We start from the raw sequence: 115,109 nt of genomic DNA on the forward strand, positions 1-115,109 counted from the left end.
GGACCCGGACCCGGACCCGGACCCGGACCCGCCAGGGCACTGCCTCGGGAAGCGGCCCCTTTAAACTTCGCGGCCGCCGCCAAGGCGCGCGAAACCCGCCAGGGAGCGTCGGCCCCCCGCGGAGCGCCAGTTAGCCCCGCCCCCGGGGCGGGGCGGGGCGGGGCGGGGCGGTCCGCAAGCCCACTCAGTTTCGAACTCCGCCGGTGAGCCGGGCGCCTGCCCAATAGGGCGGCAGGAGAAAACCCGCGTCCCACTCGAACCCCGCCCTGGGGGGCGTGACCGCCAACATCCCCTCCTAGCGATTGGTCGGCGGGAACCGCCGGTCCGTGACGTTGCGCCGGGGTGGGTGATTGGTTATGCTCAGGCGCGAAACGTAACGCGGGAAAACCTGGGGCTCGGCCTGGGGTGTGGGCGCGGAGGGGTGGCGGAGGCTGCTCCTCCTCGGGCATCGCCGGGACCGGGACCGGGGCTGCCAGCGGAGTCGGCGCCGCTTCGGAAAGGTGCGGGGAGGCTGCGGCTGCGCCAGTCCGGCCACTGCTATGGCCTGGGGCTGCCGCTGACTTTGCGGATCCGATCGGGGGTGGCCGCGGACGGGAGGAAGGCACCGAGACCCCGCCGGGAGCTGCCGTCCCCGGCGATCAGCGGCTGAGGCGGGCTCGAGCGGTGGCCGCTGGACCTCCGTGCCGCTTCATACCTCCTTGCCCATCCCGGGGCGCGGAGTCAGACAGCGAGGCTGAGCCACCGCTCCCTCACCCCTTTCCCGGCGCCGGTGCCCGCGAGGGGTCGGAGATGGCGGAGCGGCTGCCGCCGGGTCCCCCGGTGATTTTTTGCCAGGACTCCCCGAAGCGCGTCCTGGTTTCCGTGATCAAAACGACCCCGATCAAACCATCCTCACCGGCAGCCGGCGAGGAGCCGGCGCCCGCCCTGCCCGTCCCCAACAGCCCCGGCTTCAGCGACTTTATGGTCTACCCCTGGCGCTGGGGAGAGAATGCCCACAACGTGACCCTCAGCCCTGGCGGCGCCGTCGCGCCCCCGGCTCTCCCACCGCCTCTCGGGGGAGCGGGCAGGGCGGCCACCGGGGACGACCAGCGAGCCGGGAGCCCCGACGGAGAAGGCGGCACGCTCCGCCACCTGAAGGTGAGTAAATGCGGGCCCAGGGCGCGGCGGGCGGCGGAGTTAAAGGGTGACTGCTCGCTCTTCCCCCGCCTTCTCCCGGAGATTTAAAGTGAAGTCATATCCGGCAACTGCGCGCGTGTCCCGGTGCCGCGGAGGCGGGTGCGTAAGGGAAAGGGAGGCTCTGGGGCGGGTGGCTGACCGTCTCCTGGCGTTATGCACTAGGGAAGAGAGAGGAGACAAAAGCCCTCGCCGCACACAGGGGTTGTTTTCTGTTTTGCTGCTTCCTCCCCATTTCGTTAGTGCGCGTCAGAGTGCTGGTGGTGCCTGACGACCGCCCTGGCACTTGCCGGTCGTACCTCCGTAAAAAGTCCCTTAGGAAAGCGCTTGTCGCGCTGTAGTGTCGTTACCGGTAAACCGCAACCGCTGTCACCACCCCTCGGTCACACAAACGCGACGCAAAAGTCACTTCAGGGAAAGTTGCGAGTTTCTGATTATACCGCAGCGGTGTGACCGTGCGGGATGCCAGCTCCTCGCTGTGTTAATGCAGGATGGGCTAAGGCGAGGCCGTCCGAGAGCAGACACCGTCCGCGACCTGATTAGCGAAGGAGAGCACTCTTCCAGCAGAATACGCTGCAATATCTGCAACAGGGTTTTCCCGCGAGAGAAATCTCTGCAGGCCCACAAACGAACGCACACCGGTGAGTAGAGAGGTGTGAGCCGCGTAAGAAGCAGCAAGGAAGGAGTTAAAAAAGAGAACAACCACCAAAAAACCACAGAAACCCCCCAACAAACTCAACCTGTTAATATTTTATTGAAACTGTTAAGTATATCATACTTTTCTTTCAATGCTTAGTTAGTGCAATCGATGTCCTTATAGCAGTATTTGTCATGGGAAAATGTAGAATAGGCGAGGCAAATTGTGTAAATATTTCATGTGCTGCTGTCATGGGCTTACTTTGTAAGAGGGAGGGCTTTTCTTGAGTGCAGTGCTCTATACGTAGTGCTTTTCTCACTGCCTCTTCTCTGTGACTTGCTTCCTTCTTGCTGGTGTATATTTCAGAGACATATGGAAGTTTAGCCGTCAGAGAAGACAGTAACTTAAAAAGGGGCTGGTAACTCCTGTGGGGCAGTGTAACACCCTAGAAGTGTAGCTTAAATGTTGAGGAAAGAGTTCAAATGCTCAAAAATAGTTGTGCCTCCCTAGAAGTCACTTTCTGTGGTGGAGGTGGTAGTGCAAATTCAGTGAATGAGCTGTTTGTAGGAGGCAACTCCCAGTTAAGTTGAAATGTAGCATCAACCTACTCAATACCCAGATGAGCTTGAACTAAACCAGAGATGCTGGGTTTTTTTAATCCAAGTAAATATATTTCTTACCCTCTTCATGTTCCACCACTAGTCTACTTGCAATAAAGTGTGAACTAATGCAGCTCACAATACGGACAACCGTCAACACTCCTCCCCAAAATGAGAAACAAACAAACGAAAACCAGCAAAAAACACCCAAAACAAGACTTCAGAAAACCCTTAGCTCACATGGTCTCTTTCTGAATCAAGTCACTAAAACTAAGCTAGATATTGATATTGAACAGCAGTTTCCCTGTGCTTCTTGGTCAAAAGATGGTTTTATTTCACTTGGTTGCATTAGGTGTTGTCTGAACTACTTAACTGAGCACAGCATACCCTGGTGTTATTCCTCAGACTTAGTAAAGTCAGCATCACACTCCTTTGGTCACCCCTCCTGAGAGGTGATGGCACGGCATGCCCTGGCATAGTTGCTCACAGTCAGATCAGATCCTCTTGAAGGAGGAGATGCCTGCTACATCTGTTCTTCTCGTTGCAGTTTGCATGGGGAATTCTTCCTCGATGACTGCCTTAAGAAAACTTTCTTAAGTCTGGAATAAGTTTCTCTGCGCAAGAGGCTTTAATCAGAAAACAGGACAAAGAAAATATATATATATCTTCTTCCTCCTCCCCTGTCCCTCTCCCCTCCCCCAGAAATAGCTGTATTATCCAGTAGCATTGAGCACGTGTTTCAAAGTAAAGATTTCTGTGGGGTAAAAGTGTGCCTCTGCTATTTGGTATACCAGGGCTTTTTAAGTAGGTATAGGTGTCTGAGTGGGTAAAATGGGAGCTTACTTGTCTAAGTCTTAAGTCAGGGACCACTACTACATACTATGAATCCTCTTTTTATATTCAGCTTTCATAACTCTGTCCTTTTGTTATTTTTAAGGTGAAAGGCCTTATTTGTGTGACTACCCAGACTGCGGGAAAGCCTTTGTTCAGAGTGGACAGCTCAAAACCCACCAGCGTCTCCACACAGGGGAGAAACCTTTCGTCTGCTCAGAGAATGGTGAGCCGTTGGGAAAGATTAGCAGTTTTCAGGCTAGGGTCAGTCCAGTACTGGAAACATGTGGCGCTTTCATGTGGCAAAGATCTACAAAAGCTTTGGATTTTAATTTTGGAGGAGCTTTAAGGGAAGAGAAGAGCCACACAGAACTCTGCATAATCATGCAGATACATAGTTAAGGATTGTATATCTTATTATGCAATTAGGTTATCAGTAATTCTGTCACTCGATACTAATGTACAAAATGATGTGTCAAGTTTTGACCTTGCAGCTAGAGCTTGCTGTTTTTAACCAAGCCTAGGGTTTTATGAGTGGAGAAAGCTGGATTCAGCAGCAGCTTCATCCCACAGATAACACACTTACTCATTGTTTGGCTGTTTTCCATAACATGTTCTTCATTATCACTCTGTGGGGGTCTTTTTTAAGGATGTTTGAGCAGATTCACGCATGCAAACCGTCACTGCCCCAAACATCCGTATGCCCGACTGAAGAGGGAAGAGCTTACAGACAAGCTGAGTAAGAAAGAAACGGCTGACAATAAAGCTGTAGCTGAGTGGCTAGCAAAGTAAGTTCCCTCAGTCATTGTGTCATCTTTCTCTAAGTACTTACAAGGGTGGTCTGGGAAAGCATTTTGTTCTTGGGGTAAAAAAAACCCAACAAACCAAAAGCGGCTGTTCCTGCAGTACAAATCAGTCTGGCCTTGCCTTTCCTTAAAGAAGCAAACTACTAGTTAAGGCAAAGTTCCTCATAAGACTTATTTGGATCTTTTTTTTTTTTTTGTTTATTTTCTTTGTTTGATTTTGGGTTGGTTGGTTTTTTTTGGGGGGGTTTTTTTTTTAGTTGTTACAACAGGGTTTTATGTTGGGTTTTTTTTTTTTGGTTGGTTGGTTTTTTTGTTTGTTTTTATTTGTTTAGTGGTTTTTTTTCTCTGTTTAACTACTTTTCTTTGTTTAGTCAACACCTGCTAATACCTTGTTTTTACTGCTAGGGTCTTGCTGAATTGACATTTGTATGAGGGGTAACAATTTTCTATGCCTAGGGAGAAATGCCTGCTGGGAACACCATGTAGAGAAGAAATCAGTCACAGATGTTCACTTGGGCGCTTCACACTTAAAATAATAAATAAAGGAGGTTTCTGACAGTTGAAATATAAGGACTGAAAGATAAAGCCAAATGCAACTCTTAGTCAGATGCAAGCTAGTACTTATGTGGGAGGTTTTTGCCAGCTTTGAATTAGTGTGTAAGTCAGTTGCATGTATTTTAAAAGCGTTTACCAACTTTAATTCTGTAGATACTGGGAGACCAGAGAACAGCGGGCTCCTGCTTTGAAAAGTAAAACGATACAGAAAACAGATCAGGAGCAGCAGGACCCCATGGAGTATCTTCAGTCTGATGAAGAGGATGATGAAGAAGAGAAAAACAGCGCTCATTCAGCTGCTTTCCGCCGCCTCCAGGAGCAGCGTGAACGCATGCATGGTGCACTGGCTCTTATTGAGCTTGCAAACCTAGCTGCGGCACCGCTGTGACAGTAGATCGGAACAGAGTCTGCCTATACAAAATGTACTTACTGGTGGTATTTAACCAGTTAGATCCTGAGTATAAATAAGCTAAGCACCTTATTTGCTTATCATAGGCTGCTATTCTGTAGAATTTATGAAGAATGTTGTTGCCTCATCACATGGGGTGAGAGAATTGCACTTTTCTTAAGGTAAAAGATAGTTGTAAAGTTTCTAAGTATTTTGTAAATATAAGAGTGCATAATGCAGGGTTGACAAATGTATGTGTTGTGAGAAGCTAGATTTTGCAAGGTTAACTCATTTATTTGAAGCAGTTTTCACAGAAAGCACTTTCTAAACAAAGTGTTTGCGATTAGCAGAATGGTACACGTGGCCAAAGAAGCCTGACAAAAAAAGAAAAGTATTTATCTGACTATTTAAGCAAGTTTATATTAAGTGGTAGGTCTGAAGATGTTTCTAAGCAGCAATGAAACCGTATTTTTCTGGTATGAGTACATCTTTACCTAATATCACTGAGGCGGAAGGCAAAAAGCTTGGTTATCTCAGCTTTCAGAAGGGAAGAAACTGCTTCATGCAGGAAACTATAAGATCATTAAGGATCGTCACTGTGACTGCTCAAGGTATGAGGCTTGACTTTGCTGTTTTACCTTTTCTGATTTGATTTCAGCAGAATCTCTTGGTAGCACTTGTTAATCCTAACGTGATGTTAGGAACTTTTGCACATTGTTGGGTTTATCTGAAAACGATTAGGCTTGCAAAGTCTACACAAAGGTAAACAATTGGCAACATTTTTTTTTCAGATATTTTTGGACCCTGTAGTGATTTGGCACTTGAATTTGCTAAAGGGGGTATTTACGTGGTGGTATGGGTTTGTAGTAAACTATTTTAGGAGTCCTATTAGCAAACACTAAGTTCTAAAGTATTGCTTTTACGTGATTATTAGCAAATAGAAGCCTCCGTACTTTCCGTGCATAAAGCCACCTTATTGCTTTACTTCAGGATAACATGCCAGTTTTGTGTTCACTAACTGTAGCACAGCTATCAATTAAACACTGCAGAAAAGTATTCACTATACAACTAGAAAATAGACTTCTGAAGATAGTTACAAGTGTGATAACAGTGTGATTTCATGTATTTCCCAAATAAATGAAGTTGCAGAATGCTGCCTAGTACTCAGATGCTGATAAGAAATGTTTAGTAGGGTATCTTGTCAGTTCACGGATGTTGTATACTTTCAAAGAGGATTGTCTCATGGTGATCATTTTCTGTATTTTGCTTTGAAGGCAACCAGAGAATCCTAATATGCTAACAAAACTTTTTTTTAGTGACAGTCATCTAAAATCTGTTTTCAGATCAGACTTTTTGTTTTGTGGTTTTGTGTAGTTTTTCTGGTTCTATTCTTGTTTCTTTAATCTCCTGCTTAAGGGGCTATTTTTGTATAACCCTATAAAGGGATATAAAAAAAAAAAAAAGTTTTATTTACTGACCTGCTTGCTTTAATTCCTTTCTTGTTGAAGTTCAGGAAATTCAGATGAGAAGGGAAGTCACTTTCCCTTTTGCTTATACAAGAGGAAGGAATAATTTTACCAGTTATTTGATATAGACTGACCAGATGCATACAGCTATTCCAGAAAGGTAGCAAGATTTTACACCAGGAACTGCAACAGTTGTATCATGTTCTCTAATAACCTGTTGTGGTTGAAAATCTCATTAACCCAGTTTGTTTTGGTTTTAAGTCATGTATTGATGCACTTAAATAAAGAGTAATTGAAAATTAAAAATGAAATTAAATCATTGAATGTAAACGATTTTGCACCAGTGATACGGTTTAACTTTTGCTTTCAGTTCCTAAATTTAGCAGATGTCAGGCTCATTTGTTTCTGTTTAAAGTCTTTCAGGCTTAAAGGTGTGAAACATTGTAGACATTCTCGGCTTCTCAGCCTATGTATTAAACTGGTAGTTTGCATGTGTAGGTTTGGAGACTCTCGAATTATGTGCTTTTGAATGCTTAGTTGGCTGCATGCAAATAGTCTGATCCCAAAATGAGCCCTGAACGTAAATCTGTTGCACTTCTGAGTCATAATTCAGAACTGATCTCATGTAGTATTTCACGGGGCACAAGACTGTTATTACCAGCCAGTTGCAGACTGGAGTCATAACTTCATAGCATTGGGTTTTAATATTTTTTCTTAAGTATTACTATTTTTTCCCAGTCAGCTGTAATGCTTTGGGCAACTTGCAGAGTATTTCTTCAAATCTGACAAGTATCTGACTGAATTGTACTCGGCTGTAGGGAAAACTCAGAAGCAGTTTTGTGTTGTGACAAGCTTTGGGTAAAATATCAGGTAAGAAAAAAAAAACAAATGTGGAAAACCGCTTTTTGTTTTATTAAGGAGTGATTACATGCAAGGAGTCTTGAACCGTTCAGTGCTTTGAAAGATTAAATTGTAGTTTGGCATGACTTAACAGCAGAAGAGTGGATGTGCTGTCATTTAAATAGAAGCTTTGAATAAAAACTTGGTTTGATTCTCACGTTTGGTGTGTGCTGTTTGGTAATTGTTACATACTCGGGCGCTTCCTGGTTCCAGTAATCCTGCCAGCCTGGCTTGTCACAGAGGATGGAGGTGTTCATTTTCCTGTTGAACTTTGATACAAGGTGACTGCCCAGAGCACATTTTTGGTGACGAAGAGGTTTTTTCATTATTATTTGTTTGTTTGTTTTTCGACAGACCCGTGAGGGGCCGGGCCTGTGGAAGCGGTGTGGGGCCGAGGTGGGTGGGTTGCAGTCCTGGGTGCTTTGAGCCTCCTCCTTGCCTGAGGGCGAGTGCCCCGAGGCGCCGAGCTCCTTCCCCACCAGGGTGGTAAACACTGGGCGAGCTGACGCCGCACTGCGGCCCCGGGTGCGGCTGAACCTGCGGACCTGTCCCCCCGGTGCAGCAGCGGCCGGGGGCAGGACTTCGCTCCCGGTTTTACCCCTCGTACCCTCCCTCTCGGCCGAGCCCCAGCGGGCTGCGCTGCCGGGGCTGGGTCGGAGGGGAGAGAAAGAGGGGTGGGGCGGCGGCGGGCCTCACATCAGGGCTCCCGTCGGAGCCCCGCCCAACCGGGGAGCGCCCTGCCGCCGCTGCTCGGGGCCGGGCCGGGCCGCGCCGGGCCCGGGAGGAGGGACGGCTGCCCGGCGGGCCGCAGTCGTGCGGTCCGCGGTGAAGCCTTGCCCGCAGCTGCTCTCGCCGCGATGAGCGCCGGGCAGGCAGCGGGGGAGGCGGCGAGCTGCGCCGCGCCGCCGGCGCTTCCCAGGGTGCTCTCAGCCCTTTTCTACGGGACGTGCTCGTTCTTCATCGTGCTGGTGAACAAGGCCCTGCTCAGCGCCTACAGGTGAGGGCCGGCGGCGAGGGCCGGACAACAGGCAGCGGCAGGGCTAGCTGCGGGGCCTGCCCCGGCTCTGTTCCGGCTCGGCCGCCCCGCGGACTGGCGGCGGGACCGCCCACTGCCTGGCGAGGGAGAGCTCCCGAACCGAAATGGGGCTCGGCCGCCCGCCCCGCCCCGCCGGGCAGGGAGCTTTCCCCTTGCCATTCACATCCCACAAGGGTGTCGCGCCGGGGCAGTCACCTGGCGCACCGGCACAGGAGCTGTCATGGGAGGTGCTGAGGGCCGGGTCCGTGGCTTCAGTTTCAGGCCCCGTTTTGTCCAATATATACCGCTTCGGCAACACCGCCCCATGGCAAGTCAGTGCCAGGCGTACTTTTGAAGCAGGCTAGTCTTTTCCTCCAAGGCCTTTCGCTATTCCCAGCTTCGAGGCTGGCGTTTCACCGGTTGTATCACCTTAGGCCCTTCAGGGAAACAGTGTTTCCCCTAACTGTGCCTTGCCTGCCTGGTTACCTTTCTTTCCTGAGGTAACGAAACACGAAAAGCGAACCCTAGAAAATATCATCATAAAACCACCACAGCCACGTCTTTCACTTGATGGAGCATCCTATATGGAGTTGTTGTCCTGTAGCTGTGATTTTTTCACCATTGCTATTCTTTGCTTTGAAAGGTTGCTCTGGTTTTGCTGTGTTTCAGCTCATTCTGAACTAGGGGAAAAAAAAAAAAACAACAAAACCAAACAAAACCAAAACACCCAAAACATGAGAAATGTTTAAAAGCAGAAATAGTTAAAAAGCAAAACTTGCATTTATTTTCTTTCAGTGCTATTTGAACGCAAAACAGGTGTATATAACATCTCCCAGAAATGATGCAAGGAGGTATTTTTTTTATAGTGGTTTTCATCATACAATCTGCAGTAAGTCCCGACATGTGTTTAGCACATCTGTGAAAGACAATGAAGGACAGCATGCCCATCAGTAAGCCAAAGTTTTGTGTGCATACCTTACATCTGGGATTGTTTAGGGCTCTTCAAATGAAAGATGCCTGGAGAAATCTGCGTTGTACAGAAGTCTCCATATTTATATGGTGTAGCTGTATGTACAAGCCAGTTTAGGAGTCACAAGATTATAAATGGAAGTCCTGTTTCTTCTGCTTATTTTTGGGTGGGGTTTTTTGGTTGTTTTGTTTTTTTTTTTTTTTTTCCTCTTCGTCCCCCTGATAGCTCTGTTTCCTGTAATCAATTTTGCTACTGGCCACTCCTGAGTCTTTTTTCAGTGTTATGACTCCAGTGTCATTGTAGCCCTTCTGCTGTGTTTCAGAGCATTTCTTCCTTTTGCTAATACTATGTTCCTGTCCCGTTGGTGCTCATTTGAGATTTACATTTCTCAGCACACCAGGCAGTAGTGTCACAGTTCCCAGCACCTTCTGTGATAAATAGCCACAATCTTAAGGAGCCTTGATAGTGAAAAATCATACCACTTGCTGTGAATGTGGATCCTCCTCAGGCATCTTTTAGTGCAGATGTGCACAGAGAATGAAATGGGTTTTATTTAGACTTCCTGGATGCAGGTTTCTGTGCAAGCATTCCTGATGGTGCAGTCCAGCACGATTCTGAATGACTCCAGGGAGGCAGCAGAAGCTGTCATGGTCAGGGAGCTCCTTGATACCCAAGACTCTTGGGCAGCGAGGCTCCAGCTAGTGCTGGTTATGACATAAAGCAGACATCATTCATAAATAACTTCTTTACTTGTGTTTAAGTATGCATACAGAGAGTTAGCAGTTAGTGCTGCACATTGACTGGTCGATTTAGGGGGTAAAATGGAAGCACTCAGGCTTTTCAGGAGTCCAGCTAAAGTTTCTGCTTTCTTAATATTTAAGTGTCCATGCTTTCCAATGAAGACGACTGGCAAGAATTTAGCTGGTTTAGCAGACAATAAATGTTTCTACATTTACCTAGGTACCTTTATTTTCACAAAAACACACTCTTAGTGTGGTTGGGCCATGGACATAAGCTTTAAAGTTAGGGCAAGTGGAAGAGATTTAAGTTACTACACCATCTCAGGATGTACAATGTATATGTGAGGCCACTCAAAAAATAATGCATTGTTAGAGTTCTCCAAATGTGTTGTTACCATCACTTACAAATATCCCCCAAATAATTAGTAATTTAGAATTGGTCAGCTGTGCATATGCTATATTATTTGGATGCAGCTTGTGTTTTGCTGCAGCAGAAATAAAATGTTAGGACTCCAATAAGGGCAGCAGTTCCTGAACTCTTCTGAAGGACAGGCCAGACACCCACATGTCCAGTTGTTGGCTTTGGTGCTAAATTTATTTTTTTTTCTCAGAATTATATATCTGTTTATGTTTTTCAGCTTCCCGTCACCAGTGTTTCTTGGCATTGGACAGGTATGTTCACAAGTAAAGCATACTAAATGTACTTATTATTTTGTAACTTAAACTAATGTTAGCATAGGGGGGAATGAGCATAAGGGGTGGGAATCTCAGTTATACTGCACTGCTTGTCTTCTGAATTAGATGGATTAGATGTAAGGAAGAGTGATTTGTTTTAGTGAGATCAGGGAAGTTTCAAGTCAAAACTACTGCCTAGGAAGAGTCCTGTAAAGGACTGGAAATGCCATTTATTTGCCTTTGTAAAGTTCAGTAATTAAGAGATCTGGCTGTCAAAACTGTCAGCGTCTGTTCTAGTAAGTGCATAGATCCTGTAAGACTCCTTGAGCATTTGTAGATTTTATGTAGAGATATTGCCTCTATTTGTAGACAAATCATGTATTTCCTTGTAAATTTCTCTTCTCTTTCCCAGGAGTTTTCCAGTAGGACTACCACACAGTTTTGGTTCTTTGTTGCCTTATTTACCTGTGGGCAATTTGCAGTACTGTAGCAGAAGTATATGTTTGTGTGTTTTCTTCTCTTCTCTTCTCTTCTCTTCTCTTCTCTTCTCTTCTCTTCTCTTCTCTTCTCTTCTCTTCTCTTCTCTTCTCTTCTCTTCTCTTCTCTTCTCTTCTCTTCTCTTCTCTTCTCTTTCTTTGCTTTGCTTTTTTCTTTCTTTTCTTTTCTTTTCTTTTCTTTTCTTTTCTTTTCTTTTCTTTTCTTTTCTTTTCTTTTCTTTTCTTTTCTTTTCTTTTCTTTTCTTTTCTTTTCTTTTCTTTTCTTTTCTTTTCTTTTCTTTTCTTTTCTTTTCTTTTCTTTTCTTTTCTTTTCTTTTCTTTTCTTTTCTTTTCTTTTCTTTTCTTTTCTTTTCTTTTCTTTTCTTTCTTTTCTTTTCTTTTCTTTTCTTTTCTTTTCTTTTCTTTTCTTTTCTTTTCTTTTCTTTTCTTTTCTTTTCTTTTCTTTTCTTTTCTTTTCTTTTCTTTTCTTTTCTTTTCTTTTCTTTTCTTTTCTTTTCTTTTCTTTTCTTTTCTTTTCTTTTCTTTTCTTTTCTTTTCTTTTCTTTTCTTTTCTTTTCTTTTCTTTTCTTTTCTTTTCTTTTCTTTTCTTTTCTTTTCTTTTCTTTTCTTTTCTTTTCTTTTCTTTTCTTTTCTTTTCTTTTCTTTTCTTTTCTTTTCTTTTCTTTTCTTTTCTTCTCTTCCCTTCCCTTCCCTTCCCTTCTCTTCCCTTCCCTTCCCTTCCCTTCCCTTCCCTTCCCTTCCCTTCCCTTCCCTTCCCTTCCCTTCCCTTCCCTTCCCTTCCCTTCCCTTCCCTTCCCTTCCCTTCCCTTCCCTTCCCTTCCCTTCCCTTCCCTTCCCTTCCCTTCCCTTCCCTTCCCTTCCCTTCCCTTCCCTTCCCTTCCCTTCCCTTCCCTTCCCTTCCCTTCCCTTCCCTTCCCTTCCCTTCCCTTCCCTTCCCTTCCCCTCCCTTCCCTTCCTTTCCCTTTCCCTTTCCCTTTCCCTTTCCCTTTCCCTTTCCCTTTCCCTTTCCCTTTCCCTTTCCCTTTCCCTTTCCCTTTCCCTTTCCCTTTCCCTTTCCCTTTCCTTTTTTCTTTTCTTTTTTTCTTTTCTCTTTTATTTATTTTTTACTATTATTCATTATTATTTTTGTTGTTAGTAGGCATCATAGTAAAACCAAAGTTCAAATGTATGACTGCAGAGGTATGGCTGGGAAAGATGGAGCCTTAAAGCAAGTGTGGTTTAGGCAAATACATTTAAAACAGAGGATTTACTTTCTGCTAAGGTTGCAAGCCAAGGGGTAGTGAGAAAGAGGTGAAAAAAAGGTACTGCAAGTCTGACATCTCTGCTGCTTGGTGCTGAAGTAAAATGTCTCGTAAAGTCTTGGCAGTGTGAGAGGGTGAGGCAGAGTTTCACACATCTATTCTGCTCAAGGAACCACTCAGATGGTGTTTCAGTGGAAGCCAAAGAATAGAAAATGTGGCAATAATTCATGTTAAGGGCAATGATATGGCTTTGTTTTATTGCAGAACTTAAGACTCAGTAGCATTTTAATTTTTTTATTGTCTGATCCTTCCAAGACTTCATTGAACATTTTGTAAAGTTCATATAATATGATATAATGCTTTAGTCTGCAGAGTGTGACTCTACCCCATCCTCTAGACAGTCTATTATTGTATTTTTTTATAAGAAAAATGTTATTTTTTTTTTTCATCCCTGGGACAAGCATCAAGTTATGATGTGTGATTGCTCAGATATTCTCCTTCATCGTGTCCATATCTTTACTGTTTCTTCTTCATGTTGTCAACAGACTGAACAACACACAACCCTGCCTCACATTACCAAAACAATTGTAGGAGTGTTTCCTCAGACTAACCAACACTCAGTGAAAATAGCATCACTACCTTGGGATCCTGGCCTGTTTTATTTTCTCAGCTCCTTCTCAGCATGCATTGTTTTACAGAATGCCACTAATTTTCTCAAGCTAGTAAAGCATATGTCTATATTATACTTTTAAATAAATAACTGGCCAAATTCATAAGAATAAAGCTATCCCAGTTTATTAATTGCATTCTGTGTTTTTCTTTAACAGAAATACATAATACCTAGCATTTGTCAAATGCATGTAAAGATTTTGTTTTTGAAATAGTTCTTTCATTTGTACATGACAGTTTTGCTCTTACATGACTTTCTGTTTTTTCTCTTTGTTTAGATGGCAGCCACTATACTTATCTTGTATGTGTCAAAAATAAATAAGATTGTTCACTTCCCCGATTTTGACAAAAGTATACCTCTAAAGGTAAGGATTGCATAGGTTCTGATATTAATACTAAAATGTTACCTCTTATACTGGCATTCTTTCTTATGGAGACAAGATATAAAAGAACAACAGATAAAAATTGCATTGTTTGTCAGATGTGATTATTTATCTTTGTTTCATTTAATATTAGGTTTGACCATGTTAATTTCACTGCAATATTCACGCCTTTATTTTGCAGAGAAATGTGGTGCCATTTTGGCATGTAGTACATGAGAAAAGGTGCTGTACCTTCATACAGCTGATGAAATCTTTCAGATTGCTTGAAGTATTTTTCTGGATATATACAGTTCCCTCTAGGATCGATAGGAGATCTGTGTTTCAGAAAAAAATTTGATCACACTATGAAGAGAGAAAGGCTGCTTGAAAATTTGAATGGGACATGTGATAAAACAGTAGAAAAAGAATATGTGATAGACCAAAATCCTGAACAGCAGTTAACTCCAAATGTAAGATTTATGTTCCACACGAGTGACTAAAATAATGCTCACTGAAAATATTGTAGGCAGGGGATAGCTCCTACCTGAAGTGTACATGGTCTGAAGAGGCAGGACAGAGAAAATATGAGAGGATCTTTTACTATCTCAGACTGGAAGCTAGGATCTGAAATTACTACGGTAATGATTCTTGTAGACTTTTGGATCTATGTGCAATATTGCTGGAGCTTTACTTTTATGCATAAGCCTGTGCATTTATTTTGTTGTTGCAGGGTATTGGTCAGTGTTTGCCCAGATAGAGTTAGCTGCCAGCTCTGCTGCAGGGCTCAGATGTCATAGCTTTTCAGGCCAGCATCTTCACTGCAGAATCTTGTACTGTCAGTATGAGGTTTACTATTAATGTCTTGCAGCCATTTGTGAATGCTGTTTATTGTTAATGCATACTGAAATATTGGCCAATTATAAAATGGACAATCCTTATTTATTCCAAAATAGGAAAGAAGAAGGTTTCAAAGTGGGTAGTTTTGAGTTCTGCATATAAACAATGTCAAGATACCTCTTCCCTCCACCTCCCTCTGTTGCACTATACTATGCACTTTCTTTGCTGTCGGCTTTAATTAAGCGTTAGTATAAATTCACTGAAAAAAATACAGCACCCATTTTCTTTGTTTTAATAATATTTTTTCTTATTTCTTTGCAATATTTATTTTTTTTTTCTTTGCAATACTTCCCTGGATATGCTGGTAGCAGTCAGCCCTGCAGCACCTAGGACTTGTATACTGCCTATAGTGCTGGATTAGACTAGTCACAGTTAATCAGGTGGATTACTCATTGTTGATTCCTTTACTTTTTAAAGCCTCCTCTGACTGACTCTTCATCCTTTTGACAACTTTTGCTTTCACTGACACTAAGATTATCATTGCTTTTCACTCCAGGCTGGTTTATGCACTCAGTTCTTTCAGCTAGAGTCTTTAAATTAGCAAGGTGCTTTTTTTAGTGATGAAGCTCTGGAGTGCTTGACCCTTTCTAAGTAAATGTTTCACTGATCTCTGATGTTGTAATTTTATCTTTACAACAGATAGATTTCAAAGGAAAACAAATGTAATGTCAGCTCTGCTTTCATCCTATGAATGAAATAGACAATTTTTTCTAAAAAATCTGTAGAAAAGATAGTGCATAATAATTTTTTTCCGAACTTATGTTGATAGGCTGAGTGTTTATTGTTCCTTATACTCCTGTTTATAATCCTGTTTACTTTTGCTTTCACTTAAAAGTTAACTTTAGTTAGCCGTAGTTAACTTTTACTGCACTTTTCTCTCCTCTTTGCTGTCAAAGAAATGCAGAATTGTTAACATAGATAAAGTGCAGTCCACTCCTCTGTATGCTTTTCCAGCACACGATGGTCTGAGAGGGTGTAGCCTCCAATCACAGTTTGCTATCAGTCTCCTGGAGCATGTATAGTCACAACAACAGCAGCTATTACACGTTAGGGTAGAGGACTTGTCTTTCTCCTGTTTCAGCTCCACTTGACTAATAGCGAGTGGGATTAGATGTACACACCACCTTTGTCCCCATTGATTACTTTGGTTGGTTTTAATCTTCTGCAGCTTTTCTGTGGTGGGAGAAGTAAGAGCTTTAAGCTGCAGCTGAATATTGTGTAGGGATGCCTCACTTGCACATTTTCTTCAGGCTTTGAATATCACTTTCCATTTCTCTTTATTGTGTTAAGGCCCATATGTTTCTGTGCAAGTCAGTCTCATTATGATAGAAACTGGAGAAGGTAAAGTTTATTTTACCCTAAATACTTTTTTTTTTTTTTGTATTCAGTTATCTCACATAGCATAATTTGTTGGGTAGATCTGAAATGGTGTGCCTGCCAGGCATATTAATGTGGAGTACATACAGAAGCACAGCATGCTTACTTAGTATGAAGTTTATTTATTCTTTTATTTCACCTGTTCTCTTTCTTATTTAGCTACTGTTATTAATACTACTTTATGCCTAACATTCAGATGTTATGATGGGTATTAATCAGGGGATTGTAAGTAATTCAAGTAAAACCATTTAACATTTAAGCAGAGTCTCAGTCTCATTAGAGGTAGATTGCAACTCTCCTAATGAAACCAGTGGAGCTGTGGTTGTGAATGAGCACATGAACAAGAGCTGCAGATCAGTTTGCAGCACAGTTGATTCTCTTTTTTCCTTAAAAAGCCCCTCTTCTTGCTAAAAGTACATCTCATATTAATACAGTTATAAAATTCTAACAAAGTTTCTTAAAGGTGCTTAAAACATAATAATCTGAGTTGTGCTTTTAATTTTATCACAGTTGTTTCCTCTGCCTCTGATTTATGTTGGAAACCACCTAAGTGGATTATCAAGTACCAGCAAACTCAGGTACAGTAAATGGAAGATATAAGTAAACTGTTTGAATTTTACCCTTTTCTCTTGCAAGGGGTAAAAATCCTGTAAAAGTTGGATTCATGGGTTCTTCTTTCCCATTTCCTCACTGTATTTGTAAAAGACAAAAGTTAAGTAAGTTACTTTAAGCATAAGTGTAACATCTCCTCCTCCTGTGGCTGACATATTTTTGATTTACTTTCATAACTAATTTTTATAACAGAAAAGTAAGAATGGCTGCAGTGTTTCTACCATTATCATTTTGTTAAATTATGTGACATTGTTTGCATTTTAGAATTTTTCATCTTGTTTGGGTTGTCTCTAAGGTGTAGATGATCCTGTGCATAACTTCAAAATGTCTGTTGGAAAGTGATTATACTCCATGTTAGGATTTGTATCACTTATTAATGCAGTTGCTAAAAGTTATCTTGAACAGGGAACTAATTGGTCCATATGGCCATGCTGTCAGATTTCCAAAGTGTCAGATGCAAGTGTTTTCTCAAATTTTGAAAAATTTCCAGTGACTTTGTGTAGAACAACAATATGTTGTTCAAAAGTAGCTGTTTATTGGTGCTCAAGCCGATCCCACCTTTCCTACTTTCTCTGATTTTTTTCTTGTGGATTTATTTTATTTTTTTTAAAGCACAGTTTGTTTGCTAAGCATGTTTGCTTTGTGTTTTATTTCTGTTACATGTTTTCAAAGGCAGGTTTATTGTGTGTCCTTTACGTTTACAACAGAAATAATTTTTACTTACTCTGCCCAGGAACTATTTCATAGGGGCTGTGCTAGGTAGAAAATAGCTTATATGTTCCATTTCACTGATGCACAGGGACCTTTTAGGAGGTAGCCAGTTGCATTGTTTTACAAACTGGTAAATCTTGTTATTTGTCAATAATTCAATTATGTAATCTGACTCTAGTGTCAGACTGACATTTTTTCATGTAAGCTAAGTGGCTGGAAATTTGTTTTGGTTGCTTGTTGCTAAACTAATGGCTTTATCCTCTGGTTAGTAAACTTAAATAAGAATTAGAACATACACATGCTGTTAATCTGATGCTATGCTTGAATTTTTATGTGTTTTTTTTGACAGTTTGCCGATGTTTACTGTGCTCAGGAAGTTTACCATTCCACTTACTTTACTGCTGGAAATCATCATACTTGGGTGACCTTTTTTTTTTTTTTTTTTTTTTAAATTTAAGATACCTTTATTTTAGATCATATAAAATGGATTACTAGTGGCATCTCATCAGAATATTGATTTTTACTGACAAATAGAGAAACACAAAGAAAGTGGATTTATGTAGCTTTTTTGAAGACATAGATATATGCATTTTAGTGTATACAGGGGGAAAAAGTAGCTGTCATTTACACAGCTCATTCTCTTGACTGTTACATAGGAATCAGGTAAGCAGAGAACAGCTCAGACATTATTTTTAATGAGAAATTAAGAAGTATATGGTATTGCAGCTTGGGATCACTAGTTTCAGTTGTACTGACTTGGAAGAACAGGAATATAAATATGTCAGCTGGAGCTGAACCCAGGCAACATGAGAATAACAATCAGGGGAAAAGCTTTTCAAAAAGCTCCAGGTAGACTGCCATCTCCTTTTGACTGAAGAAACAGTTGGTCAGTGTGATGCGTATTTGGGGATGTTCTGGAATTCTTTTCTAGTTATAAGTTCTTACAGGAAAAGCAGAGCATGCTGTCCTCTTTTGTTGGCCTAAGGACTCACATGAGGAACTGAGGAAAATGTGAGTCAGTGAGGTTGTCATCAGCTCCCAGCTGGACTACAGCAATGTGGTATATGAGTGCAAGTAACATCCTAGCCTAAAGGAAGCTTAAGAGCAGAACGCTATATTCTCTATTCTTACAGGCTGCCGCAGTGTATTTCTTCAGAGCTGAAAATGAAAGGACTCCAAAGAGTCCATGCTGGATTACCTCAGGATTTGAAAAGCAGTCAAGATTTGGGTTGTTACTGTCAAGAGCCACTGTGATCAAAGCCTAAGATATCTAGAGACAGCATATAGCTTTGTTGTCAGGACAGTGATCCACAGGCTCATTTGACACAGGATTTCTGCAAGAGCATTGTACATTTTGTTTTGATGGATCTTTTCTCACAGGCCAGCTCAGAGCTGGGTCTAGAAAAGGAAAATGTCTGTAAGGCACACTGCAGTATTAAGACATTTCTAAATAAAGTAGTAGAGATATAAGAAACAGCATAGTTATTTGTTACACTTTTTCCTACTCTGTGGCAGTGCTGCTGTATACATAGTGAAGAATGTCATAAGCTGCTGTGCTTTCCCCTTCAAGCACAAGGTTTCAGTCTGATTTCAAAACAAGTATCTATTTTAAAAATAGCCCAGACAGTGTGCGGTACAGCACCTTCCCCAAGAAAGGTGAGATGAAAAACTGCGTGAGAGATGTGTCATGATTTTCCATTATTGGATTATGGAAAGACACTGTAGTATGTCCATTATGAACACAAATACACAGTAAATTACAGTTTGTTCCAGGGTTGTTACTTTAAACCTTTAATCTTTACTTTTGAAATTATCTAGCAGCAGAATGCTCACAATGTTTTTTCAATCTCTGTTCTCAGGGCCAAAGTCTGACAGCATGGCTCATGGTCAATCACATTGCTTCTGTAAGGTTATCATGACTGTGCGCTTGTGTTAAATGTTCTTTGATTACTAATTGCTTTGCAACTTTTCAGGCAGCCAGCCATTTAATCTCCTTTTCAAATAATGAAACTGTGAACTGTCTTAATTTTTGTCTACAGGAAACGATATCCAGTGAGCATTGTAGTCAGCGTATTTGCCATCATTCTTGGAGCTTTCATAGCAGCTGGGTAAGGTTTCCACTTGCTATATGAAGTCCTGTTATGAGAGGAGAGAAGACAGGAAGATTTTTTTCTGTGCTGAGTAAACCTAAATTAAGATCAATTACTCTGGATTAAGCTGGTTTCAAAAATATCTCTACTGACGTAATTTGGAAGTGCAGGAATACAAAGGGAAAAATTTAATTCCAGCTGGAAGTGTTTGGGTCTTCTTTTTTCCCTTTTAGGTTTTCCTTTTTTATAGGATCACAAATGAAGCAAGTTAAAACTGTGTGAGGAATGCTGCTTTTATTTCCTAGTATCAATGTATTGTAATAATCTTAGAAAAATGTACTTTTGCTCTGGATTGAAAGCCTGATTTTTTTTTTTTTTCATTGTTGTTGTCAAATATTGTTTGGAGTTAAGCAATGTAATTTTTTTTTTATTTTAGATAAAGTTCACAAAGCACTGGTATGCCAGTCTCCTTTGTTTTCTTTCTGTGAATATTCCTTTACTCCGCTGGGAATGTAGTGTTATTTTTTGTTTCTGAGCTTTGCTGTGTACAAATGTTCTAATTTTCATGTGATGTGACTTGGATGGGAACCATGTCTTATTAAGTGAATATCTCTATATCCATGAGGTGACTAGTCAAAACAGAAAGGATGACAATACGTCTGGGCTACCTGTAAAAAACAAGTATTTTTTCCCTAGCTACTTCTTGTGTTAAAAGAAATAGGTAAGTATGCTCAGTAATAATTGGACAAGTTGTCAGGATTGAAGCAGATGGAATTTTTCATAGAATGAAAACTGAACATTTCCTAACACTTCTGTGCTGAGTACTGGGTACTCTCTGATGACTCATTTATGATGGTCCTGTGACTGAAGAAATGTAAAGTACTTCGACTTACAAAGAAGGCTTGAAGCACATCCTGTGACTTGCTGCAGTTGTCAGGATTTGCATTTCCTCATTTATGATAGTTTTTTAAGTAAACAAATAGTTGCAATGCATTGTATACTCTTTGATTATTTACAATATAATATTTCTTTCCCAGGTCTGATCTGTCTTTTAATCTGGAGGGTTACACCTTTGTGTTGCTGAATGATATCTTTACAGCAGCAAATGGAGTTTACACAAAGCAGAAAATTGATCCAAAGGTAACTGTGGTGATTAAGTTGAGTTTAAGATTATGACAGTTTCATTACAGTGGGTTGCCTATGATATGACTATGAACATACATTTAGGAACTAATGATTAGTTTCGTTTGTTTTCATATTTCAGTTGATAGATGTATGCTTGATAAACTTGATTTACTTGATTAGTAAACTTGATCTGTACTTCTAAGGAAGATCACTTTTTGAACACAAACACACATTTAGTGAGGTTTGTGTAAAATAATCTTCTGGATAGGAGCAGTGACCTGTCCAGTTTAAGTCAATAGCCACAAAAACTGCTATCTTTTTTAGCTATTTAATAGCAAGTCCACCAAACCCAATTAGAAAGAATTAGGTGGTACCTTGATACGTTATACTTTACGTAAACATTGAACAGGCTGCTCTTCAAATACAGTGCCATTAAAATGTACCAAGACACAGCAAACAGCAGTCCTGGAGATGCAGGATAAAGGTTTTGTCACAGACTTTTGTGGTTCAGTCTGTGAAAATATATATCTCAGTAGTCACATATAGTCCAGACTCCGTGTGTTTCTTTCTGAGCAGCACTTTACAGCCCCACAGCTTTCTGCAGAATACAGGGTTTCTTTGTGAAGCAAGAGAGAAGCTGGAGAGATTTGCTAAGTAGCATGGCTGAATCTGGAGGAAGGAAAGGCTGCTTTTTCATTCCCCTAATCTTCTGCCTTTTGTCAGGCAAGTTAACCAACTGGATGTATGGCATGCCCCAAGTTACTTGAAGGTACATCAGTTACCAGTGATTGCAGATGCTCCATCTAGGAGTCAGACTTCATTAATTTTCGTTATGTTTGCAATAGGGAGCCACCTAGCCCTATGCTTTCGTGGTTGATTTGCAGTAGATGGTGTGGGTAATCCCTTGGCCATGCAGAGACTTACGTGGAGTCTGACACAAAGCAGTTCTGGACCAGTGCCTTGGGAACTTTCTAACTAACTGGTGTTGTAGAAGCTGTCCAAGGTACAGCAGAGGTGTAATACTCTCCTGAGCATACAGGCAATGTGACTGAAATGAAGACCCAGCTCAGTACTAAACACTGAATCCAAGGTCACAAGCTTGTATTTTAAATTGAAATGTACTATGTTTTGTCTGCTCATTAACAATAGATTACCAGAGTAATATTTAGTATTTCGTTCCGAATTGACTTGTAATTGCAAACACCATGTTTCATTTTCCATAGGAGCTGGGGAAATATGGTGTCCTTTTCTATAATGCCTGTTTCATGGTGATTCCAACAGTCATTATTAGCTTTTCTACTGGAGACTTTCAGCAGGTAAGGAGCAATACTGCATATCTCAGACTGCTAACGGTATTTTGTTCAAGGTGATTTTTTGGTGGGTTGTTTTTGGTGTTTTTTGGTTTGTTTTTTTTTTTTTTTCAAAAGGAGGGGGAGGTTGGGGGCAATTTTTGTTTGTTTTTAAAGAGGTAATCCTACCTCCATATTAGTGACTAGTATTTGAAATATGTGACTTTAGCTTGCCCTTCATAGGTAAGAACTTCTAATTATTCAGTCTAAGGAGAAGCTGCATTTGTGTGGTAGCTCTTGCCATGTGTGATTTGCCACATGCTACAAAATAAGATTTCAAATACCAAAACCAGACAATTTCCAGTCTGTCATTCTGATGCAGAGAACAGATTCCTGTTTAGTCTCAGTCTAGTTTAGTAACCTATATGTAGCATTCTTATGGAATGACAGCGTGACTCTCCATAGCTAATAACACAGTATAACACCTTAGGCAGAATGTCCTGGCACATAAATTATCGGACCAAGAGGTTTGTGGTTTTTTGGCTCCCTCACAGACTTAACTGAGTTGACTTTCTCTTACCAGTAAAATGAGTATAGGCACTCATATTACTTTTTGGAAATGTTTGAGATTCACCAATAAAAACTGTTACAGAGCTTGAGGGTCTCATAAATCATTGCAGTGTCCCTTGTTGTGCCCTGAATTCACATGATGTTGTTCTTGTGTGCTTAGAAGTCTGTTTTATGTGGAAAAATTGTCATTCCCTGAAAATGATGGATTTAGATCTGTTCTGAATATGAAATCTCTTCTTGTGATGTCAGTCCAGCATGACCTTTTGCCAGTTTAGGAAAATGCAGCTGATACCTTTCTTGGCAGATGTACTGGGGTCCAAGTTTTACTGTAAGGTTTCCACTGCTTTCCTGGCAGTCAGGCTGCAGGCATTTTGGGAGAACTGGACAAAGAAGTTTACCTTGTTGCTGGGTTTATTCCATGGGAAGAATAAGGAGTTGTTGATCAGGCACAAACAAACAATTTAATCTTCAATTACCTGAAAAGAATAAATAAATGTCAGATAAATGCATATTGCCTATTGCGCATATGCGTTGGCTTGCTCGCTTAATATTAAAAGTGCCATTAGATGATATGGATAACTAGTGTCTATGTGATGCAAAGAGATTAAATCTCTGAAAAAAAGGGAGAAAACGGAAAATTACTGGTGAAAGATCAACAAATCATTGTAGATAATATCTGTATTCAGCAGATTTTCAGGCCATAGAAGTTGGTTTGCTTTTACCCTAGCAGAGCTTTTTGCCTTGATCTATCAAAGACCATGGACAGCATGTATCTTTTGCCAGTCAAAATATCAGTGCCGTGTTTATGTGATAGGGAGATTGCTTCTGCTCCTCTAGCTAGTTCTGGAACAGTATGTCTTTAGAGACTGCAGTTTTTGAGTGTCCCAGTGTTCACTTTTCCTCCTGGCTGACTAAGAATACAGGAAAGCATGATGCAATGGAAGAGAAAGGAAGTCCTGGAATGTCTCTGTAATACTTTGCAGTTTGTTGTTGCACACCACAGCACAATTCAAGCAGGGCAAAGCTGCCCAAGATCCCTCCAACCTATTACCTCAGGTGGTGGAGGCTCAGCTAGTCACAGCTCAGGGTGGACTAACAGGCCTTTATCCTGTTTCTAAGGAATGTGTTCAGCCTTTGATGAAGTTTGTGCTGATACAGGTAACTTGAAACTAACTGGATTAAAATAAGGCATACCCTGGAGTTTCTAGAGATGGGAAAGAATCTATGACATATTTCTTAATGATTGTTGTGTGGCACTGTGTGTTTGTTTGCTGTGTGTCATTAAGGAGCAGACTTCATAGAAATACAGCATCATAGAATAGTTAGGGCTGGAAAGGACCTTAAGATCATCTAGTTCCAAAGTGACGATTTAGTCTTTTCACTGACCTTCATTGTTGAGAGACCTTAGCAGTGCTTATTTATTCTAGTTTGGAGGTAAAAAATGAAGGCTTGGACCTTGAAAGCTGACTGGTTAAGAAAGTTGAAGCTTTCTGGAAACTAGAAGGCTGCATGGAGACCTCATAGCAGCCTTCCAGTATCTGACATATCTGCAAGGATGCTGGAGAGGGACTCTGCATCAAGGACTGTAGCTGTAATACAAGGGATAATGGGTTCAAACTTCAACAGGGGAAGTTCAGTTTAGATATAAGGAAGTGACGGTAGTGAAGCACTAGAACTGGTTGCCCAAAGAAGTGGTGAATGCTCCATCCCTGGTAGTGTTCAAGGCCAGGCTGGACAGAGCCTTGGGTGACGTGGTCTAGTATCCTTTCCAACCCTAACTATTCTGTGATTCTAAGTGTCTTTGAAACAGATTTCAAGGTTATTTTATTTTTTTTTTGTCCCTGTGTCATTTCAACACTATTTATTATGCAATATTAATAATTGTTGTTAACTATTAATAAATATAAAACCACAAATTCTCTGTATTGTATTTTTATTTATTGCTTGCAGTGTGCAGTTTTATATCTGCACTGCTATACATAGCACAGGAATGTGTCTAGGCATCATGTGTGCCATCATCCTGTTTCTGAATTTAAATGCCTTAAACTGTTTTCAGTAGTATATGAATGTTTTGTAATTATAATATGAATCAAATGCATTTTGTGATTTTGCCCATTTTCTTATTAACTACATTTTATATGTATTTACAGTTGATTGTATAGTACATAATTCTCTCTTTTTTTTTTTTTTTTTCTTTTTTTTTTTTTTAATAGGCAACACATTTCCAGCACTGGACAAATTTTTTGTTTGTCTTTCAATTTATTCTTTCCTGCTTTTTGGGGTAAGAACACAGGGCAATCAAGCAAGGTGTTTTAGTGGCAGTGATTCAAATTGCAGATCTCAAATGTAAGACTCACCAGTAAGTTATGTTAAAATTTGAAGAAAATTTATTTCTCCCCCTAGGCCTCTGTCTTGTCTTTTAGTTCTTTCTAAAAATTTAAATAACAGTATCACTACTCTCTGTGGTGTTAACGTCACAGTACAGTGATCGAAATCACAACATTCAGCATTTTATTTTCTGTACTCAGGATCTCTGCTGGCTATCTCTTGTGATTTATTTCTTTGCAGTTAATAGAATGTAAACCCTTTAGTGTATAGGAACTGTTGCCGTGTGTTCTTTAAAGTACTTGGAAAAGCAAGGGAGACTCAAAAGTAATGAAACAATCCTTTGTTCCGGTTGGAATTGCTGAGTCAGAGAAAGAATAGAAAAAGAGTTGGTTTCTGTTCTGCTCCTTCATACATAAGCAACCAGTGGGTCAGACTAACTTCAAATACTGACATATAAGAAGCACAAAGAATAGGGGTGGCTCTGCTAGAGCTAAAGCAGCATGAATTTAATGTGTGTTTATAGTACATAATTATCATAAAATACAGATCCACAGATTTTTTTTTTAGGGTTTGGAACAGGTGGGATTGAAGATCCCAGCAAAATACCAATCCAAAAAGTGTTGGAAAATTTCTAAAGTGTTGCTAAACTTCTGAGGTCTCTGGGATGAACTTATAAAACTTTCTCCTTTATCTAATTTAGGTTTCTCTTGATGTATTCTACTGTCCTATGCAGTCATTACAATTCTGCTCTCACAACGACTGTAGTTGGTGCCATCAAGGTGAGTTATGGGGCAGAAGAGGAAGACAGGAATGCTGAAATAAACAGGGACTCAGCAGTGATCGTGGTTATGCTTTGAGCTGGAAACTCAAAATGAGGGCTAACTCTTAAGACATTGCTTGTGCCAAACAAGGTCACGTCACAAACTGACTTGGTTCTCTTCCTCTGAAGCTCAGGTATATCTAGAAAGCCATGTATCAATGTATTTTTATTTTTCCTACAAGAGAAACTTGAACCACTTGTATTGAAATCTATAAATCTAACCACATTTCATTAGGTACTGTCACCTGCTTCTGTTCTGTATCAGGTTACTCTCAAGGTCAAGGTGGCCTGGTGAAAATCCAGTGCAAACTGATAGACTAACCCACTTTCACTTTGGGCTGAACTAATTTTGTTGCAGCTAATACATAGGGCATTCACAAAGAATAATGGCTAACCTGTGGTAAGGAATGTATTGCTTTATGGTTAACTGCTTCAGCCTCTGTATGAGAACTTGTATTCTACCTGAACGGAGGATTTAATTTTGGTTTCCGGTCAATTTGATCAACACCAAAACATGCACATCTTAAAACCTGAACTTGGTGTCCTTACAGTCTGTTTTCTCTAATCCAGTTTAACTTAAAACCCGTGCAGCTTCCTTTGTGTTGAGGAGGCCAGCGTGTTTGAGCAGGGAAAGTCACTGACTACCAAGCACCTTTTTGTGGGCCAGTTTAAAGAGAAGAATGGAGCTAGAAGAGTTTTAGCAAAAGACAAAACTTGTGCAGTTGTGGCTCAAACAATTATCAGAATCCTAGGAACTAGGATAGGCACAGGAGTAACAGTCCTCAAGATGCTCCCTGTATTCCTTGAGTAAGGAATACAATTCCATCAGCATAGCAAAATCCACACGAGGAAGATGGTATTTCTTCCACAGCTTGGTGTTGGTTTGGTTTTGGGTTTTTTTGGTGGGTTTTTTTTTTTTTGAGGGGTTTTTTTGTTTGTTAAGTTTTTTGATTGGTTGGCTAGGTGTTTGTTTGTTTTTTGAAGCTGGCAGGATTAATCAGTCCATTAGTTTTCATTCTGTGGCCCTGGAAGTGTTCTTTTAAATTTTATATGTGTGCATTGAACCATTAAGATGGACCAACACTATTTCTGTTTTCTGAGCAACAATAGTCTTTGAGGCATTTTAAACAGTTTTAAAGGTGAGAAGCACTTTATGATGCTGTAGTCCCCAGCAGAAACTGGTACAAATTATACCATTGTCCAGGCTAGCTGCTAAAACATGTGAAACCAGCACAGTGTTGGTAAAATGATCACACAGTTCTATAGCTTTCCTTCTGTCTCTAGGGGACAATTTTCCTAAGACTAGATGGGGGAGGGGTGAGAGGTAGAATCTTCAAACTCTGCCTGCCCTGAACTTGAGCCAAATGCTTTCAATGCACATTTAGTTGGCAAAGTAAGGAGGTAACCATTTCAAAGCAGTAATAAAAAGCTTTAAAGCATATTTTTTATGCCTGAGAACCCAAAACTTACTTTTAAGAAAGGGAATTTGAAAGGAGCTTTCCAAAGATGAAAAAGAAGTGCATTTTCAGAAGGTGACCATGCTCCATTTTGCTTAATATCAAATAGCTGATTTTCTGTTTTATTTCTTGGTTTTTGGTTTGTTTTTCCTTTTATTCCCAGAGAGCCACTCTCAGTGTATTATGTGCATTTAGTAAACATACTGCTTTTATTATTTTATTTCACTGTGACAATATCCATAAGACTGTTACCCCATGAATATAATTTAAATGCTGATTTTAAAGTGGCCAGCAGCAGCTATTTCCTTAGAAAATAAATTGTTATCATTTATATTCTTGGAGATGAAAACTACTTGAATAAATGCAACGTCTTTTGTTTCCTTTCAGAATATATCCATTGCTTACATTGGAATGTTGATTGGTGGAGATTACATATTCTCCATGTTAAACTTCATAGGGCTAAATATTTGGTGAGTGGAACTTGGAATAACCTTTGTTATAAAGTGGAAAATTTCTTAGTGAGATACACTTTTATGTTTTCTTTCATTTGGCCCACTTGGGTGAAGCAGTTTTGAAACTACCAACCTGAAGAAGCACTGCCTCAGGATATAAAGTTCATTACAATTAGTTGTCTTTTCATGTCTGTTTTCATATATTGAATTTTATTGTGGTAGGATCTTAACTATGGAAATATGCCTGCAGTTTTACTATGTGAGATTGAGTTCACTGGGTTTTTTATGAGCAGCTGTTCTGAGCTCTGAGGCTTCCAAGTAAAAGCCAAGTGGTGTGAGAAGTGAGAACACCAACTCAGTGAGTTGTGCCCATTGAATATGAGTTATAACTTGTGAGTTGTTACTTTCTGTGTTTGGATGAACAGTTACATCTGTTTGTTTGAATCTGTTTGAGAAACTAATAATTAATCTTTGTCAGCTCAGGGCTGGTTTCTCAGATGGCTTACGTGGTCTTAGGCACTCCTAATTTATGCTAGCTGGTATTCTTTAATTTTTGGAAGGAAGGGTGCATATTTATAGAATGGCATATACATCAAGTATCTCTGACACCTCTGTTCTCTTTTCTTTAGTATGGCAGGAGGACTGAGATACTCATTTTTAACTTTAAGAGGAAACAGCAAGCCTACACAACCTGGGGATGAAGAGAATGCACTTTCTGAATCACACAGTTAGCCAAAATGCCCACCTTGAAAGAAACTGAAGATACAAGTTTGTTTAGCATTGCTGAGAACTTAATAATTATACGCTGGAACATATTTAGAACAAGTTAAAAAGTCTACCTCAATTGGCAGAGATGTGCACACAATTCATTGGTTCAGAAACACCATGCAATGTGTACAACATTGTACATGTGGACAAGTTTAATTTTAGCTTTTTTTTACATCACAAGCTAATTTATAGGAAGGAATGCCGTGAGAAAATCTGAAGTTGTAAATTTCTTCATTTACCGTACTTCGGTGCTATTTGTACTTGGAAAGATCTGCGAGATCTGTCTCAGTGTCTGCCATTATTCTCTGAGGCAAAGCTCCCTGTGAAGATCATGAGGCTTGATTCACCATTGCTTTACAACATAAACGGTTTTTGATACCAGTGAAGAGGTGAAAGATGCCAGTGATTCAGAATGATTTCATGTATGCGTTTGCTCTTGTGTAAGTGATGTAGAACGTATGGGGTAAAGAGGAGATGTGCTCTTAGGTTGTTTCCTGTGTAAGTGCTGACTAAAGAATTCAGGATACAGCCTGTGTGTTCAGTATACATTGTGTAGACATTCTTTCTCAGTCCTTTCTTCATCCTCAATAACATCATGATGTTCTCTGAATTGGCACTGTTGTTACAAGTGAACCCTCCTAACTTTGCTGCAGGATAAAGAAGAGTAGGAAATTAAGCAAGCATTTTTTAATGTTTAAAAATATTTTTGTGTGTTTGAGCCAGTATCAAACAGGTGATTAGGAGAGATAACAAAGGTAAATATTTTTGTTTAGTGCTGGCCCAGGGGTTAAAAAAAAGGCCCAGAATGTGGTAGTCTGAGTTATCATCTGGGACAATAGTAGCACTGCTCTGTATCTTTATTTCCTTCTCTGAAAATACAATTGATAGTGCTTACCAGTGTCTCTGAGGATATAGCATTAATCTTTGAAAACACAATGGAAACATTGCAGCTTTGGAAGACAGCAGCTTAATTAATCTTGTTGAAGTTCTCAATTACCTGAAACATGAGCCAAGATTTTTTTAAAATAATCAAATCAAAAGAAGATTTTGGAAGACCTTGACATGGAGTTAGGATTGTCTAATGACTTGTTTTATCACAGTTTGAGTTAAAATATAGCTAAATCTAAAATGCATTACTTTGTGACTAACATGTGAATGACCAGATCTAAGAAACATGCAAGTAGCTCACACCAGCACCTTTAGGGAATGATTGGGCTGCCCACTGCTGTGTGGAGTTGAATGGCAAGAGGAGCAGTGGTTGTAGATGGTAGAACTGGAATTTAAAGGCACAGTCAAATTGGAAACAGAAGCCTGGGCTATCCAGTTCCTTACAGCTGGCTAAGAGATGTGACTTTATTTTTCTACCTATCAAAGAGGTGGGGAGGGAAAGGGTTGCTGCATATATTTTAGAGAGAGCTTCCATTTTTTAAGCATTTCCTTATTCTTGGAAAGCCTTGAGTATTTTTTACTGTATTCTTTTATAGGACTTCTCTTTTTCCAGATTGTCTCTACCTCCAGAATCGTAATTATTGAACCTCAATTCTCTGCAGTGGTACAAGGCATTGGAAGGTTTCTATTAATTACAAAAACATGATGAGAGCCATTGCAATACTGATGGGCACACAGTTACACCTGCTAAATAAGATGTAGTTTCTCCAAAGGAACAGCCGCTGTATGCATTTGATTCATTAATATTTTACTGTACCTTTTATAAATAAAGAGACGCAGATCACAGTTTTAACAAGTTTTTCATTTTTTTATACGGATGGACATGCAGAGATAATGTTGATTCCAGTAAAATTCCGGTTGAAACTCTGGGAATATGAGCTCAACCAGGCTCAACTATCGTTAGAATTCAGGCAATTAAGGGTATGGCTTTTCATTCAGAACCTCAGTGCCTTTTGGTTAACAAGGTAGTAATTTAAAATTTATTTCTCTTAGGATACATCTGTAGGCAAACCTTTTCTACAGATTTCATATTAGCTTAAGGAAATATTAAACCATTTGTAAAACTAGATTACTTAATTGCTGTGTGAAATTTCATTTTCTTTCTTTTGGGAAATGGTAAAAGCAGTTAGAAACATTGTCAGTCTTCAGAATACATATTTAAAAGAATTAGTAAGTGGGCTAGTTTTGAGAAATCTACCACAGGCCAACCGATCAGGAGGGACTCTGTGGATGAAGCTCTCTATAGAGAGCTAAGGCAAGGGCTCACAGGCCCTTGTCCTCATGGGGGACTTCAACCATCCTGATATCTGTGGGGGGGATGGTACAGCCCAGCACAAGCAATCCGGAACGTTCCTCGATTGTGTGGAAGAAAACTTCCTTCTGCAAGTAATAGAGGAGCCGACAAGGAGAGGTGCCATGCTTGACCTTGTGCTCACCAACAGGGAAGGGCTGGTTGGAAATGTGAAGCTCCAGGGCACGCTTGGTTGTAGTGCTCATGAGATGGTCAAATTTGAGGTCCTCAGGACAGTGAGAAGAGCGTGCAGCAAGCTCACTGCTCTGGACTTCAAGAGAGCAGACTTTGGCCTCTTCAGGAACCTACTTAGTGAGGTTCCATGGGGTATAGCCCTAGAGGGCAGTGGGGCCCAAGAATGCTTGCTGACATTCAAGGATCACCTGCTACAGGCTCAGGAGTGTTGCATCCCAACTAGAAGGAAGTGCAGCAGGAGGGCCAGGAGACTTCCATAAGGAGGTGCTGAGGAAAATTCAAAGGAAAAAAGAGGCTTATAAAAGGTGGAAGCAAGGACAGGCAGCCTGGGAAGAATAGAGGGATGTTGTCTGGGAAGCTAGGGACCAGGTTAGGAAGGCTAAGGCCCAGTTAGAACTGAGTCCGGCCAGGGATGTCAAGGGTGATGTAAAGGGCTTCTATAGGTATGTCGCTAACAAAAGAAAGTTTAGAGACAACGTGGGCCCTCTCCAGAAGCTCTCGGGAGAACTGGCTATTGTGGATTTGGAGAAGGCTGAGGTTCTTAATGACTTCTTTGCGTTGGTCTTCACTGGCGAATGTTCTGATCACAAAACCCAAGTCTTGGAAGGCAGATGCAGGGACTGTGAGGATGAAGACCTTGGGCCCACTGTAGGAGAGGATCTGGTTCGAGACCATCTTAAGAACCTGAACGCACACAAGTCCATGGGACCTGATGAAATCCATCCGTGGGTCCTGAAGAAGCTGGCAAATGGAGTTGCTAAACCACTGTCCGTCATATTTGACAAATCATGGCAGTCAGGTGAAGTTCCCGATGACTGGAAAAAGGGAAATATAACCCCCATTTTCAAGAAGGGGAAAATGGATGACCCGGGGAATTACAGACCAGTCAGTCTCACCTCTGTGCCTGGCAAAATGTTGGAGCACATTCTCCTGGATGGCATGCTAAGGCACATGAAAAACAGTGTGGTGCTTACTGACAGCCAGCGTGGCTTCACTAAGGGGAAATCCTGCCTGACCAATTTGGTGGCCTTCTATGATGGGGCTATGGAACTGATGGACAGGGGTAGAGCAGTTGATGTCATCTACCTGGGCTTGTGCAAAGCGTTTGACACTGTCCCACACGACATCCTTGTCTCTAAATCAGAGAGATATCAATTTGATGGATGGACCACTTGGTGGATAAAGAACTGGCTGGATGGCCGCATGTAAAGAGTTGTGGTCAATGGCTCGATGTCCGGCTGGAGACCAGTAATGAGCGGTGTCCCTCAGGGATCGGTGTTGGGACCGGTCTTGTTCAACATCTTTGTCGGTGACATGGACAGTAGGATTGAGTGCGCCCTCAGCAAGTTTGCCGATGACACCAAGCTGTGTGGTTCGGTTGATACGCTGGAGGGAAGGGATGCCATCCAGAGGGACCTTGACACCCTTGTGAGGTGGGCTGATGCCAACCTTATGAAGTTCAACCATGACAAGTGCAAGGTCCTACACCTGGGTCGGAGCAATCCCAGGCACAGCTACAGGTTGGGCAAAGAAGAGATTCAGAGCGGCCCTGCAGAGAAGGACTTGGGGGTGCTGGTCTATGAGAAAATGAGCATGAGCCGGCTTCAGTGTGCGCTCGCAGCCCAGAAAGCCAACCATATCCCGGGCTGCATCAAAAGGAGCGTGACCAGCAGGTCGAAAGAGGTGATCCTGCCCCTCTACTCTGCTCTTGTGAGACCTCACCTGGAGTATTGTGTGCAGTTCTGGTGTCCTCATCATAAAAAGGACATGGAACTGTTGGAACAGGTCCAGAGGAGGGCCACGAGGATGATCAGGGGACTGGAGCACCTCCCGTATGAAGACAGGCTGAGGAAGTTGGGGCTGTTCAGGATGGAGAAGAAAAGGCCGCGTGGGGACCTCATAGCAGCCTTCCAGTACCTGAAGGGGGCCTATAGGGATGCTGGGGAAGGACTCTTCATTAGGGACTGTATTGATAGCAAAAGAGGTGATGGGTTCAAACTTAAACAGGGGAGAGTTAGCTTAGATATAAGGAAGAAGTTCTTTACTGTGGGGGTGGTGAGGCACTGGAATGGGTTGCCCAAAGAAGCTGTGAATTCCTCCATCCCTGGTGGTGTTCAAGGCCGGGTTGGACAGAGCCTTGGGTGACATGGTTTAGTGTGAGGTGTTCCTGCCCATGGCAGAGGGGCTGGAACTTGATGATCTAAAGGTCCTTTCCAGCCCTAACTCTTCTATGATTCTGTGAAATAATGGGTTGATATCTGAATGTCACATTCCTTTACAGAAGTGTTTTGTGGTTACATGCTGCTAGCTACAAAACTTGATTTTCAAGAGTCAATGGCATTGTGTAATTACAAGGGAATGTACAACAAAGCTTAAAAACATTACAGAATCACAGAATCCCAAGGGTTGGAAGGGACCTAAAAAGATCATCTAGTCCAACCCCCCTGCAAGAGCAGGGTAACCTACAGTACATCACACAGGAACTTGTCCAGGTGGGCCTTGAATATCTCCAGTGTAGGAGACTCCACAACCCCCCTGGGCAGCCTGTTCCAGTGCTCTGTCACTCTTACAGTAAAGAAGTTCTTCCTGATGTTAACGTGGAACTTCCTATGTTCCAGTTTACACCCATTGCCCCTTGTCCTATCACTGGATATCACTGAAAAAAGCCTAGCTCCATCATCCTGACACCTACCCTTTACATATTTGTAAACATTGATGAGGTCACCCCTCAGTCTCCTCTTCTCCAAGCTAAAGAGACCCAGCTCCCTCAGCCTCTCCTCATAAGGGAGATGTTCCACTCCCTTAATCATCTTTGTGGCTGGACTGGAAAGGTATACTGTACTGTATATTGATCTGTTCATACTCTTAATTTTCCAGGGATTGCTTGGCAGTGGATTAGTTGTAATGGAATAAGATTAGCAGAGAAAAAGTGGGGTGGTTACCCAAAGAAGCTTTCTGCCCATGCAATGTGTAAAGTTCTTGCAGTGATACCTGTGAAAGTCAGAGATGCAATTCCTCAAGAAAAAAACTTGGACTGGGCTGGATGCACAATTCTTTTACATTTGTAAGAATTTTTTTCTCTCAGTATCTTGGCCTGATTTATTAGGCCTATGAAATACTGCAGTCATATCTCAGACTTACTCCAGCCTCTGGAAAAGAAAATGGCAAGGCAGCATGAGCAGAGCTGGAAGTTCAAAAAAAGAAGACTGACAGCTATGGAAGCTTGCGATTTGACTCCCATCATCCATTCAAATGAGGTATTCAGCTTCATTGTTGCACATGAAAAACACAGTGAAACTTGTTCAAAGTATTCCTTGAATAGCGAGTGATTCTGTGCGGAATTCGTGACTGTAAATATCTTTTTCAAAGGTAATCTTCAGTGCTTTTTTGATTTGAGTGGCCTTACTTACGAGTTAAAACAGATGAAGTTGTAAGAGAGATTATGTGAGGAAATTGAGTTGTAATTAAGATGGTAATGATTTTTTTATCTTCCTGTTATGGATAATTTAGTGTTACATTTCTTGAGACATCATCTTTACTCTGTAATGCATGTGTATGTTTTGGTTGTCTGGCTGAAGGTGTCAGTAACATGACATGACATTTATCACTGATCTTCAGCTGGAGATTCCTGGCTGTCAGAGGTTTATGTAAGACTCATGTTAAATATGGAAGAATATCATTAAAGTGTATAAACAAATTTTATTTTACCTCATCCTAAGTGCACATATAAGCATCAGTCTTTCTGTTGTCTGTGATAGACTGATCTTTGAAAAATGGATAATGTTTAAAACTGCCACTACAAAGAAGTGTAAAAGTTGTTTCTGTGCCTTCCCTGAGAAATTCCTTATGTTAAATTTTAAAACCTTTTCGATCACTTTGAAGTCTGAATTTCATTGATTTCATCTCAGTCTTGCAGTGAGATACTGTTCTTGTGAGCATTTTTCCCTCTTAAGGTTTTGATACGTGTCCTCAATTTTAATACTATTTCAGACATGGTTTGTTCAGAAAAGCTGAAAGTCCTATTCCTTTGTTAATAGATTACAGTACTTGTTAATGCCATAATTACACAATTTGTAAAATGGGTGTAATGATATTAACCTCTTTTCAGAAGGCTCTGTGAGAAGTTTTATAATACTGCTTTCTATGTATAGAAGGAGTTAGTTAACTTGTGTAACCTTTTATTACTTTGGTTTTGAATTGGTAGATAAATCTATTCTTCTGGTTTCAGTGTGAACTTGCCCTGTAAGTGGCTGGGCTAGAGTTTAACTCTTTGCTGTAAAAAGTAGTGCTGATGTTGTTATCCCCAAGGTTTGCAGTATTCCTACCCAAGACTTTGGTTTAGACACATCTTCAGTCTCTAGGATTACTAAATAATGACAATAAAAAATATATTTTTTCTTTTTGTTCTTGGGTAGTTTCCAGAAAAGCAGTGAAACCTTTTGTTTAAAACTGTTTAGTTGGATATTTTTCAGCAGTTAACAGATTTGGGTGTATCACAGAGATGTTATTCTAATCTAAACCCTGGACATTCTGTTGAAGAGCAAAATCACGTGGTTAGATTAGACTTCTCACTTCTCTGCCAGTGTTTGGAGACTAGCAGCGCACTGGAAAGAGGCATTTCCCAGGGAGAAAGCGACTGATTCATACTAGCTCACCATGGAAGCGTTCCAGCATCAGCTATTCACTCTTATTGGGGGTCTGATCTGTTTCTATGTTCTGGTAAAATGCATCAGATTTATGAAATACATTTTCCCACATATGTGGAGTGCTGTGCCTCAGACTTTCTTTCGGTCGATGGGAGAATGGGCAGGTAAAGGAAACTTCTTCACCTTCTTTTTCTTGTAACTAAGTAGTGGATTGTTAAATTACTAATCAGGAGCAGTTTTCCTTGCATTTCCTTTCCCTATCCCTTAAGGACAAACCACAGTTTCCACTAGGCGTGGTTTTCTTAATTTCTTTTTCTTTTCTCCTGGTAACTTCAGGGTTATGAGACACAAGGTTTTGCATACTTGGTGAGAATAGACAAATAGTCTAACTGGCAACAGCTCACACACCTCGTGTGAATTCTTTCCCCATTCCTTCTTTTTTTTCTCTACTGCAAATGCTTTCGTTTTAATAGCATTGCCTATATTCTCAGTTTCCTGGTATGTGAAGCAACTAGTTTATGTCTAGCATATGGACTCCACTTTTCAAAGCCTCTTTTCTTTACTCCTGGGAATGTTGTTCCAGTGTTTTAGGTTGTTTTGGTTTTTTTTTCCAGATTGGTGAGCTATCCTTACTGGTACCATTAACAACCAAATCTACTTTAGCCTAAAAACTTCAGAAGCTGCAATTAGGCAGTACTTTTTTAAAGATAATATGCATTCTCATAAAATAACAGAAATGTTTAATATACACCTTTTTCTTCCTACTGGTCACTGATGTTTTTTCTAAAGCTTGTTAGATCATCAGTATGAAGCAAAAATGAACAGGTGTTACAGTTTCTGAGTTCCTGGGCTACACATGTCACCGATGGTGACATCTTGTTAAAAAGTGACCCAAACAGTATGTTTGTGCTTCATTCTTTTCCCCCGCATTAAACAGGATTGAATACCTGCTTAATAAGCAGATCTCACAGGGGATTAGTAAGAGATGAAATCCACCACTGTGCAAAAGACCTGCCTGAATAATAGCTGCTTCTGAACCAATATGTAGGTCTTGTTTTGATTTAAATAAGGAAAGGGCCTCTGTTATGTGTGAGGAGGGGAGCAGCATGTGGGACTTTCTGTGTAAAATCCTTGTTTCCACTGAAGATTGGGAGGCTTGTTTCCTTTCGTGGACCTTTTATGCTCTCTGGTTTTTTGTAAACATAAAGTCATCTGGGCCCAGTAAAATTCATAAGGCTTGAATGATTTGCTGGCACATATGATCCTGGGAATCATGAAAGTTACAGTTTTCTTCCCAACAGACACTTGCATTTCATCTGCAAGTCTGCTAGAAAGCTAAAGATCCACTGCTGCTTCACTGAGGGGTCTCTCTTCTCTGTGAAATGAGAGAGTAGTTGCTTTTCTATTGGCAACAAACCTAATGATTCAAAATCACCTTTTCCTCAGTGTTTCTTTCTGTTTAAAAAACCTTATCCACATTTTTTTTGTATCACACAATTTTCTTTTTTGTTTTGAATACTTCCAAGGTTTACCTTGGAATTGCTTTGGTGCTTTCCTACTGAATTTATTTCTTCTTTACTTCTAAGATGCTAAGGATTTTCTTTCCTCTTTGGCATTTGTTTGTGTAAAATTTAAAGTTTATCTTGCTTTACAAATGCCAAAGCTTGCTTGCTTTCCTAGTAACACTAAATCCAGAAGTAAACCTGAGTAGGACAGCTTTGAAGGAAGAGCATTTTATAGATGATGGCAAGTTTGATGTGATGTTCCCTTACAGACAGATTTTTTTTGTGTGAGAAATTGTTGCATCAGCTTTAGTCACCAATAAGTCCTTATCTCCTACCATTCTGCCACCAGCATATAAATGAAAAGCTTGCAAAGCAGAACTTGTAAAAATATGTGTATGGAAGAAAATTCTATCCCCTCTTCGGCAACTGACTTGTTGCTGAATCAATTGTTGCAATTGACTTGTTGCTTGTTTTTGATCCCACTGAAAATAAAAGTAATAACTATCTACTGCATCGGGTACATTACTATGGGGAGGGATTTGCTTTGCAGACAGAAAACACTAAATGAAGCCACAAAATGATGACAAGGTCACAAGGAACTCAATTTTTTAAAGAAAAGATTGATTCTGTTCTTCAGTAGAGCATTTAGGATGCAAACTCACTCAGATGACACAGAAGAACAAGTTAAAGCAGAGCTCCAAATGTAATCTTTATTCTTCTTTTTACTTTCTTCAGTGGTCACAGGAGCAGGAGAAGGGCTTGGAAGAGCATATTCCTTTGAGGTAAGGTAGATTACTTACCCTTAAGTTTATTTTAACAAAATGGCAAATGCTACCCCTTCATCGGTCTCTGCAAGTTAGTGTAATCACTCTAGGATTCAAAGGCACTGCAACAAACACAGTGCTGATCCTTCTCCCCCGTATGCAGAACGGCATTTAGCAAGTTTCAAAAGGAAACAGGTGCAGCATTTCAGAAGAAAGTAATTCATTTCACAATGGTCTCATCAGACCAAGGAAATCAAAAAGATTTCACATTGCCTTCCAGGGTAAGAAGTCTCCTAAATTGTCCTTTTTTTCCCCCAGTTTTGCAGCTAACATGTTTTCTGACTTCCAGTGGGGTGGTTCATCTTTAACATACAAAATGTAGTTTTCTAGCCTTTACACTTGCAAACACATTTTGAATGATACATCTGAAACAAAAAAATAAAGAAGAAAGCTCTATAAATTAATATAAACTGCAGGTTTCAGAAATTATGAGGAAACCTAATGGTTTAATTATGGATTGATAGCTCTTGGAGGCTGCAGGAGGAAGGAGGAGCTCTGTGCTGATACTGTGGCTGATACTGTGCAGGGTCACTACAGCAGGGTCTTTCTGTTCATCTGCACTCACCAGCACTGAAGGCAGGGTGACCTTGTACTGTCCTGCACCAGCCTTGGTATTAGTGATAGTGAATGGCTCCTTTTCTAGAAGCGAAACTTGAAGAGAAGGACTTGGGGGAGTTGGTTGACGAGAAACTGAACACGAGCCAGCAGTGTGCACTCGCAGCCCAGAAAGCCAACCGTATCCTGGGCTGCATCAATAGCAGCGTGACCAGCAGGTCGAAGGATGTGATCCTGACCCTCTACTCTTGCTCTTGTGAGACCTCCCCTGGAGCACTGTGTGCAGTTGTGGGGCCCCCAATACAAGAGCTACAAGGACCTGCTTGAGTAAGTCCAGAGGAGGCCACAAAGATGATCGGAGGGCTGGAGTGCCTCTCCTATGAAGAGAGACTGAGAGAGCTGGAGTTGTTCTGTCTGGAGAAGGCCCTGGGGAGACTTAAAACAGTCTTACAATATCTACAGGGGGCTAACAAGAAAGCTGGAGAGAGACTTTTTACAAGGGCATGTCGTGACAAGAGATGGAGCATGGCTTTAAACTGAAAGAGGGGCAATTTAGATTGGATCTTAGGAAGAAGTTCTTTCTTGTGAGGGTGCTGAGGCACTGCAGAGGCTGCCCAGGGAAGCTGTGGCCACCCCATCCCTGACAGTGTTCAAGGCCAGGTTGGATGGGGCTTTGAGCAACCTGCTCTAGTGGAAGTTGTCCTTGCCCATGGAAGGGGGGTTGGAACCGGATGAGCTTTAAGGTCCCTTCCAATCCAAATCATCTTATGATTCTATAATAATAATTTGATCAAGAGTTTAGCTGTGATGCAATCTGCTCATTAATTATAAAATATACCTCACAGGAAAGGAAAGTAAGTGTAGGCTGTTGAATTGATTTACAGGATTAAGCTAGACTTGCAAAGTATGTGCATTGTTTCAGCACCTGCCTCATGATTTTCATTACTGGGAATGGCAATACAATAACTCCTTTTGAAAGTGCATTGAATGTAGGAAGTACAAAGATAAATACCAGGTATTATTGTTGAACATTTGGCATAGTTGTGATAAAGATCACAGGCTTTCCCATGGGAAGAGAAGGGATAATATTGTCGCGTTGTCTACTCACTGAGTTGCTGTAGTGATGGGACAAATGGAAAGGGTCTGATGAATACATAGGTTGTGGGGGAATGGGATGGGATCAAGACAGGGAAAGAAATAGTCAGAAATGCTTGAACATTTACTTAGCACCAAGTGTAGTCATCTGAACATGCAGCTTGCTGAACTCATTTTGTGTGTGAGCACCTGGCGATATTTTATGCATGTGAAGGCTGCAGGAACCTGTGAATGTCTAGATCAAAGCCTCTGTGTTAAACAACAATATTGTTCTGCTTCTTTTGTGTTGTATGGGTTATGCAAGAGTAAATCCTATTTAAAATGCCAGCTGTAGCATGCAAATGGCTGCTTTTTACCATGAGAAAAAACAAAACAACTACTGTGTAAAAAAAACCCAAAAAACCCCACAAACTACCAAAACCTGGAAAAAAGTTACAAAAAATCTTGGCTGGAACTGGCTGGATTTTGTGGGACATTTGTTCATTATTTTTGGCTTTTGCGGGATGACAGCCATCTTTATCCATGCTGAGATGTACCTTCCTCTCCAGGTGGTCCCTTTGACTGAAACTGTGCTCAGCTACTGCTCTGTGGGGCAGATCCCAAACCTACACCATGTGAGCTCGTAGCTTGGCATGTCATCTTGCTGGCTGAGGCCAAAACACACGTTTTGTGTGGCTCGTGGATAAATAAACCCAACCCTGCTGTTTTAGTATCTGTGTGTCTTTGGAGTTCCTGGATCAGCGCTGCTGTCTTGCTGGTCTGATGTCAGGATATGAAATTCTCTGATGTTCTTCTGGTACAGGTTCCTCTGGTGGTATGGGCTGATGTGAAGTCAAGCCTTACTTGATGAACACAGTGACTGCTCTAGAGTTTGAGCTCTGACACAAAGTGATGAATTTCTTTCTGACATCCTGAGCTCAGGCATGGGCTGATAGCAGTACACAAAAATGCAAGGGCTCTGCACTTGTTGGTAGAATACGGTACAGGAAGCTAAGGAGAGCAGTTCTTGTGTTTTAGAAGGCCAGTGTGGTGTGGCTTTCTCTGCCCTTTCATGTGGAAAGCCAAGTAGGCGGTTCATTAGGTAAGAGCCAACAGATTGAGGCACACTCAGAAACTGTAATATTTACTGGTTCAGTACCCTTGTTTTCAAGGTTTATGGCTAGGTAAAGGTCTCTGCAAAGTCTGTTAAGCTCAAGAGCTGGCGTCCATGAAGGCTGTCTGTATTTCTAGCATATCAAGGCGCTTCTGAAGGACTTACATTTTTGAGCATAAAGACCCTGACCATTTAACTGACTGCTCTGATGTCAGAACACTGGGATTTGGGGTCTAGTTTGCTATGCTTATTTCAAAAGCTAAGTTTCTGTTAGATTTGGTCAGTTAGTTCTTGAGCTGCTAGAGTTTAGACTCACCAGACTTATAACAAGGAGCAAAACCAAAGAACAAAACATAGCGTGCTGCTAGGCTGTCACATCTCTACTGAACTGTTAGCATTTAAGGTATCTGCAGTCTTGTTTCTTCTGTTTTTCTGATGTAATAACTGAAGATGTGCTTTAGCATCTCTTACTGACTTAGCACTTCAAACATGCTGGGTTTATGGATGAGACCATGCTGTACTCTGAGATTTATGATTTAGGCCCTGCACACTTCTCATCTGATGTCAGGGCACAAGGAGGGTGCTGGTGGCTCATATGGTCACCATTTTTGTTATTGTTAATGGTTCATAACTCTCTCATGATTCAGGCTAGTTCTTGTGCTTAATGAATGCTTTAGCAGGCCATCTTGAGACAGGCACTGCACTCATTTGTTAATACAACAGTTCCTCAAATCTTAAACCTTTGTTTCATTTCCTGAAATTGAGCATAGTATTACCGGCAGTATAATAGAAGATAAATATGGTGTGAGTTCTTCCACTCCAGTTGCAAACACATTCTAATTTCTCCACTCGCTCTTGGATTTACCCTGGAAATACTGCTCTTCTACTTGTGTGGCACAGATGCATAGCTGGCAGAAAGATTGCAGAATTCTTCTGCCCTCTTGTTTCAGTCTGGTTTGCTCAACCAAAAGAGGTTGAAAGATTTGAATCATAAAGATCCTACAGGTGTGAACCTCAGGGAAGGAAAGAAAAGGGGTGAAGCACTGAGGACATATCAGCTTACTCCTGGAGATGAATCTCTTTTGTAGTGGGTAGAAATTCATGGTAGGCAGCTACAGATCCCATAAAGCATTTTTGAGAACTTTAAAGTATTACATCTAATTATTCATGTAGAATATAACCAATTTATCAGAGTAACTGTAGTAGTTACATGCATGGTTTGAATCTAAGATCTGTGTCTTGCCTTTCCTGAAGCTTTATTGTTTTAAATTTTGCCTCAAACTGAGCTGCAAAATCATACTAGAAAATGCAGAGTGACTTTGTAATAATTTAGTGTAGGTTTAAAGTTTTTAACCATGAGTTTACAAGACTCTAGAGTGCAGATCCTGCTTGACCTTTCTTCATTATTAGCCCCATTTCTAAAGGCTAAGTTGTCAGAATTTGTTGTAGCTGGCATCAGCAACAATGACCTAACATTTTGGCAGAGGTGCAGGAGCATTTTAGTCCTTTGCCACTGGGAGTCAGGGTTTCCTAGCACAAGCAGATTCACTTTACACAGTGCTGGAAGCTAGTGCTTGCTCTTAAGTGTGAGGGGCAATACCATCTTCTAACATCAAAGCCTTCGTATGTTCAGAAAATGTTTTGTGCTAAAGACATCTACACTAAAAGTTACGTTTATTTGAAATGCGGCAGAGTTAAACCTGATTTAACTTTTCCAGTGAATGGCCAGGAATTTCTTTTCTAAACACAGTTCTTTTTGTTCGTGTGAGGGTGAGTTTGAATGTCATGGTAGTTATAATGTCCTACAAAACCTATTTCTGACAAAGGTGTGCATTTTGTGTGCGGGCAAGGAAGCAAAAAAGCATAGTCAGGTGTAGCTTCTTTTGCCTCCAGAAATTGTTGCTGCAGCGTTATACTTCTGCTTAGTCTGGAGTACAGCAGTTAACAGTTTGTGACAAACACACGCCTTTAGCTGAAGTACAGTGCAATCTTAGCAACAGGAATATTTTTTTACTTAGGTGTTAGGAGATATTATTCTGCCAAGTGAAATACAGAGACCTAAGTGAGATGATACTGATAAGCCCAGTGAAGCAGAACTTTGTTTTTATTTTTTATATGACATTGGGTGGTATTTACTTTTGGGTCTGAAGGCACAGAAATTAAATTAAACCCAACTAACACTCCCAAGTGCCAGTGACCGTGGAAACGGAGACCATGCCTCCAATTGGAAATGGCTTGAGTCAAGCTTGCTGTGGACAAAGGGAAATCTGCTGCCTGTATGTAGGCAATTAGAGTTCTCTTCCTGGGAACTTCAAATGGAGCCCTTAAAACAAGCTTTTGAAACTCCTGAGTGTCTCTAAGTCTGTGCAGGTCTCTTTGGAGCACCAGTCAATTATGCCAGAGGGTCTCCAAAAGCACAGAATTTTGAACTTGGTCTTTGTGTTAAAAACACAAATGATTGTGGCTGATGCATTTAATGGGCAGTCTTCCCCTTGTACTCTCAATGTAGTGAATTTTTGAACAAAGGTCCTTATTCCTTAACATTCTCTGCACTGTTTCAGAAGAGCCAAAAGGGACAAATTTTTTCCCTCATATAGCTTTAAGCAGAAATCATTGCAGGGCATCAGCTGTGGAAACGAATGGGTCTTCAGTGTGTGGCCTTCACCAGTAAGTTTCTTCTTCTAAGAAAACCTTGTGCTTTCAGATGGCATTGGCTTTATTTTAGTGCTGGCTAATCTAGCTCTTTCTCCTTGTTCTCATGGGCATGGGTTTGGGTTTTTTTTCAGCTTTATCTCTTCTTTCTTCATGCACACAACTCCATTTAGCTTACATTTTTTGATAATCCCGTTTCAAAAGCTGGGGCCTTGTTTGTCCTTCAGGTTTTACCTCCGACATTTTAACTGATAGGAATGGGATGCCTTGGGAAAACAGGCAAAAAAACATTCTCTATTTGTTCTGCATTTGTTCTGCACATGCTAATACCAAGCTGACTATAAACAGACTGTTGTATTAAATAGTATTCACAGGCATAAACTTCAACTATTGCTAATATCTTTGTGGATGTACATTTGTAGGAGCATATTTTGAGTTTAAAAACTCAAAGCTTAAAAGCACAGACTTCATCCATTTTCCTTGTTTCTTCTTTTTTTTTTTTTTTTTCCCCCTTCTTTTTATTTGTTTGGTTTTGGCGTTTTTTCTGGTTCGTTCGTTTTGGTCTTGTGGGGTTTTTTTGGCTGGGTTTTTTTTTTTTTTGGTTGGCTTTTTGTTTGTTTGCATCTAAAGAAAGAAACAGTAAAAATGTATCATATTTGTTTTCTATTAAAAAAATACAAATAAAGTTCAATTCCTTTCAAACTCTCGAGCCTTCAATTCAATATATGTGATCTACTTCCTCAGGATTAAAAAAATGAGGACGGAAGGTGATGCTGTAAAATGACTACGATGTCATCAACATATTTGGGCTCTGAAATCCAAGTAGAAATAAAAATGTGTTTCTGGGAAATGTCATGCTTGTTTTAACTCCCTGCAGACATCCGTTTATTTGAAACTGGCTCAGGCTTTTTATTTTTGTTCATATTATTGGGGTTTGCCTGCATGTATTTCTTGTAAGGGTCCAAGATTACCCAATTAAGGAGATGTTTTGGAAGACTGTTTACTGTTTGGCCTGGTTTTAATATCTGTTGTTTACCCATTAAGCAGATGACAGCAATTTTAAAAACTCCGTGACTGCTTACATTGCAGAACTGCAGAAAATGGAAAGATTCTTATCACCTTACTGTTTCTTAACAACTCTCATATTCCTTCCTTGTAGCTGGCAAAACGTGGATTAAATGTAGTTATGATAAGCAGAACTCTTGAAAAACTACAGAGAGCAGCCACTGAAGTTGGTAAGTGTTTGTCTCATCTTCCTGTTTAGCAGGGTGGATTTACATGGAGCTGGAGGTCTCTTCCCTTAGTACAGTATTTAGTACAATAGGGCCCCAGGCATTACTCCAGTACTAAACATAATTCTGGTATTACTATGTTGCTTGAACACTTCTTATCATGGATTGTTTTAAAAATGTGTTCTATCATTCAATCAGTGTGATGGGTTTGATAAAAAAGTGAACGTGTATTCTTTACTGGCTTTATTTGCCTTAAAAATCTGTGGGGCAAAGGAGATGTAATATTAGAGTCATTGGAGGCATCTATGAAATGGTTTAAACTTGGAAAAATTAGGTTACCTTTAGGCTAATTTTTGGACATAGCAAAGGAGGAATAAAATTGAAATTAAGGTTCCTGTCTGAATTTAGTTTGGAAGTTTTTTTAAGGTTTTCAAGTTATATTTGGCTTTTGATAAAGCAATTAAATAGTGTATCTTTGGAATTAGTTTAGAATTACTGTTTCTTTTCTTTGAAAGAAATTAGCCATTTACAATGGGACATAGCTTGTTAAAATACATTAAAATTCACAGTTAGGTTTTATTTGGGAGTCAAATGAGTTTGTATCCTCCATTAACTTTAAAGATGGGGTAATCAAGGTTGCTCTTTCCACTGTCTTTTTCTGTACATGTCTTCTACCCACCAGATTTCCTGATTCACAGGTTCTTGCGTGAAGCATGTGTCACTCCAAAACTACACCTCTGTCAGGAATTGCCTTTAAGCAGGCTTAGCAGCTGACTCCAGCAGAGTACCAGGTCCTGTGAGAGCAGGGCATCTTTTAGGGACATGGCAGACTGGAAATGGGTGAAAAAGTCTGTAATGTCTGAACCTGCTGCTACCAAAATCAAAGATTTGACCCCGAAATTTTCCATCCAATTTTCTTCCCTTCCTCCTCCCCCCCCCCAAATAAACTTGTTTTCCCTTGGGAAGCAAGGGGTGTCAGAGGAGGAAAGCATCAACTTGCTATAAGCAGTGATATTTATGAGGCCAATGTGACTATGGCCTACACTAGCCCCTCTTAAATATACAGCCATAAAAAATAGTTTCTGTTACAATTAGGTCAGCTTTGGTGCCATTGTTGCATTTCTTTGCAGCTATGATTGTTAAAGAATTACAATACTAAAAACCCGAAGAAATACAAGCTAAAGAGGTTTTAGTTTCTTTGCATTGTAAATTATAACCAGAAGCAAAGAATGGAAGCAAGAAGATTCCTGACACTAACATAGCTAAGTAAAGAGAAAACATGAAGGGGTGAAAAGATGACATACTGTAAATTCCACTGGAATGGCCATCCACTGGCCACTTTCCTAATTAAGTCCATACTGTGCTGAATTGTGTAGCAGCGTGTGATGAAGTTCTTGCCATGTCCCAAAAGGTACTCTGAAATAGCCAGCCCTGCAAACACTCCTATGCTTGTGCAGAGCTGACCCATGGCTTCTTGCATGTCAGGAAGCTTCACTGACTGCAGCAGTGTTATCCATGTAATTGAAGGAGTGGTGGGGTGGATGGTGTGACCCCAGCTGCTTAGGCTACATTGCTTAGACTGCAGTATATTCAACTTGGTTGTGAGCATAAAGATTTTTCCCCAGAGCTTGCTGAAATTGGTGGTAAACCCCAGTGAGACCTTTCCATTGTTTTTGGTGGGTTTTGGCAGAAGCCCAGAGTGACTCTTCTGTTATTTATTGTGTCAGGTTGGCAACGAGTACATAACAAGTAGATGGCGCAAACAAAGGGAAAGAGAGGAAGATAGAGTGATGAAAAGCGTAGATTATCTGACCTAGATGCCATTAAGATCAGCAGGGAGCTCTGGATGTGGTCGTATGTTAAAGTTTTGGAAATGTTCCACTAATTCCAACTTTCAGACTCAGGCTTTACAGTAAATAAGCTGAGCAGTCATTGTGAAGGAAGAAAAATTAAACTTCCTGTGATGTTATGTGGGTAAATAAACAATGGAAACCAAATATGCAGCAGGAACTTATCCAGAATGATTATACTGTTTCCACAATTTTCTAACTCTCACTGACTTTCTAAACTGCTTTAACAAGCAGCACCTCACTCCAAGCAGCTATCACTACCCTGAGCTAGGAAATTAGGGCGCAGAAAGTTTTTTGAAGGCTATGTGAATTTGTTGCAAGACTGAACATATTACTCTTGTTTCCTTTTTCTTAACAGCTATACCATGTATCTTTTTGCAGTCACTTGGACATCATAATTAAGACTTGCCTCCCTCTTCAAGCTGATAACATTATTTGCCTAATCATACTGTCACATTCCGCTGGAGTACTGAACAAGAGAAATTAAAAGAGCCTAAACTGTGGGTAATTTCAGAGATCTCAGTGTTTGGCTTTCCTGGTTCTACCAGCCAATAGTGTGCCTGAGAACAGCTCTCAAAGCCAGAGTATGCAGAAATCCTCAGTAAGAAAAACATTTCTGTAAAGAAGCTCTGGAATTGAAAACCAAATTTCCACCCATTCAGACTGGAAAGCTCTTTTAGAATGAGATAAAATATAAGAAAGTAAGTCTTGTAGAGGGCAGACAGAGAGGACCATCACACCAGGTGTACTGCTCACTGTTTAGCACAATGGTTGTGAAAACGTTGATCAAACCATAGTACCAGATTAGAAATGGTTTAGTGTGATGCCTGTCTGTCCATAGCAGGGGGGCTGGAACTAGATGATCTTAAGGTCCTTTCCAAACCAAACTATTCTATGATTCTATGATTTTACAATAGAATGTATTAACTGCACACTTATTTTATTTCTTCTGTACAGGCAAAGCTAGGTCCTCATTGAGAAGCTATACCTTAGGATCAATATACAACAAGGATTACTTTTTTTCTGTTAATGCCAAACAAACAAAAAGCCCCACTTCTGTAAAACACAAACATGATTCACAACAGGCTTGTCTGGGTTTTGGTGTTGTTAATGAATTTGGGTTTGATGATGCAGGAAGTATTTATCCACCTCTCCCTCCTGAAATTATGCCTGTTAATACTGAGAAAAGTAGTGCATTAAAAAAATCACCTCACACGGTCTGGGATCAAATGTGCCTTGCTCCCACTAAGACCTGCGAAGGTGCTAATTCATTTAGCTGTCCCCTCTGTTATAGGTTGTTTCCAATCTGCTGTAGTCTGTGTTCTCTGCTTCTCTTGTCCTTCCTACTTCAAGAGCTATGCAGGTAACAAACGGAAATCACTGATTAGCATAAAATGACTCACTTGGCACATCTTTCCTTGATCCTCAAGGGCTGTCAAAATGCCTGTTGTGTCTTGCTGATCCGTTGAGGTAAAGTACTATTGCTCAAGACTCTTTCCCAATTGTCTGCATTACCCCACAGAAGAACACTTGACCGATTTTCCTGAGTGCTCTGGTACCCAGCAACAACTTCTTTGTTCATTTGGGGTTTGTTTGGTCGGTTGGTTGGGGAAGGATGTGGGGTTTTTTGTTTTTTTTTTTTTTTTTTTTTTTTTTGTTTTTTTTTTTTGTTTTTTTTTTTTTTTTGTTGGGTTGGTTTTGGTTGGTTGGTTGCTTTTGCTAATTTCATTTTGGTTTTCATTGAGTTTATCTTCAGTGGTACTTTCTATCATCATTTGCAGTTCTGCTTTTGCCCTCATTCTTTTCATTTCTTCTCTGTTTTCCTGTTATTTGTGAAACCATGTTAGCTTCTATTTCTGAGAAGATGCATTTGACAAAAAACTTTCAAAATGTAGCCGGAACTTGTGCTTTATAATTTAACATGAAGGGTTCTTTTATTTCTGCCTTGTCTTAAATATACTGTTTTGTAACTTCTTTCTGTTCTTTAAATAACTCTTCATTTTGCTCTTCTCTCTGCAAATTTCCACTGAACAAGAATGCCATCTTGTCCTAAGCACTTCTCGCTTCATGACCTGTGGCCAGCACGTAGAGGGAGATGATCCTCCCCCTCTACTCTGTCCTGGTGAGGCCATATCTGGAGTACTGTATCCAGTTCTGGGCTCCTCAGTACAGGAAGGACATGGAACTACCCAAAAGGACCCAGGAGAAGGCTACAAAGATGTTTAGGGGTCTGGAACATCTCTCTTATGAGGAAAGGCTGAGGCAGTCAGGTCTGTTTAGCCTGGAGAAGAGAAGGCTCGGAGGGTATCTGATCAGTGCGTAAAGTACCTTAAGGGTGGGTGTCAAAACGATGGTGCCAGGTTTTATAGTGGTGCGCAGTGACAGGAGAAGGGGCAACGGGCAAAAACTGAAATGCAGGAAACTCCATCTGAACACATGGAGAAGCTTCTTTACTTTGAGAGTGACAGCACTGGAACAGGCTGCCCCCGGAGATTGTGGAGTCTCTTTCTCTGGAGACATTAAAAACCCACTTGGATGTAATCCCGTGCACCCTGCTTTAGCAGGAGGTTTGGACTAGATGACCTCCAGAGGTCCCTTCCAACCCCAGCTGTTCTGTGATATTCAAGTTTTGCTGTAGTACTTCAAAAGGGTCTCCTCTTTCTAGAAAGTTCAATGCTTGTGTCACTTGGGCATTCATTTTGTAACCTCAGGTTTTCAGAATATCTTCATAACTCTCTAAATAGAAAATGAGAGTTTCTGGCACACTGCATGTCCTAACCAACTTCATGCTTCACACTGATTTATTCTATTCCTGATAAATTTCAAAAGGCATCACATTATCCTATCTGACAAGCGGGATTCCCAAGTGGTCTGAGGTCAGAAGGCGTTAGATGTATCCTTCTTAATGATACATTTTATAACAAATTGGATTAAACAACTCAGCTCAAGTTTTTCATTTGACTAAAATTAGTTTTCTATTAATTTTTAACATAGGCAATAACCTGTCCTGATGTTTGAAAACCTAGGCTTTCTGTTCCTGGCATGCTTAAGACTTTTCAAAGGAGTGGAATGGCTTGTGTGTTCAAAGACTGTCATAAATCTTTGTCACAGAGAAGTATAGACATCAGAAGCAGTGGAAATTTTGGCTCTCTCCTTTGCAGAATTGTTATCATTTTCTAAAGGACTATCCCTGGATAATTCATTTATCAGCATGATAGTTTTATTGTTTTTTCATATATTGTTTTATACTTAATTGAGACAGAGGAAAGCCATCTGGAGTACTTGTTCGTTGGCTGACAGTGCTGGTTGCAGCAGTACAGTCCGGTACAGACAAGGGGACACAGAGAAAGTCCAAATGTTTTGTTTGATCCTCATTTTTATGTTGCTCTAGTTTTGGCTGCCCTTCTTATTGCATATGAGCAAGACAGCTACAACATCACCACAGCTTTTAAGACCATGTCATTTTGTTTATAGAGCTCTTCAACCACATGGTCCCCATAGGTGTCCACTCTAGCTGTTGCTGCACTTTCCCACTCACTGAATTTACCTCACAATGTCCTTTTCTTTATAGTTGTATCATTCCCTAGCCTGGGACCATGAGGGTGTCATTTGCCACTAGAATTGCTTTTATATATTGAAGGTTCAAAGGGTGGTTTGTCCCTTTCCTGCACACAACACCAGCTTGGAAAGAGGGCAAGAAAACAGACAGTGAGCATTTCAGATCTGGAGTCAGAGCACCTGCTGTTTCCTCAAAGTGCTTGCATTACCTGAGTAGCACAAGGTGGTCAAGACTTGTAGAATTTCAAGGGGCAAGGAGATTAAACTGAGAAGGAATAGCTTTCTCATCCTTCAGCAGAGGCTATGTTTTGTTGCAAACTGGCCTGCTGGACCCAAAGCCAGCTTTCTGCCAACCTTGCTCTCTGGTGGGAGCTGATGCAAGACCTCTTCCTAAGTTCTCAGTGTTCACCAAGGGGTAAAGCAAGATTGCTGCGTAGAAAACATCAAATCTGATTCCTATTCAAGGTGATGCTCTCTGTTACCTGTGTGATAAAATCAGCATCCAAACAAACAGTTTCCCAAACAAGACCCGTGCACCTGAATTTCTGCCACTTGCACTGAATCTGAAACCAAATCATCTATTGACATTTCCAGGCTTTACCTGTCACTTTTTCAGCAAACTTCATCTGGATTTCAGGTTGCCCATAAAACTTGAAAGCAGGTTTAGTAGCAAGAATTTACAATGTGAACATCTAGTTAGAAAAGATCTTACTGGGCCCCTTTAAAGGAAAACCTTGCCTTTAAAAATGGGTAAATAAGAGCCTCTACCTCTTCCTCATGAAACTTCATTGAAAATATGAACAGCAGTAAATCAACTGCTGAGAAAAATGTTAACGTACAGCTGGGCTCCACTCCTACATTGGGATGACACTGGAAAAATCACACATATTCCCCTTCTGTGTAAATTGACCTTGTAAAATTCAAGCTATACCCTCCCTAAAATGCCTTTTAGTCCTGCAAAATCCTGGCAAAAGTTCAGCCTAGGAGAGTGAAAATGTCAAAACAAGAGAAGAGTTGTTTGGAAATAATGCAAAAAAAAAAAAAAAAGTTTCACATTCAGCCTTGTTTTCTCCTCCTCCTACATAAAAAAAACAAGCTCTGCTTGTTAAAATGTTCATCTTATACATGGAAACACTTCTAAACCATTCTGCAAAACAGTGCTTATATAGAGGATCTGGCACCCACATTTACTTGCCTAACGTGCTGACAGTGTTCAGTTATAAATATTATGATAACCAGAGGAAGAAGTCCTGTGTTGTTTATTTCTGGGATTTTTTTCCTTACTGAAGGTCCAAATGGTGTTTAAATTTCGTGAGGGAACTTTCACAGATTTTAGGGCATAAATTCATTCAGGCCATTTCCCTGAAAACAACTGAGTACAGTGGGAATGCTTTGCTTGCGTTGTGATTTTTCTGAAATTAAGAAAGTTGAAACAATTACAGACTATAGAGCAGGCATTACTGAGTGAGACATCTGATTGTTTCTCTTATTACTTAATTACAGCTCTCCCTCTCTCTCTGGGTAGATACAAAAGGGTTTTCTATTTTTTTTTTCTTTCCTTAATTACAGAGCAAACCACAGGTCAAAAGGTGAAGATTATACAAGCTGATTTCACTAAAAATTCAGTATATGAGAACATTGAAAAAAACCTGCAAGGCTTGGATATTGGTGTTCTGGGTGAGTCATTAAGATCTGTTAATTGAAGAGTATTTTATGGCTGCAGTGTATTAAACAGAGAATTGTACAAATGATGTGTCGTAAGAACTTGTTGGCCAACATTTAAAACCAAGCACACAGCTGCCTAGTGCATTTGAGCATTACTTATTGCAAACAAGTTTTAAAAGTGAGTTAGGATTCTCCAAAGGCTTCTTGTTTCTCTGTGCTGTGGCTTCTTCACTGTGAAACCTCTTCTGCTGCTTTGCAAACAGCATTTAGCTTGTGGGGTGACTTCTTCCCTATTTGGCCTCAATAACTTAATTTTCACTCTTGGTTGTTTTACAACTATGTACAATTCTTACATTCAATCTGAAATGAGCTTGTGGCTAGCACTAATTGGTATAATACAAGCAGCAACAGTGAAAATATCATTTTAGGAGGGGCATTCTTTTTGTTTTGGTTTTTTGTTTGTTTGGGGGGGTTTTGGTGGTTTTATTTTGTTTGGGTTTGTTTGGTTTTTTTGTTTTGTTTTTGCAAAGAAAATAATCCTCTTAATAGTGAAACAAATGAAACAACAGCAAAACCCAAAACCAAACACACCCCCAAACTATAGCAGCAGCCTGGTTTTTCATTCCCTAAAGTCAAGAGTGACTACTATTGCTGACTTCAGTGAGAACAAGACTCGATGTTTAATAGCATTTCTATTCGCTTACAGCTCAAAAGCTTCTGGGCCTTGAGGAGAAACCATTTGTTTAACTAGCTGAACTATGCATTTTGTCTAGATTTGGTTCTTATCATTATATTTCCTTTGATTAGTTAACAATGTTGGAATGCTTCATAATCCTCTTCCATGCCGTTTCCTTAATGGATCAGACATAGATGAGGTAGGATTACTCTGTGGGTTTCTACTTTCAATATAACAATGAAGAATTGTAATTCCATTTAACAAGGGACAGATTTTGCCCCTGCTACAATCAGTGTGTATTTAACTGTTCAGTTGAGTGGGAAAAGAACCAGTCCTGAAGGAGCATAGTTTGATTTGCTTTTCATGCTTGGAAGAGCTTACAAGAGACAAATAAATAATGGTAGATTTCAGCTAAACTGCAGCAAGCACCCAGTGACAAGGGAAGAGCGTGCAGCTGGACAGGCTGTAGGAGGGATCAGCAGCCCCGCTGGCTCAGTGCTGACTTGTAATGTAATGGGGTCCAGCCTCATCACTTCAGCCACAGCTGAAGTATTGGGTTATTGTTAGTATTATGAAATGCCTTTGACTATCCCACAGCGCAGGCGCAGCCAGTGACAATCTGGGGCAAGCTAAGCAGCTCTAAAAGCAGCTGCCTTGCTAAAAGGGTTTTCAGTTGGAATTGTTAGCTGCCTTACCTGGATGAACTACAAACTCTCTGAAGGTAGCTATGAACTGAACTGTCTCTTTGCTTCCTGCAGAGCCTCGTCAACTGCAACATTATTTCTGTTACAAAGGTATGTGACACACTTGCACCTATGTTACATCTGCAAGGCAGTTTATTGGGTAAAGGGTCCCACACAAGAGTGTCCAACCAGCTTTCCTTTGTGTTTTCATTTAATTTTTCAACAGACAGCAATTTTTCAGCAGGAATGTCAGCATTATTTTAAGGGCCTTATCTGCTCCTAGTGCCTGTGAAATATTTCCATCAGAGCTGACTGGAAACCTTTTAACACAGTTCTTGGTTGAAACCTATTGTTACACTGCAGCTGAAACATGTTGCAAAACCATGTCTGTTTGGGTAAACAGGTTTGTTTCAGAATCAAAATCTTCAAGACAAGAAGATCTGCAGTTTGGCTTTTCCCGTACGGTACTCTTGCCTTTTTTTTTTTTTTTTCTTTGGTCACAATTCCATTCTGCAAAACCAGAATATTTATTTTACAGAATCTTTATTTTTTATAATAATATTTTAATATTATTTTACAGAATATTTAGTTATCAGTGAAGCACAAAAACTGAAGGAGCTGACTCCCAGTTCCGTACTTTACCTCTTGGTGCTAATTTTGGTTGGCTGCTTTCCTACAAGAACTGCTAGTAGTTAGTATTTCATGCTTTCCAAGCGTGATTAAGATTTGTACTGCTCTGCTGTTTGCAAGCAGTGTGTTAACATGAACAAGAGCAGGACAAGAGCTTTGTAGCTCATCTCAACCTTGGTTAATGTCTTTCTAAACATGGCATGAAAATTATCTACAGATGTTCATCTTTCTTTGGCTAGCAAACTTTATATCACAAATTTGTACTGCTGCCTGATGACTTCAGATAGTAAATCACATAATATTAGCCAACTGAAATTCTTCTGTAAGGTAGTTTGGTGAACTTTCTGCTCCCAGGTTTTATCCTATTTACATGTCAAAATAATAGAAATATCTGCAATACCTGATTGCTACATATATGTATATGTAGCATATGCATATATATATATATCTCACAAAAACAGGTGAACATTTTGTACCCTCTCAGTCCAGATAAAAGAAGTGTTTCCATTTATCATTTCCAGATTTACACATACCTCAGAATCCACATCTTCTGCTTCACCAAGACCTATGGATTCCTTTCCCCCACTGCTGCAATGCATCATTTTCAGTCTTCCACAAACATTCACCTTCCTCCAAAACACAAAGAAGAAATCATGCTGCTAATCAGCATTCCTCATAGTCAGGTCCAAATCACCTTCTGTTTGTTCCCCGCTGCCCCCCTCCCTGCCTTAATTCCTGACAGAATCCTGCTCACCACTTCTTGCATTAGGATGCCCAGCTCCATGTATTCCTGGCTCCCCCAGACGTGAGATTTGCAGCACTGCAAAAGCAGGACGTTTGCCATGTTTTCTTCTTGGATATCCCTCTTTACCCAAGCTGATGTGGCCCATTGCCACCCTTTCTGAAAATTAAACTTGTGAGCCACACACTGCTCCTGCTACCCTGATGTGCACAATGGCACTATCGAAAAAATAGGGAATTAGTAAGTACTGAATTAATGTGCATCATTCATTTGCACTACTTTTCATTACTAAAATCCTAAAGCTAATTTTGGTGGCATTAAAAAAAATTGTCTTTTCATGGACTTCTGCTATTTTTGATCCAGGTGGAGCCAGCAGCAAAAATGAAAAACCACTATGAAGTTGACTTTCTCCTTACAGTTATAATTCAGTAGTGAAGAATGACAAAATCCAGAAACTGTTGCAAAGCTTTGGACAAGCAAAAGACTATCATTGCTTAGAAGACTAAATATTGGGGTTTTTTGGTTTGGTTTTGGCTTTAGTTTTGGGGTTTGGTTTTTTGGTTTGTTTTTTTTTTTTTGTTTTGTTTGTTTGTTTTGTTTTGTTTTGTTTTCTATCTTTGATAATTCAGATGATTTGCAGGTTATTAACATTTTTTAAATGTCTTCCAAAACTTTGAATGTGCTCGAGCAATACACATCTTGTGAATAAAGCAAGATTAGTTAAAAAAATGAAATAAAAAAGCAGGAGAATGGATACAGTTGTTAACACACTTGTCTTACAGATGACAAAAATGATTTTGAAACAGATGGAGTCAAGGTAAAACTGATTTTTTCCTAGAACTTACAATAGCTTTTAGCTGCTATCTCCAGTTTATTCAGTTGTAGCTATGCTTTTTCATTATTAACTTCTTCACTGTTACAGTATGTCAATCAGTAAGAGTTCTGCTGCTAGTGCTGTGTGAATGAACGATAGGAACTGCCACAAATTGTCAGTCAACTGTAGAACAAGACAAAAAATGCAAAATATAGGTCTGTGTGCAGTAAAACCACAAAGGCGTTGAAGAAATAAATGGAGTGGGATGGGTCCAGTTAAGCCATTTCTTAAATGGCATTTGAATATAATGTCATATTCTTCTAAGAGTGGAAGCTGTGCTTGGAATAACGCTTTTCAAGCTCTGAAAATACCTGTACTAGATCAGAGAGATTAATTCAGCTATGCAATTAAGGATCCTTTTTTTCTTCTCAATACAATGTGTAATTTAGACATGGGGGTCCTTAAGGGAGATGTTAAGGTCTTCAGATGGAGCTTCTAGAAAATATCATTAACTACTGCATTTTAGAGACTAGTGCATGTTCTTTGTTTCGGCAACAAAATAAGCTCTTAGTGTTTAATTGTTTTGGTTTGTTTTTTTTCCTGGTTGTTGCTGAATGAATTGTTTTTGTTGATTTGTACAGGGAGTTGTGAATAGGAAAGCTAAAACAACAGATGCCAGGAGCAGGAGAAAGAATGTGCTGGCTAACGAGCAAAGGGGACCGACCAATTACTTAGAAGCATAAAATCTGTCCTATGATGGCATTTTTTTTTTCTCTGTTAGATGTACAATAGCATGTACAATGTTCCCATGGCTCTGATTGCAATAGGCATTTAAATTTCACTTATGACATTATTCCTAGCTGGTTTAGATTTAATTGCACCTAACAAAACCATAAAAATTGGGCCTTTGAAAGTGTAGTCTATGGTATAATAGATCTTTGCCTTCTCAGGAAAAAAGGTTGTTTTCCACTTGTGCAGGCTTCTGCTACAATACTGTCAAACATAAACTGAATGTAACTATTTAAATTGAATTTCAGACGGAAAGGTCTTATTCTGAATCTATCCTCCGGTCTGGGTACTTTCCCTTGTCCACTATACACAATGTACTCAGCTTCTAAGGTAAGTCTGTCGCATTGCTTTATAAAGAAATCCCTGCTAAGTGTTACCAAAACATTTCTATCAATCAGCAACACAGGGACAAGTTTTCAGAGTTTAAATCAGTGTTGCTCAGCTGAAATAATGAAGTAATGTGAATTAGCACTAGCTGAGAGCTAAGAATCAGGGAAGCTATGTAAATGAAATCCAGCTGAAGGTATGTCTGATCACTAGAACAGAATTTACCTTAGCTTAAATACTATTATGCCAGTGCTTGCAATCTGCCCGCATTCTGGGAAGTGATGACTTTTACAAGGCTGTCTCTGCTAGTTTACTCAAAACTCTAGTTGCATAAAAATGCTAGGTTTTGCTAATGGAACCAAGATTAAATTCTTGGTATATGGGTGGTGAGTTGCCTGACTTCATAGATTTCACTTTAAAATTTTGCTCTGAATTTAAGCCCCACAGCCTATGAAAATGAGGAATAAATCGTTTTTACTGAAGAAGCAACTTGCTTAGCTCGGGTTTGCTTCAAATGAAAGATTCCAACAATATTTGCTTGAACATAAAGTTCAGGTTGATAAGAATAAGCTAATTATTCTTGGTAATAAAATCTAATATTCTTTTTTTTTCTGTTTTTAATGTATGGTTCTTATTACATTAAAACTGGACAATTTTAGTTCCTTGCAGTTTAATTAACATTATTTCAAAGTGATGTGGTACACTGTTTGTATTATTTTTACTTTTTTCATTCTTGGGTATCTGAATTTTTTAATTTTTTATTTTTTTATTTCCGATGCCCTGAAAGGAGACTATTTTATTTTTCAGTGTACTGATGTGTACTGACGTTTCATGCACTTTCACAGCGTTATTAGTGTTTAAATTGTAAGACCCATCAAATGATGACTTTGAAACACTGCATTTTTCCTCTTCAGCAGGACTTTCATATTTCTCATTACAGAGGAGTGATCCAAAATTGTCAAGTTTCAATATTTCTCAAACATCTGACTCCTGAAGTCTGTCTTAAGAAATGCTCAATTTCTACACAAATAAGTTAGTATATGTGTACTCTTCGTGGTGTTCTCTTTGAAAGATAAATCTTAACAGCTGAAGCTAAAGAGCCCCCAAATTCTCAAGTACCTGACTTTGAAAACCCTATTTGTAGGCCGTGCTAATAGTTTCACACTGAAAGCATGAGTTGTATTTCGGTCCCCTTTTTTATTGCAAGACAGCAGTGTAAGCGTTAAGCTGGGAGGACAGGTGTCAGTCAGAGATGAGAGCCACATGAAACAATAGCGAGAACAACGGAACTCAGATATTTAAATCACAGCATTTTCACAAATGTGACAAAGCTTTCAGCCCAGTCAGTACTTGATTGATGTCTGGCTTGGGTCAATGCCAGGCTCCCTCTTTTCTGGTGCAGATAAGAGTCGATTTTGCCATTGATCATGCGCACCAGCAGAAACTGTGTCTTGAAAAGTTTGTTTCTGTGGTTTTCATCGCTGTTCTGTGCCTTAGGTTGTGTGAGGCTTTGCCTTTTTTGTTAAGGACCTGTTGTCATATATTTGTGAGTATCTGTGAAAGTACTTAATTTCCCATGCTAATGTTATTTTGTTGTTTTGTTTTATTTGTTTTTGCTTTGTTTTGTTTTGTTTTGTTTTAGGCTTTTATAAGCACTTTCTCCAAAGCACTACAAGCAGAATATAAGGCAAAAGGAATTATTATACAGGTATTATTATTATTATTATATCTTGCCTTATTTCCTTAATTTTAGTAAATTAAGGAAACAAAGAATATTTCTTCAATACTATCTGAGATGCCTAAATCTGTATAATGTTGCCATCCTTGGTGAAGTGCTGGGTGACCCTCTGAAAGCTCTGTCTCCTTCCTGTATGCAGCTTCTCCCCTTATTCCACCATAGTATCATTACTTATTCCACATAGTGCCTTAATCCATTGCAAATATGTGTCATAATTTGTCAGATGCTATGGTATTCCTCAGAGTGAATGGCCCTATCTAAATGTTAGATGACATTGCACTGTTGTTATGATTTCTTGTTTTAGGTAGTGACTCCTTATGGTGTTTCTACTCCAATGACAAGGTACCAAAAACCTGATCTTATTACAAAGACAGCAGAAGAGTTCGTGAGTGAATCACTGCAATATGTTACCTTTGGAGATGAAGTTTTCGGATGTTTAGCCCATGAAGTGCTGGTAATTGAATTTGATAGTGTGTAAATGGGTCCCAAAGGCTGAACCAGAATTGTCTAAGCTCAGCAAGTTCTTCTGACTGATTCCAGGGGCCTTAAGGTTAGACATATATAAGAAACAGTGAACATGTTGTTGAGGCTAGTATGACACCAGTAAACTCTGAAGAGAGGAATACACAAGTAAAGCACAGTTAGCAGTACAGTGTGGCTTTCTCTACTTTTGTGTGTCAAGCTCAGCTCAGTTTGATATTTGGTCAGTCTTTATGCTTTCATGAGCTGCCTGTTTTCATGACGCTATAAGAAATAGTTCTGAGACCACTACTCCTTTACAGAAACTGGAAGGTGTATTAAAAAGTAATTAATGGGGAAGGGGAAAAACACAAAAACAGACTGTGCTATCACATAAACATAATTTCCTTAGGATACTAAGCTAAAAAAACAGGATAAATATTTATATATGTCAGCTGTTAAAGATGAGCATTAAATAAAAGTATAGGGAAGAGAACATACTGAAAACTGAGAGGAATGAATATTACCTTCTAAAAGAAGCACACACTGAAAGTATAAAGTAAAAGCTTTTGCTTTTCTGTTACCTTCCTGAACACCTAGTTGATTTCTTTCATGAGATTTTGATAACCTTTTGCCTTTGTATTGTTTTGTTTGATTATTCTGAAGGCACGTGTCCTGCAGTTTGTCCCTTTATGGGTATTCCACAGCAACAGATTTCAAGAAACAGTCTTGCACTCATTTACCAATTATCTGAAGAAGATGTGGAGGAACCCGAACCCTTAACAGTCATTTTTCTGGAGGATGTGTGATGCAAAACCCCAGCACAACATATTTTGCTGTGTCTCTGCATGTGAATGTAGAAGGAATCAGTCAGCTTGAACCATAACTCCATCCAAATCACCTGTTAACTGATAAGTGATTATCTGATCCAATGAATCTATTAAGCAAATTCATTCCTGTCCTTCTTCAAAGACTTCAAAATTTGCTAAAGCTGTTCCAGTTACTTCTATCAGCCTTACATAGGTATTAAGAAATTTATGCTACTATTTTCACACAAGCTTGGAGGCCGCAAGTATTTAAAATTGTTTGATGCTCATGAATAAAACAATAATTTGCTCTGCTTGCAAACCTGTTCACAGTGTATTTGATGCTTTCAGTGTGTGTTTTGTGTCTTTGGTTTCTCTGAAAAGTGAAGGAAATTTACAAGAATTAAAAAAGGAAGCTTTCAGGATGTAAAATACACACTGCGCGTTTGGAAGTCTGCTACTACAAAAAACGTGTTTCTGTCCAGTGCCTGTGAATGACTTCATCTTCTGCGATATCTGATATGAGCTGGAGGAGTCAGGAGCATAGGCAAAAGATATGACACAATTCTACATTCCTAGATGAATCCAGAAAGCACATCTTTTGACTCTAGATACCTATGAAGATCATACTTGGTGCTACTTGAAATGTGTTTCAAGGACAACGCTATCAGGCACAGTCAGCATGGGTTCACAAAGGGAAAGTCATGTTTAACTAGTTTGAAGTCCTTCTGTGGTAAGGTCACTCATTTAGTGGGTGAAGGGAAGGTGGTGGAGGTAGTATTTCTTGATTTTAGCAAGGCTTTTGATACTGTCCCTTGCAGCATGCTCCTGGACAAGTTGTGCAACTGCGGGATAAGCAAGTACACAATATTCTGGGTGAAGAACTGGCTAAAGGGCAGAGCTCTAAGCATTGTAATGAATGCGGCTACATCTAGCTGGTGACCAATCACCAGTGGTGTTCCTCAGGGCTTAGTTCTAGGGCCAGTTCTATTCAACAGGTTTATTAGTGATCTGGATGTAGTAGTTGAATGCAGCATTAGGAAGTCTGTTGACAGCATAAAACTGGGAGGTGAGGTTTACTCTCTTGAGAGACAAGAGGCCTTGCAGAGCAATCTGGGTAGATTGGAGCACTGGGCAGTTATTCATGGGATGAAATTCAACAATTCCAAATGCTGGATTCTGCACCTAAGGTGGGAGTAACACTGGGTGCAAGCATTAATTGGGAGTGGAGTGTCTGGAGAGCAGCCCTGTAGAAAGGGACCTGGCGGTGCTAACTAACAGCAGGCTTGCTGGGAGCCAGTAGTGTGCCCTGGCAGCTAGGAGGGCAAACCGCATCCTGGGGTGCATTGCACATCACCAGCCAGTCAAACAAGGTGATTAACTGCTGCACTCAGCGTTGGTACAGCCTCACCTTGAGCACTCTGTGCAGTGCTGGGCCACACAGTTTAAGTAGGATGTGAAGGTCCTTGACTGCATCCAGAGGGGAGCAGCAAAGCTGGTGACAGAGCTGGAGCTGTGCTCTGTGAGGAGCAGCTGAGGGCTCTGAGTTTGTCCAGGCTGGAGAGAAGGAGGCTGAGGGGTGATCTCATGGCTCGCTGCAGCTTCCTAAGGAGGGGACATGGAGAGGGAGCTGCTGATCTCTTCTCCCTGGGATCCAGTGACAAGATGAGTGAGAATGGCTCAAAGCTGCACTTTACTGAGAGGGCGCTCAAACACTGAAACAGGCTTCTTAAAGAGGTGTTCAATGCCCCAGACCTGTCAGTGCCTCAAAAATAGGCATTTGCACAATCGCCTTCATAATTCACTTTAACTTTTGGTCAGTCTTGGAGTGGTCAGGCAGTTGGACTAGGTAATCATTGTAAGTATGTTCCAATTGTTCTGCTCTGTTCTGCTCCATTCTATTCCATTCTGCTCCATCCCAAAATCACAAAATGGATCCTACTGGCTTCAGAAATACCTGTCTGCTGCATTCAAGCTAGTGACATATATAGGCAACGCTACATAGGCTTACAATACAACACTACAGTGTCCCACCTATCTGCACATATCTCCTATACTTGTTGCTGTAATTCTCAAAAAGAACAACTGATGATTGTGCTGAGATGTCTGAACTGAAACAATGAAAACTGTGATACGTAAAACGATATGCATCTTTCCTGCAGTAAAACCAGATTTGATCCAGGTTTGCAAATGATCATGAAAAATCACCTTATTCGCATGGGTTCCCAGGCCCTGCCATTGAATTCAATGAAGCTGTGGATGCACTTACTTAAATTCTTTCATGTAAGCATTGGAAATGGAGAAATAGCTCACTAGAGATCAGTATTGCTAAACCCCAGTATTAAAAAAGGCTTGTCTCACACCTAAAATGGTGAAATTTTAATATACTGTAACTATTCTATATTTCTGGATTTCTCGTTTGGATTTTTTTTTTTTTTTTTAACTTTAGAAATTCACACCTTCAATGCTTTTTATGTGCCTCCCCCCACACCCTCAAAAAAAAAAAAAAAAAAAAAAAGCCTAAACCCACAAACCCCACAAACACTGATTTTACACATATTTAAATGACAAGCTCCAGTTCATACATAATGGCAAGATTTTAGAACCTGATGTTTTAAAGACAACACAAGCAAACATGGATCTTGATAAAAGTATGTCAGTGTCAACATAATTCCTTTCTCTCTTGAGAGGGGATCTTAAATTACTCTTTGACTGTGCTGAAAATGAAATCCTGTCTTTGCATAAAGATAGTACTTGAGACATACTCGTGAAGGACACTAGAGAAACTGTTGAGACGTGGGAGCACTGCAGTTTTGCGGCAGCAGTGTTCGTCTGGAAGGTCCCTCTTGTGTGGAACCTTTCTTCAGAATTCCTGAGATGAAATAGCTGTGATTACATCTGCAGCAGATAAAGTTTAATAAACACCACCTCCAGCCCCCAAAAGACATTTTGCCTACTAGTTTTAATGGTCTGGAGGAAGTTTTAACTTCCATTTCGTGCATGTGGAAGTGTCTGCTTCAGGATAGGTTTGCTGGTTTTTAAGGAAGGAATGAGGGAGACATTTGGTTTTGGTGTTCACAGCCATAATTAAAAATAAAAGCAGTGAATAAAGTTTGTGGGGTTTTTTAATCAGTTCTGTGGTTCAGAAGCCAAAGTATCACCAATTCTTAGAATATAAAATCAGTTCAGTCTTTTCTAAATGTTTTCTAATTGATTTCTTGTCATCAGATGATAACATTCTTTTCTTCAGAACAGGAAAACATTTCTTTCAGTTTTAAGAGCTACTTTTGTAATGTCTGGCCATCACATCTCATTGCCTTTTGAATTAAATGGCTTGTATATTTCTCTATGGCTTCTTGTATGTCATGCCTTCATATAAAACAATTCTGAACCTCCCCCTTACTGCTGAGTATTACCACCCAATGTAGAAAACATCAGGAAGTGAAAATGTGACGTCTGTCCTGGACATTTCAGCATTGCTGGTTTGAAAAACAAGGAATAGCAATGGTTTGTCCATCACTTCATAAAGACTGTTTTCAAGTGATTAAACTACAGTCTTCTAAGTGTGATATTTGTGCAGCTCTGCAGCAAATAAGTATGGAATATAATATATGATACATATTACATGGGGGCCAAAAGCTGAAGTCCCTGTGGGAAACACATATTCAACAGGAGGCCTGAATGTGGAAGCCAAAATTTGTGTTTTCTGCTGGTGTAAGTGCTCATTTCTCGATGGATGCATAGTTTCAAGCAATATCTTCACAGATACAGCATGAAATACAGCACATATCCCTTTCCCTTATTTCTCTACTCCAAGCACACACTGAGGCCTTGCCCACTGGCAGCTCTTTCTGTGTTTGATTTATATGTGTGATTAGTCCCAGTAGGGTGAAGCAGCTCTACAGAGCAGTGACTGCTGCTGCTCTGCTCAAATCAGTGGGGGATTCACTGGCAGCAGCAGCAAACCTAAGGCCCCCCCTGCCTGCTGCAGCTTCTTGTGATACCACATAATATAGCTACAGATTCCCCTGTTTTCTCTTAATTTTCTCATGAGTTACCTAAGTCAGCTTAAAGAACACTCTTTTACTCTCTCCACAATGACAAAAGATCTGTGTGTTTGCCACCAGCTTATGTGACATATATGGACCCTAGTAAAACAGAAGTAGCGCTGGCACAGGAGGACGTTTAAGAGCAGTGGAAACTTGGTTTCCAAGGTTTATAAGTCCCGTAATCTATGACAAGTGACATTTCCATATTTCTTGTCTCATATTTGTTTATGGTTGTGCATACTGCGTGGCAATCACAGGCTGTTGCTGAAGTTGAGCAGTTGGCTTTGCATAGATTTGTTTCTCTTGGGGAACAGGAGGATCTTGTTACTCACTGCTCTTGCATGGTTACTCTATTAAAGCAGCCATGTTTTGACTTTTCAGCTCATTACTTAGTATTAGGCTGGGATCTTGCTGATTTGCAGTCTTCAGGGTGTTCTTTCCAATGGTGTGTTAATGTAAGGCCACAAAGAGAGGTTTCTCTTCCCTTAGCCATTTGGAGAAGTCAGTGAGTGCATCAGCCATCAGTGCATAAGCCTGGAGGAGAACCAGTTGTGCCATCCCCTTCATTTTGTAGCCCACGTGTCTCCTCTGAGCACTGAATACACAACTCCAAATTTGTATCACCTGTTTCTGCTGTGACACTTAGACCTGGGTCTGAAAGTATAGCGCAGCACACAAAGCAAAACATTATGAGGATCTCATTTTCTTTCTTCCATATATTCATGCTGATTACATTCCCCTGCTTTTGTCCCTCTGCGAAGGCATGTGCATGGTCACCCAGGTGTGATGCTAAAGTGTTAGCAGCTTGCGTTCTCTTGAAGGTGGGGTTCAATAAGGGCCTCAGTTTGTGAAAAAAACAGGTATTTTTGAACTTCAGCTCCTTTTCAGTATCACACTGCAAGCATCCACTAGGAGGTTTGAATGTGTAGGCCAGTGCAGAGTTATAGGTTATTTTTTTCAGTATTTTTATTTTGACTGTTGGGTTTTTTTTTTTGGGGTGGTGGTTTTTTTTCTGTTTGTTTGATTTTTTTTCATTTTTTTTTCCTCCCAGATCACTGTTTCTTGAGTAAAAAGGATCCAATCTAAAACAATTTAACAGCTGTGGGGTGCAAACAGCAAATCTTTATCTCACACAGATTTCAGTTATTGAACTAGTCCTGTGTTCAGACAAAGGAGACAATCACTCAAGAAAAAAATATAGTCAGTCTTCAAGACTGCTAGACTAAAGAAAATGGGAACTATGCAGAGCAAGATTGCTTTTAACAAAGTGATGTACTCAATCAGTGGATTATATCAGTACTGAGTCAAAGCCCCACTTTTACAAAGATTGGAGCTCCAAATCTGTCTAGACAAGCAATTTACAGCAAGGGTAAAAACATCTAGACCATTGAACCCTAATGTTGTAAACAGTCTGTTATCAAGACTAGTAATAGAGACAGAGCCCTACTTTTCTCAAGGACCACCCGCAAAAGAAAGAATTTGATATGGCAGCTTGCCTGAAAAAATTATTTGTGATATACTAGTATGTGGTAACCGCATGAAAGAGCTGTAGGAGTGAGCACTGCTTTGCTGAAAGAGCAGCTGATGGGACAGTGACTGCAGTATGCACTCCAGACAATGTCAGTCTTCCTAAAACACAGCTGAAAGACAGAGAGGCTGCAAATGGTCTCCTTGGCTATTCTGCTGTGTCCTCTCATCTTCCCATCATAATGGCATTTCAAGTATCATGAATAAATCATAACCTGTGTGCAAAGGGCTGTTTTTTTTTTGTTTAATTTTTAATTTTTTAAAAGCTTTCTTGGCTAAGAGCATACTTGCAGACCCTATGCATGTTCTTTAAGCCATGGTAGCATACATTGTGGTACATTTGGGTATCTGGGGGTGAAGGCAGAATTCAGCATTACAACTAAGCATTTTCCAAAGTGAGACAGACTATCAGTCACTGTCTGTGGCTGCAGCAGAAGCATGGCAGACATCTGGAATAAACTGCCCCTTGACATCTCCCTGCACCTCCTGGGACAGCCATGAGACAATGAGAGCTTTCTAAAACGTATTTTCAGTCTTGGGTATTAAAGCTATGTGCCTACATCCACATTCACACACTTAGGTCCCCATTTTAGAGCAGTATGTGTGATTTACAGTCAAATTGCTGGCCAGTTTGCTCATCAAGCTGAGACAGAGACAGCAAAATACACTTCTGACCAAAAGTCACTACATTGATTTTGGTGTATTTTAACCTTTCAGAAATTATTAAAACCAAGAGTAACTGAAAAGTTTATATAAATTATGTCTCAAACTAAAGGTATCTATACTTCTCCAACGTTTCAAAGCTAAGGTATTCCGGGCGTTTGTCATGAAAGCTGTAGCAAATGGACCAAACCTGAATAGCCTGTAAAACAGTTCTGCCTCTTCAACATGTTGTGTGGGTGGGTTTTGGTGGGTCTTTTGTTTTTTCCCCTCTGAGAAAGAAAGCTGGATGTAAAGTCTGGCTAGTGCTTCTGGCTACTTGTTCAGTGAATCAAAACACAGGAAAGGCAGCTGGCCCAGGAGGGCTATTACATTCCTCTCTCCCCTTCTCTTTCCTCTGCCACTCTGCAAACTTCAGAACTAAATGGTATAGAGAGAAGGAGTAGACAGCAAGGTCAAACACAGCTTTACACACAGAAGTCACAACTTGATAGCTTTGCTAGCTCAAGGGGAGAGTGTAAAATCTAGTGGAGGTAGACCTGCTGCAGATTGTATCCCCCTGAAGTGTCAAGGCAACTAGGATTATTACTCCCTGTGAGAAGATTAAAAATGTATTGGGCTTTCCTACAGAACCTTCTGGAAATGTCAAGGATGGCAAAATAATGTGTGACCAAATAATTACTCTTGCTACTGTTCAAGATAATAGAGTCTTAATTCAGTGCTGATATGCTGTGACTTAGAAGAAAATGTCCTCTGATGCAAGACCTTGATATATTATGAACATGTGATTTTATGCTGGGGAAATATCTTTAGTGAATAGTTCAAAGAAAATTAAATAAATGAATGATAAAGTTCCACACACTGTCTCCAAACAGACAGGTGACCTAGGATTTACAATATAAGTAAATAGTGGAAAGAAATAATGATAAAAACATTCATGCAAAAATACTTGGAAAGGAAAGGAAGTCAAAAGCAGTTTTGTTTTGACATAGGCTAAAGTGTACTTGGAATGGGGGGAAGAAAGAGTGAGGAAGAGAGAGTGGGGCGACTCAGGTGCTTGAGCTGGAGCAATAAAAGGGAAGCTATCTAGGCTGATATCTGATGCTGGCACAGGCTAAATAAGTCATCAGAGGTGATCATTAAGTTCTCTGGGGCAAAGTGGCACTCCTTGGAGATGTGAACATTTATCCAACATCAGAAATACTGATATGTGAAGCCACTTTCTTGGAAGACTTAACACAAAAGTAGCGACTGTTTAGTATTACTGCTGTGTGATGACTTCATATATGTTAGCACTGCAAGGGCTGGAAAATTTAATTCTTACCTTGAAGAATGTACAGCCTAAAATAACTTCTTGCATTAAAAAGATGTAGCAAATAATAGTATTAGAGTTGCTCGAATTCCCCTGAGCGGGCTAGGCCAACTTCTACAAGAATGCTTTAGAAAATACTAATCTATGAGCATGGAAAACAAGGCAGAAGAAAGATTCTCAGTGATCCCAGTGGGCTTTGGCTCAATCCCTAGTGAGACAGAATGACTCTGCATAAAAGCAGACATCTTCTACTGAGAATGGGTATTGTACTTCAAGTAAAAGTATAGTGCCACAACCCATCTTACTTAGATACTCTATCCTAATGGGGTAGTTGAGGTAATACAAATATCTTGCAGGGAAGTGACTGATAGTATAATCAGACCGATTGGTATCTCTTACTGAATATTGAATGGCTGTTATTGAAACTAAGGGAAAAAATATCAGATCTTAAATGCTGATGGAGGCCAGGAGCACTGGCCCACTTTCAGGGAGAGAGGTGTAGGTTGGCCTCCCTCTTGGTTCAGACCCAAGTACGGCAAGGAACCAAGCGGGGGTAAGGAGCTGAGCGCTGCGGAGATGCCTTTGTGCGGCCGGCTCAAGGCGCGCTAGTTCTTCTTGTGTCTTACTGAAAAACAAACTCTGCCCCATGACCGAAACTGCCTCCCTGGAAGCAGCAGATCATCAGGCGTGCTCGCCACTAAGGGGAGCTACGAGAGCGTGGAACTGAAACACGCTTGGCAAGGCAATCGCAGCTTGTGCCTGGAAAATACCTACAGTGTGTGGCTGAAACCTACAGAAGCGGAAGTTTTCTTCAGGGCAGAGGAGCAGGCAGAGCTGTACGAAAAGTAGAACCAGTCAGGGTTAGGAGAACAAGCCAGATCTTTAGGGTTTGTGTACACTGCTATATAAATACGTAAGCTTAAAAATTAAGTGGAGCCATGCAGCTATCTGAGCAGATACCTCAGGGGGGCACTATGGCCACAAATAAGATCCTGACGGATTTGGCTGCTGTTTTATTTCCCTATTTTGTTTCTCCTAATTCTCATTGTAAGCTTACAACGAGCTTCGTATATTCATCCAACTTCTCCCTCCAAGAGTATATGCAGTCTTCTTCCCAGGAAATTAAAATGCTGCTTTCGATGGTGTTTTTCTTGAGCCAGAGCTCTGTGAAACCCAGGTAAAGACATCAGTGCTCTGATGCTTGTTCTGACCTCAGTCATGAACAGCCCTGCTCCATGCTGACCTGGCAAGTCTGACAACCCAGCAGAAAGCCCTGCCTTTCATACATATCTTGACAGTGTGCTGTCCACATTAACAACTTTCGAAGGAGCTAACTGGGCACACTCACACCGAAAGCCCACTGATGTCAACGTCAACTGAAGAAGGATCAACACTAAAGGACAGCAGCCCATAGGGGCACACCTGGTTCTGGTTTATGCCTGCTATGCTTGCAGACTTTGGTCTAAATCCCCCATGTTGTTCTGTTCCTACCCACGGGCTAACATATGGCTAGGAGTCGTATCATCTGACTGCTTTATGGGCTCTTATCTTTCACTGTGCTCCACACAAGCAGAAATATTTCTAGATCTTGCTCTGGTAGGGCAAACAAGGGTATAAATGACATTAGGTAAATAAAACATCTTTTTGCCTTTGAAGAACATGAAAGAATGTTGTATACCTTCTCAATGATCAAAGGTGGTTATATTGCCCTTTTAGTTACAGATACAGACTTACTGTTGTATTTGTCCAATATTTACAGCATGTAAGGCTGCTTTAATCTGTCACTCAAATTTCCTAGTTTGCCTGGCTCTGTTTGTACCTCTTTAACTGCTTTGACCAATAAGATTTAGTGTGAAAGTGTAACCAACTATTTGTGCTCCCTTTTTGTTCTAGTCTGGGTTTTCACCTGCATCTCTTTTCTAATCCACTCTACCCACTACTCTCCAGCCGAAGGGCATCAGCTGAGCAGCACTGCTGGTTTAAGTTGTAATAAACATTTCACTTCAAACAGAATGAAAATCTCTCAGATGTGACCAGAATGGCATTCTCCCACACATGCAGGGATACACTGGCAGAGGGACCTCAGTATGAAGAGGAGAGTGGGAGAAAGAAAAGTGGGGCAAAGAGCTAGAGTGGAAAATGAACTGAATTTGAGCATAAGCAGCCAGAGAGATGTTGGAGTTGCCTTGGCAGACTGGCAGCTGCAAGTTGCCTGGGGGCTTTTTGGGCACAATCAAGAGCCACAAAGGCCATCCAGGAAGGATTTGTGCACAGCCAAACAGGCACACACAGCTGGCAGCTTTTTCTAAGCATGCTTCAACCTAAACCACCTTGAATTGGAAAGTCCAGGGATGCCTTTCTAAGAATGTAAATCTGAGTCCATGTGAGAGTTACAAGACAAGCAAAGCTTGCAATTTGAGTCAGTTTAAGTAATCTGAGGGAATCACATCAGCTTTAAACATGCAAGTGCTGATTCCCTAATATTTTAGTGTGAGGAATCCAAGTCAGCTTAAATAACTGAAGGAGTTCATCCCAGTGAACTCCTCCAGGGTCTGCAGCAGCTTGGGCCATGTCTACTTCATTTCTTGTGTTTCTTTGCTCTCAGGTACACAGATATATCATTCTGTGAAATGGCTTCTTGACTTCTTTGTTTTGGTCCTTGGATGGGACCAATATCTGGGAAAATTAAAGCTCCTCTAATATGAAGATAAACCAATTTTTTTTCCCTAGCATAAGTCAAATGCTTCGTAACTTCAGTCAAGGGCCTGTCTTTAATCAGAGAAGCATGGCCGACCTGTTCCAGTGCTTCACCATCCTCACGTTATCGATATTTTCCTAATGTCAAATCTAAATACACTCTTTCAGCTTAAAGTGATTCCCACTTGTCTTATGACTACATGCGCTTGTAAGAAGTCCCTCTCCAGAGTTCTTGTAGCCCCACTACAGGTATTGGAAGGCTTCTCTAAAGTCTCCCTTAGGCTTCTCTTTTCCAGTCTGAACAAACCAACTCTCTCAGCCTGTCTCCACAGCAGAGGTGCCTCAGCCTTATGACTGTCTTCATGGCCCTTCTCTGGACTTGCTTCAAAATGTTGATGACCCTCTTGTGTTGGAAACCCCAGATCTGGGGTCTCACATGAGCAGAGTAAAGGGGCAGGATCACCTCTTTCGACCTGCTGGTCACGCTCCTTTTGATGCAGCCCAGGATACGGTTGGCTTTCTGGGCTGCGAGCGCACACTGAAGCCGGCTCGTGTTCATTTTCTCATCGACCAGCACTCCCAAGTCATTCTCCGCAGGGCTGCTCTCAATCCATTCTCCTCCCAACCTGTAGTTGTGCCTGGGATTGCCCCAACCCAGTTTGCATCTGGCTTGGTTGAACTTCATGAAGTTGGCATTGGCCACCTCAGAAGTGTGTCAAGGCCCCTCTGGATGTCATTCCTTCCCTCCAGCGTACCAACTGAACCACACAGCTTGGTGTCATTGGCAAACTTGCTGAGGGCGCACTCAATCCCAGTGTCCATGTCACCGACAAAGATGTTGAACAGGATTTGTCCCAACAGCAACCCCTGAGGGGCAGCACTTGACACCATCCCCAGATGGACATCGAGCCACTGACCACAACTCTCTGAGTGTGATCACCCAGCCAGTTCCTTATCCACTGAGCGGTCCATCTGTCAAATCCATGTCTCTCCAGTTTAGAGACAAGGATGTCATGCAGGACAGTATCAAAGGCTTTGCACAAGTCCAGGTAGATGACGTCAATCATTTTTCCCTTATCCACGAGTGCTATGTCACCATCATTGAAAGCCATTAAATTTGTCAGGCATGATTTAGTGAAGCAATGTTGGTTGTCACCAGCCTCACCCTAATTGTCCATGTGCCCTCGTTTAGTTTCCAGGAAGACCTGCTCCAGGATCTTACTGGGCTCCTAGGTGGGACTGACTGGCAAATACCTAATGTCCAAGGGCAAGTGGATGCACTTCCTTTGGAGTGGAAACTGAGGAAGCAGCAACAGGCAAGATCATTTGGTTTTGGCTCCCATGCTTTAACAGCAATCAAAGTCTATACACATCTCAGTTATTTGTCTGTCCCATTGCTTCTCCACAAGGCTGCAGGCTTATTGGGTTGCTCTAGCAACTCACTCCAGGCCTTCTTTATTCCTAAGGGTGCTGAAACTCCTCCCTGCCATATGGCTTGAAGTGTATTCCCATCAGTGGCCAAAATCCAGGACCATCCAATTTCTTCTTCCTCCTCTGCAATTTTGGCATATGTCACAAGCATGACTTCAGTCACACAATGGGAAAGAGTTGGACATTGCCACTCTCTGCTATGAGGTGTGTGAGCTGCCCACATCACCAGGTTCTCCTATGGCATGACAACTGTTGTAGTTCTGCATTTTTGAGACATACTGCTGTGAGATGTGAGCCACTGAAACGTGCTGTTTTGGTGTACGGCTGTGATAGCATAAGAGCAACTTCAGATTTAACTGTGTCTCCTGATTTTGATAGTTTACAGTAGCTCCACCTAAGTTCTGCATGTATTCCTCTCAGTTACTCCTCTGGGGCTGTTTTTCTGCAAGACAATGTAGTACTGCTCATAGACTACAGTTTTAATTAAAACTTCATATTTTTTTGGTAGGGAAGCACTCCAGACTGTGAAGACTAAAAGCTTCTGAAGATGTTTTATGTATAACACATTTAACCACTTGCACCCTAATACAATATGTGAGTTGCTCAGAAAGGATAAACAAAGCACATTCTGCTTTATTTCCAGAGCAGCAACAATTTTGGAAAGGAGGCTGCTCAATAATGCATTCTGTAGAAAAACGCATTAGAAGCTCTTGGTGTCTGACACAAATGTTCACAGAACACTGTCTAACTATCCTCACATGCTGATTTTATAGATCCAGGCTTTAAAAGGCAGCTTTCTTCCGCCCCCATCCCCCAGGCTCCACCCACATAATAAATCAATAAATATATCAATAAGTAAAGTAACAAAAATGTCTCCATTGCTGATACACAGTAGATGCCAATTTCTTTTCCTGTTCTGTTTGGTAGATCCCCATGTATGGCACAGAGTGGGTGGCCTGTACGTTGATAATCACCTTGACTTCCAGAACTGCCTCTGTTATTAAGCTGTGTCACTGATCCCATCTGGATTACAGAGACCCATCTTACTGATGAAATCACAGAGGATTTTAGTAAAAGTCGGATAATATTCTTTCAGTATTGAAAAACTGTGTGGACCTGGCAGTGCTTGCAACATAGGCATATGGCAAGCACATGAACAACATATTGTACTCTGAATCTATTGTTTTAGTTTGTTTCCAGCAGTTTCAGTCCAGACAAATCCATTGCTAATAAATGACTTGCGATGGTTTGCTAGGAGAGGAAGATGTTGTAGCAGAGGAACATCCTATACTCCCTGCCCCCAACCTTTTGGGATAGAATTAAAGCAATGCTAAATAAATGTTGTACACAAACAACTTCTTTTTTTTTTTTTTTTTTTTTTTTTTAATACAAACAAGTCCGGCAGTAAGAATGAAAACTGCAAAGTATAATAAGAATGAGGCAAAGTTTCCCAGAAGAGATAATGTCCTTTATTAGACTGAGTGTTATACTTGGATAAAACAGGTGGTGTTACATGCCCTTCTTCATGTCCTAATGTAATAAAAGATACTGCCTCTCCCAACAAACCTGGACTGCTTTTATCCTCGTACCATCACAGCCACGTCAACACAACTGTTTGTATAATGGATTCATATGCTTGTGGATAACAGGCAGAGATACTTATCTGCTACCTGAAAATTTCAGATGTTTCTTTTGGGGTTTCTAAGGATACACTTTCAGACATCTTTTACTGTTTTTTGTTTTTTTTTTTTTTTTTTACAGGCTTCACAGTAAAAATGAAAATCAAATATATTCAAAATCAAATATATTCAGAATTTTGTATTTATTTTAGACTTTTGGATATTCTCCAGTGTAGATGCAGACCTCTGGTTAATGTCAGCAACAAGTTTGCTTTTCTTAACGGCTTCTTAATGACTCTATAGAGACAGCCTCTGGCTCTTCCAGGTGCTGTGTAGCTCTTGCAGTGGGCATACTCTTAATCCCATTTAAATGTGAAGCAATTTACTGCTTTTTCTCCAAAAGAAGGGCCACCCAGCACTGTCTGATACTGTGGGGGTGATCACAAGCACAGCAAGAAGGTGATAACTGCTTATTCAGCACATTTTCACACCCTTCAGTAACTGTAGACATCCAGGTGGTACATTCATGCCTATGCTGAAGGTGGCTGACTCCTGCTTGAAGGTAGGACCTGCACATGGATTTGGCCGCCTTCTTTTTCTTCATCAACCACCTTCTTATGAAACCTTATGTTGTGGGATGTCTCTTCCTTCCCCAGGGAAGCAGTGCAAAGAGCAGGTACAGCCTCGCACAGGTTGTTAGGTTCTGCCCTCCTGGTCTAGGCACTGCTGCCTGTCTCCCTGGTGCACTCAGGGCTGACAACCACACAGAGCATCCCTCCTCCTCCTCTTTCTCACAAGACTAGTCTTGGTCCCTGGTGCTCACAAACTGTGCTGCTGATCCTGGCCCTGAGCAGTCTGAAACTGTGCTGTGTAATTCAGCGTAAGGTGACAGGTCAGCCCCTCTGGGAAAGACGGGTTCCCACAGCTCCAGCACTAAACAAGTTATTGTGGATGGGCCTGGCCAGAGGGAGGCACACACAGCCTGTGTACACAAAAGTGGAATTCAGTTTATTTCACCTTGAGAGATGACTTTCTCTGTTGGATGTGGCAGTATCGCTCAGGAGGAGCAGAGTTCCTCTTGGCACAGGTAAGCTGCTTTCACCCAGCTGGGGTTACTGTCCTGGTGGGTCCAGCAGCACCACGTGTAGCACTGATGTAGGGAAAGCTACACCTCAACTTGGAGGTCAGTGTAACACCTGGCTAAGCCCAAGCAGTCTCAGGGCCGTGTAAGTCCTTTTCCACTTCTGGGGGGACTAGAACTTTTAGCATTTACAGGAATAAAGTATGTGTGAAACACATGTCATATCTCTCCACACCTCCCTGCTCATGCGTGATGTGGATGCTCTGAGACTGTCAGGTCATTTATAATGCTGTTTGGTTTTTATTACCAAGCAGACACAAAATTATTCATGTACACATCTTGCATATTCACACACAAATTATTTTCAGCTGTTATAAGGTAATAAATATTCTCATGCACTTGGCCATATTGTTGCTGCAATTCTTCTTATATCCCATTTGCCTTTCTCCCATCATTACTTTTGAAAGTAATTAATTGCTCCATAAGGCTTCAAAAGTGTGACAATTATTTTATTCTGATTGAAGAAAATAAAGAGTTGTTCCTGGGTAAAATACTTGCTTATTAGCAAGTACCTCTGAAGATCAGGGACAACAATATTAAAGAAATAGTTGAGCTACTAATGTTTGGAATTCAACTCTTTGCTGCTGCTGCAGGAACCATATAGCTCTCTTAGATCTGTGTCACCATTTACATTCCTGGCACTCTGTAAGTCATAAAGCTCATACCTACTCTGGTTGTCACAGCACAGGCTATATAGCCGGATTAAGCATCTTAAAGTAAAATTCTGACAAGAATGAAGGCCTAAGTGACCCAAAAGAGGCAGTTTTGCCCCATGTACAAAAGTGTGATGACACTACATAAGCCCCGCGTTGTACTGCTTGAAGCCCGTGGCACTTACGTTGCTGTCCCCCAAGGAAGATCCTCTTCCCTTCCAGACCACACATTGAGTACAGTAACCACAGCAGCACTTATCAAATCCAGAGTTCAAGATGACTCAAGCTGCAGCTGCAGATCTGGTGCAAGTGCACAGGCAAGCTGCTGTGGTTGCCACTACTCCCCACGCAGCAGTATTAGGGAGCCTTCCCATGCAGCACAGTGCCAGGGAACTACAGGTGGGTTTCTCTGAGGTTTCCACTCTGCTGGTAGAGCACAGAGCTTCAAAGGCCAGGAAAAGCAAACAAGCTCATGGCTCTTTCAAATATTTTAACTGGTGCTATTCTAAATATGTGCGTGATTTGCAAAAAAAAAAAGAGTGTGCCGGTGGACCTACCATTTCACTGCTTAATTGAGACAGGGTTCTGCATGATGCTTCACCAACAAAATGACAGATGAATGGCATTTGTCCCCGAGGTGCGTTTCTAGCTGCCCTCCCCCCGCCCGCAGCTGGCTGTGTGGTGTACTGACATCAATTTGTAGTTTGTGGGAGTTCACTACCACATAGGGAGCAATTGTTGCCTTTCGAGATGCAGCTTCTTTTTTTTTCTTTGAGACCATTAGGCTTTCTTATCAAGTCTAAACACTGGGAAAAGGGGGCAGAATAAATCCTACAATGATGCAATTAGCTAAGCGTGAAGCTTCAGGATATTAAAACATATTGAAAAGAGTCTTCAGTTTGTTAGGCTCTCTCCTCTCCTCCGCTTTGACCTTGACTTATTCTAATTAACATGAAGCTTCCTTGAGTCAAGGAAAAAAACCCAGGGTGGAGCATAAAGGACGTGTAATCAGGAAAACGTCTCTGGTGTCGCGGAATAAGGACAGCACTAAGAAAAATACGTTCCATTGGAACAGGGTAGCTCAGAATATTTTTATGTTTTCAGAAGCATAAAAGTCTTTCAGTCTCCATTTAGATATATTTTGAAAGTATAATACAAAGTTGTGCTTCCTTTCTCATCAAAGGGTGTTCTGGGTGGGTCCTGACACAGAACAGCGTTTCAGAAATGGCATTTAAAATCTACTGTGAGACGAGACATAATTCGTCAGGTTTATGAGTATGGGTTGTAAAGAACATGAGTGATAGTCTGGCATAAAGGTCCTGGCAAGGAGGATTACAGTGGATTTTAATAAGACTTTGGAATGTAATGAGGGTACTTTTGATGTCTACATATTGTGGTATCTGCTTCTCCTTCCATGTGCTCCAGGGCTAAGGCTGCAGAATTAGAAATGCTGAATAGATGCTACCATGCATGTGATACTGTGCTGTTTTAATTGCTGGATTGCCCCCTGGGGACAGGCCACTCAAGAAAGCCCTTCCACAGAGTCTGACATACTCGCATCAATGGAATGAGTCAAGAGAACACACATACACCCAGAGCATATTTCATAGTGTGATTTGGTAACCCAAGTCATCTGGTGAAAGATCCTTTACCTCTGGATCATTGAGTGCCCTGCAGGACAAGACCCCAGGTAACATGGTAGTCATTAGTCAACTGTTCTGCTCCCCTGTTGGAATGACACTGTGGTGAAGAGAAACTTGAAGCCTTTCTCGATGGTAAATGTCCTAACAATTGTCAGGGGATTCCTGATAGTGTAACTGTTAGTCAGAGGAGATGCTTTGTTCACCACCAAGAGCTCCTCTAAAAACTATCAGAACTTTAATGATAATTTTTGCTGGCAATTCCTCTGCCTCTTTTCAGGGGGGTGAGATTAATTAGTGATAAAGGATTTTCACTACTAAACCCAGGCTACGCTTTCTGTTTTTCCCAGTCAGTGAAAGACGAGAAAGCTTCTTAGAACAGAACTTAACCTGTGGAGAAATGGGGAACTCAGCTCACTCACTTCATAAAGAAACCTTGAAGGAAACCTTCTGTGTTAAAATTCCTCTTGTTAAAAAGCTGTGAAGTCATAAAATTTTACTGAACAATGGTTTTCTATACAAAGGGATCTTCAGTCAATAGTTCCTCTCTAAGCTGTTCTACATCACCCTGGCTTCAATAAGCTCAGATAGTCAAACAATCAGCGCAGGAAACAGAGTGACTTCTATAGGTTTAACAGCTGTTCAACGTGCTCTGTTTTCAGTCTATCTGTGTGCAATTTTGTCATGTTTTTCACAGACTTCCATTATTGTATCTATCAGACAGGACACAGAAGAGTTCAGATTTTAAAATAGCTTGTGGGGGAGACATTGACTATATCTCTTATTATTATTATTGTGAGGCAGACAGGAGTCCACTTATTAAGGCTCTAAATGGTTTTACAGTAGGGTGGCCATGTAATAGGATTATCCGAGCTTCATGAAACAGACAAATGGTTTGCACTCCCATATGGCAATTATTGTTGCTATTATGTATTTAGGCAATGAACACTATGATGAATTGAAAAATATAGCCCAAATTCCTACAGATGTTGAAGCTCTTGTGTTTGTTTCAACAGGAAAGAAAAAGAATATGAATGCTTATCGTCTTAATCCTGTTCTCTTTTATCTAAGAGTCAGTAAACTAGAAATATAGTGGAGATGATAAACATTTTCACTTCACACAGTCCAAGCTCATCAGTTGCCTTGCTTTCCCCAACTGAAAGGGCATATGCAGTGGATCGGGTGTCACACGTTCTTCTTATTCCTTGCCAAGATCTCAATCCGAGGTTCATCGGCATGCTGCTTCATTGTTACTCCTGTGCTTTGGCAGGATGTGTTCCTGAGAACAAAATTCAGTTTTCACTGAAAATCTGCATCTTCCTATAGTCCACCTGTAGGATTAGTTGCATTTTCAATCACAGGCAAGCCAGGAACTTGGAAAAGCACTGTTGAAGAAAATGAACAAGGGATTTCACTTGCAAATGCAAATGTTTCATTTAGAGATTTTTCTCTTTCATAAAATAAAGCTGCACAAATTTCTAAACAGAATGTTACTTCAAAACACCAAAGCAGACTTCTCAATTCTTACTTGGATGTCTAATGGAACGTTAGCTTTTCTCTGGCTAAAACAACTTGGAAAGTTCAATGTGAATCCCAGCTTTATTTAGATATAATGGATTGTAAGGCTTTGGGAGACTGATTATAATTCATTTTGACCTTCTATGTAACTGAGGCAATATAATTTCCTGGAAAAAATTCCTGCACCGCTTACAATACTCTGGTCCTTCATTTGGAGAATTTTCATATGTGTAGGAATTGCTCTGAGAATTGCAGTAAAGCTAATGATGCCCAGTCTCTGCCAAACACTTGCTATACAGAATGGTAAGATCAATATGTGTGGCAGGTCTCTCAGCAGAAAACAGTTGCTTTCTCTTGTATCAGATAGCTGGGCTGGGTGGACTGTACCTCTGATAACAAGAGTCTGAACTTGATAACACTGTAAATACATAATAGAGGTATTGATAATATAGCACTGTTGCAATTTCAGATGGTTCAGATTTAATGTAACCAAATCTCAGATTACCTAGATGCCAAATATATCCTTCAGTTCTAAAACTCATGGGGTATTTGAGTTTGTTTGAAATCATGACTCTTGGATTGTCCTGGAGCTACTTGGACAACTGGAATTCATCTGCATTTCAGTTAGATTTCAGATGACTTTCCACCATCCTAGAATCTTCAGAATAAAAGCTGACAGGTTGTTTTCACAACCATCTACTCACATGCTTGAGCAGCAGTTTGTGTATTAATATGATGTTGCTTCATTTTCTTCTAAATATTTTAGGATTAAGCTGTTTAAGATATTCTTATTACATGGGAGAGCTGTTCATCATGTATACCTGTATCTACTCTATTGTTCTGCAGTCAGATTTTCCACTCTCACTCCAAAACAAGCCATGTGGTTTAGACAATTTTGACTGCATGCTATCTTGCAGATTAGAGAAGCACAGCAGTCAAAACACTGTCTACAGAAGTCCACGGGTAGAGCTGCAGCAAGAAGCATACAGAGGTACTTTGGAAACAAATGCTTATTCCCAAAACGTACTCCTGGCTGGTGTGAGCAGAAGGCAATAGTTCACTGAAGTACAAACAGATTTCAAGTTTTGGTTGCCTGCCTTTTTTCTCCTTGAGGACAGGTGTCGATAGTCCCGGCACAACTAAAACATGTGACACTGGCAGTACACTGATTACTAGTACTAGATTAGAAGCTCATTACTCGCTCAAGGCTTGTGGACAAACAGGATTCCTACTGCTTCCAAGGGACATTGTGCCTGATGGTAAATCTCAGTTTTGACAAAAGAGGCAAGATGTTTTTATGGTCCACATGGAGTGGAAGTGCACTAGTTACTTCAAGACCTCTTCTGAAAGAGCCTGATGCAGTAAAAAAAAATCTTTTTATCAATTTAATTCAGCCAATAGACTTCTCACAATGTGTGGTTAGTCTGGGTGTGTATACAGGCATTTGTAAATCTTTAATATCTGTAATGGACTAGTTCACAGAGGTGTCAGAGTAGCTGTGTCTTCTTTATGCCATGGTTTCCTATGGAGAAGGAAATTGTCATAGCACCTGGAGAGGATCCATATAGATTCACCTCCTTCTGCTTGACATGGTGGAAAAATAGAAGTGAACTGCTGTCAGACAGATAGCAATATCTATGCAATAGATAGGTATGTTTTACAAATAATCATATACCTACATGACTTCATGGCATGGTCAGAGTGCATGAGAAAAGCAGAGATCAGCTTTGTCTGTCCCCAGTTCTGGAGCTTAGTTTTCCCATTTATTCCAACAGTTAGGTTTATTTCTATTAGAGTTGTGGTTCTCGCACATAAAGAAATAGGTTCACAACTGCAGCTGTACATGGGTTCACAAAAATCTGGCTTTCCTTGTTCCGAATACATCATTCTCTGTCATTTAGGACCCCCCTGATAAACCATGAGCATTACATGAATAAACTGTGAAGCTTGCTGCAGATGTATCAAGTATTTACTAGCTTGCTGTGGTTTTTTTTTCTGTGAGAAAAGCAGAGAGACAAGTGCCCTTCTCAGAGAAAGCTGGTGAGCTGTGCTCTGATGCCATTCAGAGCTTGCTTCCACTGGTCCCTTAAAAACCTGTGGTGCAAGTGAGGGCTGCTTCTTCTGTTCTGGTAGATTTCAAAAGTGCCCAAGAATGTGTATTTTGAGAAAGAGCTTTAGTTTGTCTACTTGTCACTAGAATAAGGAGCTGCAGAAGGAGATGTCTGCACATAGTTTTGTAGAATACCGAGGCTGACAAAGCAAGAGTAGATGAGATTGTAATTTAGGGTAGTAAAGTCCAGATCCAGAAATCTATCTAGGTGCAGCGTGGGTGTAAGACAGCTAACCATTGCTGTTGATACCAACCTAAGAGTTCTAGGTAAAAAGATCAATGTTAGGGAGCAATCATAAACATTTTGCGAAAGAATATGCACCATGGAAAAGTATTTTAGTTAAAAAGGAATGGTAAAAAAATGATTTTGATTCTTTTCTGATGTGATCACCACCTGACATTTATCTGCTTAAGTTTATTTAGAAAACTCAGTTTCAGATGCACATGAATATTTGCTGACGCATTCTTTAATCAGTGAAGAGAACCGGAAGCTCTGGGGCATGGGTGCTCTAATCCCTATCTAGATAGGTCACAAAAATTCCTTTCCATTTCAACTATCAACTTTCATATCAACTAATGTCTAGATGTTCCAGTATTAAGTGAGAAGTACTGATTAATTAGATAATAAATGTTGATGTCTAAATTCTAGGTGCCTGAACTCAGATTAAATAAATTTATTTCCATGTGACTGGGAAAATGAGTCTCTCAAATGCTACTAAAACAGTATTGAAGTTAGTACTTCATTGCCACAGCCCAACTAGTTGAAAACCCCTGTAACATTGCTGCTGAATTGGTGTTTAGAAGACCCAGGACTAAAGTTCTGGTCCTCTTTCAAGAGTGCATCAGGCTTGTGAGAGGACCCAGAGGAAATGGCTTATTCTTTTGCAAGCTTTTTGCGTGATCAGGGCTCATGAGAATATTTTGTAGTGGGTTTGGAGGAATTTATGCCTTCCACCCAGCATCCTTAATAAGAAACTGCTTTCACCATTCTCTTTTACACAGAGCATCTGGGGCAACTCTGCTGGTCTCACAGGAGAAAATCAAGTAGGAAAGTCCAAAGTCACACAAGGCCTTGTAGGTCAAAGTCAACACCTTCACTTCAATCTGGAAAAGCAGCAGGCGAGCAGCAGAGATCACAGAGCAGTGGTGTCACACATTGCCATGCTGAGGAGCTGTCAGCAGAAATCCAATTCAAGGGTTGCTAGAAAAACAACAGATAGCAAAAAGTTTGTTTTGCTTCATTTCAGCTGAGCTCTGAGGTTACCAGCCTTTACAGAATGACAACGACAATGTACATTTTTATAGTCCAGCAGAGTTCAGAGCCCTGGTAAGAAAGCAAAGCACTGCTTGGTCAGCTCCACACAGGCACAACAGTTCAAGGGTTCGTGTTTATTCCCCTTTCAGCTAAGCTGTTTTCCCAAGAACATCTTTGTTACTTTTTGCCATAAAACAAAAGGTCAGGTTTGATGTTGCTCCTAGAAATGTTCTTGTTGTTCTGTTTGTTTATATAACCCCCTTCTCCTTCCATCTGATGAAGAATGAGCTCTGCTTCTTAGTGCCAGCTGCACACAGGATTGTGACAAGAATGACAGCCTCAAAGGGGGCCAGGGAAGGGGGGCACTGAGGGGTGAAGGAAAGAGAGGGAAAATAAGCAGAGTTTTGCCTCTGGCCATTTGCAAACAGCTTGTGAGATCCTCAAATCACACACATTGCTGGGTAGCCTGTGCACACAAGCTGTCATTTCCTCACAAGGAGTCAGCACCGCTAAACCCTTTCAGGCGACTTGGGTGGGCGCTTTAGAAGACATACTGTCTCATCCCATTCAGGAACTGCCCTCTGTCACTGCTCTCCTGGCATGCTGGATGTTTGTTTTTTAAGTAAATAAACTGGCTGGTGTCTCAGGCTAGCTGTGAATGCTGTGTCCTCCCACCACCACCCTTTCCTGCCACTCCAGGGAACATGAGGGGAAAAAAAAGTAGAAGAAGAAAACAGCCAAAAGCAACAACAAGCTGAAAAAGTTCACAGAGAGCTCCGATGCCACCCACTAAGCCCCGATCTACAAATAATCAGTGACCAAATGGTGTCATTAGAGGCCCCAACATCCTGTCAGCATTCGGCCTTCCGATGGGAAGTCCATGGTGGAGGTGATTTCGAAACCATCTTTCCTGTCTCTTTCAGAAAGAAGATTCTGGGAAACAGCCGTCACATTTTTCCTCATTTCTTCCAAATGAACTTTTCATGTTCCAAGTCAGCGGTCAGCTTCAGCAAAACTGAAGGAATATTGTTTGAAGCCTTTTTGTCAGCTTGCCTCCTTTCTAGGCTAGGGGATGTTTTTGGTGCAGAAAGGAGATGCAAGATCATGAATCTGCACCTGTTTTGTCAAGGGTGCACAAGAAAGATTGCAAACAAGTTTAATCTGTGTTTTACTGCATCCCCACTGCCTCCTTTTGCTATCTTGATATACTTCTGTTGGTGAATCCATGGGTGTTCACATCGCCCTCGTGTAGAAACTTCGTTAACTAAATCATATGGCTATCCACCCTTTACTCCCTATGTAGTCAGTGAGAAAAAATCAGGACAAACCAGGATAATTCCAGCAACTCCTTCTTGACATCACCATCTGCATGATTTTCTCCCTTTCTCTCTCTCTCTTCCCTTCCCTTCCCCCTCTCCACTGCTGGATCTACAAAATGCCAGTGGTTTAATAAATTAAATTACCTCTTCATGCATTAGTCTTTGTGCCTACCTGCTTCCTGGGAACAGAGTTTCTCACTGAAACATAACTTGTTCATTCACTGTGAAGACAAAGCATACTAAAGCATACTAAAAGGTGACAGATACCAAGGGTTTGCTGTATCGATTGTGCTTTCCTGCCCAAGCACTATTTTGACAGTGGATTGATGAACATCAACAGCAACAAGAGGTAAGGCACAGACCGAACTCTGTTACTGGATGCATCCTGTAAATGCAGGATGGTTAAGCTAAATATTTTTGTAGAGTATCAAAACTGGCTTCCAGAAGTGCTTGATTCAGTGAAGATGTCATAAATCATGAATTAGCCACAGTGAGCTGTGGTGATGATTCATTGATTTCCCTCATCTCTCAATACAATGGATCATAAATAATCTAAAAAAGACACTCCTCTCAGTTATCAACACCTCTCAATTAGACAAACAGGGCAACAGGCTAAGCCCACAGGCTGGGAGGGCTCAGCCCTGGAGTCTGTCAAGAGAGGCAGCAGTGAGCACAAACGGGATACTGGAAATATTTCTGAACCCCAGGCCATACATATCACACTGCGTCTCGTCATACCACTTGCATGTTCTGCTCCCAAAAGGACTGAGATTCAAAACCTAGAGGCAGATTCTTAGATCTGAGTTTCTCCTGAATTCAGCACTATTTGCTTGCATATGAACTCCATCAGTTTGCACCTGAAACTCATGAAAAAAGCAAAAAATGTACCCCCAAGCTGAGAAACCCCAACCCTTACAGGTAAGACTCATTATATCCTTCTATTCAACTTCTTTACTATTGCACAACCCTCGGTGAGGGGTCTTGTCACTATGGAGGTGGTTTTTATCACTTTTACAAATAGGCAACATAAAAGAAAACTGGTTTAATGTCAAATTTAGGACACAACATTGGTAAGTGCAAAAAGTGACAACAAAGCCATGAATGCTTGATAGCAGCACCTTCAGCAGTTTCTGGGGGCCTGCTTTTGACTTTGGCAAATGCAGGATGTGCTTCGGCTTCATAATGAAATATACATATAGGATTTTGCAAAGATTTCAGCAAATTGAAGCTTTGAGATCACACGAAGGAAAGTTCTACTGCTTTCAGAAAGAAATAAAGTGGTTTCAGGCGATCACATTTCTCCTTCCTCCTTCCTTTCAGATCAAGCAAAGTTCAGTATTTCAATTGCATTTATTTTTATGAAGCAGCAACAAAAAAGAGCAAAAAGGGATCAACAAAAAAATTAAATTTTCATTTAATACAGAACTTAAAAGATCTAATAGAAGGCACAAAGAAAATTCAGCACTCAGATTCCCTCATGCGGGTGATAGATTAAGCCACTACTGGTATAATTAAAGGAGTGTCAGTAAGTGAAAGCATACCAAATAATATGGCCCAAAACAGTTTAAAGCCTTTTGGAATTATTCTGGCTGTGGGACTCAGGCTTCCACAGCTGTGATTATAATAACTAACTGGATCCAACACATTTTGCAGCCAGTTTTTGTTCCATGTTTTGTACTAAGCTTCAGCTGATATCCTGGAAATGGCAGGGTACTGTTGGTCATTCACAGCCATTCCTCAGCCTCTTCAGAGTGGGGAGATGCTGCTGTTCCCAGTGGCAAGGTCCTTACTGTGGAAAAGCCAAATTCTTGCGGTTGCTATTCAGGGCCACACTGCTGTCTTGCTGGCACATTAGGACTTCTCCTCCTAATCAAACATGGGAGCATCACTTCCCACCTGATCTGAAGACTCAGCAAGAGCCACAAGCCCTTGCCCTTTCTCAGAAGCCAGATCCTGCACTATCTTCCAGCTCTACCTCCTCCTAGTTTCAGGGTACAGCCAGGGCTGCAGGGTGACTGTCGCTTTAGTGATAGGCAAGCTAGTGGCTCTGGAGCCAGCCTTTCTAGCCTGCTGCATGAGCCCTGGATTTTGTTGCAAGCACTTCAAAGCAGAATAAGTCCCACGACTCTATATAGCCCTCCTCATGGCCAAACCAGACATCAATGTGCTAAACATCTCATACCCTATCTAAACACCATCTTTCTCACTACTTGAGCAACATGTTTCTTTTTTATTACTATTTTTTTCAGTAAGTATAGAGCTTTGGTTCAGATAATGCCTTTAAAATGGAAATGTACTTACTGGGCATCACACAGATTGAGGTCTCATGCATTGTATATATCCCTTGGCCTTGCAAGCACAGACTGGTAGCAGAGCACCAGGCTGAAAGTTTGTTCTGTGTTTGTGTATCATTGAACTAACTTGATATAGATTGGTTTAGAAACACTGGGCCTGTTCTATGCTGTGTTCACACAGACACTTCTCAGGGCAGAGCTGCAATTGAAGGCTGCAGGGGTGATGTTGAATACTAATGGAATAACATGCAATTTAATCCCTGTTCAAATTTGGAGCTGTTGTCTGTGGAATTCATACACTTTCATTTAGCTACACCAGAAGTTTTACTGACAATGTAACTATATGACTTTACTCCTTGCGCAATTTCTGATCAAAAAACAAGCCTGAAGCATGGTTACTATGAGAACTATAACAACATTCTGGACTGTGAATTTTCTTTCTGTGATTTGCACCATGCACGCAAAGAAAGCTGGGAGTGTTAACTGTGCTTAAATGTCACATGTACACACAAAAAGAACAACTCCCTCCTTTCCCTCCTATCCCTGAAACAAAGTTTTATAGATAAACAAGCCAGCACAGAAACTATGCCTGTGAATCCATTTCAATTTAATTAACACTGTGCTAGTTACAAATGCAAACAGGTTCCCAAGCACACAGTTTGGCAGCCCCTCCCCTCTGTGGACTCAAGTTTGACTCCTTGCTTTGTTCTAACAGAACAAAGCAAGCAAATAACAATGTGACCCTGACCCTTCTTTACCCCTTCACACACAAATGATCCTTTTTAATATTCAGACGAGCTGTGACATGAAGAGGTCCCATGAGAACAAACACCTGCCATTTCTCTGGACAGCACTTTGACCAGACACTGCCTATCTAGTTTTTTAACAACCTTTACATCCCTGTGGCTGTTCTGTAAAGAAGATGGCAACACTTGTGTTCTCAGGACATAGCCTGTATTTCTATGCAGAAGCACATAATGCACAGTCCCTTCCCACCAAGTCACACAAACACGCTCCACCTGAAACCTCACAGCAGTTTTTTGCCTGGAGGACCAATAAGGTACAGCCTTGGAGGCGGGGATGGTCTAACAGCCCAGCTGCCAGACCTCTTTGAACATGTGTGTGTGCACATGTTTTGACTGAGTTGGACATCCTCAGGCTCTTCACAATTCTCTGCCTCTTTGGAGTTAAGACCAGACCTAGCAGGGGAGGAGGGTGTTTGGAAGGTGTGGAGACTGTCTAGACTGAAGGTGCCTTTTTTTCCTTAAATGTGAATATGTGCTTTAATAATAACACAGGGATCACCACTGGTGCTCTCCCAGTGAGAGCTGTGGCAGAGGCACTGCTCACACATGTGGGCAATGCGGGAGGCAGATCCCATGTCCTGTGCACACACCGCAGCAACCAGGCTTCTGTGTCTGCTCTGGCAGCACTGGGAGCTGGGCTCTGATGATGTTGAAAGCTGGCGAGGCTGACAGGATTTTTTGTCTTGTGATTAGAGGATACTCTCCTTCCCTCAAAGCCCCAGTCCATCCCTCCCTAGTTTTGAAGAACTTTTTCCTTGGCTTACTTCTGAAAAGCTCAGTAACAGGCACATAAGTCTGGCAAGACCCAAATATCTCACGGGTTGATGTTATTCTTGACTGACATTTGCCAAACCCATTTATCAAACCCTTCAGCTCTGGGAATTCCCAACTCCCCCGATGATCATGCCTGTGCTTCACCAGTCCTACCATTAGAAAAGCTTTTTTGAAATCAGGCATGAGATTAGGACTGCTACCATAGTTGGGTCCTATCTGTCATGGATGCTGAGAGATTATTTAGGAGGAAGATGTCCCACGGGCTGGAAACCTTGCCCCGCTAAATGCTGGGGCTCTGTGTGTGCTCTGTAACTGTTGCATCCAGGGATCACCCAGATCTTCGTTCCAAGTTCAGAGTAAGAGTTGCTTTTTGTTCAGACTTCTGAAAAAAGAGTTCTGCTGCTATACATTTTTACTGCTAGAAAGCATGCAAAACAGCATCAGAGACAAAGGGAAGAAAGGAAAGCCTAAATCAGATGGTGGTAGGCTTTGAGCTTGATGTGGTCAGGAGAAGAGTGTTTCCTCCACAGTTTTCATTCATCTGAAGGGCAACAACAGCCTGGTCTGAACAGAGCAGGTTAGCAGAGGAATGTGGGCTGCTGTTTGCTCTGGAAAACAATGGGAACTAAGTACTGAGGTACCACTGAAGACTTGTCAGTCAGTCTTGGCTCTGGATTTTGACTAACAGTTACAGGAACACTCTCAGTTCTTACTGGGAGGCAGCAGCAAAAAAGCCAAACCAAAGTGCTCGTGTCAAAACAGTTTTTGATGCCTCATATTCTGTCAAAGGCTCAGGCTATAAGAAAGATAAGCCAGCTCCTCAAAAAAATGCAAGAGTTTAATTCCCACAGGAAGCATTCATGTCACTGAAGTCAATGGGAGTTTGGTACTAAGCCCTTGCGAGCAGCTGAGCACCAGTTACTATTCTTCCCAGACACAATCTATGAGAAGGTTTTCACTTTGTTTTCCTACTTGAAACAATGAATTTTTGACATTTTTCCCATTGCCTCAGTTCCCAGCAAGAGATGCAGACTTTTCCAGGTTAGGTAATGTCACTACCAAACATTCAGCAGCTGCGTAAGCTGAGTCAGAGCTCATATTTCCAAGTAAATGAATGCATTTTCTGGATATTTAGACACAGCTCACTGCTTGCCCTCACATCAGGAACGAGGTCTCACCCGCCATCTAACACTGAAAAAGATTGGTGCTGTGGTTTAGAGTGACAACTTCCTTATTTTTCCCATTGTTAATGAGCAAGTTTCTGGCATCCCTTGGGCTGGCTGGAGTTCCATATTGGTGTGAGGTGTCCAACCACATCTGAGAGTGGAGGCAATCAACAGCCATCCAAGCACTGTACCTGCAACCGCATGGGGAACGTGTGGCCAAGGCTTTTGCTCAGGGGTGGAAGTGACTGTTCTTTGACCAGCTTCTTTCCATGCAGGCACTCAGAGCCCAGTACTTTATGAGTCTGATATGTACGTTGCATGTGGCAAACAGTATGTTTGCAGTAGGGTGTGTGCGCCTCTGGCAAGGAAATTCCTGCAGAGAACAATCACATTTACAAATCAAAATGTGTCGTTTGTCTATCATTGTTGCTCCAATCAGGTTTTAACTAACAAACACATTCTCCAGAATATTTACTGCAAGTCATTACGAATGCACCACCAGTTGTTTATACGTTCAAAAGGAGGGTAGCAGTTCTGCTAGTCTTTACTCCAGCTCTGTCTGTGCTTCGTATTTCCTGCTTCCCAGGAAAGTGGAAACCACATGGAAGAATGCATATACTTTAACCAAGTTTCCAAAGTCTCAGCACAGATATCAGTAACGCTGAAGAGTTTTAAAGCTGTGCCTTATATCAGTTTTGACATGTAATTCATAGGCCTATAAGAAAGGGAGTTAAAAGAAAACCTTCCATTTGGCAGATCAGAGAGATGAGAGGAGGAAAAATGGGTGGCACTGGTGGTTGTGTCTTCGAGGGCTGAGCTTCAGAGACCTAGAAAATGCATCTCCAGCTGTTCAGAGATGTGTAAAGACACGATATGGAAAAAAACAGCTGTCTTATGATGTAATGCTTTACCATTGAACATCACGAAGTGAAGTACTCAGCTAAATTAGAGAGGCTAAATTAGAATTAGGAGTTTCAGGTTCTCATTCTTCCTCACTCAAAAAGTATTCTGACTAAGACTTTTCCTGAGCTTTAAACAGAGGTTGAGAGCTGACAGTCTTCTTGTCTTTGAAACAGATGATGCTCTGAGCAGGCATGAAGGAGATTGGGACTGAAAAGACACCACAGATGATCCTGGCCTGTGTTTTCGAATGTCCACTAAAACATGGCTCAGCAACAATGGATGCTCCTGGGGATAATGGGCAACAGATCCTGGGTTGCAGTAAGAGCAATATATACATTCCATCAGAAATCTAAAACATGTAAACAGACAGGCAGAAATTGTCAGAGGGATGTGAGAAACTTGTAAATTAACAGCAAATGCAGGGAGAGGAAGTCCAGAACAAACACACTGATGTTTTTCACAACCATGGAGGAGTTTAATCCACTGTTTTAAAACACATATGGTACACTAAACATCAGATGGGTAATAGGCTGAGAGATACTTAGAACCAGCCCATGGAAATCTAAACACAAGGCATTTGTTTCATTGTGTTTCTTTTACTTTAAATATTTACTTTCTGTATTTTTCCAGGATACAGCTTTTGATCCCATATGTGTTAACAAGCTACCTTTCCAAAAGCAGACTTTGGGAGGCATCACACTGCAAGTCACTGGTTTGGTTCCAGCGGTTCTTTGGGATCTAGCCTATTTCCTGAAGGAAAAATGGCCATACCCAACTTCCCTCCCCATCCACAAGCCCACCATGCCTCACCACTGTATTTGACAGCATTTTGGCAAAGACTGTCAGGAAAAAGGACTGAATGGGTTTGGAAAACATCGGTTTCTTGTTCCCCTTTTTCATGGGCTGGAGCACCTAGAGAGCAGGTAGGCTTAAATTTCATGGCTGCATGGAGTGGGAAAGTAGATACATGTCGTTTTTTCACTTCACTGTAACAATGTCCCACGGTAATATTGGAGGCAATCTGAATTGTGCTCAGCCCTGTGAAATTTAATGGCATGGAATGGAACTGATAAATTGGAAAAGGTACCTTCACCCGCATATTCATTTCCAGTGTGGGCATGCACTGTAATTTGGAAGTTCTGTTCTGTGGGCCTTCAGTGCCATGTGGGAAGACTAGATTGATGACCGCAAGATTCTAGATATGTCATGAAGTATGGGATTTTGAGGCCAGGTGGGAGAAGTGTAAGAGGTGGCAATGCTACCTGCAAGATCGGGAATCCACATGGGGTCCTCCTATGTAGTCCTGAGCCACTGTAGGTTCTGTTACCCCTTTGCTTTCCTGAAATGCTTCATTCTGGGAGGAGTTCACAACCTGGTGTTTGAGGGCCACCCCTACCTTTTGCATACCTCACCCCTCCCTCCCAAATCTCAAGCAGCCATAAGAGCATTTATTTCTTAGGATGGTCCTATATTGAGGGGAGTTGCTATGGGTCAGAATTAAGGAAAGAATAAGTCAGAATTAAGGCAAGAGACATAACTAAGGGCAGACAAGGAGAAATTATTTTGCTGCTTTTCCTGTGGGGTTTTATGAATAGTATAGGTCTTCATTTTCTCTCTACCCTAGGAAAGTGCCTTGTGACTGCACTAGTGCAACGGCGTATACCCCAGCAGAGACACTCTGTGCACGGCTTTGGAAGGAGGCATTTCTGACAGACCAACAGGCTAGAAATGTTTGGGAGGGAAGGTTGAGTGGGATTGTGGATGGGCTGTTTTCTGTCAAAATTCACCTGTTTCACAGTCCTTGTGCTGTTTTGAGACTGATCTGTGCTACAGCCAGAAAAACAGTTGAATGTATGAAAAACACCTAAGTCAGGTTTAGACCAGCTAGCTCTGATAGTGCTGATGGTGTAGCACTCCCAGAACCATGCTCTATGAATTGCTTCTGCAGAAGACTGCACCTGCCCGGGACAAGGTCCAGGTCCTTGCCTGCATTTCTATGGCTTTCCATGGAGCAATGTAAATACGGCTCTGCAGATTCTGGACCTGCCTGCAAAAGTATCAGATACGTAATGGACACTTTAATGACATTTCTAAATATTCCTTAATGTAACGGAATGCAAACCTGGGCAAGAGCAGGCATCAGGAATGGTGGAAGGAAAAACATTCGTTTTGTCTGTCAAATGATTTCCTACATATCAATTAGTCTTCTTAGATTAGCACAATCTTCTGCAGGACTAGGTAATACTTTTCAGTGCAACGAAAGATTCTGCTGTATTTATATTTTCTTCTGGTTTTTTACTTCTAGGGAAACTCAAACAACTTAACAAATGTAGGTATTACTCAGCTAGATGAACAATAAAACACTGCTTGTGCTGAGACTGGAAAATAAGTGAATGACAAATAAACACTGGAGAAGTACATTTGTTAATATTTATTTCAGCATTCCTCACCCATCTTACATCTTGCAGCGGGGAAAAAAAATAGTTAAAAGAAAGGACTACAAACATATTTAACTCCACAGGGGGGATTTCTTCTTCCCTGATCTCCGTTTCATCTGCATCTCATTAAGTTGCAAGATAATCTAGTCCTTTCTTCTATTAAGTTTATGGACAATTGCAGAAGCCATAAGCCTGCCGTATGAGGGAAGTCTGAGAGAACTGGTTTTGTTGAGCCTTAAGAAAATGATGCTTAGGGGAGACCTTATCACCATGTTTCAGTGTTTAAAGGGTCGCTACAAAGAAGATGGAAACTCCCTTTTTACAAGGAGTCACATGGTAAAGACAAGAGGTAATCAATACTTTTTACAAGGACAGGTAATGATAGGACAAAGGAGAATGGCTTTAAACTGAAAGAGGTTAGATTTAAGCTAGATGTCAGGAAGAAGTTCTTTCCTGTGAGGGTCCAGGCACCTTTTATATCTGTGACACAGGTGTCTTCTAGCAAAACTGCGAAGGAGAATGGCTGGTTTAGGGCAATTGCAGGTATAAGTCTCCTCAAATTCTTTGTCCCTGTGGTTCAGGGGGTAATTTTACCTAGTGGCAGCAAGAAACTCTGTGTTGTTTGTTTCCACCAGACCAGTTGCCCGATATTTTATTATCATGTTCAGAGCAGAGATTTGTGAAGATGAGGTCAGGCTTTCCAAAGACATTAGGGAAATGGTTAGAGTCATGACAGAGCTCTCACTTGTCTGGGATCTTGGCAAGGTCTAGACAATACTGCTGTTTGATCCAGGTGCACATCAGAGTCCACCATTTAATCAGAGACATAGTAAACATTCTGTTTTGTGCCAGCCCTGACTGGTGAGATGTGTCATTGTCATCTCTAGCTACCAGGTTCCGTTGTCACCTCAGATAGACGCCAATGATGTGATGGGGCACTGAATGCACGTAGGAATAAGTGAGCCTCTTACCTCTGAAGATCTTGCCTTCAGAGCAGAGCCATGGCATTGTGGTTGCTGATGTGGGTTACCACCCAAATTCAAAGGCATGCCGTTTGCTGAAACACTCATTGTAACGGAAAAACATCTCGTTTTGTAATTTCTGGAGAAGTACAAAGAAGTTGGGCATTTCAGTGTCCAGGCCCACCATACATTGCCATGCTGCCAAATTACAGGTTTGTTTTTTTCTTTCATTATATGTGGCACCAGATCTATAACCTGGTAAGAAACAAGAAAAAAACTGTGTTGAAGAGAAATTGAAATATAGGTTTAGGTTTGGCTGTCACTTGGGAAGGACACTAAATAAATAACTCCAAATTCTCTTTTCTTAAGTATGAACTCAGAGCTTATTTGCAGCTACATGCTGAGTATACGTTAAAACATCTCTGCAGGACTAGTTGAGCCATTATTCATACGTCTGTGCAAGTTGGAACTGTAAATCCAAACCAAAATTCAGTTTCGTTTTGTGTGCAAATGATGCAACTTTCAGCGTATGTTGAATGCTATTTTTTTTCTTTGATTGTTGCTGAGATATATTTGGACCATATGTAGGGAGCCTACTGTATCCTAAATATAAATCCTATAGACACTGAAAAGAGGAAGGATTGAAGAATGCACCAATAGGCACGAGAGGACTAATCACTGTCAGAAGGACCAGTAAACAGTAAAGTTTACAGAACCAGCCTCATCTCCTTTTTCCCATAATAAATTGAGTCAGTCTCCCAGGCTGCCGTGCACTTCTTCCATCTTCCTCCATGGGAAATTGCCTCTGGGAAAAAGGATTTTTCTTAAAGCAAGTTATAAAAGCCATCAAGAAAATAATTTCACTGTCAGCCATCATTGACAGGCAGTTGCTTTTCTGGGGCTGCACTTGCAGCATTTGTAGATGCTGTTTCCATGCTGGTGTTTCCAAACCATCTGCATTCTGATACAGGCAGCTTGTGAATGTCAAGCTAATTAGCCAAGGCTAATGTCTGGTTTCCTGTAGAGAGCTTTTGTGAAGTAATTACCTTCCTCGAGGTCAAACTGCTGTAATTACAGGTCTTTAATTAATCGAGATAAACAGCCTTTGAATTCTTGCAGTGAGTCAGCCAATCACTATAATGGACTATTAAACCTCCAACAATATAGGGTATTATGACAGGTGATAGCAATGCTTTTTATTTGTGTGGGATCTAAACAATAACAGCTTTCACTAAAGTCGTATAAATTATTAACATCTATTAAAGTCTCTGCCTAGGCATATGAGCAAAATCATTGTTACATGCTTTTCAGGGTAGACATTCATATTTAAATAAACCAGAAAGTAGGTGCTTTCATAGAAGTAGATGACACATGAGTAAGAGCAAAAAACTAAGGAAGAAAAAACTGTTCTCACTCTAATTTCTCTCTCTTTGTCTGTTTTTGTTCCTTTCTTTTATTTAGTAACATTGATTTATTCTTTGAATCATAGTACTGAGGCCACTTTAAAATAACAAACTTCCCAACAGCCTGCTTCCCCTGCATGTGTGTTTTCCTTCCTCTGTGTCCCCTTTGCTCCTCACACCTCTTCTGGAGGCTCAGATATTTTGGTCTACTATGGGAATGCTGGCAAACATTTCCCCACCTAACTTCGTTATTCCTAAGGTTGATTCCCTGTGGTATTTCTTCTTCAGAAACTGTTATTTGCTGTACCCCCTCTCCTCTTGCATTTGGTGAATGAAACCGCCGATATAACATCTCCTTTTAGAAAAAGAAACCACCCTACTTCTAGCATACTGAAGGCCTACCCTGATGAAGAAAATTAAAAGGAATGCAAAAGAAAATTAATAGAGGCTTGACCCCCATTGTCTTCTGTAGGCTTCGGTTTAACTTTGGAGTGCATAACAAGTTTAGGTAACATATTTCCCTGATTTAAGTAATCACTGTACTACTACATTACTAGAAACACATGTAAGTTTAGTTTGGATTCCTGCCACAGATCAAAACCAATATTTGGGAACAACCTTCAGAGCAATCTAACTTATTAGCCACTGCCCAACAAGAAAGAAAAGAATATCTATAGTTCTGCTACCACTTAATTGAACTTTTAGACCTAATCAGTTAAATTTGCACATTTCTGGTTTTTGTTGGTTTGGTATTTTTTGTTTTGTTTTGGTTTTTTATATTTATTTTCTCTTTTTACCCAAATAAATTAGGAGTAGAACATACTTGAAGCTTTACAGCAAATTAACAAGTGCCTGAATAGGGCCTGATGAACTGTAGAATGGTAACTCGTGAAGAAATCATATCCATATTCAGTGTCAGAAAGGAACATGACACACATAAGGAATTAGTTTAGCAGGAATTTGGTTGTTAGCTATGTATGTAAAGCGACAAGAAAGAGCACTTCAGTTTTATTAAGTTTACAGGCATGAGACTCAGTGTGAATCTGCACTTCCTGATTTTTGGGACCCTTGACTCACACTGGGTCCATGTATTACCATGCAGTGCTTACACTGTGCCACCTCCCCAAGGTGACTACACCAATAATGATTACTAATGGATAAATGAGCTCTTTTTAATCAAGTACTTACAAGTTTACAAGCCCTTTTCCAAAGTCAGAACAAAAATCTGACTTTTCATCTACATGTCTATACATACAAATGTTTGTGTGTGTATTTTATAAAGTATTATTCTCATTCAACCTTGCCACTGGAGCATGTACACAAAGGCCTACGGGAAGGCCATGGGGCTGAATGAAATGCGCAATGCACACTATTTGCCATGCTGTTATCAAAGGCCCTTCCTATGAAAAGACTCAGGGAGGTCAAGGGGTATATGAAGCAATGCTGGAAAATGTCCTTGAGGTGCTGAGTTATTTTTTGTGTGATTTTATCTGTCTAACTACAGTCAGGTAAAGTTTATGAGGTAGACATCCGTTTATGAACTACTCACTTCGGAGTCCTTTTATAGTCAATAGCTATCAAGTCAATATACACTGTGGAATAGGGAATGATTAATTCTTTTTTAAACTAGGTTCTGAAATACTTTAGTATTTCCTGCAAAGGGCTGATTTCTCTCCGTTATCTGTAAAAGGACTATAGAGATAGCACTTTTGACACATGTGGGGTGCAGGGGTGATGGAATAGAATAATTCCCTCCCTTTATCAGCCCTACCCCTCCTCTATTTGCAACAACAAAGCATCCTCTATGGCTGTTTCTCTTAGCTTCCACGTTCAGTGAGATACTGGGAACTTTTCTGCATTTACCCTTTGGCAGTACTTCGCCATTTGCAGTGCTCTGGAAAATGCTGGGGACATATTATATCCACATCACTTTAAAGTTCCCTGAAGTTGCCAGACCAGGCTCTGTGCCTTTCTAAATGTGCATTGTTCTACAGCAGCAGTCCTGTTCCAGCCTTTCACAAGCTATGTAATGTGGTGACTTTTCTCTGTCTTTCCCCTTCCCACCCTGTATACGCTTTCAATCACTGACAATATATTCAAAACAAAAGTATTCAAGAAATTAAAACCAGAATGAGATCCTCAAGGCCAGGATTCAGAGCCCGGTTGTAAAGGAAACATCTAGTTGCCTTTATAGCATTAAAGTGGTATGATGATAAATAGGAATTCTCATTTAAAGGGTGATTCATGTACCAGGGCAGACTGGAGGCACAGGCACAATGACTCAATTTGAGTAGGCTGTAAAGTGATAAAATGTTTCAGCCTTAGACACATGCAGGAGTTTGGGCCCCTGTGACAAGTTAGGTGGGACTTTTAAGGAGGCGGGGATCTGAGGCAGCTGGCAAAGCAGAAGAAACAATACTGCAGCGTCTATGACAATGAGAAATGGGCTTCATCATGAAGATCTGCCAAGAGCAAGACTCTTGTGCATGACAAAACTGGCTCATCCATTCCATAAAATTTCTCTTGTCCTTTGGTGAGAGGGGATGAAGCAGTGACCATGCAATTGTAAGAGCTAAATTAATTCCAGCATTTTCCAGTATAAAGGCAAATTCCCAGATTATTTCATCCGGAAGCAGCCGCAAAGCTCATACAGTGACTGAATAGAGTCTTTGATTTCTACCCATCTGCCTGCTGGCAAAACCAAGAGCTCTGCCAAACGTATAGACCCATGAATATCACACGGTATTTGGGGTTTCTTCTTTTAACCCACCCATGCCAATTCCAAAGAAAACCTATGAGCCTATTGTTCTCTGGAGAACCCTGGGAAAACACAGAAAAAGCGTATTTCCAAGTAGATCCATGAGCCGGGCGGGTAACTCTCCACTGACATACTGTTATTAATACGAGGAAGGTAACGTTTAATAGCTACAGCAACACGTTAACAGAGGGATGAACTGGAATTGATTTTTTACATCTGCTCTGACTTTCCCTGGGTCACTGGGAACCTAACACATTCTCTCTTCCTCACTTCACACTTTCTGGTCTCCCAAGGGTATAGAGAAACTTTTCCCCCTTCTGGAAATTAGGTGGAAGGTGTTGTACGTGCAAAGTGTTACTTATAAAAGAAAAAAGATGGTGCTTCACTTTCTGGAAGCAGAAGGAAGTGCTTTTGTTTGACACTGAAACAGGTGTTGGGTTATCAGCCTATAAATGCAGTGCATTTATAGGCTGATACACACTTTTAGTCATAGTTCACAGTAGGAGAAAACACTAGAAAACATGTCTTTGTAATATATGGACATATAGCCTGAGAGTTCGGTATAAAAAGTGTGTATGGTTATTTGACCATTCCATTTAGTTAGTGCATTTGAAATTATCAAATTGAGTCACATTTGCATTTAGCTTTGTATTGTATCAAGAATTTGTCTTCTACATACAATGGGCATAGACTGCTTCTCTTTGCATTTGGGACTCAATGCCATTTGAAGTTAGGGTTTTTTCTTAGTGGAAAGATAGCTCTATCACAAGCTTTTTCCTGCTGATAAGCTAGTCCTTGAGGGTTTTTTTGAGTAAACACGATACTTTACTGGATACCAGACTAAAATTTTACTTCAAATAAAATATGCGGTGAGGTTTTCGGGTTTTTTAAAGCCACAGAAAGAAAACATACATTCACAGTTTTGTGTGTGAACCATATATTTGTTGGCAGAAGTAATAAATGATAAATTTAGTGCTTGGTGCCTAGTGAACTGTAAAGTTCTCATAGTCTTTCCTGAATATCCCTAAGCTCTAAGACAATTTGCTTTGCTGAAAGGTAGCGAGTTGTAAAAATTGTACTTGTTATCTTCCTAGAGTCAGTATTTATTTGGGGAGCTAACACTTAATTTGTGTATAGTCACACCTGCCAGAATGACCCTCTGAAACTCACACCACCCCAGAACAGAGTGTGTTTGAAAGCCTTCCAGGGTTTGGCCAAGGACCCCATCAATCACGGGAATGACACAGTGTTTGGATAAGAAAGCTGACAGGCTTGCTTAGCCCTTCTGGTGCTCCCTTCCCCTCTATCATCTTAAAACAGTCTTTGAAAATGCACCAGCTGTTGTTGGAGAAGGGGACCTAAGAAGTATTTTCCAACTGTTATTTTGAGAATGGACTAGAGATTTGAAAGGCACCATCGCTAATGAAACACATGGAGCTTAGCCCTGTTTCATAATCAAAGAAAAGGAAAAATGGCTAGCTATTGAGAATGCTGCAGTTAAAAACAAAAGCTGAAACAGTAGCTTTGGGCAAATGTAATGTTGTCACTGAACATCCTGCTTTGCAGGCAGTCCTCATGGAGTGGGACAGTAATGAAAGGTCCCAAATCAGAGATAACACTGAGTAAAGGGTACTGCTGAGGCTGGGATAGTCCTAGTCTGCCTCCAGTGGGCAGGCTGGATGAAGTGAAGAGGGGAGGGAGAAGCAGTGTTGATACAGAGATCCTATCATTGCATTTTCACAGTAGCTTGCCATAGGGAAGTGGAAGACAGCTTCCAAGAAATATCTGGCTCTCTGGGTGGGCCAGCCCAGCACCACACTTAAGTTTATTGCATAGGGCTGCAAAGTTCAAAGGAAGCTCTGGGAAAGGGGAACTGTGGCTCACAGTGCTGCACCCAATCTGCTGCACCACACATGGCTAAAGTACACACTATCAGTAATCAAGGGAAGGACCTCCCTGAAGCACAAATGGCAGTGGGGGAACCCTTCTATAAATATCCTGAGAAATAGCAGAGTTTCCCTTTCCAGTTGCCTGAGTGACTCCACCTCCTTTGATAGCTTGCAAATGTTCCCTTGGTTTTAGTAGTTACCACTAGATCAAAAACAAGTGCATGGGAAAAGGCAGCTAAGCACAACAGGCATGGGTTGAATTGCATGCAGTAGGAACTGTTCTGGGGTTGTGGCTGTGTCCCTTCCCTTTTTCCATCTTCCTAATCCCTTTTCTGTTTCAGTTACATTCTGATTTCCTATATTCAGTCTGAGCAACCTAATTCCAGCTATAGCCCTTAGTCCCAAAGAATTAAAATCACACCCACAAATTGGCAAAGGGCAGTTTCAGCCTGGTCATTTTTCTCCTGCTGCAGACAGCAGGGAGATAGAATCCAGCGACAGCCTCCAACCCAATTCAGCACCACCTGAAAACCTTGGAGGCATTCAAGTGATCTTCAGAGGTCTGCATATTCAGTTCTGAGGTCTGGGTTTGGATAATGATGGCCACAGTCCCTAGAACATTTTGTCCTCATATCTTTCCACTAATAATTGAAAATCTGGTTTAGACTTCACAGAATTCTGTGAACCTGTATCTATTTAAAATAATGCAAAGCACCAATAAGCATGAAATATGAATATTTAGGTTCACCTGAATACATACTTTGGCTCCTTAGAAGAACACTAAGAAGTTCCTGGAAAATAGCGTCTTTGTTCCATAATGTAACAACAGGTAGGAAAATTCAGTGACTAAACTGCATCTACAGTATCAACTTTAACTCAGACTGCTCATGTGTTAGAAATCAGGAAAAAAAAAAAAAAAAAAAGGAAAAAAAACCCAACTTGCAGTTCATGTTCCTGGAAATGGTTCAGGTGATGGGTAGAACATACCTATAAATATAGCAATTGGCCTTGTAGTATAGGATACAGCAGGAACATTAGCATTTTCTTAACAGTGTGACTACCTGAAACTTCACATGGAAAAATCACTTCTAGAAGCATTGTTCAGGTGTTACGCAATCCTAACAGCTGATATCTACCTCAACAAAAAAAGGATTGTACTATAGGTGGCATTAGTATCCTGTGATATGTATTTAAATAATTTAGAAGCCCTGTTATGGCTGTGAGAAAACTTTCTATTTTGGGAAATGGCTGGCTACTCCCTCCCATTCCAGGTCAGATTTAAATGAAAGTACTCTATACCAATCCAGTTCATTTTAAGTAGGTTGAGGGATGGAATAAATTTGGAGTCATATTGCATTTCTGCACGGGAAAGGAAGAAAGACAACACATCTTCACGGAAAGCTCACATAAAACGTCATACAGCCCTTCCTGAATTATCTTCTAGCAGTAGGGGATTATATCCTTGCTAAAAATGAGGCAACTCAGAGTCTTACAAAAGGAATATTATCCCTTTCCATATGATGATATCATGTTACTACAGAACCAAGGTCCTCCTTAGTACAACTGAACATTTCTTTCATAGGGGATTAGGTGGAAGAGTTGGCTGGTTTCTCAAATCAGAAATTTCTCCACAGGTTTGGAGCAATCTGAAAGGACTTATTCTTCAGCACAGGACAAAAATACAGGTGGAATTTCCTGAAGACAGCTTCACTTCTGAAATTGTGGGGACAATCAGTTGACAGAAACAAGGACAACAGTTAGCAAGTAAGAGTTCCAGTATGAATAATATACATTCCTCTCATGCCTTTTGCCTGCCATGCCAATGTGAAGTCCTGAAAGAGCAGAAAAGGTGGTTGCAGGCTGACCTTGAATCTACCTTTGAATCCAAGCTCTAATTTTCCCTAAAATATTGTCCTGAACCTACTCTGAGTCTGCCTACCTGGGGGCCATGTCTTCCACATGGTATGCATGTGTGGTAGATCATCAGGTAGAATCAGTGATAAAAATAGACCTGTTAAATATCCCTTTCAGTTGGCACATCCTACTGAACAATCACATGGACATATTAAAGTTATTATAGAAAATATTATATACTTGCACAATAAATACTGCTTTCACATAGTATAAGTTAAATACTCTTTATTATTACTCTTTGAGCAAGCTTTCTAAGAAAGCCAAAGCCTTTTCTCAAACCCACAAAGCTCCTTTCGTATTTAGCAGAAAAAAATATGTGGCAGATGCCAGAGATCACTTCCTAGGAAAACTGTTCTCTTTGGTTCTGTTTTAGCCCTCAAACTGCAATACTTAGATGCACATTTAAAAATGTTATCCATTGCCATTATGCCAGAATTATCCACGCTAACACTGTAATTTAATCAGGGTTATATGGTTGCCAAAAAGTAATTTTTCAGATATATTCAGAACACGCCTTTGATAAGGTGGACATTAACTGCCCAAATGTCTCTTCTATCCTGCTCACAAAAGATTTCAGGCTAACATGTACATTCTTTATAGGACTTCCATTTGTTCATCACAAGAACACAATTTTCTTCATCTTAGAGCACACCTTTACTTGCACATTTCACTTGTAAGTCCAAGATACAGATTCTTTACTGTCCATTATAGAAATAAACACAGCTTTCAGGCACACGTCTCAAAGAATAATGAGCTTCTATGTATGTATTCAAAATACATTTTGCTGAACAAAACTAAAGTAGAGACAAAAAATCTCCAAATACTTAACAGTGCTTAAAATTATGCACCCTATTAGGCTTGTTGAGCTTAACAGGATACTCTCAAAATCAGATGGTCTGTAAGTGTTTGTTGGATAAAGAACCTACACTTCATACTTCACATAATGTGCTTCCAAAGCTTCCACTCCTCGGTTGCACTTATACTTTTCAAATAAATTTGGCCAGGGTTATTTCTGGTGTATTTCTACTTGACCCATGGCCTTGAAAGAAATACTGGAAAGGAACTAAAATTCTATAATCATTTCCCCCTGCTTATATAAAATAACTTCAGTACTTAAAAAAGATAGAGTTGATAAAAACATTGAGGCCTTCTAAAGTTTCCTGCAGACATACTTTACAGGTTTGATCATGATGTACTTTTCAGGTACAGTTACTTTTTCCCTCAATGACTCTGATGTTATCTTCATCCGGTTGTGGACCCTTATCGCTGAGGGATGAAGTATCAATTGATCTCGTTGCAAGAATTACATACTCTGTCTTTCCACGAGGTGAACCCAGTTACGACTTAAACCTTGTGGATGACCTTCTAACATGGAAAGAGCTTATGGGAAGCAAATGGAATTTAAAGAGTTACCTTCAATTAACGCTAATAAAAGAAAATAAATTAAATGCACCAACTGCTGCAGTCAACCCACCTTAACTCTAACTTTACCAACTACCAGGCCTATTTGTGAGAAAGTCACTGTAGTCAGAAAGTCTAATTTCCTTTTGAATGAAAGTATAAATTTATAGAGATGTTAACTGAGCCACAAAATCTACACCAAGAAGCAGCAGAATCAAGCTGCAGAAAACCTGTTTACATGGTGTATGGGTATAGGTGTCCTATGGTGAGGGTGCTGCCCTGACTTCAGCATGGATTTCACTGGCATGGATGAAACTTGATTGTATTCTTTGGCCAGATAAGAAGAAAAAAAAAAAAGCTGCACAGAGAAAACAATATTTTTAAAATTCTTTTCACTTCTGCAATTTACGATATATTCCAAAATTCAGGAAGAATTTTTTTATTTCTCTTTTGTCCATGAACTTCTTCTGTCTGTTTTAAAAATGTGCTATTTTCTTTATGATCTGCAGAGAGCACTTCAAAACAGCAGTGAACACCCCACTCGAAGTGCATTAACATTGGCATTTCATATGAATAGGGGAGGATGCAGATTTGATTTAAGGCAGGACATAGGAGTCATACGTGGAGCCCAGATGCAGAGACAAATGCAGAGGAAGCAGCACAAGTTCATTTTTGTCATTCTGGGCTCAGGTCACTCCTTTTTGCTTGTGTGCCGCCGCAGGCCGCTCAGCTCTTCCCTCCTGCTTTCTCTTTGTTACACTGTCCATTGGATGACAGGGCTTTTAGCACCATTTTGTTTTAGGAAAATGCAGAAAAATATTCCAAAGGAAAGTAGTGCACACTCCATTTCTTCCTGTTGTCAACAGGAGAAGTGCCTCTTTCTAGACTATGTCCAAGCACTGGACTCAACGATAGGAGCAACTCTTGGGAACTGCCTGGTCTGTGATAACCTCGAGACAGCATAGATGCTTTAACAGTCTCTTCTGACTCAAAAAAAAAAAAAAAATCTGGATTTATTAATTAAAAGAGAAATGGTGGCTTTCTAACACTTTGGCTGGCATAACAGCCCTCTCTGTCCCACCTGCAACCCCAGAAAAGGTGGGAGACCCATGGATGAGGGTGTTAAACAAGCAGTAATTATTTTTGCTACAGTGATTGTACAACTGCAGCCTCAGTAACTGTTAATGTCTTCTGTGGAACCCCTTTTCAGTAGGGTGCTCATTTAAAACCTGTTGTTGCCATAGTGTTTTAAGATGCGTATGGATTTGTCGCATGGCACATTACCTAAATGGGTAAGATGCATATGATAACTCCAAACTCATGTTAATTTGTCTGTACCTTTCTTATATGGGTTGCCAAGTACAAAACTTGTCGTAACACAGCTTAGTACTCCTGCATCACTGAAATCTCTCTGAAAACAAAAAGAAACCCAGCCACAAGTAGGTTCACATGAACTTTGTTTTACTTGTATCGTCACTATTAGATTATTTCTATAGAATTATTATTATTTCTATATTATTATTATTATTATTATTACTATTATTATTATTTTCTGACCATGATGAGAAAGACCATTTTTGTGAGCATTGTCAAGAGATTTATTACAGCCATGTCCCCCTGGGCTGTAATTTTTGGATACTTGAAAAACAAAGCAGGCCGAGATCGCTCAGCACTTACTCCTTCATGAAATAATATTGCACAGTTGTGCTTGGAAGCTGATTATCCACTTGGTTCTTTTCTTCCTTTCTACAGAGCTTTAGGATAATTTCCTGCCAGAGGTCCTGGTTTTCTTTCTGATAAGTCATAAGCTGCTAGCATGACTGCATGCTAAAATGAAATGCCTCTTTGCACTTGGGGCAAGAGCTGGGGATGTTCTCTTGGTCAAATTACAGTTTGATAAAGTGCATCCTACCTTCTGCAATAGCAGCCATACGTTCAGCTGCACGCAGTACTTACCACTTCCCAGCTTAAAATGTAACAATGCGGGGTGCTTTTAAGCAGCTGCTGCCTTCTACTCTCCCTCCCCCCCCAGGTGGCTGCACTTTGCTGATGGGTAAAGTGATTTCTATTTACAGAAAAAGCAGCTTTTATAGTTTGTAAATGGTTTTAGGGTCCTCTGGGAGGAAAGGCATGGTGCAGGAATGTAAGCTATTCTGATTCTTGTTAAGAGAGGGGGACAGAACCCCATAGGAATTAGACCAAAACCAAACTCCTGTAAAAACCTCCAGGTGCGCAGTCTCTGAGAGCAGAAACACTGGTTCAACAAAACTATCAGTTGTGGTTTTAATTGAAAGCTTTAAATGAAAAAAAGGCAGTGAATAATGTGGGATTTCTGGGAGAGGGAGGGAAGGAAAGGGACTGGTTGATAAATAAAAGGTCCCACCCTCAAACATGTGTACAAAAGCAAGAAACTTGTCTAAAGTGCTCATGACACGATCAGAAACATTCCCACTTTGCAGTCAGAAGCCGATTTTCGGCAAGCTTACGTAGACTGCACTATGCCACGTTTTCTTTGTAGGGCCAAAGAGGGATCCATTAAACTGGGACCCGCAAGGATTTGTTGTGCTGAAGATGTTAATCGATGTCTGACTAACTATGCATGCAAACACAGACAGCCCCCACGGCTGCTGACTTTGGGCTTCAAACTCAGCCCAGCACCACTGGCGAGCTTTAAATCCTGTCAGCAGCATGCTGAAGAGTCTCTCTGAGACACAGCCAAGATACAGGCAGCACATTGGGAACATGACCAAGTGGGAACTAGACTCTCCTTTCAGTACGGAATGTTTTCTTCAATTAAAAAAGAAAAAGGAAAAAAAAAAATGATCTGGGATTTGAATAAACTTGTTAGATTTTGATCTGTGAGCTTATGTCATTTTTTCCATGCTTCCCCTCAGAGAAATGGATTCCACGATTTAAATAAAAAAGCTCCATTTTCTTGTAAAAATATTTACATTGACAACATATCCCAGAATCCTCCCTCATCCCCCCCTGGCTGCTCTGTGGCTGGCGGGACAGGCATTGCCTGCTGGGACCATAGGCATTGCAGGAAGCAGCATGGGCAGGCTCATGTGCAGCACGGGCACCCTGTGTGCTGACATGTGGTGGGAATGGCACCCCATATGAAGCCCCTTCCTTGCCACCCTGAGGCTCATGGTGTGGATCGTGCTTTACACCGCTTCAGCAGGTTCGCAATGAAGATGTGTTGAGCAGCTCAGGTTTAACACGGAAACTTACTGGTGGGAGCTGAAGAGGATTTAGATTAGTGTTGTACAGCTACCTGGGCATTTTGGAGACTGAATGCACACACATGATTTTTTCTGATACACTTGTCTCACCCTGCTTGAAATGCATTAGCATGCTGCTCCAAAGGGATCTGAATCAAGTTTACATGCGAATTAGCTTCACTTACTGTTCCTAGCTGCAGATCACCACTCCTGCAGCAGACGCTGGGCTAGATGATCTAACCTGCTTTTCAGCTGCCATTGTTTGCAGTCCAGCAATAAGCTCCTTAACTGGGTTCGCAGGGATATGGCGGGATGTGAACCATGGTGGTTCACACAGCCTGCCCTGCTCCTTCGCAGCAGGATGGGCAGTGGGCTGGTGAGACACAGCAGTGTCAGCTGCATCCCACCACTGGGGATTCAGGCAATTTTGCACACATAGAAGCACTGGCTCTGAGATTCTGAAAGCTATTTATTTGTTTGTTTGCTTTTAAAAAGGCATTTTTTTTCACAAAAACCACCTAGTTTTAAAAGAAGACGCAAAAGTACTCACGCTGCAGCTGTAACTCCTCTTTGTCACCATACCATTACAGCCAAACACTTTCAATGCTCAAGCCCCTTACAGAATCCTGGGTTTCATCTGGCATATGGGGCATAGCTCAGAGGGGAACCTATGTGCTGCGCTGAGACAGGGATAACTCAGTTTTGATCCGAAAGGCAAGTGGTAAAGGGCTGGACCATGGGATCTGTACTGGCGCTGGTGGCCAAATGCCAGCCAGTGTGCAGCTTTGCCCCTCTGTGCCTGAAACACTCATATATCAGGCAGGGACAGTAAGTACTTCCCTTACCATGCAGAAGTCTTGCGGGTGTGAATGAACCAGTTTTTCAGGAGAAGCCACGAGGGTTCTTAGTAAAACACTATGAGTGTTACAACATGACCGGTGCTGTTCCGGCCAGTGCAGATGATTAGGGATTAGCCAGGGGTCTGCAGCCCTCCCACTAGCCACCACTCCACCTGGTGCAACTGCTCCTGCTCGCAGTCAGGCAGCATGGCCGCATCATTCTCCCCTCTTTGCCACGGTCTCGTCTCCTTTCTTTATGGTGCTGTGTAAATAATGAATAATAGTATCAGTAGGTTGGTTATAAATTAAGCAAACTATATTAAAATTGGTTTTGCGTTGTGGAGAAAAAGTAAATTATGAGGTGTTACAGTTGCAAACATTTTGTTTTATATGCTACTTTCAAGAAGAAAAATATTATGCCAAATGAAAAAGAGGTGTCGACCAATTGGCTCTCCCGATGCCTGTCCCTTCCTCCAGTAGTAATAGTCCCATCGTGCTGTTTTACAAGGCAGTAAGCCAGTCACCAAGTGGAGAGACTGCCAGACTGAAGTTCTCCTGGTTTATGCCAGAGAGGGAATCAAATTATGGTCTTGTAAAACAGTGTGATAGTGCTATTATGGGGCCGGTCCTACAAACCGCTTAAAAAAGAGTTTTGAACAAGTTTCCCAAAATATTCTCAGGAGCTGGTCAGCAGAGAGAGTCCGTGATGCCAAGCAGTGTAAAGCAGAGCAGGAGATCTCAAAATAGCGTATGTCTGCCCAGGAAAGGTGCGCATGAACCAGGACCTAGCGCAATGCTGCACACCATTCCCCGTGGTGGGCTGGACCAGTATCTGACTGGGGCTTGTCAACCTTATCATAGGATTTTCAGCCCTTTCTCATCTTCTGGCAGAAGGGGAAATAGACATTTAATGACAAAACCTATTATCTCGATTTTACGAGGGTGAACTAGGGTGTCAAGATCAAGGACAATTTAGCTGGCTTTGAGCACTGTGACAGAATGTTCTGCCTTGCCTTTTGTAGTCTGTCCAGGCCTCCCTACAACATTAGTGCTGAAAGGAGACAGTTCTCGAGCCACACTAAGATGCTAACTGTGATAAAAGCATATATGAGCTCCCTAGGCCAGAGATAAAGGTGGTGGTTTAGGACAAACCCAAGAGCAGTGTTTAAAACCAACCAGATGGGAGAGCAGAACAGTGATAGTTCAGGGGACTTCAATTCAGAGCTCTCTTGGATGAAAAATGAAGTTTCAACCAAAAAAAAAAGTCTGTTTCCACCAGAAAATGCTGAATTTCCTTTAGAAATAATAAAAATTTCTGCTTGACAAACCAAAACATCTCAGTTGACAGGAGATATTCCCTTGTTGGAAATGCTGTTGACAGCATGAGGGCTGAAATGCAGTTGTCTCATGGTCCGCGGGGCAGGACTCTCCAGCCATGTTTTGTCTACCATGACATACTATAGCCAGGGATTTTTAGTGCTCACATTGTGTCCTAGCAAGAAAGAAGCCTGGGGTGCGGGAGGGAAAACATGGATCACAGAGGGAGTCTATGCTCGGGCCAGAAATCCTAGCCTGCGCTGGCATGTCAGTGGAAAAGGCACAGTGTGAGCAAGGCATCTCAGGGAGAGACCTGCAAATAGCATTCAGGTATCCCCTGAAATGCCACAGGCACACCCACCCACCAAAGGCCTGGAGGCAGGGGACAGGACAGACTGGAGCTGTTTAAGTTCTAAGTTAGCACTGACATTTCCTTAACCTTTGAAACATGTGGGTTGCAAAGGAATTAGAAAAAAACAACAAACCAGAATCACAGTCCTCATCTGCGGAATCTACACTCATATTTACGACTTGAGCTCTTTTAGGCAAGCAAAACCAGACTGGGAATAAGCTGGCACTGCTGCTGAGGAAAAGGCAGATTTAACTTGTCTAATATTTGTAAATACACCAGAGAGGAAATCTCATTGCACTTAATTCTAGGCTCTGCTTGTTTGTTGCCTCCAGAAAATCAAATTTCCAGATAAAATTACCAATGGGCATGTGAGATTTTTTTTTAATGACATAATTTCATAAGGAGTCTGGCAGATCTTCAAATAAAATAAACAATACACAAGGAAATCTATTAATTTTATTAGCTTGAATGCATCCGTGGATGGTGATAAGGAAAGCAAAGCTCTGGTGCTTAGAAGCTCAGCGATAGTGTTCAGAAAGAAGGCACAAACAAGGCCTACTTGCATTGTCCAAAACAGGGTAAGAATGAACTAAGAAACAGGATTTTTTTCAAGGCCTCAGTGTAATCATATATTTTACATCTCTTTCAACGCAACACTTTGTTTAAGCATGGGAATGTTCTAGCAGACTTATAACAATATTTCCATACTGTACATTTATTGTAGCTACTCATTAAGTCAAATTGCTAGCATATGAAGTCATGTGGAAAAAAGAGGGATTTAAGACATAACATTTGCAGGATGCAAACATGAGAAGTGAAGACTTTTTCATCAAACTCTGGTTCACAGTCAAAGCAAAATTCCAACAACTGTGCAAATGCGAGCTAAAGGGAAGGGAACTACTATCGATTCAAAAATGATTTCACATTCAATTTCTTAGCAAATTGCAACCCTTGCCATTCTGCGGCATCTATATGTGTTGCTACTCATATGGAAACAAATGAAAGTGTATTAGGAAGTTGACCTTTAAGAGCTTTCAATAAAGAGAAAGCAAAAGAAGCATTACTGCGACCAATCTTTCAATAATTACTGAAGTGCTGTTATTCTCACTCTAACAATAATCCATGTAGACACTCTATATTGAAGTTTTCTGCAGAAAACTCTAAAGCACAATGTAACTAAGAGAAAGAAATAGTCAGGGTGTGAAGTAAGCTTCAGTGTCGTCTCTTCCTCTTGCAGCCATATGTGTGCGTGCTGCAAATAATACTTTGACCTTGATTAGTTCTTTGGTTATGCTGCATTTGCTCTGACTTTCCGTGCTAATTTTTGAATCTTAATGTTTCCGTGGTCATTGTTCATTGGACACAGCCACATTTCACAAGTCAACTAGACACAAACCTGTGAGCTGTCCTGCTCAGTATCCACCTTCTCCTGAGCTGTTTTCTTCGCAGTGGAATTGGCACCCGAGTTCGGGGAGCGGGAACAGCAGGAATGCTGGCTCCCTGCCCCGCCAGCCAGGCAGCTGTGTGGCCAGTTCATCTGCCATGAGCAGGGCAGCTTCTCTGAGGGCAGCTTTTCCCCAGGCCAGAAACCTGCCCTCCGCAAACGCTATTGCTATTCTGGGTGCGACCAAAGAAACAAGCTTCAGCCGCGTGAAGAGGAAAGGAAGTGGGGGAAGTACCAGCAGGTTTGAGGAAGGCAAGGAGGAAAGTCAGACTATGGGAGCTATATGTGTGTATATACGTGTATGTACATTTTGCAGAGTGAGACTTGTGTAACTGATGGAGTTAAAATATTGGCAGTGTATTCCTGTTGAGGAACAACAGCTGTAGCAACACCAAGAGAAACAACAGCAGCCACCCTCCTGCACAGCACCTGGGGTGGTCAGTAGTCAGACGTTTCTCCTGTTCATCTCATTACAGCGTGACCAAAACATGTAGCTGTAAGAAGGCCTTTGCGCTCCCTGGTGTATATTATTTGTTATTCGGTACAGCAGAAGGGGCAGTCAGTAACAGCTGCTGCAGCAACAGCTAAGCCTGAGGGTGAAACAGAGTTTCTGAGAGGTGAGTCCCTATCTCTGGCAACACTGCATTGCCCCAGCATGGACAAAGGTGGGAGTGAAAGGGGCAGACAGGGGCCAAGTGTAGAAAGGAGGCCATTCTACTGAGAAGACAGCAGTTAAAAAGAAACTAGAGACTCCCCACCACTCCAAAACTGCTCCGATAGGACAGGAGCTACTGAGGTACCTGAGCCACACCAGCCGGAAACCTCAAAGGAGGTACACAAAAAGAAACAGCAAATAAAGGAGCACAGAGGTCTACCTGCCTTCCTCCGACCTAATCACACAAATCGCCACCTGCCTACGCGGGGCAGCGCAAGAGGGAGTAGGCAGGCACATCCCAGACACAGTGACGTTTTCGGGTCTTCATTTCAGGAAGGGTACCTTGCTGTTCTGCCTTCCTCTGTTTTGGTATGCCTCCTCCTCTCCCTCGTCTGCCCAAATTCTTCTACCATATTAGCAAGAGTTTCACACTAAAAGGTCATGGTCTATCTCAGCAGCTCAATTACATTTTCCTGGCAAAGTGAGAAATGTGTGCTCTTTTCCACTACATTATCAGTGGATTTACTGACTGAGAATAGAGATGGGGATTATATGCTGATGGATATGACAGGCTCAGGAGACCTGGATTTTCAATCTCGTATTTTTCATTAGCGTAGCACTATCAGTCTCAGAAAGCCCAGTTAGATGCTCAGGCACTGCCCCGTGTTTATCCTTCCTTCCTCTACTTGTGCAAGAAAGGAGACCCGCTTACCTAAACTGACCTGGTGAGTGCGTGTGCTGCTGGGCACACTTCCTCACTGTTCACTTATGAAACCAGCTCTGCTCTGGGTAACCTCCAAAAGCCACTTCCCCAGACCACGCTGCAATTTCCCCACCTGTACAATGACTTCTTTGTGAACTACCTCAATGCCCACTGTATGACAGCTAGGTATTTATAATATTACAGTTGATCTGTTTTCAGATGGAATGACTCCATTTTAGACAGAATTTTTCAAAGCGTTGATACATTTTTCCTTTTTAACCCTGGAATGTATAAGCACAGTGGATTGCAAATTGAGAAAATCCCAAAGAGTAATTTTATTAGCTGCTGAAATATATTAGTGTTCCTGGACTTTGAACTAGAAATAACGATAATAGCCTTTCCTGAGAGCAGAATTTTTTCCTGACAGACTTTTTTCTGATGTTAGATTAAATTATCTTTGTACTGCTTTAGCTTTAGTGGTACAGAAATAGCTCCTTTTTAGCCTGTCTTTATGTGAGGGGACAATAAATACGGCTCGCTTTTTGATCTAAATTACTTATTGCACAGTGATGGTTAGCCAGATAATGGCTGTTTTGGGCAAGCTCAAGAAAGAATCCACGCCTGTGATCTTTCTTGTCACTTAACAGGCCTTATTTTTTATGGTGGCAGTTTTACCTGGGAGGCCTGTAAGGAATCACAGGGAGGCACAGAGAGCTGGGGCTGGAGAAAGCACTGCTGACATAGCCTGTGCTCTGTGTAAAGCCTTTGTGGAGAGTACTCACTGTCTGAAGTCACCCAACCCTTGTGCTACTGTACTGGTAGTTACAGAGAGTAAAGTGATATCAACATTGGGCAGATCTTCATTCATACACCTGTCTACGCTAAATATCATCACACTGAATGCCTTATACTTCTGCTGACTTTGAAACAAGCTCAGATGTTGTCAGTGCACTGAAGAAGCAGGGTTATCAACCTCCTTGCACCATCTGAAGGTTATTTACACCCTACTGGTTAAATGTCTGTACAGTCTGGAAAGAGCCTTTCTGGGTCCATGGGTACTCTGTTGTCTGGGACTGCAACTCTTTCGTATGGTACCTTCACATACAGGGACTCTGGGGGACTTTTCCAAACCTCCCTGTTTAAAACCAAGATGCAATTTTTCTAGTGCCAGTGAGAGTGAGTTCTGAGTTGCACACACCACTGCCAAGTGCATAGAAGACTTTTTATTCCATAAGCATTCAAGTGCTCATTTAAAATTCTTTCCCTTACCCTCATGAGGGGTAAGAAGCTGTTCTTCTTAAGCTTGAGCATTCAGTATTTGCACACAGCAAACACCAAAGGTTCACAGATATTCAGAATTAAATTCAGAATTTGATCAAACAGCAACAGAGAAAAATACCTGTTAGTTTCACAGGTCTAATTCTTACAGAGTTTATAAAGACCCAGACATACAAACTCAGAATGAAGAAAAGTCTGTGCATCAACATGTATGAGAAAATTAAACAATGCTTCCTTAGCAATACATCCTTCACTTCTGAGGGTACACATTGCTATTTTCTGCATACTTAAACATGTTATATACTGTTACTGCAGCTGAGCAATCAGGGGCCAGATAAGGAAACAGAAAAAAAGAGAACAGAGTGGAACAATGGCAATCGGGATTTTTTTAAAAAGCCCAACGTAACTGTTCCTACTTTCAAATGGATTTGAAGGTTTGTGTAATCACCATACCAAATATTAGTCAAAATTAGGATTAACAGGAAGTTATACTGAAAAATAAGCTCTCTTGTAGCACCATATCTGGAAAGCTAAAGAACTTCCTGGTGGTCAGCAGGCCACAATTAAGTAGTCCTAGCTCTTACAGAAATACCAATAATGTCCATAGGATTTTATCACAGGTTTCCTGTGATTTGAATTGCAGAAATCTAGACCAGGAGCTGAGCATCAGTTTCGTGAGCCACCTCCCTACGGCAGCTGGTGGTCAGAAAACTGCCCTCCGAGGTGAGACTGCTATACATCTGTGTAGCCCTGTCTGCAACAACCTGGACACCTTGGGCACCATTTGCCCTGTCAGCTAGTCAAACAAGGAAAGACTGTATGGAGGTGACAGGCAAAAGTTTGTCATTTGCACATTGAACGCTATTCAGACACATCAGTACAGTCCTCGTCCGTGTGTCAGTGGCGGGGAGCACTGTAAACTTAGGAAAGTCCTTACGCATATAAAGAAACTTTAACACCTGCTTAGTCCCAACAAAGCCAAAGGAACTGCCTGGGAGTTTAAAGCATGCATGAAAGTCCCCAGTTAACGAGTGAAGGTGGAATTTCTAGGATAAAACCCTTCCACTGGGCATTCATCACAGAGAAGCAAACACTGGAGGTTCACATTCACGTTGGTTTATTTTTTTATAACAGTCATTTGCTGTTTCTGACTCTTCAGTGTCACATTTTAAATCTTGATCAAATTCATTTTCAGCCTTACAAGACGTGTTTTTTTCAGATAAAACATTTACTCATAAAAGCCAATGAAAAGCAAAGTTCTAAATGGTCCCAAATTTGGAACAAGGCCTCACTTCTGTAGCTGAACACCATCTGGACATCAGTCATGTGATTAGTACGAACAGGAAAAACATTTACGAAATTACCCTAAAAGCCCTGTATTTCCTCATGTTCTCCAGCTTACCTGGCTGTGGCTCTGGCCTTCCCATCTACCTGATTGAAGACTTTATTCAAAGCTTGTTCTGAGGTTGATGGAAATAATTCTGTTCCATCAGTGATTCCAGCAGAATCATTGACTGATAAGAACAGAGACTTTTTCTGTCTTTTTCTTTTTTTTTCTCCCCAAATCAGCCACTGATGCATTTTTGGGTACTTTAAAGCTTGTTTTTCTCTTCTTAAAGTTGCTGATGCATGATTTTATCCAGATCCTCAGGATATTTTGAACCACTTTCTTAAAGCCCCAAGCAGCTAAATTGCTGAATTGAGTGTTTTTGTGATTAGTGTCTGGACTTCCCAATTAAAGTTCAAAAACTATGGTGCAGCCATAAGCCACAAATGAAGAAAGTAAAAGAAAAAGAATGTGACTTCAATTATTATATGTATTTTTAACTCTTGATTTAAGGTAGTTTTAAAAATTTTTGATGCTTGACCATTATCACTTAATTTTGGAACTGGCAAACCCCATAATTTCTTCTCTAAACTTTTGTTGTCTAGCTCTCAGTAATATTAGTAGTATATGTTCCCTAAATACTCACTCTAAATAACAGCATGCTCAGTGTCATTTCTGTCAATATTAAGCGTCTGCATCTCCACATCTTCTCAAGCTGGCTTTCAAACTGAACACTGAATGCTGACCTATTAGCTCTATCACGTTAAGAGTAGAACCTATAGGTATCGAGCACATGTGAAAAGGTGGTGTATCAACACACATGCGATTCAGACTGCAGTTTTAACCAACGCAGGTAACACCTGCAAAAGGAAAAACACCAAAACAAACCAGATGAGGAAATGAGGAATTGTAATAATACACAGTAGCTGCCTGACCACAAGCTATTTTATATGCAAGTCTGTAATTGAGAAATGTTATCTGTTATCATGAGACTCCAAGTGCCACCATCTCCCAGCATCATACATGAAATGATGGTGGATAGGAGCAGAGGACAGTGGAGGTCTACAGACACACTATATTGGGTTTATTAAACTGTCACAGACTGTTTATACAGAACGCTCAGGGGAAAACAAAATCTAGCACCTAATGTCACAATGGATGCATTGCTTCCACAGCAAAAATTTGCCAGTTCAGGTAATATTTTTATTTCTCAGTCATATATCAGTAGCCATTTCAGCATTTCCCATTAACATAAAGAGCTCTGTTCTCATCTCCCTTATAAAAAAATTGCCACAGATGTAGATGCAGAAACAGCATGTGTCTTTTCTGCTCAGCCAGTAATAGGTTACATATGGGAAGACAAACTGATTTCGTTTTCATGACTTTCATTAAAATAATGTGATGCTCAAAAAAGGTATTCCTGAAGGCCATTTAATAAACAGCAAGCATTCCAGGCTATTGCCTTGCTAATGAAATTTAGAGTATACCAATCTTCTTTGGGAGCCTCAGTGCAGTTTTTGCTTCCATCTGCATGGCTACTGGAAAAGGCATCTGTTTAACATCCCACACAGAACATTACCTTTAAAAGAAAATGACCTGTCTACAGCTATGCTTCAGTATCAGTACAGATACAGGCCCAGCTTCTAATGTACAATCTCAGCTACTTTGCCAGGTGGCCCAGGGTACCTTGCATGAACACATTCCCATGTTTAAAGGGATGTGTCTTTTTCATAATGATGTAAGCAATACATTAACACAGCATCTGCCCATACTGAGGGTTATGTTTAGGACAGTCTCACAGAGACAAACACAGCAGGAAACTCTGTCAGTGAGTACATTAACATAGGAGGATTGGTTTGAGTCTGTAAACAAGAGGCTGCACACCTGGTCTGGGAGACTTTATACACTTTCACAACAGTCCAGATCCTCTGGAGCAAAACCAAGGCACCTAAGCTTTCCACATCCTTGAATGAGTTTTAAGGAAGATTTCAGAGCTGTGGGTATAGAATGCATATGGAATAGAAGAAGAGGGGCAAAAGAACTGGGAACAAGAGATTAATCCGAAAAGTATCAGAAGCAGGGACTCACATGTGAATATTGTTTTTGGGAAAAAAAAATTTGTTAATTTTTGTTTTCATACATGGAAAATGCTTCAAGTTCAAGCCATGCTTAAAAGGATAACCATATGGGGCAAGGGAGCAACAGCTGCACTCAGATATTTTCTTAAGAGAAATTCATGCTCACTCTGTGCTATATCAAAATAAAATTTCTGCATATCAGCTTAGTTCACAAGTGCTTTTGAAAAGGAGTCATTGTTTGTCCCTTCCAAAGCCATCTTTATCTGCAGCCATCATTGCTCACTCTTCCCTGGTGACACACAGTATGCTGGATCCTCCTAAGAGGAGTAAAATACCCCTTTTCTGTCAGTAAAGAGGGCACTGGCCCCTTAATATTGCCTGAAGAAGGAGAAAGTGAGGAATATGTTCTGCCCACGTAATTTCAATATTTATCCATCCTTGAAATAAACATTCAAGTATAACATGTTAAAAATAAAATGTTCAAGATCTTGCTCATAAATACTTTATTTATGGCTTTGAAAATATAGGTTGGAATGTCAAACTGAAATATGTCCTGCACTTATAATCATAAATTATACAGCACCATAAATTTACTGGACATTTTACAAATACAGATACTTCCCCTGTCCCAAAGAATTTAAATCTAAATCAGGCATGACAAACAGAAGGCATGGCAGAGGACAATAGTTCAAGACAAGAATGATGAGAAAAGAGTAAACATTGTCTGAAGTGATGGGTTTAAAGGAGAGAGGAGAGAAGATGAGATAAAGGTCTCCTTTTAGGTGCAGGAGAGTTTTAATTTTAAATGCATCTCTGTTCCCCAGAGAAGGACAAAATGCAGCTCTGGGGGTCCTCATTTATGTGCTTACTGATAAATCCACTTGCTGAGTTTTTAAGCTTTGTTTGGAACTTGTTTATGTTTTTGTTGTTAATAGATTATTATTCCAAGTGATCTTAGAGAAGGACACTGAATTTACAAGTGACAGCTTTTGGCTTAGTAACAAAGCCAAAAAGCTCAGCCAGAGGTGGCAGAGGGCTTTGTTTTGCTTTGTGTTCCCAACAGGGAGAGCCTGTGCCAAGCACAGAGAGGAGCCACGGCTGTGGTGCAGAGCTGACTTCACAGCAAGCATGGACAGTCAGCAGCATCTGTGCAAAGCTGGCTACTTGGGAACCGAGCTGGTGGCAGACACCCAAATCTAACTCGCTGCAATTCTGGCTGGCAGAAACAGGGCTGATATAACTGGACAGTATGGGTTGAACTGTGGGCTGGGACCAACAGCTGCAGGAAGACCTCAATGCATCTGCAGAGGGCTGCCACTTCCAGGAGTCCATGTCCTACCAAGAAGGCCAGAATGGGGTTTTAGGGTGGATGAAGTTGGGATTAAACAATCTGGACCTCAGAAAACTGGACAATAATTACTTTGAGTGCAAGGCTGAACGAACTCTATGTATAGTGCTTT

The 115,109-nt window shown here is 41.0% G+C and overlaps 3 protein-coding genes across 5 annotated transcripts; all 3 read left to right on the forward strand.

The window, feature by feature from the left end:
• Positions 1-371: 371 nt before the first annotated feature.
• ZNF367 (zinc finger protein 367) lies at positions 372-7,512 on the forward strand. Its single transcript, XM_065663289.1, has 5 exons — positions 372-1,137; positions 1,664-1,814; positions 3,347-3,466; positions 3,890-4,028; positions 4,755-7,512. The coding sequence occupies exons 1-5, from the start codon at positions 790-792 to the stop codon at positions 4,987-4,989; spliced, it is 993 nt and encodes a 330-aa protein (XP_065519361.1). The 5' UTR covers positions 372-789; the 3' UTR covers positions 4,990-7,512.
• A 280-nt stretch (positions 7,513-7,792) lies between these two features.
• SLC35D2 (solute carrier family 35 member D2) lies at positions 7,793-29,754 on the forward strand. Of its 3 annotated transcripts, XM_065662893.1 has the most exons (12): positions 7,995-8,352; positions 10,719-10,752; positions 13,441-13,527; positions 16,309-16,376; positions 17,471-17,542; positions 19,161-19,229; positions 20,249-20,351; positions 21,560-21,652; positions 24,409-24,476; positions 25,224-25,302; positions 27,188-27,270; positions 27,882-29,754. In XM_065662893.1, the coding sequence occupies exons 1-12, from the start codon at positions 8,213-8,215 to the stop codon at positions 27,982-27,984; spliced, it is 999 nt and encodes a 332-aa protein (XP_065518965.1). In that variant the 5' UTR covers positions 7,995-8,212; the 3' UTR covers positions 27,985-29,754. The 3 variants fall into 3 exon arrangements, with proteins under 3 accessions (XP_065518968.1, XP_065518966.1, XP_065518965.1); XM_065662896.1 differs by lacking the exon at positions 24,409-24,476 and having other exon boundaries at positions 7,793-8,352; XM_065662894.1 differs by lacking the exon at positions 17,471-17,542 and having other exon boundaries at positions 7,793-8,352.
• A 4,205-nt stretch (positions 29,755-33,959) lies between these two features.
• Positions 33,960-59,130, forward strand: HSD17B3 (hydroxysteroid 17-beta dehydrogenase 3). The gene is made up of 11 exons (XM_065661713.1): positions 33,960-35,264; positions 37,341-37,387; positions 43,984-44,059; positions 51,034-51,141; positions 51,937-52,004; positions 52,564-52,599; positions 54,643-54,677; positions 55,712-55,793; positions 57,433-57,498; positions 57,833-57,982; positions 58,654-59,130. Exons 1-11 carry the CDS (start codon positions 35,111-35,113, stop codon positions 58,768-58,770), a joined length of 939 nt encoding a protein of 312 aa, XP_065517785.1. The 5' UTR covers positions 33,960-35,110; the 3' UTR covers positions 58,771-59,130.
• Positions 59,131-115,109: the final 55,979 nt, after the last annotated feature.

This window comes from Lathamus discolor, chromosome Z, assembly GCF_037157495.1.
Source record: "Lathamus discolor isolate bLatDis1 chromosome Z, bLatDis1.hap1, whole genome shotgun sequence".
NCBI classification, from domain to species: Eukaryota; Metazoa; Chordata; class Aves; order Psittaciformes; family Psittacidae; genus Lathamus; species Lathamus discolor.

Excerpts from the sequence above, each read along its gene's own strand:
- HSD17B3 (XM_065661713.1), top strand. The coding sequence starts at position 35,111 with ATGGAAGCGTTCCAGCATCAGCTATTCACTCTTATTGGGGGTCTGATC. Across the intron at positions 35,265-37,340 it reads GTCGATGGGAGAATGGGCAG|TGGTCACAGGAGCAGGAGAA; the intron begins GTAAAGGAAACT and ends TACTTTCTTCAG. Across the intron at positions 54,678-55,711 it reads TTGAAACAGATGGAGTCAAG|ACGGAAAGGTCTTATTCTGA; the intron begins GTAAAACTGATT and ends ATTGAATTTCAG.
- SLC35D2 (XM_065662893.1), top strand. The coding sequence starts at position 8,213 with ATGAGCGCCGGGCAGGCAGCGGGGGAGGCGGCGAGCTGCGCCGCGCCG. Across the intron at positions 19,230-20,248 it reads GGAGCTTTCATAGCAGCTGG|GTCTGATCTGTCTTTTAATC; the intron begins GTAAGGTTTCCA and ends TTTCTTTCCCAG. Across the intron at positions 25,303-27,187 it reads CTGTAGTTGGTGCCATCAAG|AATATATCCATTGCTTACAT; the intron begins GTGAGTTATGGG and ends GTTTCCTTTCAG.
- ZNF367 (XM_065663289.1), top strand. The coding sequence starts at position 790 with ATGGCGGAGCGGCTGCCGCCGGGTCCCCCGGTGATTTTTTGCCAGGAC. Across the intron at positions 3,467-3,889 it reads TTTCGTCTGCTCAGAGAATG|GATGTTTGAGCAGATTCACG; the intron begins GTGAGCCGTTGG and ends GTCTTTTTTAAG. Across the intron at positions 4,029-4,754 it reads GTAGCTGAGTGGCTAGCAAA|ATACTGGGAGACCAGAGAAC; the intron begins GTAAGTTCCCTC and ends TTAATTCTGTAG.